The following is a 144,179-nucleotide window of genomic DNA, read 5'->3' on the forward strand; positions in this document are numbered from 1 at the left end:
GGTCCCCTAGAGAATCGATAAGCTACCCACTCTGGTATTCTTGGGCTTCTCTGGTGGCTTAGACGGTAAAGAATCTGCCTGCAGTGTGGGAGACCTGGATTCTATCCCTGGGTTGGGAAGACATCCTGGAGAAGGGAACAGCTACTGCTACCCACTCCAGTATTCTGGCATGGAAAATTCCATGGACAGAGGAGCCTGGCGGGCTACAGTCCGTGGGGTCACAAAGGGTTGGACACAGCTGAGTGATTTCACTCACTTACACTAGAGCAAATGCAGCAACCTGGATAGGTAAGCAAGTCCTGGCAACTCTCACAAATAGGAAGGGACCTGCCAAGTTATTTTTACAAATTAATTGTTTTTGGCTGTGCCGGGTCTTCGTTGCTGTGTGCAGGCTTTCTCTAGTTGCGGCAAGCCGGGGCCACTCTCTAGTTGCAGTACACAGGCTTCCCATTGCGGTGGCTTCTCTCGTCGTGGAGCATGGACTGGAGAGTGCGTGGGCTTCAGTAATCTCAGTACTCAGGCTCAGTAGTTATGGTGCACAGGCTTAGTTGCTCTGCGGCATGTGGAATCTTCCTGGACCCAGGGATCAAATCCATATTCCCTGAATTGGCAGGTGAACTCTTAACCACTGAGCCACCAGGGAAGCCCCCTGAGGGAACTTACTCTGTTGTAAACTGCTCAGCGCAGCTCTGCCACCAAATGGATTTAACGTGTCTGCTCAAGGTGTAATAGCTGGTCTGCTGTATCATCAGTATTAAATGAGGAAGATTCTTAGATTCATGGACAGTTCAGATAAATTAATTAAAATCCCCAACACTGTGTAACTTGAACATCTTTATTTCTAGGAAACCGTTATTGGCATCAAAACAGATTCTGTACACAAAAGCCGTAAGTTTGTTTATTTTTTTATTTTTGGCCGTGCCGTGTGGCATGTAGGGTCTTAGTTCCCTGACCAGGGGGAACCTGTACCCACCGCAGTGAAAGCATGGAGTCCTGACCACTGGCCCACCAGGGAAGTCGCATTAGTCTTAAGTACCCTTTATCTACTGTTCTTCTGTACCTAAAAATTGAATGTATTTTTCTTATTTTTAGGGGGGGTGGGATATAGGGAGGGCTGTCAGATGGCAGGGGCCTTATAATCATGGGCAGTGATACCAGTGATGAGCTGTCAAAACAGTTTTCCTTCGGTCATATTGTCTTGGGTTGTAAGTATTTGCTTGAGAGAAGAAATAACTACCAAAGACAAAGAGTGTATCTTCAGTTTTATTGTTTGGAACCTAGAATTGAAAAGTATTTTTAGGTCATTTCTTAAACCACTGAACAATACAGGCACACAGATTTAGAAAACTTACAAAAATGTTCTTTAAAAATTTGTGTTTCAATAGGGTTTACCCTGTTTTACTGGCCAGGCATAAAAAATGTAGCCCAAATGCAGTCCTGTTGACATTTTCCTCTTAAAATCTTATTGGCATTCATTTATTGTCAATCTCTATAAGCATAGAACCTGGGGCATTACTTTATTGCGTCAATCTTTATAAAGAGGTTATGACATTTAAAAGTACATTTGTATCAAGAGTACCTAATATTTGTAAACATTAAAAGCGAACATCCTCACTCTTCAGTCCTTTAGCTGTTGTCTGCTCACTCTTTTTTAAGGTGAGGCCTGCCATTTCTCGTTGAATCATGTATACAATGATGAGCAGGCTCACATGGTCCCCACTACCCCTTTCAGCAAGTATTTGTACATAAATCATGTGTGGCATTAGTCTGGGTATTTCCTGAGCACCCACTCAGAGGGTGCTCCCACTCTCAGGCAGGAGTCCTTATGTGCGTGTTTGAGAATGACTGAGAGTGACTGTTCAAATATGGAGGCAGAGCTGACTTTAAACTTAGGTAGACCACTTGAAAAATCAACCTTGTCTTTCCTCTGGATTTTCCATAAGTGAGGAAGGGGTGAAGTGTGTCTTGGGTTGTAAGTTGTTGTCTTGGGTGTGTGCCTAGAATAAGTACATCTTGCTAGGGAGACACAGGTGCAGGTTTAGAATTACACCTTCTCTAAGAAGGTTCTCTTCTTGTGACACCTTCCCATTAGGAAGAAGGAGGAAAGAAATGGAGAACTGATGGAATGTCATAAAATGCCATGTGTTAGGCACTCTGCTGCTACTACCTAGCAAATTTCTGTGTAGCTAGAGTAAATGGGCTTTAGCTGTTTCTCTTCTCTAATGGAAGTTGTTCCTGGGCATCCCAGTCTTTGCTTCCCCTTCTCACTAGCCCCACGTGGCCTTTTGCAGCTCCTGGCCTTTCCCATTATCCGCTGCCCTTTGTGTCCCAACTCCTCAAAGGTGCATGGTGGTGAGGAAGAGAGCACCACTGTGTGTTTAGTCCGTTAACTCCTTGTCACACACACTAGAGAGGAAAAACAGAGAGACCAGAAGTAAAGCAGAGACTTGTCCTCCATGAGTTTGGGGCTCCAGTAAATATCATCCTGAACAGTAACTGGATGAAAGAGTGTGGGACTGAGGTTAGAGGGCCTAGATGCAGGTCTGGGATCGTCACTTTTACCAAATGGCCTTAAGTCGGCTCTGAGCTTTAGTTTCCTCATCTTTCATACGGGAAGAAAACAACGCCTGTCTTCCCACGCACAAAAGTTATGGACATCAAATAAGAAAATGTGCTCAGAATTCCCTTGTAAATGATAAAGTTATGTAAACATAAGTTGTTTGGTGGATTAGAATGGATATAAAGGAGAAAAATGATGTGTATGGTTTAAAGGTGTTAATAAAGTTTTATTAAAATTTGCATATGTAAACTAAAGATGGCTGGCCTTCTCGTCAGAGGTCCCACTTTCATTTCTTTTCCTGTGTGTTCACTAAGTTGCTGATCCTGAGTGATGATGCCAGTGTCTTTACTTACAACCCTCTAAGCTCAGCTTCTAGGAGACTGCAAAGACGGTCTGCGCCATCGTAAAACCAGTTCCTAAAAAACCGACTTGAATCTCACGTGAGAAAAAAAAATACAGTTCCGTTTAATGGCAAGGAGAATTTTTGGCTATTGGTATAAAATAATGATCACTGCCAAAACTGAAAGAAATATTAAAGAAAAACTTCCACAGCAATGACTTCCTGCAGAAAACTGGATCCGACCTTCAACTGCTGGATAAAGCACTTTCATTTTTGAGATGTATCCAGAAACCACGTTGATATCTTGGTCACCTAGAAAAATACATGCATTATTTTAACTACAGAAAAAATAGTGATTCATTAATAATAATAAGGGGAAAGCCAGTGTATTTCTTTAAAGTCCTTTGTGATTATAAGAAGGAAGGTACTCCTTTCATAAGCGAGGCTAAAGTATCACAAAGGACAAGGACAGTGGTGATCGTAAGTGCAAAGAATCTGATTGCTTTTCATGTTTCAGATGAGAAATGTGCCCATTGTCTACTATTGGATAATTCAGGGGAATAGAGTCCTCTCAACTCTGAGATGACTTGATAAGAAGGGACTTCCTACCTAGGGACTTCCCTGACACTCAAGTGGTTAAGAATCTGCCTTCCACTGCAGGAGACATAGGTTTGATCCCTGGTCGGGGAACTAATATCCCACATGCTTCAAAGCAACTAGTAGCCCACACACCACCACTACCTGAGCCTTCAGGTTCTGGAGCCTGTGTGCTACAGGTAGAGAGTCGGCCTGCCACAACTGAAACCTGAAGCAGCCAAATAAATATGTAAACATTTGAAAAGGAAAAGGCTGTTGTCATTATTGCCTCTGAACCACTCCAGAGTTGGGGCACTAAGGAAGTGGGTTAAGATAATTAGTTGAGAAATAAATGTGGCTTTTTTGTTTTGGGGGGATTTTTTTGGCTTGCCTGCTCAAGAATCATTTTCACATAATTGATAGTGAAATAATGGAGGCTTCATTTCCAAAAGAGAAGACAACTGACAAATACTAATTGCCTGTAACTACAGCAAACCCACAGTGACCTGACAGACTTTTATTTTAAAAGTACCACTTCAAATCATGTATCTGATAAGAGGTTAATATCCAAAATATATAAAGAATGCGCACAACTCAATAGCCTACCCCAAAAAAAAATCTGATTAAAAGATGGGCAGAGGATCTGACAGACATTTTACCAAAGAAGAAATGCAGATGACCAAAAAGCATATGAAAAGATGCTCAATATCATGAATTATCAGAGAAATGCAAATCAAAACCACAATGAGTTACCACCTCACACCTGTTAGAACAACTATGATCAAAACGACAAAAAATGTCAATGAGGATGTGGAGAAAAGGAACTCTTGTGCATTGTGTGCAAAAATGTAAATTGGTGCAGCTGCTATGAAAAATAGTAGGAGGCTCCTCAAGAAATTGAAAATAGAACTTCCAAATAATCCAGCAGTTCCACTCCTGAGTATTTACCTAAGAAAATGAAAATACTAATTTGAAAAGATATGTGCACTTCTGTGCTCATTACAGCATTATTTACAATAGCCAAGATAAGGAAGTATGTTAGTCACTCAGTTGTGTCCAATTCTTTGTGACCCCATGGACTGTAGCCTGCCAGGCCCTTCTGTCCATGGAATTCCCCAGGCAAGAATAGTGGAGTGGGTTGTCTTTTCCTCCTCCAGGGGATCTTCCCAACCCCGGGACGGGACCCAAATCTCCAGCATTGCAGGCAGATTCTTTACCATCTAAGCCACCAGGGAAGCATAAGGAAACAAATGTCCATTAACGGATGGATGAACAAAGATGTGTGTATATATATACAATGGAATACTCTTCAGCTATTAAAAAAAAATGACCTTTTTCCATTTGCAACTACATGGATGGCCCTTGAGGACATTATGCTAAGTGAAATAATTCAGACAAAGACAAATACCATAAATTCAACAACAAAGCAAGCAAGCTTAGTTACAGAGAACAGACTGATGGTTCCTAGAGGTGGAGGGAGTTGGGACTGGGTGAGGATGCAAATGGGTGAAGGGAGTCAAAAGTTAATACAAACTTCCAGTTATAAAATAAATAAGTCCTGAGGCTGTAATGTATAGCAGAGTGGATATAGTTATTAATGCTATTGCATATTTGAATGTTGATACAAGAATAGATCTTAGAAGTCCTCATTACAAGAAATTTTGTAATTATGTAAGGTGACATTAATTGGACTTAACGTGGTGATCATTTTGCAATACATACAAATATAGAATCATGTTTTATACCTGAAACTAATGTTATATTTCAATTATACCTCAATTAAAAAATGTATTACTATAGTACTTAAAAAGAACCCTTCTCTGCAGTGGTTCTCACCCCTGGGTATACATCAGAATCACTGCAAAGCCTTTTGCCCCAACCAAGTAAATCACACTCTCTTAAGTTGGGACCAAGTTGGTATTTAATTTAAAATACTCCCCAAGTGATTCTAATGTATGATGAGGGCTGAGAACACTTACAGCCAAAGCTTTCCCAGCCTTCCATGCGAGATCTTTGTCTCTAGCACTCACTAGTCTGGGCTTGAGTGATACACAGCCATTAACTTTGTTTCATGCAGGACTCAAGGGCTTGAGTGATACACAGCCATTAACTTTGTTTCATGCAGGACTCAAGAGGACACCTTCTAAGCCTGCCTTTCCATTTCCTATCATGGAATGGTTGGGAGTAGCTGGCACCTTTCCTCCCAGGAAGGGCTGCCTCCTTGGCCCTGGCTCTGCCCTCCACCCTCCTTGGGATATGCAGCTACCGTGGCAGAACCCTCATGATAAGGCCGTAGAGACGGACGCAGAGAAGCTGTGCATGTGTCTTGTAAACACATGAGGTTTAGCCCTGGAGAACAGGAAGGGGTCATGTACTGGCAGTGCACTCCATGCACAGGAAGTGGTTCTCAATTGAATTTTTGAAAATGAGGCTGGGGTATAATGACCCTCACTCACCTGGGGTCATCTTGGGGGTTCCTATGATGTCCTCCACCAACACATTGTGCTGAATGGAGCAGGCAGCATATCCCATTCATGCCTACCTGACCTTTTCACACCAAAAGCTTCTTCAAGAAAGTTGAAGTGATTCGGGGACTTCCCTGGTGGTGCAGTGGATAAGAATGTGCCTGCCAGTGCAGGAGACATGAGTTCAATCCCTGATCTGGGAAGATTCCACATACAGTGGAGCATCTAAGCCCTTGTGCCACAACTACTGAGCCTGTTTCAGAGCCTGTGCTCTGCAACAAGAAAAGCCACCACAGTGAGAAGCATGAGCACCGCAACCAAGAGTAGCCCCCTGCTAGCTGCAACTAAAAACAAACAAACAAAAAAAAGCCCGAGCAAACTAACCAAGACCCAGCATGCCCCAAAATAAATGTTAAAAAAAGTTGAGATGATTTAACATGGTTTCCCACATCCAACCTAAAAATGCAACGTTTATATTTCACAATTTAAATAGCTGCTTAGCTGCACTTTAAAAGTTTTAAAACACTTTTTATGTAAAAATACGTTTTCCCTGGGCATGGATGGATGGGTTGAGTGCTGGGGAGGGGCAAGACTCTACTACCCTAGGCTGTTTCCTAACAAAGTGGGAGGGAGCTGACAGTGTAGGGGCAGATCTGGTTTCTGGCTTTGCCCTCCTGGTGTCATCGTGTGCTGCTCCCCTCCTGGGATCTGTTCTGTTCCTTTGGGTTAGGGAGAGGAAGAGACACTTGAGCTTACCAGAGTCATGTTTTATCTTTTCATCTTTTATCATCCGGAATCCGTCTCCACCACTGACAAGGAAGCTTGGGAGGATCACCTTGTACACCTTATCCATTCTAAGAGGCTCATAACTGGGCACACGACACTGGGTGCAAAGAACCTCTAACTTGACCACCCTGTCCCCAGGGTTTCGGGAAATATCATACACCACGTGAATTCCTAGAAAAGAAAGGAGGCTGTAGGTTTTCACTGGATCCAAAGGAAAATTTTTGTTTTCTAAGAAAGATTTTGGCCCAAATCTGGAGTCATGGGGCTGCGGCTTAGTTTTCATTTAGTTTGAGCGAAACTTCAGCAAGAGAGCTGAAGTGACGTTGCAGCTACTGTATCTGGTTAAGTTTATCCTTGAGTCTTTCTGGGAGGCCTGAGAATGCCTGGGTGGGTAATCGGGGACTCTGCAGGGAGAAAACCACACCTTTTTAAAATTCATATCATGAATTAATCAGTCCAGCAACTTGGTTCAGTAGCTTTGGAAAATGAGGAACAGATGAGAGCTGACCAACAAATAGTTAATAATTTGGCCTGGGTGACTTCTGCGAAACATACAACTACCCAGCACAGTGCCTCTCTCTGTTCCCTCTGCTCTTTCCTGGAAAATGGAGAATATCTGGGCAACCCTACGGGCAGTGGGTGGGACTCCACCACCCTCTGCAGCCCCTTAGTCCCAGCAGTGGGGTGCTCTGGGACTTTCCAGAAGGGGGAAGACTTGAAAAGCAATCAGACCCCTCAAATGGGGTCTACCATCTAAAGTACAAACAGTGAGGTCAGACTATGGTGTCACAGTCAATTAAGATTATTCATATTAATTTTAAGTTTAACTCATTGGACTGTTGACAAAAGCACTTTAGAAGTCCTTAACAATTTGGGAAGCATTTATTTTCCTTCCACTTTCATGGCAGTCCATAAGATAAGCAGGCACATTTTCTCACTGTTCTCTGAGAGGCTGAATGAAGACTTGCCCCAGGTCCCAGTGGAACTAGAACCAGGTTCCAATGTCTTGTCCTGGCTGCCCCTTGCAGAAATCATCTTTATTAATGGTGATTGGACATTGCATTCCCTTGAACCTCTGCATGCTTCCAGGCAATTACCAGGCAGTAGAAAAAGGTTTGGTTTGTTTTTGTTGTTGTTGTTGTTTTACAAAGAATACTGAATGTTTAAATAACTAAGGTTTTAATAGAAACTAGACCTCAAGGCTGGAGAAGGCAATGGCACCCCACTCCAGTACTCCTGCCTGGAAAATCCCATGGACGGAGGAGCCTGGTAGGCTGCAGCCCATGGGGTCGCTGAGGGTCGGACACGACTGAGCAACTTCACTTTCACTTTTCACTTTCATGCATTGGAGAAAGAAATGGCAACCCACTCCAGTGTTCTTGCCTGGAGAATCCCAGGGATGCGGGAGCCTGGTGGGCTGCTGTCTATGGGGTCACACAGAGTCGGACATGACTGAAGTGACTTAGCAGCAGCAGCAGACCTCAAGGCAGCTGACCTGCTTAGACCCAGAGGGCTAGCTCCTGCAGAGAAGGTCGTCTGATGTCCAAATCAGACTTGGAAAATATTGCTCATTTTCAGGGCCTTGGGGCTTTGACCCCGACCTATTCTTAGTGGTCTGGGAGTCTACAGCCACTGAAAGACTGTGCATTGGTGTTGGGTGTGTGAAGCCCAAGCAAGCCTGGCCAGGAGGTCCTGGTGAGGTGGGGAGCTAAGCCAACCAGCAGGAAGCCTCCCCTCACCTTGGAAGGTGACTTACCTCCCACCTGCAGAAACTCGCCTGTGGCCTGGCCATAGCGGTACACGCTGTGCTCGAAGGCCTTCTTCAGGGTGGAGCCTTTTAACTGGACCAGGTCAAAGGTGCCTCCAAAGGGCAACACAGCAGCCAGGTTCTCCCAGGTAATTGTGCCTGAGGGTAGTCACAGATGAGGCCAGAGGGAAAATGGCTTGCGAACAAGCCCAGTGTCCTTCAGGACCCGCAGAGGAGGTAAGGGAGACGGGGCCACGAGGAGACTATGAGGACAGCACAGCTGCGTCTGAGTGTTCCTGATGCTTGGGAAGACAGAGATCAGGAGGCCCCTGGCCGTGCCCTCCTCCACTGAGACTGTTTTGACAGTATATCAAGGAAGATGATTAGGGCATCTCTGGTGGGTCAGTGGTAAAGAATCTGCCTGCCAATGCAGGAGACATGAGAGGCCTGGATTTAATCACTGGGTCGTGAAGATCCCCTGGATGAGGCCATGACAACCCCACTCCAGTATTCTTGCCTGGAGAATCCCATGGACAGAGGAGCCTGGTGGGCTACAAGTCCATAGGGTTGCACAGAGTTGGACTCGACTGAAGCAACTTAGCATGCACGTACGCAGGGAAGATGACAGGAGTGTCTCGAATATCTGTCTGGTTGGCTGGTTTTACCATGTGCTATAATCCAGGATATCTGTAAATGCACTAAAGGAAGTTGTCCAGCTGTTTTGTCCAGGGCTTGAAATTGGCAGTTTTGTCCTCCTCTTTCCAGATATCCAGGTGGAAGCTGTCACCATTTTGCATAAATCAGTCAATGATTCATGTGAGTCAGAAGTTCGATTTTTTTTTTTTTTTAATTTTTGGCTGCACTGCGCAGCATGTGGGATCATAGTTCCCCGATCAGGGATCAAACCCGTGCCCCCTGCATTGGAGTTGCGGAGTCTTAACCACTGGACCACCAGGCAAGTCCTAAGTCAGAAGTTTAGGTAAAGCTTGGTTCCACTAAGGCTAACTGCTCCCTCTGTGTGCACATGTATCCGAGAATACAAGCACATGTGTGTCCTTTGGGTGGGGCACTGACTTGAGTGGCAGCTAACCCAAGCTGAGGGGCCTGGCACTGTGGGTTGTGGCAGGCAGCACAGAGGAGCTAAGGCTGCCCGTGGCCAGGTTTGGGGAGCTGGTCAGACAGAGAGCTGAGGCCAGGGCCCAGGAGCATACCATTGTTCCGCTCGTCAATGGGCGACCGGATGCCACCTCCATTTAAAATGCACATGGACACATGGTTCCAGGACATCTCATCTGGGTGTCTCAGGTTGTTGTTAATCTGCAACAGCAGCAGGAATTTACACTCATTATTCTGGGCCTTCTTTCTGAGGGTTCGTTCCCAGAAATGAAGCTGCTTTTCTTCTGCCCCTGTGTGCCCGGAGCTCTCTCAAGTATAACTTGTCAAAACTAGCTTTATGATCTGAGAAGCAACAATAAGATACTGTGACCAGTCCCAGGTCAGACTCTGAGCAGCCAGCAGCTCTGAAACCCTCTCCTAAGACCCTGCATCCCCAGAGCAGGGGCCCTGAGCAAAGCCCACCCCCCCCAACCCCCAGCAAAGGCCGGGGGCCCCTGTGCAGAGTGGCTCGTGGGGCTGCTCCCCCAGGACAGGCTCACACTTGCTCCTGAGGGCAGAGTCCAGAACCCTTTCAGCTCTAGACCTTGGGCCACCAAGAATCCTGGCAGTCTGGTCTAGGTCCCCAGACAGTTCCTAAGCTGGCAATTTTGGAGACACAGAGAGAGACAGCCCCTAAGATGGAGTTCCAGTCTTTTCTTTTACATAATATGTGTTTAGTGACAAGAAATAAAATGAATACATTCTCATTTGAAAAAATAGGATGGTGGAGGAGGTGAGGGAGACACGGGGTTGCGGCCAGGAGGACAGCACCGAGGCAGTGTTCCTGACATGGGGGGAGGAGGGACTCCTTGTGCGGTGAGCACTGCTAGAGCCTGGGGTGTTTCCTTGCACACCTGCCTCCACACAGTCACACTCTGGCTTCTCTACAGCTACTTGTCTCATGGATTGCATGGTGCTTAGGAGCCAGTGCTGGTCCTGCCTTGGGAAGTGTGAGTGTTGTCATTTACTTGGCAGGCTTTTTTTTTTAATTATTTTTAATTGAAGGATAATTGCTTTACAATATTGTGTTGGTTTCTGCCATACAATAACATGGATCAGTACTTGGCAGACTTCTACTGAGTGTGGCTTCATCCTAGATACCAGGCACAGAGCTGAGCACAAAGGTCCCCTGGGTTCCCCTGGGCGTGGTGAGTTTGACCCTGAGACCTCAGTTCGGCATGGCCCCTGGGGGGCTGCCCACAGATAGGTGAACAGAGGGGTGCTTTGGGTGTGAGATCTCACTCACCATGGGACTTACTATTCTCATGATAACTACATGTCATCGTTCTCTGCTTGTGAAGGCTGTTCCCACAAGGCCAGGTTCTCAGGGCCAAGAGGAGACAGATCAGGGAAATGCAGTCTGGCTTTGTTAGGCCCAAGCAAAAGTGTTTTATTTACTATGTCCACATCTTCAGAGAAGCAGAGTTTGTGGAGTCAGGTCATCTTACAAAAGGAAAGCCATATCCAAAATTCAGACACTTAAGATGAGCACCTCGAAATAAAGGCTTCATTCTTGTCCAGCAATAAAGAGGTTAAATAGTCTTGTTTAGGCTTCAGAGACAAAGCAGAGCAGACCTCTGACCTTGCTTCTAACCTGCCTGGACATAGCCCTGACTGCTGCTGTGAGTGTCAGCCATGCCTGCTGTGAGGGTTGGCTGAGAGCCACCATAGATAGATAGAGGGAGGATCTTTGAATTTGCTGAGCCATCTGGCCAACCAGGACCAACAACATTCCAAGATTTGCAGAACAAAGCAAACAGCATTGTAAAAAAGGTTGTTGTTCCGATGCTCAGTCGTGTCTGACTCTTTGCAACCCCATGGACTGCAGCATGCCTGGCTTCCCCTTCCTTTGCTATCTCTTGGAGTTTGCTCAAACTCATGTCCACTGAGTCGATGATGTCATCCAACCATCTCATCATCTGCAGCTCCCTTCTCCTCCTGCCTTCAATCTTTTCCCAGAATCAGGGTCTTTTCCAAGACCTACATAATCTACATGACAAAGATTAACACAATACCAGAGCTGCAGTTTTGCTTGCAGACTGATGATGATGGTTTGCGGCCTGGGAATTGTGAGCGGGAACCCCAGACTGCAACCTTTGAAGTCTCATCCACAGAGCAGACATGCTGCCTTGAACCTTTTCCCAGTTGGAACTCCAGATGTGCTGTGTCGTGGGACTTCCCAGCACTGTTGTGCTATGTCACGGGACTTCCCAGCACTGTCTGTTAGTCAAAGCCCAATTTGGTGATGTATCCTCTGCTGTTCCTATTTCTCTTTTCTTTTAGTGTTAGTATATTGAAAGTAAGCTAGATAATTCTCTGATAAATATTTGTATTATTTATTTGTATATAACGAGTGGCTTGTTTTGTTAACAAACCTCTTGAACCTGAGATAAAAGTGAAAACTTTCTACAAAACAGGGGTGGTCCACTGGTATGGTTCAGGCACCTTCCCAGGGTACTCAGTGCGAATCCACACCAAGCTTATATCTGGGCATTAATTTTTAAAAAACATTTGTATTGGAGTACAGTTGCTTATAATGTTTTGTTAGTTTCTGCTGTATAGCAGAGTGAATCAGCTGTATGTTACATGTATATCCTCCCCTTTTTGGATTTCCTTCCCATGTAGGTCACCACAGAGCACTGAGTAGAGTTCCCTGTGCTATGCAGCAGGTCCTCATTGGTTACCTATTTGGGCATTAATCTTTAAACGTCTTCATTCTGTATCAGGCGGTCCATCCTCACATCCTCCCTTCCTTCTTCCATCTCTCCTCCACCCTCCCTAGGCGTGGGCCCTGCTCTCCCGGGAACCACTCACCATAGCATCACAAATCAGATTGCCCATGTTGCATTCTCGAAAGCGGCAGGACTGAGCAGTGCCATCCAGATAGACAATTGTTTTCCCCAATTCCTGGGTTGAATAGTTATCTAATTTTACCCGCCATTTGTTAATGTCTGCTTTTATGTTTGGATCTAGAAGAAAACAAACAAATCAGCCTGCAGTTAAAGCAGATCTCACACTGGCTTAAACATGAGAGAAAGACATCATTCAGCTAACCTGGCGTGAGTCTACAGTTCTTCACCATATTTGTGTACATTTTGGTTTTTGACCAGGAAATTTCCTTAGGCACATCTGTTCTATTTCCTGGAAATAAGGCCCTGCTTGGATCTTAAAATGCCAAGTGAACCAAAATCAACTCATCACATCTGACTACCTGCTGGCCCATTGGGGATAGCATCTGTGGTGCAGATGTGGGCAATGATTAGGCTTATACTTGGGCAGGTAAAGGGATGAGAGGGCCTGCTATGGGGTCCTGGCCCCTCCCTCTGGCTGTCAGAAGCTCTGACTCTCCAGGGCCCCTGATCACCAGTCTTTCCCTATCTGAACCCAGGTCTCCCCCAGCTCTCCTCTGGGACGTGAGCTGAGAGCGGTTCTCCTGTGCCAGGGTAGAGCTGTAAAAGCACAACAAGCAGTGACACAGTGTCTGGTGCTGAGAGGGCTTAGAGAAGCCCTGGCTTCTGAAATTTGGGTGTGTTTTAAATCTCCTTATCCAAGAAGACAGTAGGGTAAACTCAAGGAAGAAACTCAGTTCTTCAGAAACATTGTCCTGAAACGTTAACAAAGCAAATAAAACACAATCCAGCCATCTAATTTTGCAATTGGTGGATCACTGCCCTGAATTTCACATACCTTCTGGGATGCTGCTGTTGAGAAGAATGGGATTTCCATGTGAAGTGACAACATTTCCTTTTTCATCAAACTCAACCTTCAAATAGCCTAGGTATTTGCCAAAAGCATAGGCCTGGACCACAGGAACCTTCCGTCCATCATCAGAAGTGACTATGAATGGGTACTGCCCTGCTGGCACCTCTTTGGAAGGTGGATTGCCTGCAATGAAAGATCCAGAGCTGATCAAGTCAGGCCTTGTTCACAGCTGGCTGTGGGCCTGCAGGCCGCCGGCCAGGTGACTGCAAATTCTGAACCAATGATTCTCCAGCTGCTGCTCTACGCAGCTGGTCTTTCAGAGCCCGGCTTGGGCATCTGCCCCGGTTTCCAAATGCCCTTTTGGCACATGAATCCTCCCATTCTCAACCCAGCAGACATTTGCTAAGCTCTTCCTAAGTCCAGGGCACCGTGCCTGGTGCTGGGGGCACACAAAGATACGACACTGCTAAACTCTCCTGTCTCCGTCCTGACCCGGCTCCACTCTCACCAACCAGGTGGCGTAGCCAAGTCACTTCACTTCCCTGAGCTTCAGTTTTCCCACCTGTCGGTTGTTCAGTTGCTCAGTCTTGTCTGACTCTTTGCAACCCTATGGACTGTAGCCCACCAGGCTCCTCTGTCCTTGGAATTCTCTAGGCAAGAATACTGGAGTGAGTAGCCTCACTCCAGATCAAACCTACAACTCCTGTGTCTCCTACATTGCAGGCAGTCTCTATCCACTGACCCATCAGGGAAGCCCTTTCCCACCTGTACAATGGGCAAAATAATTCCTGGGGCTGTTGTGAGGATGAAACATCTAATCTCCCTTGTGTAATGTCTAGGACACAGTAGAAACTCGTTACATGTGTATTTCTTTCCCTTATGAGAGGATGGCAACCTCTTGGAAACTCTAGATGTACATTGGGAACTTAGACTCTTTAATGGAGATGACAAGAAATTAACATGGTAAATCAACTGTACTTTAATTAAACAAAAAGAGAAATGACAAAGGGCCATCCCTAGGTTTTGTTGCTGAGTTCTGTGTCCCCTTGGTGCCCTGTGGAATGGCCACACTCATGCCAGGAGCTGACCAGTGCACACACCACCCGCCCCAGCCAGACCACAGACCAGCTAAGTTCTGCTGAATTGTCTCCAAGGGGAGCCCTGGGAGAACCTGAGTGCCGCTTATCAGCCAGACGCTGAGACCCACCCCAGCATTGCCTTCTAGACACGGGCCTGTGGGAGGGTGGGAGCCGGGGCAGTGGGACCCTGAGCCCTGGTCTCTGATCACCTCACCTGACATGTTCCAATTCTATAGCTGCAACCTCCTGTGGGCACCCTGCACTTCCTATCTCACCTCCACAGGGACCAGGACCTCATTTGGGCTGTCCTGAGTCAGAGACAACGAAACAGACACCCTTGACCTGCCACTGTTTCTATCACCTCCCTCCACACACCCACCACCAGCGCTTCCTATTAGATGTTCACAGAGGGCCTGGGCAACTTCAGCTCGTGTTGGCTGCTCACTGGACCAGTTAGGAGAGTCAGCCAGGAGCCAGTCCTGGACCAGATCTAGTTTAGCCCTCCAGGCACCCCACAAGGCAGCTCCTATTATTGCCCCCACTGTACAGACTGTACACCCTGTGTACCGGGCGTCATAGGCCTTGTGCCCAAGGTTATGCAGCTGGTCTGTGAAGGAGGGGGTTGCAAACAGGATTGTGAGGCACTGGAGCTTCTGTTCTCTCTACCTCCCAACACGGCCGATGATGTGCTGTTTTCAGAAGCCTGTAAGAGTTAGTTTCCAAAGGCCACTGTCCAAAGCAAGTGCAAGCCTGGGGCTGTGCCCTTGTGCTCCAAGCTGTGTCTGGGCTTCCCTCTTCACTGAAGACAAGCTGGGGTGAATGTTTTATGAAAAACCCAGTCCTGCTTTTGCTCTTGTCCTCAGTAATCACAGAGCAGACATGCTGCAAATACCAACATTCCAAAAGCAGGAACAAGCTGTTGCCCGTATTAACTTCCCATTTTCTTGCTTCCCATGGAAAAAGAAAAAAGCCTTGGAACTTTATTTTCACAAAAGCACCTGACTAGAGATCCAGGGCAGGCCATGTCCCATCTCCATTTGCACGGATCAGGACAGATGGTGGCTAGGACTGTTGTAGATGGTTGGAGGCATTGCAGAATAGCAAGGAAGGTTAATGCTCACACCATCCTCAATCGGTTCTGTGGTGGTCCTTTTTTGGACAAGCTTGGAGCCTGCTTTTTACTTCAGAGGAAGGGGGTATAGCAGCCCTCCCCCACCCCCTCAGCTGGAGAAGGTTCCTCCTTTGAGCTCAGAGAACCTTGGCAAGGTGCAGTTTCCATTATGTCCACGAGGTGGCGCAGAACACCCCATCCAGTAGGCAAAGGCCCTAAGTCTGTTTCAGAAAGGAATCTAGCAGATTCCTGGAAACCCAAGAAGGGCAAGCCTGACTGTTTTGGTCTCTATTTTTCTGCCTTCCATATATATATCTGAATTTAAACAGAATGTAAAAATTTGGAATCTAACTATTCGGTCAGATGTCTTATCAGATCAGCTTGCTCTTTAGAAATAGGAGCCACCAACCCCCAGCTCCTGCAGGACAGGGACCTTTTCCAGTTCTTGAAAGGCCTTGATGTGCCTTTTGTTAGAACAAATGGTGTGTCATCTTCATCCCAGATGGACCTAATTAGGAACAAGGAGGACGCTTCCCATGCAGCTGAGGCAACAACCAGTCTAGTTTGGCTCAGGGCAGCCTTCTCCACAACTCTGCTTCCCCTCCACTCATCAACCCCAGAAAACCGCTGGCAGAGAAATGTAATCCAGGGAAACCGTTCACAGTTCCCACAGCCCTCTATTCAGCCAAAGATGCTCAGGCGCCAAATATTCTCTCCACACACGGAACCACACGTCTTTAGATCCAAGCGTGTTTTCTTGGCGGGGGAGAAATGATTTACCAGAACTCTATTTCAGCCATTTGGCAAACAAATAATCTTGGGAGCAAGCCTGAGGAGGAAGGAGGTGTGGGCTGACATTTTCTCCTGGTCACCGGGCATTGCCCAGCACAGCGAGGGAGCAGCCCCTCAGGACGTGGGGGTTCCCAGTGCTGGCCTTGACAAGTGCCTGTCTGGTGGCCCAGTGGATGGATCATGTGGTCACAGAGATGCCAGGGAGCAGACCTTCAACATAGTTTTCACTTGGCTGAATGAATTGCTTATTTTTAAAATATTTATTGAATTTGTTATGATACTGCTTCTGTTTTATGTTTTGGTTTTTTGGCCATTAGGCATGTGGACTCTTAGCTCCCTGACCAGGGATCGAACCTGCACTCCCTATATTAGAAAGTGAAGTCTTATCACTGGACCTCCAGGGAAGTCCTGGCTGAATGAACTGTAGAATGTTTGAGGCGGTCCATGTGATGATTTTAATGTATAATGGGACTGGTCTAAGAATTTCCAAAGTGAAAGTGAAAGTGAAAGTCGCTCAGTCATGTTCGACTCTTTGTGGCCCCATGGACTATACAGTCCATAGAAGTCTCCAGGCCAAAATACTAGAGTGGATAATCTTTCCCTTCTCCAGGGAATCTTCCCAACCCAGGGATTGAACCCAGGTCTCCCACATTGCAGGCAGATCCTTTACCAGCTGAGCCACACAGGAAGCCCAAGAATACCACCTATCCCTTCTCCAGTGGATCTTCTCGATCCAAGAATTGAACTGGGGTCTCCTGCATTGCAGGTGGATTCTTTACCAACTCAACTGAGCTATCAGGGAAGCCCCAAGAACTTCCAATATTCCTACAAAAGGACTGGATTAAAGTACTTGGTAATTTGCATATTTCACATCAATGCCTCTAAGGGACTTGAGTGTCTCTTTTAAATGACTAGGAAGTGCTTGCTTTTTCATCTGTTTACTCCTCAACATCTCAGAAGAGTCACACTTTGGTCACCATTATCTTGTCCCTGGGCCACTGCACAGCCTCCTAACTGATGTCTATATATCTATCTCTTCTTTTCCTCTTTCTGATCCAGTTTCCCCACAACAGCCTGAATGATCTTTCTAAACACAAATATGATCGTGCACTCCGTGGTTTAAAATATTTCCTATCCCCTTAGTTGTTGTTGTTCAGTGGCTAAGTCATGTCCGACTCTTTGCCATCCCATGGACTGCAGCACACCAGGCTTCCCTGTCCTTCACTATCTCCTGGAGTTTGCTCAGATTCATGTCCATTGAGTGGATGATGCCATCTATCACTGGCCTTAGGGAGAACAGCAAAACTGATCAGGACCCTGCAAAGCCTTCCCAGGTAAAAAAAAAAAAAAAGTCCCTCTATGTTCCCTATTGCTTGTTTGTAGAAAAAGGCTTTAGTCTCCTAGACTTTCCCTGGGTTCCAAAGACTCAAGCAGTTACTAATTAGGGAAGTTAGAGACTGAAGAAACAAAGGGAAAATAGTCAAGCAAGAAAACCAACGATAGCTTAAAAATAATAATTTAGTGGCAGGGGAAGAAAAACGGAATCCTAGTTTCTCCACAAGGGATATACGTAACAATCTGACATATAGCTTTGAGTTGTTCCCCTACCCTCATCCAGGTGGAGAGTGGTGACTCTATGCTGACCACAAGCATGCAGATCCCAGACCAATTAGAACCAGAAGACTGATGATTAAGATTCCTGAAATATCACACTGTTACCTCACTACCACCAATCAGAAGAAGGTCCACCAGTTGTAACTCCGACCCGCAAAACTGCCTTTAAAAATTGTCCCCTGAAAGCCATTGGAGAGTTTGGGTCTTTTGAGCACAAGTTACCCATCCTCCTCGCTTGGCACTTGGCAAATAAATGCTGTACTTTCTCTCACTGCAACCTGATGTTAGTAGATAGGCTTTTCTGCATAGTGGGGCGAGCAGACCACAATGCTACCCAAATTGTAGCAACACTGTAATTTTTGTCATGAACGTCATAACCTATCAGACGTACATGATATGGCCCTGCTTTGAGGCAGGAGGTAGATGCCCACCACCCCCATCACCCCCAGGGCAGATACTCCAGGATGAAAATAGCAGGACAATCAAAAGAAGAGGCTAAGCCCTGCCCAAATAGAAGAAAAAAAGATCACATTATTTCTCATTCTTGAAATCAGAAGACCTCCCTGACTACATATGTATAGGAAGACTCCTTGGAGGTCAAAAGGGGAGTGATGCTAAGTGATACTAACTACCCATAGGCTTCTTTGGTAGCATCCATCTTGGCTAAGAGATGCATGTACACATACGGGAGGATCCTGAGATACACCAAATATGCAGGCAAATCAACGGAAACCCAGAAGAAATGCCCCGTATAAGTAATTCAAGCTACCACGAGGGAGTGACTCTCTCTGAGTCTATCCATGTATCTATCCACACGTACAGTACTCTTTTTTCCTTTTCATAAGTGCTTTCTTTGTTTCACTACTTTCCCTCTTTGTGGGAATTTTCTGCAAAGCTGAAGGGCCAGGTTCTTGTCACTGACCACTAGTCTAGTGGCTAGGATTTGGTGCTCTCATAGCTGCAACCTGACTGGATCTCTGGCCAGAAACCAAAACTCCTGCAGGCTGAGGCCGCTATAGATCAGCTTCATGCGGACCTTCTGCTCTGCACTTCAGCAACCTTAGTGTCTTCATTTCTCACACCACACCCACCTGCACAGTCACAAACATAGAGTAAGACTCAGAACCAGAGGCCCACGGGTGAATTATTTCCATTTTTTTGCTTGAGTTTATTCATCCGTAAAATGGAGAACGTAACAATACCTGACTTGGAGGGTTCCTGGGAGGATTTAAGAAGTTAATGAAGCATATGAAGCCTGATTCAGGTAAATGTTCAATAAAGGTTAGTGATAATTTGTTACCAAGTTACTTCCTGGACATTTTTCTGATCTTAGTCTAAATGTCAGTTCCTCAGAACACTCTCTGACAATTCCCCAGACGTGGTCAGGGCCTCCTACACCTGCCCTCCCAGCATTGTGGACTTCTTTCTTCACAGCATGCTTTGTAAGTATATATGATTGATTTTGTTGCATACTTAAAAAAAAAAATCTGATCAGCATCAGTATCCCTTTTAAGATAGTGAGTTCCATAAGGGCCCAGGGGCTGGCCCAGCACATAGCAGGTGGTTGATAAATGTTGAATGATTATGCTTGAGTAGTTTAGCCAGCTCTTTTTCAGATCAGACAAGATGTGTATGCCCTTCCTGTGGAGGAATCCATATGTCAAGGGGAGTCAAGCCCCAGTTCCCAACTTCCCTCTATCTAATTTCTTCAACAAGCTGGGTGGGGCTTGTAAAGCAGAATGAGCTGCCTGTTGAGAGAACGGGTTTGGGTGTAGCTCCCTTTCAATCTGGTGACCTTGGGAGAGACTCTTAGTTCCTGGAACCTAAATGTATTTCCTGTATTTGTAAAATAAGAGATTTGCTCAGTGGTTGAAACCAAGAGGGTTTAATTTTTTTTAAGCTATGAGTATCTTCTGCATGCTGGAGATCTCCTGGCATTGCAAGCCATGAAGTAGGTGGGCCAAGAAGCACTCTGTGAGCGGACACTCAGGCCAGCCGCTGTCAAGAAGCATTCTGCAACCACAGAGGTGAGTCACCAGCTCCTCGGCCACCTCTGTACCCAACCCTGACACACTGGCTGTCACATCTCCTCCAGGGACTCAAGGGGCCGCCAACAGTCTCCATATCTGGACCGTGTCCCTCTGTGTTGTACGTGCTTCGATTTACTGCCCACATTCTTGCTCTTAGATATTCAGTGAGGTCTAAAGAGATGATGCATCTCTGAGTGGTACCCGAGTGTGCACAAACCCCCTGGAATCCAACCCAGGCTGTGTGCCTCTACCCAGTCGCAACTGGCTAGGGCAATTACAGGAACTTGGCAGGGTGGGAACGGGCTCATACACTCACTCACTTACTCAATAAACATCTCCAAGCTCCAACAAGTCCTGGCATGCTGGACTCCACTGCCCTGTGGGGCCAGGCCTGAGGGCTTTGCTTCACCTTGTGAGGCAAAGGCCACCCAGTGTGACAGAGCAGGGGACGGAGTGACACTCCTACGGTCCGCCACCCTCTTCTCTTCACAGCAGATTAAGTCATGGCCGAGTATCCTTCCAGATACCAGCATTCTTTTTTTAAAAAAATTTTATTGGAGTATAGTTGCTTCCCTGATAGCTCAGTTGGTAAAGGATCCGCCTGCAATGCAGGAGACCCCAGTTTGATCCCTGGGTTGGGAAGATCCCCTGGAGAAGGGAAAGGCTATCCACTCCATCCAGTATTCTGGTCTGGAGAACTCCATGGACTGTACAGTTCACGGGGTTGCAAAGAGTCGGAGACCACTGAGTGACTTTCACTTTCATAGTTGCTTTGCAATGTTGTGTTAATTTCTGCTGTACAGCAAAGGGAATCAGCCATATGTATACATACACCCCCTCTTTTTTTGGATTTCCTTTTCATTTAAGTCACCACAGAGCACTGAGTAGCGTTCTCTGTGACAAGTAGGTTCTCATTAGTTATCTATTTTATACATAACAGTGTGTGTATGTCAATCCCAATCTCCCAGTTTATCCCAACCCCCTTTTCCCTCCTTGGGGTCCATGTGTTTGTTCTTAATGTCTATGTTTCTATTTCTGCTTTGCAAATAGGTTTCAGATATCAGAATTCTTCTTTTTTTTTTTTTTACAATATAGAACACTGTTTTATATAAAAATTAAAAACAAAATCCTAACAACACAGCTGTCCTCTGGTTCTATCACTGTGGCCTGTTAAAACAGAGTTCAGACCCAGCAATCCCACCACTGGGCATATGCCCTGAGAAAACCACAATTCTAAACGACACATGTACCCCAATGTTCATTGCAACACTATATACAGTAGCCAGGACATGGAAGCAACCAAGATGTCCATCGACAGATGAATGGATAGAGAAGTTGTGGTACATTCATACAATGGAATATTACTCAGCTATAAAAATGAATGAATTTGAGTCAGTTGTAGTGAGGTGGATGAACCTAGAGTCTCTTATACAGAGTAAAGTAAGTCAAAAAAACAAGCACCATATATTAACACATATATATGGAATCCAGAAGTTTCCACAGAAGTATACAGAAGAACTATACAAAAAAGATCTTATGACCCAGATAACCATGATGGTGTGATCACTCACCTAGAGCCAGACATCCTGGAATGTGAAGTCAAGTGGGCCTTAGGAAGCATCACTATGAACAAAGCTAGTGGAGGTGAGGGAATTCCAGTTGAGCTATTTCAAATCCTAAAAGATGATGCTGTGAAAGTGCTGCACTCACTATGATGGAAAATTTGGAAAACAGCTGTGGCCACAAGACTGGAAAAGGTCAGTTTTCATTCCAATCCCAAAGAAAGGCAATGCCAAAGACTGTTAGTACCACACAATTACACTCATCTCACATGCTAGCAAAATAACGCTCAAAATTCTCCAAGCTCAAAATGCTCAATTCTCCAACGTTCAAAATTCTCCAGTGTTGGCTTAAAACTCAACATTCAGAAAACTAAGATCATGGCATTCAGTCCCATCACTTCATGGCAAATAGATGAAGAAACAGTGGAAACAGTGACAGACTTTATTTTTGGGGGCTCCAAAATCACTGCAGATGGTGACTGCATCCATGAAATTAAAAGACACTTGCTCCTTGGAAGAAAAGCTATGACCAACCAAGACAGAATATTAAAAAACAGAGAAATTACTTTGCCAAAAAAGGTCCATCTAGTCAAAGCTATGGTTTTTCCAGGAGTCATGTATAGATGTGAGAGTTGGACCGTTATGAAAGCTGAACACCGAAGAACTGATGCTTTTGAACTGTGGTGTTGGAGAAGGCTCTTGAGAGTCACTTGGGCTGCAAGGAGATCCAATCAGTCCATCCTAAAGGAAATCAGTCCTGAATATTCATTTGTTGCTGAAGCTGAAACTCCAATACTCTGACCATCTGATGTGAAGAACTGACTCATTGGAAAAGACCCTGATGCTGGGAGGGATTGGGGGCAGGAGGAGAAGGGGACGACAGAGGATGAGATGGTTGGATGGCATCACTGACTTGATGGACATGAGTTTGAGGAGGGTCCAGGAGTTGGTGATGGACAGGGAAGCCTGGCATGCTGCAGTCCATGGGGTCACAAAGAGTCAGACACAACTGAGTGACTGAACTGGCAACTGGGATGGAATCTAGAAAAATGATACTGATGAACCTGCTGCTGCTGCTGCTAAGTCGCTTCAGTCATGTCCAACTCTGTGCGACCCCATAGACGGTAGCCCATCAGGCTCCCCTATCCCTGGGATTTTCTAGGCAAGAATACTGGAGTGGGTTGCCATTTCCTTCTCCAACGCATGAAAGTGAAAAGTGAAAGTGAAGTCACTCAGTCGTGTCTGACTCTTCGTGACCCCATGGACTGCAGCCTACCAGGCTCCTCCGCCCATGGGATTTTCCAGGCAAGAGTACTGGAGTGGGGTGCCATAGCCTTCTCCAACTGATGAACTTAGTAGAGAACAAACTTGTAGACACAATGGAGGAAGGTAAGGGTGGGACGGATCGAGAAAGTAGCATTGACATATATACATATCATGTATAAAATAGTTAGTGGGAAGTTGCTAAATAACACACGGAGCCCAGCCTGGCCATTCTGTGATGATGCAGAGGGGTGGGAAGCTCAAGAGGGAAGGGATATATAAAATTATGACTGATTTGTGTTGTTGTATGGCAGAAACCAATATATGATTGTAAAACAATTTTCCACCACTTAAAAATATGAAAAAAAAAAGACAAAAAATGCAGAGTCCAAAGAAATGGGACAGACAAAGAGAGAATGATTTGTGTTATAACAGGCCTCTCTCTCTCTCTCTCTTTTTTTTTTTTTAGAGAAAACTAGCATTTAGTTGGAGAGGGTGTTCCAGAGTGGTTGTGTACCCTGGGAAATGCTAGGTATTTCTATTCAGTGAGGGTCTGAGCAGTTGATTTCCACAAAGCATGAGCTTCAGCCACACAGGTGAGCAGTGGAGCATGGGATGCACAATTCATATGAACTTACTCCACTACTGATACTATGTGTAAAATAGATAACTAATGAGAACCTACTATACAGCAGAGGAAACTCTAGTTAATGCCCTGTGTTGACCCGGATGGGAAGGAAATCCAAAAGGGAGGGGATAGATGTATTCGTGTGGCTGATTCACTTTGCTGTACAGCAGAAACTAATACAGCACTGTAAAGCAATTATACTCCAATACAAATTAGTTTAAAAAGTGGGCTTATTTTAGAACCCAGAGGACTTCTAGTGAGGAAGCCAAAGTTCTGCTTTCACGGTATGACAGAGCATTTGGAAATGTCCTTACACATGAGCTGGCAAAACCGACAATCCTAAGAGTTTCTAGGCCTGAGAGAAATTTATAGACTGAGGACAAGAAATCTGAGAGAGTCATAGCCCAGATGCTTGGGACAAAGCATCATACTCCCAGTTTCTTATTGTTTCAAGGTAAGAAGATACATTTGGCCATTTGTGTATTTAGGTCAGGTTCTCAAATTGAGTCTATACAGCGCCTTAAAAAAAATTTAACAGCTATATTTATAAGAGCTCAAGTTGTAAAATAACCAGATCAGTTCCAAGATGGAGTCACTCATGCTAAGCTTTCCGTGAGTAAACCAGAACCACCTGTCTTCTGCGAGACTCTCCCAGAACAGGCAGACCCAGACCCCCCAGTCTGTGCCCACAGGCCCCACACACAGGCTCCACAGAAGGGAAGCTAATGTCAGCAAGGCCCAGGGCCAAAATCACTGAGAATGGTGACTGCAGCCATGAAATCAGAGGACATTTGCTTCTTGGCAGGAAAGCTATGACAAATCTAGACAGTGTGTTGAAAAGCAGAGACATTACTTTGCCAACAAAGGTCTGTATAGTCAAGGCTGTGTTCTTCCCAGTGGTCACGTACAGTTGTGAGACCTGGACCTTAAAGAAGGCGGAGTGCCGAAGAATCGATGTCTTGGAGCTGTGGTGTTGGAGAAGACTCTTGATAGTCCCTTGGACAGCAAGGAGATCAAACCAGTCAGTCTTAAGGGAAGTCAACCCTGAATACTCATTGGAAGGACTGATGCTGAAGCTGAAACTTCAGTATTTTGGTCATCTGATGTGAACAGCTGACCCATTGGAAAAGTCCCTGATGCTGGGAAGAATTGAGGGCAGATGGAGAAGAGGGAATCAGAGGATGAGATGCCTGGATGGCATCACTGACACAATGGACATAAACTTGGGCACACTTTGGGGAGATGGTGAGGGACAGGAAGGCATGGTGTGCTGCAGTTCATGGGGTCGAAAGGGTCAGACATGACTAGGTGACCGAAAACAACAACAACAACCTCCTTGTTACTCCTCCTTTGGTCTTTAAGACTCTCTGGCCTCCTACAGTCCTTCCAAGTGACTTTTCTCTCTGCCAGATGGGATGCTGCTCCATCCATGAATTGCTGAATAAAAGCCTACTGATCAGTACATTGTAGAAAATTTTCTTTTAACAAACCTTAGGATTAATGGTTCCATTTACAAAGCTTGAAAGAAAGTGAAAGTGAGGTCACCCAGTTGTGTCCGACTCTTTGTGACCCCATGGACTGTAGTCTACCAGGCTTCTCCGTCCATGGGATTTTCCAGGCAAGAATACTGGAGTACGGTGCTATTTCCTTCTTCAGGAGATCTTCCTGGCCCAGGGATTGAACCCCAGTCTCCCGCATTGTAGGCAGACGCTTTACTGTCTGAGCCACCAGGGAAGTCTGTTGACTTGGGAAATGGGTGGCAGAATCCATTCTAGGGAAAAACCATTTTCCGTCTAGTGAATGCCCGTGAGAGGATGAGGGTCCAACAGGTTCCCCTAAAAGCTTAGAGAGGTTAAAAAAATTTTTTTTAGATCAATGTGAAATTAGCATGACAATATTTGGCAAATGGAGAAAAAAAAAAAAACATTATTTGCAGTCCCACTGCCACCCCTTGGCAATAACCAATATAATTTCTGTGAATTAAAAAAAATGTATGTATGGAGAGAATACACTTGTGGTTGCCAGTGGGGTGGGGGTGGGGAGGGATGGATTGAGAGTGTGGGATTAGCAGATGCAAACTCTCATACAGGATGGATGAACGACAAGGTGGTACTGTAGCCCACAGGGAGCTACAGTCACCGTCCTGTGATCAATCACAACAGAAGAGAATATGAAAAAGAATGTATATGTATGTATAACTGAATCACTTTGCTGTACAGCAGAAATTAATACAACATTGCAAATCCACTATCCTTCAATTAAAAAAATATATGTCTATGGATTGCTAAGAGAGGGAAATGGGTGGCAGAATCCATTCTAGGGAGAAACCATTTTCTGTCTAATGAACGCCTGTGAGAGAATGAGGGTCCAACAGGCTCCCCTAATGATGACTTGGGTCCCTGTCCCTCTCCTTCTTCCCATGGGGAGGTGAGGCAGACCTGCCTGCAAGGAGGGTCCCTGACAAAGATGGGGATGCGGCAGGGCAGGGGTGTATGCAAAGAGCTTATTTTTTTGCATAAAAATAGTGGGAGACATTTGAGTTTCAGGAAGTAGCCTTGGATAAAGGGTGTGGGGACAGGAGGAACAACAGGAGAACGTGGAATGGGAGGTCGATGAGAATGGGGAGGAGGGTGGGCTGGGGAACAAAGTCAGCCAGTGAGGCACGCCCTGAGGTGCTGGAGCCTTGGAAGGTGAGGCTGCACAGTGGTGGGTCCCCTGCAGGGCCTGGCAGACTTGAAAGGAAGCTGCCCTGTGTGGATGGAATTCGCAGGGATCAAGAAGAAAGGTCACTTTTCCATATTTGGGTCTGTGCTTCATACATAAGAAGAATGGTTTGAAAGAGGTAAGAACAGAGGAGACACAAGAAAGAATTAGGACCAAGGGGATCAGGAAAAATACAGGCTCCCCAAGGAATGGTCAGATTTTGGGGGAAGAGGGTAAGAAGAGCTCCAGTGTTCCCTAAGTTTTGTAGGATAAAGAGTCTTTCCATTTACTAAAGGGAGGAGTGACCTTATAAATTTGTTTGGAGTTACAAGTGTCAAGGGGCTTCCCAGGTGGTGCCAGTGGTAAAGAACCTGCCTGCCAATGCAGGAGACATAAGAGATGCCGGTTCAATCCTTGGGCCAGGAAGATCCCCTGGAGGAGGGCATGGCAACCCACTCCAGTATTATTGCCTGGAAGATCCCATGGACAGAGAAGCCTAGAGGAATACAGTCCATGGGGTCGCAAAAGAGTTGGACAGGACTGAAGCAACTTGGCACACGTACACAAATGTCAAATTACTACAGTCTGGGTAAGAAAATTCTGTATAGTTATAAAAAATTTCTTGTATCTTCCTCTTTTTCATTTAAAATGAAATTGCATACATTTTCCTGTGTTACAGAATATTAGAGAATTGACATTTTTTTCTTGGACCCACTATGTTCTGGGGTCCAGTTCTGTTACTATACAATCTTATTTAATCCCTACAACATTCTCTGAGGTAGTCAAATCATTGCAACCATTTTTAAAAATAAAAAACTGAAGCCTAGAGTGGTTAAGACATGTCCAAGGTTGGACAGGACTTTCCAGGAGGAGCCAGTGGTAAAGAACCTGCCTGCCAATGCAGGAGACTTAAGAGATGTGGGTTTGATCCCTGGGTTGGGAAGATCCCCTGGAGGAGGGCATGGCAACCCACTCCAGTATTCTTGCCTGAGAATCCCATGGACAGAAGAGCCTAGCAGGCTATGGTTCATAGGGTCACAAGGAGTCAAACACGCATGCATGCAAAGTTGGCCAGCCAGCAGTGACCAACCCCAGGAGGGAGACTGGATCCATCAGAGCGCAAAAGCCTTCTCCACAATCCCATGACGCTTGCCAGAGAAATCAGAGAATTGAAATCCGTCTCCAAGACCATCAAGGGGAAATAACAGAACAGCAGGAATGTAAAAGATTCTTCTCTCCTCCAGGGAGAGATTTGATGAGATTTGACTCTGTGATAGGAGTAGGCTTTCGATTTCACAATATGTAGTTGGCCATCAGCTTTCCTACAACTCAGCCTGCCAAATGACATGATCCTCTTCTATATTAATTTAATAGCTGTTCTTTTCACTTTTGGGGCTTGGCTCGTCCCTCTTCTCCTTGGAAAGCACTTCCATGAGATGCTTCTAAAACCGATCAGTGTTACGTGGCTGCAGAAATCATTAGCCAGAAGGCTCTGGTTTCGCTTCGTGAAGGATGTTGGTGCTGAAATTGGAAGTTGACTGAGGGGTCCTGAGTAATGACTCTCAGAAAGAGTGAGTCCCTGTGCCTGGTGGCCATCATCTCTGAAGCTACCAGCCACACCTCTGCCCTGTGGCTGGTTCTCCCAGTTCACTCAAACCCACACATCCTCAGTCCTATGGATGCCCAGAGGAAGTGGTTCTTTGTTGGAGAGTGTTTCCCTATCCTGTAGGTGTTCAGTTCAGTTCAGTCACTCAGTTGTGTCCGACACTCTGTGACCCCATGAATCGAAGTACACCAGGCCTCCCTGTCCATCACCAACTCCCGGAGTTCACTCAGACTCAATGTCCATCGAGTCAGTGATGCCATCCAACCATCTCATCCTCTGTCGTCCCCTTCTCCTCCTGCCCCCAATCCCTCCCAGCATCAGAGTCTTTTCCAATGAGTCAAGACTCCTTTTTTGTTCTAAAAGGCAAGATTATCTAAACTACAAGAGTGAAAATCAATGGTAAGATGAACAATGACTGCAAAGCACAACCAAATCTCTTGCCCTCTTTCACTTATTCTAATGAAGCAGGGATGGGTCCACCCCTGCACAGTGCATAGCTGGCTGCTGGCTGCAGTGGGAAGAACAAACACTAGCCTTCATGGTTCTGTTTATACTTAAAACTGTGAACTTCATTTATTTTAAGAATAAAATACTGTGTGCTTTAAAATCACTTATGTTCTCTTAAGTCAATGACAAGGCTCGGATTTCATATTTAAGAAATGTGTGATGAAATCCAGAAGCAACACAATTAGGTACTTAATGAAAAAAAAAAAAAACTCCAAATAAAGAAATCTTGCTTAAAAAATTTGTGTGTGTGTGTGGGGAGGGGGCAGGGTGGGGGCTGTGCCACGTGGCATGTAGAATCTTATTTCCCCAACCAGGGATTGAACCTGGGTCCCCTGCAGAGTCCTAACCACTGGATTGCAAGGGAATTCTGAAGAAATGTTACTTTTAAAGGAGCCGCATCTGTTGGCATTCACTCAACAGTCCTGGCACCTGTGTTCCTTGAATCAACTAGAGACCTGGTGGTGAGGCTGCAATGGGTGTTCCAAGGCTAAGGAAGAGAAGTGGCACCTGCTGGGCTGGGAGGGGTGGAGGGTTCACCAGACTGAGGTTTCAGTGAGGCTGCAGGCAGCTTGCTGAAGAATAAGGTGAGAGCGCCTTACGGGGAGGAGGGAGTGGGGTTGTGGGGATGAGCAATTCAGGATGATGACTAAGTCTCAGGCTGCGACTCCAGAAGTGAAGTTGCTGAAAAAGCGGTGAGAGTCCAAGTTGATAGGATCAAGAAACTCTGAACAGAAGGGATTGTAGACCTAAAACTTTAACTCCGCAGAGGGAGAAACGCATGCCTACACTCACCACAGCCACAGCTAACCAGATAGACTTGCATGATCCAAACTAGTTAAAATAGTGGGAGGCAAACAGAGTGACAGCATCTTAGGAGCCTGTCTGCTTTCAAGGGTCACACACGGAGGAGTCCTCTGTCACACCTGCCACATCTTTCAGTCTGAACGCACTTTACTTCTTTTCTTCTCCCAAGGCAAATGCACAGACCAGCTCATAACTCTAGGGTTTAATTCCTTTAGAGAAGACGTCTGCATTCTAGCCCTCGTCCTTGTAGCCCTGACATTTTGCAAAGCTGGTCAGGAAAGTTCTCTCATCTTCATCCTGACATAAGAATGGTGAGGCAATACCAGGCTGGCCTGGCCTGCACGTGCGTGGCGGCTGTCGTCCAAAGCACCTGCAGTCGTGTTCAGTATTCTGAGGGAAACTGTTCATGCACTGTTTGGGCCATTTTGGCCTGCCTCATTTAAAACTGAGTCTTTAAAAATATGGACAAGACAAACCTCTTTAGTAAGTGGTTACAGCATTTAAACAGAACATAAAATATCAGGTACAATTTAGACGCTTTGTGAAACTGTTTTAGGTGAGTGTGTGTGTTGGGTCTTGTGTTGCTGAAATGGTTCTCAGGAGACAAGATCACAAACGATGCACTGCTGTTGTTGTTGTTTAGTTGCTCAGTCGTGTCCGACTCCTTGTGACCCCATGGACTGTAGCCCGCCAGGCTCCTCTGGCCATGGGATTCTCCAGGCAAGAATCCTGGAGTGGGTTGTCATTTCCTTCTCCAGGAAATCATGCATTATTTTAACCCTAATTTGATTAATCAAGCATATCTAACTTTATGCTAATTCTTTTGTCTTTTTCTTGGCTTGCTGGATCTGAGTTCCTGGACCAGAATTGAACCTGGGCCCTTAGTAGTAAAAGTGCAGAGTTCTAACCACTGGGTCGCTAGGGAATTCCCAACTTTATGTTAATTCTCAAGGCAATGTAGTGAAGGGCTGTGTTTTGTTGTTGTTTTGTTTTCTGTTTGCTTTTTAAGGTTGGGAAAATATATTTAAAGAAGCAAACATATCTCATTTCCTATTGTGTCCTAGAATTCCCTTTAATTGTTAAGTTCATTCCTCACAATGATGAGTGTCCAAACCGAACATTTTCATGAGAATAATTTAATCTTGGTAAGCAATCATGAAATATGAGATAAAATACTAACTCTACAGGTAGTTTTTTCTCGAGACTGTAATTATCTACTTCAAAGTTTGTGGATAAATAGTATAATTTTTATCCGCAAATCTTTCTTTCAACCAGTCATTCATCATTTATCATCTCCGTAGCAGAAGACACATTCTCTTTTGCAGGATCTCATTGGCTGGAACCAAAGTGACAGGAACAGAACAAGAGGCTGCAGAATTTAATGGGAGGCGGGGCACAGCCATTCAGCCTTTTCAGGCCCAGCCGGGCTCACTGACTGATGGCCGTGTACCAAGGCTGCGGATGGTGGCTGGGCCTTCAGAGGGTCTAAGGCAAGTCAGAGGGAGTGTGGCAATGCCTTCAACATCTGAGAGGCGGCATCGGATTCCTTTAATTCTTCTTGCCCATTTTGGCCATAGCTCATTGAAAACTCAGCATTCAAAATATAGCCTAGCTATAATATGAAGAAATTAATTAAGTGGGTGGTAATTGGCACTTAAAAAGTGAAAAAGTAGACTTTTTCCCTGGAGTTCCAGTGGTTAAGAACTTGCCTGCCAATGCAGGGGACAGGCGTTCAACCCCTGGTCCAGGAAGATCCCACATGCCGCAGAGCAACTAAATGCTCATGTCGAAACTAAGAACCCACACACTCTAGAGCCTGCGCTTCCCAAGAGAAGCCACCACAGTGAGAAGCCTGAGCACTGCAAGTAGACAGCAGCCCCTGCTCGCTGCCGCAGCTAGAGAACACCCTCTCGCAGCAGTGAAGACCCAGCACAGCCAATGAATTCAAAAAAGTGAAACAGAACAGAAAATATCAGGGTGCACCCCGAGTGCCTTGGGAAATATTTCATTCAGTGTGTGTGTGTGTGTGTGTGTGTGTGTGTGAGCACGCACTGGGTCCTCGTGAACAACACCCTTCTTACTATGGATCACAGTCAAACGCCTTTGAAGCCACTGCTCTACCAGATGCAGGGGTGGGATGCGCCGAGTTCTTCCTGTGTGTCCTCAGGCGCTGATGCTGCCTCAGAGGGAAGCTAAGGAAAGACCAGGAGGGTGTCTTATTCCAGAGCTGGGACATGGCCGAAGTGAGAGCCTAGAGCTCCAGGCCCTGTTCTGAGGCAATTCACCACCGTCCACTCACACGCACATGAAGCCACAGCAATGCTTATAACTGACCCTCATCCTAGCAATGAGGGAGGCCAGGCCGACAGGCGCCCAGCCCTTGTTAGTAGTCTAGACCGTCCACACCAGAGTCTTAACCTCCACCCAGTGTTGCCCGATGACCTGCTCCAGTGGGGTTTCTTGGTGTTGGCATCCTCAGTCTAGCCAACTCCCCCATCTTGAATTACTTAAGTGGCTCTCAGATGCTTGATGGCAAAGTCACCTGTGCTAAGAAAGCTGGCATCTCTGTCAGCATCCGCACCGTCTTCATCACACTCATACTTTGTCTGCAACCTGCCTGCAGTCATTCCCACCCAATGTGGTAAATCAACTGTATTTCAATACAAAATTTTTTTAAAAGTCTCTTTGAGTAAGATTTACACATTATCACTCGGTGTGTATCACTTATATACATTATTACACATATTAATACATATTATACTTTATATCAACATATATTATCTAACCCTCCCGGGACCATTACCTGTGTAGAGAAACGTGTTGGAATGTCCTCCCACCACCACATCCACACCCTTCACTTTCTGAGCAATGAGTTTATCCACTTCAAAACCAGAGTGTCCCAGTGCAATAATTTTGTTCACATTTAGAGTTTTTAACTTATCTACTTCTGGTTGCAATGCAGTGATTTCATCTTCGAATACTAAATTCGTTCCTAAGGAAGAAAAGAAAATGGACATTTACTCAACAATTGCTTTTTTTAAAATCATATTGCTTATTATATAAGCATATCAAGTAAAAACACCTTACTATCTAAAGTTCTTAAATTTTTAAGACCAAAACTTATGTATAAGTTCAGTGTAATATCTCTACAAAGCCAATAAAAATTCACATCAATATTCTCAGTTACATTCCCTTAAGTTGCAATGGGGCTTCCCTGGTGACTCAGATGATAAAGAATCTGCCTGCAATGCAAGAGATCTGGGTTCAGTCCCTGAGTTGGGAAGATCCCTTGGAGAAGGAAATGGCAACCCACTCCAGTATTCTTGCCTGGAAAATTCCAGGGACAGAGGAGCCTGGCAGGCTACAGTCTATGGGGTCACGAAGAATCAGACAGGACTGAGAGTCTAAGACACACACACACACAAGGTTGCCTGTTGGCTTAAGGCTGCGGATGATACTATGTTGCTCGAGTTCAATCTTAAACTGTAAGCAGGGTTCAGATTTGTGATCTATTTCTTTAATCTATTTGTATTTTTATTCAGACTTCCATTAGGTCAACACAAAGCATGCCTGAGCACATAAACATGTTGGACTGTATACATGCCAAGTCATTATGCTATATACCTTAGTGCTGGATGTCAATCATATCTCAATAAAACTTAAAAAAAAAGATTAGCTACTGTATGGCTTTGTTTGCAGGTTCAGCACAATCAGTCTTCAAACTCAAAACTCTTGTCAGTGACTAGTCCTTGAATTGACGCCATTGACAACGCTGTCTCGTCCACTGGATAAGGTCAGTGTTAGAGCATCGCTGAGCACTGATTAGATTGCGTTCTAATCTGCCGAGGACTGCTGGCCCTGGGAGCCTTGCATCCCTCCCAGGAGGCTCACCCCCTACACAGTGGGAGCTGAAGCTTGCCTGGCGAGTGTGAGTGTGACCGCACAGCTGGGCGCTGTGTGCTGCAGGCTCGCACTACCCGGTGTGGTAAGCCCACCAGGCTCTCCCTTTGTCCCTGTCCTGCAGTCAAATCACTGCATGGCTGGAGGGCTTACAGCTCTGACTGGCACAGACAGGACTACAAATACAGATACGCTGCCCTGAAGTCACAGCCAACCAGCTGTGACTCCGGACCTTCCAGAGGATCTGGAACCAACCCTAAAACAAAAATGCCAAAAGATGAATCAGTTTCCTAACAACTTTTCAAAACCCAGGAGTCTGTTATGTACAGTTTGAAAAGTATTCATCTATGGAGCTATGAGATGGTTAAACATATCACTTCTGATGCTGTGGTGTTTGAGGGTCTCGGTGTGTTCCAGGAGGGAACTCTGGAGTCCCTCGAGTCAGTTAAGATGATTTGTGCCAAAGAGCATGGAAAATAAGCAGCAAGGCTGATGGTAAAGCTGGGGGTACCCCAGACCGACAGCCTGAAAACAAGTGGTTCACAGATGTGGATGGGATCTGCAGTGCTGCCAGTAGCTCACAGGGCAACATTTAAAGATCAAGAGTTATAACAGCTTGGCCATCACTGTCTGCAATGAGGCCATTAAGAATCATCTGATTATTCTTGCCAGCCACCCCAAGAAGCTCAAGGCTCCCAGGTCACCCTCAGTGCTGTGTCAACACTGATCCTCTCACTGATCTCCCCTTAAAACAATGAAGTGCACCCTCCCCATTCCACACTTCTGCTTAATTTCTCTCTGTGGCATTCACCACCTTCTGGTGTACCAAACATTTTCCTCATCTATTTCTTTTCCCACTAAATGGGAAGATCCAGTGGGCAGGGCTTTTTGGGGTCAGTATCTCAGAGGTAGGCCCCCAGAGGGAATGAATGAATGAGTAATTGAATGGATGTTTGCTGAGACTTATGCTTCATCCTCTGCTTCAGTGTGGTGGGCAGGAAAGAACAAAAAGTTGAGAGAAAGGCCTCTGAGGACAAAGGAATGTATTCTCCTAACACATCAGAAACCTCACATGATTGGTCATCCCACATACAGAAGGCATGGGATTTATTTCAGGATAATATGAAGGGAAAAGTGCAAGTGTTAGTTGCTCAGCCATGTCCGACTCTTTGCAACCCCATGGACTGTAGCCCATCAGGCTCTTCTGTCCATGGGATTCTCCAGGCAAGAATACTAGAGTGGGTTGCCAAGCCCTCCTCCAGGGATCTTCCCAACCCAGGGACTCAACCTGCATCTCCTGCATTGTAGGTGGATTCTTTACCATCTGAGCCACCAGGGAGTGAGAGAAATTTCATTATCTAAATAAAATAAATGAAATGTGCTAGAAATACAAATTATGCCTGTGGGCACCCAGGCCACCAGGACTGAAGGATTGAGGCTGGATATTTGGGGCCAGAGATTGACAGAAGGAGCCAGGCTGCTGAGCCTGTGGTCTTGGGAGAAGCAAGCGTCCCCCGAGACACTGCTGCACCCCTGCCCAGCTCCTGCACTGGTCCCTACATGATGCAGCCCCTTTCTCCTGGGAGATGCTGGAAAGAGTGTGGTCCTTTCAGCTCTCACGTCTTTCGTAATCTGGTAAGGTGCCGTCTGAGTCCCAGCAAGGCTGGTCCCCGCCCCGTCTCTCCACCATCCCCCTCTTCTATCTTTTTATTGGTGACTATTTTTAAGAACGATTTTTAAAGTCTTTATTGAATTTGTTACAATATTGCATCTGTTTTGTGCTATGTGCTTAATCGCCCAGTTGTGTCCAACTCTTTGTGACCCCGTGGACTGTAGCCCACCAGGCTCCTATGTCCATGGGATTCTCCAGGCAAGAATACTGGACTGGGTTGCCATTTCCTTCTCAAGGGATCTTCCCAACGCAGGAACTGAACCCAGGTCTCCCACGTTGCAGGTGGTTCTTTACTGTCTGAACCACCAGGGGTGTCTGTTTTACATTTTGTTTTTTTGGCCATGAGGCACATGTGATGTTAGTTCCTCAACCAGGGATGAAACCCATACCTTCTGCATGGGAAAGTGAACCACTGGACCATTAGGGAAGTCTCCTTATTGCTGACTATGAAAGAAGGGACTAACGTTTTTCTCCAAATCATGCTGAACTCCTCAGCCCAACAATCCAGTCCTCACCCCACTTTCCAGCTTTCTCTTAGAATCCATGTTCCAGGAAACTAAACACCTACTACTTTGGGATTGTGGCCCCACACCTGCCTGCTCTTGTGTGTTCATTTCACAGCTTTCACTGGGAAGCCCCTCGTGCTGGCACCAGGCAGGTCCCTGCCCTTGGCAGCATGGGTCTCAGAAGATGACTCTGACCTCGCTTCTGGAATGCCCTTTGCCCCAGGATTCTTCACACACCTTAGAGGGGGCCAAGGAGGGTCTTCATCGTGTCTACCTGACCCCCGAGCTGGCCATCCTGCCCTTCACTCACCAGACCCTCTTCCCTCCCTCCCCAACTTTGTTTATGACATTAATTAGATTCTACCTTTAATGAACTCAAATCCCCCTGGAAGGAACAGACATCATGGAGACACATAACTATTCTGTTATTCAACATGTCCACATCTTTAGTCAGAGATCCTGAGCTGGCCCCTCTATTAGGTTCCAGATGTTCACTGAGAGCAGGCTAGCTCTGTCCTCGGGCTGCTCCCAAGGAAGCCCAGAGTGAGGACAAATGTGATCAGGGGAGGCATTTTCGGGGGGTGCTAGGGACTCACAGCAGGAGCGTCTCACCAGAGGGCGACCTGCGGCAACTGGGCCTCAGGACCCCAGCCCAACCCACGTCAGTGATTGGTTCACTCTGTAATCACCACCCTCGCCTCTGGGCAGGAAAGCCCCCGGGGGCCCAGACAGAAGGTGCCCTGAACCTGGGAAGGGCTGATCACCTTGCTGTAAGCAGCGGGACGGAAGGGCCAGAGCCATGCTGATGGTGGAGAGAAGCCTGAGACTGTACTCTGGGTACCTCCAGTGGGGCCACATCCTTTTTAGTCAGAAGACCACTCACATAGCTCTTCAAAAGCCAGTAATTCATGAGGTCCACGGGTGCCTGCTGTGGCATTTTCACAATGATTTCAGCCACAGCCATGGACCACGTGCAAAGGCTTGGGGGAGAGATGTCACCTGGCGCCTGGGGTGCCTGACGAACCCCAGGTCCCCAGCAGTGGAGAGCAGCCCAGCCCTGCTTCTGAGCTCACACCACTCAGGGTCAAGTGCACTGACTTTTGTGTTGTTTCCGATGGCCTGCAACTACTTTAACAGCAACAGGAAACACATGACATTTCTGTCATTTTCTAAAATTTCCTTTATCAGTTTGTTCTTGCCAAAAACCCTTGTTTCCTTTTTTTCTTCAAATATGGAAAGAAAATTGACTTGGATAATTTAGAAAAATCTTCCCAGGTGACACATTGGTAAAGAATTTGCCTGCCAATGCAGGAGGCGCAAAGAGATGTGGGTTTGATCCCTGGGTGGGGAAGATCCCCTGGAGAAGGAAATGACAACCCACTCCAGTATTCTTGCCTGGAGAATCCCACAGACAGAGGAGGCTGGTGGACTATATATAGTCCATGGGTCTGCAAAGAGTCTGACATGACTGAGTGACTCACTTGCAATTTAGGAAAAATGTTTTTTTGTTTTCACTGCCAAACCATTCCTGTAAAAGTGACTCAAAAATGGTTTTCTGAATGGTCTTAGGGTTATACAGATATATGTGTGTGTATATATGGCTATAGCAGATATACATATTTATCTGTTGTATGATACACACACACACACACACAAAAGACCATTCAAAAAAAAAAAAAAATATATATATATATTTCCCAGAAAGCCAGATACAACAAAGCCATTAAAACAAGAGATAATTAAAAAGGGAGCTAACTATTCATAGAATAATCATACTAGAAAAAAGGAAATTGAGGTAAAACCCTGGCTCTGGGCTCCCTGGTTCCACAGAAAAAAGGGGTGAGTTACGTGACTCTCATTTCCCAATAAATGACTCCTTCTGACATCAGCACAGGATATAAATGGCCCTCTCATCCAAATTCTGAATATGCTGAATTAAGCAATGTTACTGTTGATGTCAACATTTCACTGAGCAGGAGAGCAAGGGTCTTTAAGAAGTTACTTAGGGCAACTGGAAACCACTAAATTGATATTTCAATGACATCCACAAGTGGCCAACACCACACACTGTTCCTACTTTGACCAACCATCCAGAAAAATAATGCCACACTGATTTAGTGCCACCTATTTTCAAGCAATGAGTGCTGTAAAAGAAGAAAATACCTGGATTTGAGAGGAAAGGGGTTTCCTTTGAAGTGTATCCAACAATCCCCACAACTTCATCACCAACAGTAAGAATTTTATATGGTGAATAAAGTCCTGAAATTTTAGACGCTAGAGGCCCCTTGGCTTTAATGTTTGCGCTCAGAATTGGAAAATTGACCTCTTTGAGTAGTGGATCAATCAGGCCTTCCACACCATTATCAAATTCATGATTTCCCAGTGCCTGGTGGAAAGGGAAAAGAGAAAAAGAATTAGGTACTCTGAAATTGCCAGTAAAAACATACTTCAGAGAATATTACCTTGGGGAATTCCCTACTGGTTCACTGGTTAGGACTCCATGCTTTCACTGTGGATGACATGAGTTCAATTCCTGGTCAGGGAACTAAGATCCCACAAAGCATATGGCACAGCCGAAAAAACAACAACAACAAAAAGACCTTAGCACAGAGTTCTGAAAACTGGAGAAGCTCTAGGAAGCTGACTGTATGACTGATGTCCTCCTCAGGCTCAGAGATTTTACTCCGGAGCCCTGGGGTCAGGCCCAGGGGCAGTCAGATCACCAGGCAGATTTCCAAACCCCAGGCCCTGTATCACCTGCTGAGGTGACGTCAATGTGTGTGGAAGGCACTCGCAGACAGGTCAGTGTCCTCCACCTCCAGGTCTGGGGCAGGTTGAGAGTCTGCATTTACCAGGCTCTGTCCAGCCCCTTCTCTCATAAGCCCATATCTCAATTCACCAAACCAATCATTCCATTCCCATATGCTGGGGACAACTGTTAAAATCAACAGGACTTTAGCAAAAGGGGCTGGAGTCGTGTGATGAACAGACACTTGAGGCATCCCCTCCCTGACACAGCTCCCATCCCCTGGGTCATGACACCCTTACGTTCCCATAGCTGTTTCTTCCCTAGTACTCCGTGGTCCTCTGTTCTTCTGGGAAGGGGAGGATTCCCAAAGGCAAGCAGGATATTGCACTTTGATAGCAGAGCATTGGTTTCTGCTTCCTGTCAGTTCTGGGTCACCCTGGGTTTCACTCTCAGCAGCTTCACATCCAAGGATGAGTAGGATGAAACCACCACAGGCCTTTGGGGCTCTGGATGGGCTCCGAGCCAGGGCTCTAGGAGGACCTGGCATGCTTTAACACAAGACACCCTACTCCCAACTTATTCCCTAGCTCCCTTTCCTCACTGCTTGGGGAGTAGGTGCTGAGCCAGAGCTATCACCCTGACGTCTGGTATCTTTCCCCAGGGTGATGCTAACAAAAGAGGACCGGCTGGCCACCTCCCCCAAAGCCTTCCACTCCTTCTCTATCCGTCTCCTGGAAAAAACTTACCCACTGCAGCCACCCACCCACGGGCTCTGGCTGCCAAGGCTGATTTGCTATCTTAGTACTTAACTCAGTGAGTTCAAACTTTCTATACAGCACACTTGATTTTGCTTCACTTTGAGGGTCATCTGGGAACAGGCTTAGAAGTGCTGACTGGTGACCCCTCCATCTACATGAACACCCCCATCCCCCTGTTCTCTGACTGTCCCCATCCTCCTCCTTCCTACCCATTCCACCGTGTAGCAGCTTGTTCTGCACATCCGTGGGGTCCTCCCCACAAGGAGTGCCCCTGAGTCACTGGGACCTTCACCTCCAGCCTTCACCCCGCTCAGTGCTGGAGCTCCTCATCTGCCTGGCAGGTGACCCTCGCCAGGACCCACACTCAAAGGGCCGTGTGCATCACGTCCTCATCTGCACGTGTTTCCACGAAGAAAGCAGCACAGTGTCTTCATGTTTCCATGTACCTGTCTTCCTGATTAAACTCAGAATTTCTGAACTTGCCTTTTATCCCATCTCTGAATATCTGCTCATTTTGACTTCTTCCTCTTACCTAAGTGCTTCCCTCTTAAAGGCTGACCTACTTAAAGGTCCTCCCAGTCTTGGGTAATTGTCTTTTTCTCTTGTATTCTTAGAACATCATGGTTTCTTCCTATGGTGAAATAAGTCTGCCTTATGAGGTTACAATAACTCATAATAATCTGGCTTAACTGTACAGGTTTTTTTTAATGAATGTTTCCATAGCTCTTCATGAAAGATTGTCAATGCGTCAGCTGCCTTGCACTTTACCATTATACTGCTAGTACTCAGCAACAGCTGGACTTACAGTTTTCCTTTATTTGTCTTGCTTGGTGTCTCCTCCTTGGACTTGAGTGTAAAGCCCTGAAAGTGGTGACCTTGGCTGCCTTTCCACCTCTCTGCCTGGCAGGGAGAGAGTGTGCTTGGAGGTGTGCAAGAGTTGCCTGAACGCTGTCGCTGCCACCCACACTTTCAACACCCAACTGAACATCTACAACCCCAACTTGACTCTGCATCTCTATGTCTGGCTGCCATGTGGACATTGCCCTGAGTCTCACAGGCACCCCAAGCTTATTGCGCTCAAGCTCCTGCCTCTGGGATCCCCATCTTGGTCCAAGGTACTGCCCTTTCCCCAGTCAGTTGCAGCCAGAAACCCTGGAGCACCCGAATCCCTCCCACTCGCTCACTCCCTCTCCTTACCTCCCACCAGCATCTCTCGCTTTATTTAAAAGCTCCAGTTCAGCCTACCCCATTGCTCCCACCTGCATGTGGTCCTGGTACCCTCACTTCCAACCCTGTCCCCCAGCCGGGCCTTCAGATGCCACCACTGCCGTCTCTAAACCTGCACCTTGCTGCCAGAATCATCTTTCTAAAATGCAAATCTGAACTTGTTGGTCCTGACCTTAAAGGTCCTGAGAGGCTCCATCTGAACTTCCTCTGTGATAAAGTTCAATGTCCTGAGCCCTTTGAGGTCTGGTCTTGCCTTCTCTTGCAGCTTCCTTCAGACACCCACCTCCAGACAGGCCTGGAGGCTCCATCATTCATGAGCAGTGACCTGAACACATTTCTAAACTGAGGCTTCCTCCGGAAGAGGAATGAATGAATAAAACAAAAGCTGTAATGACAGCGAGTCAGTATTTACTAAGTACATGCCACACACCAGCATCAGGTAAGGTGATTTTGTGTAGCAAACCTGGTTTTGTGCTGTGACGTTGGTATTATTACTATGCTTGTGTTACAGAGGGGAAAAACTGAGATCTAGAGACATTAAATGAATGGTTCAAGGTCACAAAATTAGTAAGGAGTGGAGCTGGGACCAGAGCCACTTCTGTTTGACTTCAACTTTCTTAACCTCTATGCTTGGCTATAATTGGCTTTGCATAAGAGAGTAAGGACTCAAAATAAATTCCTGACTACTCACAGTTTTCTGTGTTTTCACTTATCTTTATCCCTCTGTATATGATACATGGACTTCCCTGGTGGTGTAGTGGTAAGGAATCGACCTGCAATGCAGGAGACACAGGAGACATGGGTTCCAACCCTGGGTTGGGAAGATCCCCTGGATGAGGGCATGGCAACCCACTCCAGTATTCTTGTTTGGAGAAACCCATGGACAGAGAAGCCTGACAGGCTAGAGTGCATGGGGTTGCAAAGAGTCTGACCCAACTGAAGCAACTGAGCATGCATGCATGTGCATATGATACATAATTGCTGATTGATTGATATATACATAGAAGGGGTTCCTTTGGTGGTCCAGTGGTTAAGAATCTGCCTTGCGACACAAGGGACACTGGTTCAATCCCTGGTCCTGGAAGATCCCCATGCCATGCAGCAACAAAGCCTATGAGTCACAACTACTGAGCCAGTGCTCTAGAGCTGGTGCTCAACAGGAGAAGCCCGCAGTGAGAAGCCCTCACACAAAGATGAGTTGCCCCTGCTCACTGCAACCAGGGAAAGCCCACGCACAGCAATGAAGACCCACCACAGCCAAAAATAATAATAAAAAGATATATACATAGATAGGAAGATAGAACATTCCTTTCCCATGCCAGGCCTTTACTGCCTTATTCAACTAATTACTCTAGCTCCTGAAGGCCAATGGACCTTCTGGAAGAAAGACCCCAAACACTCAAGGTCCTCCCTGAGTTAGCAGTCCTTCCTGTGCTTGATGGTCCCCTCATGGCAGCCCTGGCAGACCCTGCACCTGCCCACTGAGTCCCTTACCATGCAGCACAGTTTTGGGAAGAGAGCAAGGATGCAGCATCAAATGAATAAATAAATGAACAGAAAAATCCTCCATCAATTTCTTTCTCCTACACACAGCTAATTCGTCCTACAAATACCAAAGCAGAACAATCCCTTTGTAAATGCGTATCTCTAGAAACTCGGCGCTTCCACCTTCTGACCTTGACTTTGCCTGCTCCCTCCTGTTCTCCTGCACCTATCAGAGCTCCACCATTTGTCCACTCTGCAGGGGAAGGATCGTGCAGTTCACCTGAGGACACCTGCTCCCACACCCTGCCGGCACACAGGAAACTTGTGAAACACACTGCTTCTTCATTCGTTCCTATTGCTTTTATTAATAATGTGAAAATACTTCAGGAAGAGTCTGCCTAGGAGTAGAACTTAGAGCAATAAAGATACAATGTAACAGAGCCTATAGTCTTTCCTTGTTCCTTTATATCTCACAGAAACTTTGTAGGGCAACCATGTTGTTGCTGTTGAATCTCTAAGTCCTGTTTGACTCTTTTGCAACCCCATGGACTGTAGCCCTTCAGGCTCCTCTATCCATGGCATTTCCCAGGCAAGAATACTGGAATGAGCTGCCATTTCCCTCTCCAGGGGATCTTCCAGTCCAGAGATTGAACACATGTCTCCTGTGTTGGCGGGCAGATTCTTTACCACTGAGCCATTAGGGAAGCCCCAGTACAAGAATTTAGAAATTCACATTGCAGTATTATTACGTCTTCTCGGGTCCTCTCTGAAGACCCTGTCCACCTTCTCATATGTATGCTTGTTGATTTTTTGCTGCTTTGCCCAACTAACGTGTACCAACTTATGTTGTACCATACCCTGATATGAGCTAACCTCTTCTGTGCCACTTATCACTCTAATCCTCACATAAGCAAGTGATTTTCCTGGCCCTAAAGGACATTCTCACATTTTTTCTCACTTTTCTGCTTTCCAAACATTTCATTTCCAGTACTAGAAACGAAACTCATTTTCATTCATTTGTTAATTTGAGAGCCCTATTCAGCCACTAGTTCTAGCACTGTCATCACCTTGAATACTTTTAATACAAACACTAAATTTCACCAAATGCACTTTTCTGTAATTTAAGAGAGTCGAACCTCACAAAATGACCTTTTTCAGTATCTCCAACACTGGGATCATAGGAACACAATGAGCGCGTCTGGTCTAACCCCAGCTTATTATCCTCATCACTTCCTTGGTGTAGGAGAACCCCGGGGTTCTCACTGTTAAAAGCAAAACAAAACTTGATGATCATATAAGAAAGAGACTTTTCATGTTCTCTACCTGGCTCAGCCCAGTATTTTCAATCATCCAAATACCTGGAATATTGCCAGCCTTTTATTCTTCTTCTTCTTTTTTATTTATAAAATTAAAAAAATTTTTGGCTGTGCTGTGAGACTTGTGGGATCTTAGTTCCCTAACTAGTGGCTGAACCCAGGCCCTGGTGGTGAAAGTGCAGAGTCCTAATCCTGAACCGCCAGGGATTTCCCTTGCTTGCCTTTAAAAGCTAAAAGCAAACTGAAATGTAAGGACAAAGGAGATATGCTTCTTCTCTGACTCAAAATCCTGTTGTTGTTAAATAAATTCTGCAGAACACAGTCAGATGTTTTTAACCCCAACTGCAGGCATTTGTGAATATTTACATTTGCATGCCAGGTGGTACTAGTGGTAAAGAACCTCCCTGCCAAAGCAGGAGACATAAGAAATGCAGGTTCAATCCCTGGGTCAGGAAGACTCCCTGGAGGAGGGCATGGGAACCCACTCCAGTATTGCTTGTCCACGGAGAATCCCATGGACAGAGGAGCCTGGCAGGATACAGTCCATAGGGTAGCACAGAGTCAGACATGACTGAAGCGACTTAGCATGTATATTTGCTGTGTATAGTTTGTGAAAGGCTTTGCAGAAACTCTGCAAAGACAGGGCCCAAAAGGCTTTTCAGGTCGTATGAATCAGCAATGGAAGAATGAATTCATCTGGAGTTTCTTGTTTTGATTAAAAACATTCTGAAGTGAGGAGTGAGGGAAAGCTTGTGTTACCATCATTGGTTTATAACTCTCATTAATTCTGAATGCAAGACAAAGTCTAACTTCCTTTTGGGGATAAGCAATTCCTGACATATACCCATTTTAAGGGGCTTATACGGTGACCACATGCCTATTTATTCATTTATTATCATTAAACTGAATGCTAATGAGAATTTAACAGTCAATTCAGTTCAGTTCAGTCGCTCAGTCATGTCCTATTCTTTGCGACCCATGGACCGCAGCAAGCCAGGCCTCCGTGTCCATCACCAACTCCCGGAGTTTACCCAAACTCATGTCCATTGAGTCAGTGATGCCATCCAACCATCTCATCCTCTGTCGTCCCCTTCTCCTCCTGCCCTCAATCTTTCCCAGCATCAGGGTCTTTTCAAATGAGTCAGCTCTTCACATCAGGTGGCCAAAGTATTGGAGTTTCAGCTTCAACATCAGTCCTTCCAATGAACACTCAGGACTGATCTCCTTAAGGATGGACTGGTTGGATCTCCTTGCAGTCCAAGGGACTCTCAAGAGTCTTCTCCAACACTACAGTTCAAAAGCATCAATTCTTCGGCGCTCAGCTTTCTTTATAGTCCAACTCTCATATCCATACATGACTACTGGAAAAACCATACCCTTGACTAGATAGACCTTTGTTGGCAAAGTAACGTCTCTGCTTTTCAATATGCTGTTTAGTTTGTACATAACTTTCCTTCCAAGGAGTAAGTGTCTTTTAATTTCATGGCTGCAGTCACCATCTGCAGTGATTTTGGAGCCCAGGAAAATAAAGTCAGCCACTGTTTCCACTGTCTCCTCATCTATTTGCCATGAAGTGATGGGACCGGAGCTTTAAGCCAACTTTTTCACTCTCCTCTTTCTCATCAAGAGGCTCTTTAGTTCTTCACTTTCTGCCCTGAGGGTGGTGTCATCTGCATATCTGAGGTTATTGATATTTCTCCCGGCAGTCTTGATTCCAGCTTGTGCTTCTTCCAGCCCAGCATTTCTTATGATGTACTCTGCATAGAAGTTAAATAAGCAGGGTGACAATATACAGCCTTGACGTACTCCTTTTCCTATTTGGAACCAATCTGTTGTTCCATGTCCAGTTCTAACTGTTGCTTCCTGACCTGCATATAGGTTTCTCAAGAGGCAGGTCAGGTGGTCTGGTATTCCCATCTCTTTCAGAATTTTCCACAGTTTATTGTGATCCACACAGTCAAAGGCTTGGGCAGAGTCAATAAAGCAGAAATAGATGTTTTTCTGGAACTCTCTTGCTTTTTTGATGATCCAGCAGATGTTGGCTGTTTGATCTTTGGTTCCTCTGCATTTTCTAAATCCAGCTTGAACATCTGGAAGTTCACAGTTCACGTATTGCTGAAGCCTGGCTTGGAGCACTTTGAGCATTACTTTACTAGCATGTGAGATGAGTGCAATTGTGTGGTAGTTTGAGCATTCTTTGGCATTGCCTTTCTTTAGGATTGAAATGAAAACTGACGTTTTCCAGTCCTGTGGCCACTGCTGAGTTTTCCAAATTTGCTGGCATATTGAGTGCAGCACTTTCACAGCATCATCCTTTAGGATTTGAAATAACTCAACTGGAATTCCATCCCCTCTACTAGCTTTGTTCATAGTGATGCTTTCTAAGGCCCACTTGACTTCACATTCCAGGATGTCTGGCTCTAGGTGACTGATCACACCATTGTCACTATCTTGGTCGTGAAGATCTTTTTTGTACAGTTCTATGTATTCTTGACACCTCTTCTTAATATCTTCTGCTTCTGTTAGGTCCATACCATTTCTGTCCTTTATTGAGCCCATCTTTGTATGAGATGTTCCCTTGGTATCTCTAATTTTCTTGAAGAGATCTCTAGTCTTTCTATTCTATTGTTTTCCTCTATTTCTTTGCATTGATCACTGAGGAAGGCTTTCTTATCTCTCCTTGTTATTCTTTGGAACTCTGCATTCAGATAGGTATATCTTTCCTTTACTCCTTTGCTTTTGGCATCTCATCTTTTCATAGCTATTTGTAAGGCCTCCTCAGACAGCCATTTTGCCTTTTTGCATTTCTTTTTCTTGTGGATGGTCTTGATCCCTGTCTCCTGTACAATGTCACGAACCTCCGTCCATAGTTCTTCAGGCACTCTGTCTATCAGATCTAGTCCCTTAAATCTATTTCTCACTTCCATCATATAATCATAAGGGATTTGATTTAAGTCATACGTGAATGGTCTAGTGGTTTTCCCTATGTTCTTCAATTTAAGTCTGAATTTGGCAATAAGGAGTTCATGATCTGAGCCACAGTCAGCTCCTGGTCTTGTTTTTGCTGACTGTATAGAGCTTCTCCATATTTGGCTGCAAAGAATATAGACAGTCTGATTTTGATGTTGGCTATTTGGTGACATCCATGTGTAGAGCTTTCTCTTGTGTTGTTGGAAGAGGGTGTTTACTATGACCAGTGTGTTCTCTTGGTAAAACTCTATTAACCTTTGCCCTGCTTCATTCTGTAGTCCAGGACCAAATTTGCCTGTTACTCCAGGTGTTTTTTGACTTCTGGGGCCATGAAGAGATACCCCACGTCCAAGGTAAGAGAAACCCAAGTAAGATGGTAGGCACTGAGAGAGGGCATCAGAGGGCAGACAGACTGAAACCACAATCACAGACAACAGGCCAATCTGATCAAACAGACCATAGCCTTGTCTAACTCAATGAAACTAAGCCATGCCATGTAGGGCTACCCAAGACGGATGGGTCATGGTGGAGAGGTCTGACAGAATGTGGTCCACTGGAGAAGGGAATGGAAAACCACTTCAGTATTCTTTCCTTGAGAACCCTGTGAACAGTATGAAAAGGCAAAAAGATAGGACACTGAAAGATGAACTCCCCAGGTCGGTAGGTGACCAGTATGCTACTGGAGACCAGTGGAGAAATAATTCCAGAAAGAATGAAGAGATGGAGCCAAAGTAAAAACAACACCCAGTTGTGGGTGTGACTGGTGATAGAAGCAAGGTCTCATGCTGTAAAGAGCAATATTGCATAGGAACCTGGAATGTAAGGTCCATGAATCAAGGCAAATTGGAAGTGGTCAAACAGCAGATGGCAAGAGTGAACGTCAACATTCTGGGAATCAGCAAACTAAAACAGACTGGAATGGGTGAATTTAACTCAGATGACCATTATATCTACTACTGTGGGCAAGAATCCCTTAGAAGAAATGGAGTAGCCATCATAAACAACAAAAGAGTCCAAATTGCAGTACTTGGATGCACTCTTAAAAACAACAGAATGATCTCTGTTCATTTCCAAGGCAAACCATTCAATATTACGGTAATCCAAGTCTATGCCCCGACCAGTAATGCTGAAGAAGCTGAAGTTGAATGGTTCTATGAAAACCTACAAGATTTTTTAGAACTAACACCCAAAAAAGATGTCCTTTTCATTATAGGGGATTGGAATGCAAAAGTAGGAAGTCAAGAAACAGTCAATTACCATCTTGTAGATACTGAAGTCAATGGAAAGTACCTAGTATCCACCCAATGAAAACAAATACATGATGTCATATTGCCACAGTCCCCCATCCCTTCCTCTATCTGGGGCGGATGCTGAATAACTGATGGAGTCAGTCTTCCCCACCGAGTTTGAAATGAATCTCAAAACTCTTCTTTTCCTGGCCCTGCAGGGAGTTACTGTCAATTAACTAGAGACTGATACTTGAGATGAAATTGTTCTCCATGCCTGCATGAAGATAATAATGATAAGCGTGAAATCTATTGACTTCCAACAACAGTAAAATAAAACTTCAGAGAAGAACATGTGCTAGAGCAAATGATTTCACACCCTTCCTGATGTTTCTCTCTTTTACCATGTTTGTTCCACAAAGAGTGCAGATGGAACCTGCATCTGAATCCAGCTGTCACCTGACAAGGCGCGCCTGACCACCTTGTCCTGTGAGGCCTCATGCCCACGTCCAGTTTTTTTCTTTCTCAAAGCTTTTCCTAAGAGAAGCTGCTATTTCTTCATTTACTCCCTTCATCCATAAACACATGCTCTCAGTGGTGCTGAGTAAATGAATGAACAAGGGCAAATAAGAACATCCTCAGGGTGAGAGTGAGAGAAACAAAGCCCTTGGCGTTGGAGTGGGTGGCACTGGGGGCTGACACAGGGAAGAGGGCCAAAACCTGAGCCTTCTGCTCCTTCTTCATGGTCCCCAGGAGGGGACACAGAGGTCGGTGGCCACTGGCTGGCCTTCTATAAAGGTCTCCCATTATGCCAGAATTGGAGCAGGAAATGGCAACCCACTCCAGTGTTCTTGCTTGGAGAATCCCATGGACAGAGGAGCCTGGTCCATGGGGTCACAGAGAGATGGACAAAACTGAATGACTAATGCTTATTATGCCAGAATATTTAGTCTTTATGGAGAAATCTCCCATTTTCTGAATTCTCCAGTTACAAGTGATTGATCAGAGCCGTTTCTGTCTGTTATTGAAGTCTGCATTAATTGGTGGATAAAGGAGATGCAGTACATATATACGATGGAACATTACTCAGCCATAAAGAGAATGAAATGATGGCATCTGCATCAAAGTGGATGGACCTAGGGATTATCATACTAAGGGAAGTAAGTCAGACAGAGAAAGGCAAATATTGTACGGTATCACTTAGAGGTGTACTCTAAAATATGACACGGATGAACTTAACTATGAAACAGACTCATGGACAAAGAGAGTTGTGTTTACCAAGGTGGAAGGAGGGTGGGGGAAGGATGGATTGGGAGTTTGGGTTAGCAGATGCAAATTATTATATACAGAATGGATAAACAACAAGTTCCTACTGTATAGCACAGGGACCTATATTCTATATCCTGTGGCAAACCATTATGGAAAAGAATAGGAAAAAGAATGTACACTTTGAATGAATCACTTTGCTGTACAGTAGAAATTAATTCAACATTGTAAATCAATAAAGTAAATTTGAAAAAAAAAAGGAATATGCATTAATCAAGTCCCATAATCTATTTAAAATGGACTTGTCTAGTAGTCCAGTGGTTAAGAATCCATGCTCCCAATGCAGGGGGCCCAGGTTTGATCCTTGGTCAGGGAACTCGATCCCATCTGACAAATACACCTGGCACAGCCAAATAAATAAATAAAAAATAAATGTAGCTACCACAGGGGAAATGCTCGGTAAATATCTACTGGATGAAAAAACAACTTAATAAATGATTGGTGAGGAAGAGGAAAAAAAGAGACTGAGACTGAATGCCCAAGGCTGGGGTTACTGGTTCTCAGTCCCTGGGTGGTGTTCCCAGCAGCTTCTTCTCTGTAACCTGTACTGGTGTTGGCCTGTCTGTGTGGGCTGCAGTGGGAAAAAGGTTCAGATACAGTGCCTCTGGGCTCTGGCACCAGACTGATAAAGAGTTCTGTTCTGAAACCCTCTGATGAGTGGACACAGCAGCCACATAGTGATAATTTTCACAGAACACAGAGCCACAAAAGGCAAGCGAGCAGCAAAACCCAAAGAGAGAGAGTCTCTCAGGCCAAGAACATGCCAGGCCTCCCTGAATAAAGCAAGCTGTGCGGCGGCAGTCACAGTGGCCCAGCTCTGACTAGTGTCTGATGCTACATCCTTGGTTGGTTTGCGTCAACCCGCAGCAGTATTTTTATTTCAAGTGTACCAGAAAACGTAGATTTTTCTCCCAAGTTTGAAATGACATCCCCCACCCCAATTTCAGGCCAGCCCAGCTTGAACCCAGATGAGGGGATTACAGACACTGAAACTGGGTCGGCGGTGGGGCAGAGAGTTGGGCTCCTGTTGCAGGAGGTGTTGCATGGAATTGCCTGGGAGAAACCTGGTGCTCACTGCCCGCTCTGTACCCTACCCATGGATCCCTGCTCTGCATAGTCTGTTGGCCAGGCAGTCCCCACCAATCAGCCAGCAGAACATGTGCCCTCAATAACCCATGAAGGTTACTGTGAGGATGCATGTGGTTCCGGGTGCTAGGAAAGAGCAATCCCCAGTGCAGCACGGGGCAGACCTCCCCTCTCCCTCAGGCCTCCCCTCCCCCACAGGTCTCCGCTCCCACTCAGGCCTCCCCTCCTGGCGACCCAGCCAGGAAACCCCTTTGTTTCTGCTCCTTCACCATCCCCTCCAGGGCTCCCCTCCTCCAGGCACTCCCACTGCCCCACTCTGTCTCATCGTTTCTCACCTAGACATTTCGAGAACCTCTGAGCCAGTCTCTGGCTTCAGACCTCCTGCCCACTGCTGGGAGGCCACCAGAATGCACGTCCCCAAACACTTCCAGCCCTGCTGGGTGTCTCTACAAGGCTCCCTGCTTCCCACTGAAATCCTTCCTGCTCAGATGCTAAACCAGCCCTTCTATGATCTCCCTGAGTTTGCCTCATTTTTTTTTTTTTTCTGCCTGACCAGGCACCTTCGGTTCCAGGAAGACAAAGCCACCTGCGTGTAAGAACTACCTCAGACGCAGCTCAAGTGTGTGTGAGAAAGCTTCAGTGGCGCCGCCACCACAGACGGCCCTCCTGTCACATCCACCACATCCTGCTGCCGCTGTCTGTTCATGTCTTTCTCCCGGAGGCAGGAGCGGTGTCAATTGTCCCACGGTCCTTGGTAATGCCAGATGAGAGCCTGGCACCAGCGGCTCAGCAGGTGTTTACTGAAGGAATAATAAAACCACCCACCCACCTGCTCCTTTCAAATAGGTTCCATTTTCATCTCTGATTTGGTAGGTGAGCCACTGAAGCTGTTCAAGAACAGCATATAAAAACACACATGATAAAGAGTAGTTAAGCAGCAGCAGTAGTGTTAGTCGCTCAGTCATGACTAACTTTTTGTGACCCCACAGACTGTAGCCCACCAGGCTCCTCTGTCTACGGGATTCTCCAGGCAAGAATACTAGAGTGGGTTGCCATTCCCTTCTCCAGAGGATCTTCCCGACCCAGAAATTGAATCTGGGTCTCCTGCATTGCAGGCAGATTCTTTACCATGTGAGCCACCAGGGAAGTTGTAAAACAAGAGAAACCAAATTGCTTGGAAGAAGGTGAACCAGACAATAAGCTTGGAAGCTTAGCTGACACAATTCACAGCTCAGTTTGGCTCTCTTTTTCATTTCCTGTGTCTTCATTTATGTTTCTATTAATATCTCACTGACACTTGCTTGTGAATAGATTTTTTTTTAAGTTTTTTTTAACTGTTCAGTGTCTTGTGTGTGTACATATGAACGTTATATAGATTTCATGAAGGCAGTTAATAAGAAAAAGGAATTTTTAAAAATCTCTTTCTATCGGGAATCTGTCAAGGAGACCAACCACCTATACGGTATCTGAATTACCAAGGGGGCATTTCACAGCCCCTGCTTGGTCCATGAAGGACTGTGAAAATTACCAGTGAATTTGACACAAGGGAATTTCAAGAAAGAGAAAAAAAAATACATGACAATAAGAAATATTAATAGTCAATACTTTCATGCTACATGGCTAAGCCCTGTTCATACATTAACTTATTCAATTCTTACAATGCTGTGAGATAAGTACTAATTACTTGTCCTTTACAGAGATGGGAAACCTGAGGCATGGGGCTTCCACAACTAGCAAGAGGCATAGCTAGGACTGGAACAAAGCAAGGCTTTGGCATTTGGGACTTTCACTATCCTGCCAAACTGCTGCTAATACAAGCACCTGTAAACCATAATGGAAAGGATATTAAAAAAAGTAATGTGTATATATACACATGTATATATATATATATATGTATAACTGAATCATTTTGCTGTACAGCAGTAATTAAAAACATTGTAAATCAGCCGTGTGCTTATTTGCTCAGTGGTGTTTGACTCTTTGCAACCCCATGGACTATAGCCCGCCAGGCTCCTCTGTCCATGGGGATTCTCCAGGCAAGAATACTGGAATGGGTTGTCATGCCCTCCTACAGGGGATCTTTCCAATCCAGGGATTGAATTCAGATCTCCTGCATTGCAGGCAGATTTTTACCATCTGAGTCACCAGGAAAGCCCCAAATCAGCTATATTTCAATAAAACTAATAAAAAACCAAATTATTGTATTTGGGATGGATAAACAGCAAGGTCCTCCTGTATGGCACAGAGAACTATGTTCAAGATCCTATGGCAGGGCCTTCCCTGGAGGCTCAGTGGTAAGGAATCTGCCTGCCAATGCAGGAGACACAGGTTCCATTCCTGCTCTGGGAAGATCCCACATGCCGTGCAGTGACTAAGCCTGTGGGCCACAACTACTGAGCCTGTGTTCTAGAGCCAGGGAGCCACAACTACTGAAGTCCGTGCACCCTAAAGCCCATACTCTGCAACAAGAGAAGCTACCACAATGAGAAACCTGCACCCCACAGCTAGAGAGTAGTCCGCAATTGCTGCAACTAGAGAAAAGTCTGAACAGCAACGAAGACACAGAATAGCCAAAAATAAATAAATAAAATCATAAAAAATACAGTAAGGTCTCTGACTTCTGCAAATAGTTTTTTTTTTTTTAAAAGATCCTATGATAAACCATACTGGAAAAGAGTATGTTAAAAAAAATAAATAACAAGCATCTGGAGAGGGATGAGTATCATTAAACAACCCACTGGTTTCTTCTAGGTTTCCACAGTGCTGAGTAACACAGCCCCGGTCTTTGCCCTCAGGAAGGGTTGGGCAGTCAGGGAGAGAGCATGAAATAAACACATCCATCCATGCATTCATAAAGCAAGTGGGAACCACAGGCAGAGATGTGTTTGAGAGAGCCTGACAGAGATGCAGGCTCACCCTGACAGTTAAAAATGGACGGGGCTCCAAGCGTGAGCTTCACCTTCGAGGCACTAGTCAGGGAAGCTCACAGGCCAATGACATCAGCTGTAGTAACAAATGTGGGGATGGAGACATGAAAGCTGAGGCAGTCAGAAATGTTCCAAATAAGAAAAGAGGCTTAAATCCAGGTAGAAGAAAAACAACGGAAAGATGAATTAAGAGCAGCACAGGATGCATGATGCAGAAGAAAAGAATTTCAGTTTTAATCCGCAGAAATAGATTGTAACAACATCAAAGAGCCATATGTCAGAAATTTGCAACACGTGAATTCAGTTAGTCACTTAGACTCTAGCTCATCCCATGAAGAAGGCTGCAGGACACCCTATAGTTTAAGGATTAGAGGAAACTCTGGTCTGTCACTCAACAGGGCATAGTTGCCAATCACTCAGGGAGACTCAGCAACAACCATAAGCAGAGAAGATTACAAGGTAGGTGTCGTGGCTGCTTCTGGTGTTGGGTTGTGCTTCACATCCCCAGTCTTAGTCCCTGGCAGATGAATGTGGCATCTGACTGAATGGCAGAAAAGATTCCTGAGCTCAACCCAGTTCACTCACAACTCAGTGTCTGTTGAATGAATGAACAAACAAGTACTGAACAGACAGCATTTTATATTAATTCTCTGCCCATGCAAAATACCCACAGCAACACTACCTTTAGAAATACCTGCTCAACTAATTGGGTTCCAGGAAGGATTCACTACTGGGCTGGTCAAAAGGCTTATTCGATTCCCCCACAAGATGGCTCAAGCAGTGCTTAGATGTTTTTAGCTTTATTCAAAACAATTTTGTTTGTATTGTGACAGCTGTCATATCAGTGTGCATTTTTAAAAAAACTTATCTAAATTGGTGAATTTTTGTGTAGCCATTTTAATTTTGAGGATAACATCTTTGGCATATTATGCTTTGTTATTTCACAAAAGGTGAAAGTGCAATTGAAATGCAAAAAAAAGATGTATTTAGTGTATGGAGAAGATACTGTGACTGATTGAACGTGTCAAAAGTGATTTGTGAAGTTCTGAGCTGGAGATGTCTCACTGGAAGATGTTCCACAGTCAGATAGACCAGTTGAAGCTGATAGCAAGTAAATTGAGACACTGAGAACAATCACCATTATACCACGCGGGAGATAGCTGACATATTAAAAATATCCAAATCAATCATTGAAAATCATTTGTACCAGCTTGCTTATGTTAATTGCTTTGATGTTTGCGTTCCACATAAGTGAAAAAATTTCCTTGATCATATTTCCACATGCCATTCTCTACTGAAAAGCAAGATGTTCCATTTTAAGAACAAATTGTGATGTGCAACGAAAAGTGGTTACTGCACAATAACGTGGAATGGAAGAGATTGTGGGGCAATTGAAATGAACTGCCACCAACCACACCAAAGGTCAATCAATCTTCTTTTAAAGGAGGTGATATTGTGTATATGGTGGGATTGGAAGAGTCTTCTATTAGGAGAAAACCTTCCAGAAAATCAGATGATTAATTCCAACTAGTACTGCTCCCAATTAGACCAACTGAAGGTAGCACTCAATGAAAAGCATCCAGAATTAGTCAACAGAAAACGGATAATCTTCCATCAGGATAATGCAAGACTGCATGTTTCTTTGGTGACAGACAAAAACTGTTACAGCTTGGCTGCAAAGTTCTGATTCCTCCACCGCATCCACCAGACATTGCATTTACAGATTTCCATTTATTTTGGAGCAACCCCATGTCCAAGGAGTGGTGGTTGCATGGGCGCAGGAGGGCCAAGAGGAGCTACTCCTCATTCAAGGTCAGGAGGCGGGGCTGTGAGAAGATACCCCTCGTCCAAGATAAGGAGCAGCGGCTGTGCTTTGCTGGAGCAGCCATGAAGAGATACCCCATGTCCAAGGTAAGAGAAACCCAAGTAAGACAGTAGGTGTTGTGAGAGGCATCAGAGGGCAGACACACTGAAACCATAATCACAGAAAACTAGTCCATCTGATCACATGGACCACAGCGTTGTCTAACTCAATGAAACTAAGCCATGCTGTGTGGGGCCACTCAAGATGGGTGGGTCATGATGGAGAGGTCTGACAGAATGTGGTCCACTGGAGAAGGGAATGGCAAACCACTTCAGTACTCTTTCCTCGAGAACCCCATGAACAGTATGAAAAGGCAAAATGATAGGATACTGAAAGAGGAACTCCCTAGGTCAGTAGGTGCCCAATATGCTACCGGAGATCAGTGGAGAAATAACTCCAGGAAGAATGAAGGGATGGAGCCAAAGCAAAAACAATACCCAGTAGTAGATGTGACTGGTGATAGAAGCAAGGTCCAATGCTGTAAGGAGCAGTACTGCAGAGGAACCTGGAATGTCAGGTCCATGAATCAAGGCAAATTGGAAGTGGTCAAACAGGAGATGGCAAGAGTGAATGTTGACATTCTAGGAAACAGAGAACTAAAATGGACTGGAATGGGTGAGTTTAACTCAGATGACCATTATATCTATATATCTGTATCTATCTATCTATATAATGATATAGATATCATTATATCTATATATACTGTGGGCAGGAATCCCTCAGGAGAAATGGAGTAGCTACCATGGTCAACAAAAGAGTCCAAAATGCAGTATTTGGATGCAATCTCAAAAACGACACAATGATCTCTGTTCGTTATCAAGGCAAACCATTCAATATCACAGTAATCCAAGTCTATGCCCCAAATAGTAACGCTGAAGAAGCTGAAGTTGAACGGTTCTATGAAGACCTACAAGACCTTTTAGAACTAACACCCCCAAAATATGTCCTTTTCATTATAGAGGACTGGAAGGTAAAAGTAGGAAGTCAAGAAACACCTGGGGTAACAGGCAAGTTTGGCCTTGGGATATGGAATGAAGCAAAGCAAAGGCTAATAGAGTTTTGCCAAGAGAACGCACTGGTCATAGCAAACACCCTCTTCCAACAACACAAGAGAAGACTCTACACATGGACATCACCAGATGGTCAACACCGAAATCAGACTGATTATATTCTTTGCAGCCAAAGATAGAGAAGCTCTATACAGTTAGCAAAAACAAGACTAGGAGCTGACTGTGGCTCAGATAATAAACTCCTTATTGCCAAATTCAGACTTAAATTGAAGAACATAGGGAAAACCACTAGACCATTCAGGTATGACCTAAATCAAATCCCTTATGATTATACAGTGGAAGTGAGAAATAGATTTAAGGGACTAGATCTGATAGAGTGCCTGATGAACTATGGACAGAGGTTCATGACATTGTACAGGAGACAGGGATCAAGAACATCCCCATGGAAAAGAAATGCAAAAACGCAAAATGGCTGTCTGGGGAGGCCTTACAACTAGCTGTGAAAAGAAGAGAAGCGAAAAGCAAAGGAGAAAAGGAAAGATATAAGCATCTGAATGCAGAGTTCCAAAGAATAGCAAGGAGAGATAAGAAAGCCTTCTTTAGTGATCAATGCAAAGAAATAGAGGAAAACAACAGAATGGGAAAGACTAGATGTCTCAAGAAAATTAGAAATACCAAGGGAACATTTCATGCAAAGATGGGCTCAATAAAGGACAGAAATGGTATGGACCTAACAGAAGCAGAAGATATTAAGAGGTGGCAGGAATACACAGAAGAACCGTACAAAAAAGATCTTCATGACCAAGATAAGTACGATGGTGTGATCACTCACCTAGAGCCAGATATCCTGGAATGTGTAGTCAAGTGGGCCTTAGAAAGCAACACTATGAACAAAGCTAGTGGAGAGGATGGAATTCCAGTTGAGCTATTTCAAATCCTGGAAGATGATACTGTGAAAGTGCTGCACTCAAAATGCCAGCAAATTTGGAAAACTCAGCAGTGGCCACAGGACTGGAAAAGGTCAGTTTTCATTCCAATCCTAAAGAAAGGCAATGCCAAAGAATGCTCAAACTACCACACAATGGCACTCATCTCACACGCTAGTAAAGTAATGCTCAAAATTCTCCAAGCCAGGCTTCAGCAATACGTGAACCGTGAACTTCCAGATGTTCAAGCTGGATTTAGAAAAGGCAGAGGAACCGGAGATCAAATTGCCAACATCTGCTGGATCATGGAAAAAGCAAGAGAGTTCCAGAAAAACATCTATTTCTGCTTTATTGACTCTGCCCAAGCCTTTGACTGTGTGGATCACAATAAACTGTGGAAAATTCTAAAAGAGATGGGAATACCAGATCACCTGACCTGCCTCTTGAGAAACCTATATGCAGGTTGGAAGCAACAGTTAGAACTGGACATGGAACAATAGACTGGTTCCAAATAGGGAAAGGAGTACATCAAAGCTGTATATTGTTACCCTGCTTATTTAACTTATATGCAGAATACATCATGAGAAACTCTGGGCTGGATGAAGCACAAGCTGGAATCAAGATTGCTGGGAGAAATATCGATAACCTCAGATATGCAGATGACACCACCCTTATGTCAGAAAGTGAAGAGGAACTAAAAAGCCTCTTGATGAAAGTGAAAGAGGAGAGTGAAAAAGTTGGCTTAAAGCTCAACATTCAGAAAACGAAGTTCATGGCATCTGGTCCCATCACTTCATGGGAAATAGATGGGGAAACAGTGGAAACAGTGTCAGACTTTATTTTTTTGGGCTCCAAAATCACTGCAGATGGTGATTGCAGCCATGAAATTAAAAGACACTTACTCCTTGGAAGGAAAGTTATGACCAACCTAGATAGCATATTGAAAAGCAGAGACATTATTTTGCCAACAAATGTCCATCTAGTGAAGGCTATGGTTTTTCCAGTGGTCATGTATGGATGTGAGAGTTGGACTGTGAAGAAAGCTGAGCGCTGAAGAATTGATGCTTTTGAACTGTGGTGTTGGAGAAGACTCTTGAGAGTCCCTTGGACTGCAAGGAGATCCAACCAGTCCATTCTAAAAGAGATTGGTCCTGGGTGTTCATTGGAAGGACTGATGCTAAAGTTGGAACTTCAGTACTTTGGCCACCTCATGCGAAGAGTTGACTCATTGGAAAAGACTGATGCTGGGAGGGATTGGGGGCAGGAGGAGAAGGGGATGACAGAGGATGAGATGGCTGGATGGCATCACCAACTCGATGGACATGAGTTTGGGTGAACCCTGGGAGTTGGTGATGGACAGGGAGGCCTGGCGTGCTGTGATTCATGGGATCACAAAGAGTTGGACACGAGTGAGTGACTGAACTAAACTGAACTGATTTATTTTGGTCTTTACAAAATTCTCTTAGTGGAAAATTTTCAGTTTTCTGGAAGACTGTAAAAGTTACCTAGAACAGTTCTTTGCTCAAAAAGATAAAACGTTTTGGGAAGACAGAATTATGAAGTTGCCTGAAAAAGGCAGAAGGTATTAGAACAAAATGATGACTACACTGTTCAATAGAGTTCTTTGTGAAAATGCAAAATGTCTTTTATTTTTATTTAAAAACCAAATAAACTCTTTGGCTAACCCAGTACATCTCTGAGGAGCTAGGAGGCTGCAGCTAATTTTTGGATTCTATAAAGAGCCAACTTGAGAAGGAAATGGCAACCCACTCCAGTATTCTTGCCTGGATAACCTCAATGGACAGAGGAGCCTGGCAGGCTACAGTCCATGGGGTCACAAGTGTCAGACATGAACTAGTGACTAAACCATAAAGCCAACTGTTCAAGTGAAGGAAAAGAAGTGTCAAGAGGATTTGCAAGTTCTGGTTATATAGTTGAAGAACAGACAGGGAGGGTGTTTGCACAGCATCCAGATGGTTTTGTGAGTGAAGCAGGGAAAGCTGCCAATCTGTTGTGTGACTTGTCCAGTTCTTCTCCCATTTTCTTTTTTTTTTCTTCTCCCATTTTCAGTTAAGCAAACACAGATGCCTGGACAAGATGAGCTCAGAAGCTGCTGCTGCTTCCTTTTCTCCATGCCTGAGGCTGGTTTCACCCAGACCAGCCCCGATGTGGAACTCAGACTGGGGACAACAGCCATAGGATGGGGCTGTTCACACATATCACTAAGACCTGAGGATCCACAATCCACACACGTGCACGACTTTCAAGGTCTGAGCTCCAGGAATAACCACCAACTTTCTATGCTTAAACAAAACAAAACAACAAAACACTGCCATCAGATATTTCTTTCAAGCTTTCCGAACTGGCACGACTAGTCTGTCTTCCCAGAACATGCTGCTTTGTAACTGAAGATAAAGTAACTCTGTTTCCTTGATATGAGAGACTTTGTAAGCACTTGAATATCAGGTGACTTTGTTACTGACAATAAAGTAATTCAGTTTCCTTGATATGAGAGACTCTGTAAGCACTTGAATATCAGGTGACTTTGATACTGACGATAAAGTAATTCAGTTTCCTTGATATGAGAGACTCTGTAAGCATTTGAATATAAGGTGACTTCCCTTTCCTTAGGGATTGCTTTTCTGAGAGGAGGGGAAACATACCCACTGTGGATTTGGACATATATGGTACCTGAGCATTGTCTTCTGCAGATAGGATCTGTAGTTGGAGAATCCTTGTGCACAGGTGTTAGAATTTCAGTCATTTTTGCTTTGCTTTGCTTCTCCCTGCTCACCCCCCTTCATAGGTCTTACCCAGCCTCTCTATGTGGTTAGGAAGGGCTCAGATGGTCATGATCCCCTCACTGAACAGTAAGTTTCACTCTGGCAGGTCTTGTTTACTGTCTAAAGTACTCAGCACAGAGTCTGGCACAGGCTTGGTTGGTTGTTTAGTCACCAAATTATGTCCGACTCTTGTGACCCCATGTACTGTACCCTGCCAGGCTCCTCTGTCCATGAGATTCTCCAGGCAAGAATACTGGAGTGGGTTGCCATTTCCTTCTCCAGGGGATCTTCTCAACCCAGGAATCAAACCCGGGTCTTCTGCACTGCAGGCAGATTCTTTACCAACTGAGCTGCAAAGGAAGCCGATTAAGTGAAAGTCAGTCAGTTGTGTCCGACTCCTTGTGACCCTATGGGCTGTAGCCCTCGCCAGGCTCCTCTGTCCATGGAATTCTCCAGGCCAGAATACTGGAGTGGGTACTGTTCCCTTCTCCAGGGGATCTTCCCAACCTAGGGATTGAACCCAGGTCTCCTGCATTGCAGGTGGATTCTTTACCATCTGAGCCACCAGAAAAGTGAATATCTGTGGACTGAAAGAGTAAGTAAACCTCACAGAAAACAGACTTGAAACTGGGTTCATCACCCTCCCACTTTGGCCATCATTTTCTATTACAAAACAGATAACCCTCCATCTAAAATCCTGGAAACCTCTTTGGAAGCAGTAGCTACCTGGAGGTACCTGGGAGAAGACCCAAGCCATCCCTCCACAAGAAAACAGCTTCTATGAAAGGAACTGTGGAAGAGAAACAAGAGTTGTCAGGCCAACTTAGACCCGTGCGTACTATTAAGTCCTGGGACCAATCGAGCCGTGTTGGCAGATTAGAAGCAAGACATAGACCTGGGTAGGGCCTGAGGCACTGAGAAAGGACATGGGCAGAGCACCCCCTCCAAATCCCTTGTTTTATGAGGAATCCGCTGCCCAAACTCACATAGCTGCTGCTGCTGCTATGTCGCTTCAGTCGTGTCCAACTCTGTGTGACCCCATAGACGACAGCCCACCAGGCTCCCCCGTCCCTGGGATTCTCCAGGCAAGAATACTGGAGTGGGTTGCCATTTCCTTCTCCAATAAACTCACATAGCTAGGAGCTTGAAAAGCCAAGAAGTAAAACCTGGGTGTCCTGAGGTCCTGTCCAGATCTCTTTCTACTGCTTCTGTCTGCCACAACCCCATGGGCACAAGCATGTCCACTAAGTCAGGAAAAGCCTGGAAATAGGAGGCTTTAGCTGTCAGGGGGTAATCTTACTACACCTCTGCACTCTTGAGGTGCAGTGTCAAACACCGCTGATTTGCCCTGTGTCCCAGGCTTGAACCCTCTTAGTCGTCTTTTGATTATAAGCTCTTCTGAGCCACCCCTGCCAACAGAAGGTGAGTACAGTCAGCACTTACTGACCCCTGATTGTGGCTGGCACCATGTAAAGAACTTGACACACACTATCATCTCCTTTAAAATTCATTAAAAAATATTTATTTATTTATTTGGCTGTGCTGAGTCTTTGTTGTAGCATGCAGGATCTTTAGTTGTGGCATGTGGGATCTAGTTCCCTGACCAGGGATCAAACCCAGGTCTCCTGCATTGGGAGAGTGGAGTTTTAGCCACTGCACCACCAGGGAAGTCCCTGTCATCTCCTTTAAACCCTACAACAACCTATGGGGAGAAAATCATGATCACACCCACCTTACACCTGTGGAAAGAAAACCTCCAGGAGATTCAAGAACCTGCTCACACTCCATAGATTTTAAGTGGCAGGGAAGGGACCTGATCCCAGATAGTCACCCCAAATTCACCCTCCTAGCCCTGTGCCATGCTGCCTGTCCTACTGAAAATGGCCCTGGTGGATTCAGCCTTTCTTTCCCCATCACCGTAGTTCTGACCTGGAGTGCCCCTAAAACTGAGTTCCCTTCCAAGTTAATGATGAATCTCTCTATTCAAAACTTTATTCCCTTTCTATCCCCTATGACCTCAACCACGGGCTAACAGAACAGTAATCTACCAGAGTTGGAGGAACTGCTGTTGTAGATTTCATCATTAACATACAATTACAAGTTGCTCTTCTAATAGGCCCCCAAGTCATAGACCATCTGGCCTGAGAATCCTAAACCAGAGACTTACTGGCTCCCGAAACTGTGACTAAGAAACGTCACAAAATGATGATTAATTCCAGTTTCTTTGTTTTTTCCCTTTAAAAACACCCTCAATTCAAAACCCAAGTGGGAGTGGATCTGAGGCTCTCTCTTACTCCCTTGCTCGGCGCCCTGCAATAAATACTTACTTTGCGGCAAATGTCTGCTGTTACATCAGCTTTCTGCACTGCAGGTATACAAGCTCTTTGCCCAGTTACAGTCTGTGTTCATCATCTCTTGACTAGACTATATTGTCCAGCCCCTTCTCCCTTCCTCTTTTCTGGTATCTTTGCCCTCCCATCCATTTCTATTCATTCTTCCAAAACTGTGATTTCCCTCTGTGGCTGAGAAGTGTTTTCTCATATCAGCTAATTGTCCAGGTCTCTGAGGTTACTAACTGGGTGTCCAACAATTCAATTCCATGCTGACAGTATCTACCTGGGGCTTCCTAGGTGGTGTTAGTGGTAAAGAAACCACCTGCCAAGCAGGAGAATCAAGAGACACGGGTTCAATCCCTGGGTTGGGAAGATCTCCTCCAGTAAAACCCACTTCAGTATTCTTGCCTGGAGAATCCCATGGACAGAGGAGCCCAGAGGGTTACACTCATGGGATTGCAAAGAGTAGGTCACAACTCAAGCGACTTAGCACGCACACACTGTCTACCAGGAGTGAACATCAAATCACAGATCCTGGCTTCAGAGCCACAAGCCTGCCCCCACTTCAGATGGCAGTTGCAAGTTCTTGGATCATTTGTACTTGTAATACATCATCTGTAAATCAGGGATTCCCACAAGACCCTACACAGTTTTGATAATTTACTAGAAAAACTCACAGAACTCAGGAAAGTACTTTGCTTTTATGGTTACTGGTGTACTATAAAGGCTGCAACTCAGGAACAGCCAAGTGGAAGACATGCATGGGGCAAGGTGTGCAAGCAGAAGGCTGCACAGGGCTTCCCTGCTCTCTCTGGGCACACCACCTTGCCACCACTTCACTGTGTTCACTATTTAGGACTTTTTATGATGGTTTCAGGCCCTCCTGCACCCGCGTAGCCACCGCTCCTTGGACGTAGGGTATCTCCTCCCCGGCCGCCGCCCCTGGCCTGGGGCGGGGGGTAGCTCCTCTTGGCTGCTCCTGCGCTGTTGCAGCCTGGCACTCTCGGCCGCTGCCCCTGACCTCCGATGTGGGGTAACTCCTCCCAGCTGCCGCCTGACTGCGACGGTACACATAGCGCGGCCGAGAGGAGCTACCCCACGTCCAACGTCAGGGGCAGAAGCCGGGAGGACCCCATGCCCAAGGGGCGGTGGCCAAGAGGAGTTACCCCACGTCCGATGTCAGGGGCAGCAGTCGGGAGGAGCTACCCCACGTCCGAGGTCAGGGGCAGCGGCTGAGAGTGCCAGGCTGCGATGGTGCAGGAATGGCCGAGAGGAGCTTCCCCACGTCCGAGGTCAGGGGCAGCAGCCGAGAAGAGCTAATCAGCGTCCTAGGTCAGGGGCGGCGGCGGAGATTGCCAGGCTGCGACAGCGCAGGAGCAGCCGAGAGGAGCTACCCCACGCTGGAGGCCGGGGCAGCAGCCGGGAGGAGCAACCCCACGTCCAAGGAGCGGTGGCTGCGTGTGCACAGGAGGGCCTAGGGGAGCTATTCCACACTCAAGGTCAGGAGGGGCAGCGGTCAGGAGATACCCTCATTCAAGGTAGGGAGCAGTGGCTGTGCTTTGCTGGAGCAGCCGTGAGGAGATACCCTACGTCCAAGGTAAGAGAAACCCAAGTAAGATGGTAGGTGTTGAAAGAGGGCATCAGAGGGCAGACACACTGAAACCATACTCACAGGAAACTAGTCAATCTAATCACACTAGGACCACAGCCTTGTCTAATTCAATGAAACTAAGCCATGCCGTGTGCAGCCACTCAAGACGGGCGGGTCATGGTGGAGAGGTCTGACAGAATGTGATCCACTGGAGAAGGGAATGGCAAACCACTTCAGTATTCTTGCCTTGAGAACCCCATGAACAGTATGAAAAGGCAAAATGATAGGATACTGAAAGAGGAACTCCCCAGGACAGTAGGTGCCCAATATGCTACTGGAGATCAGTGGAGAAATAACTCCAGAAAGAATGAAGGGATGGAGCCAAAGCAAAAAGAATACCCAGTTGTGGATGTGACTGGTGATAGAAGCAAGGTCCAATGCTGTAAAGAGCAGTATTGCAGAGGAACCTGGAATGTCAGGTCCATGAATCAAGGCAAATTGGAAGTGGTCAAACAGGAGATGGCGAGAGTGAATGTCGACATTCTAGGAATCAGCGAACTAAAATGGACTGGAATGGGTGAATTTAATTCAAATGACCATTGTATATACTACTGTGGGCAGGAATCCCTCAGAAGAAATGCAGTAGCCATCATGGTCAACAAAAGAGTCTGAAATGCAGTACTTGGATGCAATCTCAAAAACGACACAATGATCTCTGTTCATTTCCAAGGCAAACCATTCAATATCACAGTAATCCAAGTCTATGCCTCAACCAGTAATGCTGAAGAAGCTGAAGTTGAACAGTTCTATGAAGACCTACAAGACCTTTTAGAACTAACACCCAAAAAAGATGTCCTTTTCATTATAGAGGACTGGAAGGTAAAAGTAGGAAGTCAAGAAACACCTGGAGTAACAGGCAAATTTGACCTTGGAATACGGAATGAAGCAGGGCAAAAGACTAATAGAGTTTTGCCAAGAAAAGGCACTGGTCATAGCAAACACCCTCTTCCAACAACACAAGAGAAGACTCTACACATGGACATCACCAGATGGGCAACACCGAAATCAGACTGATTATATTCTTTGCAGCCAAAGATAGAGAAGCTCTATACAGTCAACAAAAACAAGACCAGGAGCTGACTGTGGCTCAGATCATGAACTCCTTATTGCCAAATTCAGACTTAAATTGAAGAAAGTAGGGAAAACCACTAGACCATTCAGGTATGACCTAAATCAAATCCCATATGATTATACAGTGGAAGTGAGAAATAGATTAAGGGACTAGATCTGATAGAGTGCCCGATGAACTGTGGACGGAGGTTCGTGACATTGTACAGGAGACAGGGATCAAGAACATCCCCATGGAAAAGAAATGCAAAAAAGCAAAATGGCTGTCTGGGGAGGCCTTACAAATAGCTGTGAAAAGAAGAGAAGCGAAAAGCAAAGGAGAAAAGGAAAGATATAAGCATCAAGAGGTGATATAAGATATAATGCAGAATTCCAAAGAATAGCAAGGAGAGATAAGAAAGCCTTCCTCAGCGATCAATGCAAAGAAATAGAGGAAAACAACAGAATGGGAAAGACTAGAGATCTCTTCAAGAAAATGAGAGATGCCAAGGGAACATTTCATGCAAAGATGGGCTCGATAAAGGACAGAAATGGTATGGACCTAACAGAAGCAGAAGATATTAAGAGGTGGCAGGAATACACAGAACTGTACAAAAAAGATCTTCACGACCAAGATAATCATGATGGTGTGATCACTCACCTAGAGCCAGACATCCTAGAATGTGAAGTCAAGTGGGCCTTAGAAAGTATCACTACAAACAAAGCTAGTGGAGGTGATGGCATTCCAATTGAGCTATTTCAAATCCTGGAAGACGATGCTGTGAAAGTGCTGCACTCAATATGCCAGCAAATTTGGAAAACTCAGCAGTGGCCACAGGACTGGAAAAGGTCAGTTTGCATTCCAATGCCAAAGAAAGGCAATGCCAAAGAATACTCACTACCGCACAATGACACTCATCTCACGTGCTAGTAAAGTAATGCTCAAAATTCTCCAAGCCAGGCTTCAGCAATATGTGAACTGTAAACTTCCAGATGTTCAAGCTGGATTTAGAAAAGGCAGAGGAACCGGAGATCAAATTGCCAACATCCGCTGGATCATGGAAGAAGCAAGAGAGTTCCAGAAAAACATCTATTTCTGCTTTATTGACTCTGCCCAAGCCTTTGACTGTGTGGATCACAATAAACTGTGGAAAATTCTGAAAGAGATGGGAATACCAGACCACCTGACCTGCCTCTTGAGAAATCTGTATGCAGGTCAGGAAGCAACAGTTAGAACTGGACATGGAACAATAGACTGGTTCCAAATAGGAAAAGGAGTACGTCAAGGCTGTATATTGTCACCCTGCTTATTTAACTTATATGCAGAGTACATCATGGGAAACGCTGGGCTGGATGAAGCACAAGCTGGAATCAAGATTTCTGGGAGAAATATCAATAACCTCAGATATGCAGATGACACCACACTTATGGCAGAAAGTGAAGAGGAACTCAAAAGCTTCTTGATGAAAGTGAACGAGGAGAGTGAAAAAGTGGGCTTAAAGCTCAACATTCAGAAAACTAAGATCACAGCATCTGGTCCCATCACTTCATGGGAAATAGATGGGGAAACAGTGGAAACAATGTCAGACTTTATTTTTCTGAGCTCCAAAACCACTGCAGATGGTGACTGCAGCCATGAAATTAAAAGACACTTACTCCTTGGAAGGAAAGTTATGACCAACCTAGATAGCATATTAAAAAGCAGAGACATTACTTTGCCAATAAAGGTCTATCCAGTCAAGGCTATGGTTTTTCCAGTGGTCATGTATGGATGTGAGAGTTGGACTGTGAAGAAGGCTGAGCACCGAAGAATTGATGCTTTTGAACTGTGGTGTTGGAGAAGACTCTTGAGAGTCCCTTGGACTGCAAGGAGATCCAACCAGTCCATCCTGAAGGAGATCAGCCCTGGGATTTCTTTGGAAGGAATGATGCTAAAGCTGAAACTCCAGTACTTTGGCCACATCATGTGAAGAGTTTACTCATTAGAAAAGACTCTGATGCTGGGAGGGATTGGGGGCAGGAGGAGAAGGGGACGACAGAGGATGAGATGGCTGGATGGCATCACTGACTCGATGGACGTGAGTCTGAGTGAACTCCAGGAGTTGGTGATGGACAGGGAGGCCAGGCATGCTGCGATTCATGGGGTCACAGAGTCGGACACGACTGCTCGACTGCACTGAACTGATGATGGTTTCATCATGTTGACATAATTGATCAAATCCTTGACTGCTGGTGATTAGCTGAGTCTCTTGGTCCCTGCCTCTCCCCAGAAGTCACTCTGAAGATGCCTAGGAGTCTCCAGCCATCAGTCATCTCATTGACATTAAGAAGACACTGATCAAGTATCCCCAAGAGTTTGGGGAGCTATGTGACAGGAACTCAGACAAAGACAAAATGTTTATTTTTTATTAACAACAAATTCCTCCATTCAGACACCTCCAGTGGCTCCCCATGACAATAGAGCAGAGCCTATTTTCTCAGAGTGGCCTGTAAGTTGCATGTGATCCCATCTCTCCTGATTCCTGCCACCTCGCTCTGGTTCAGGCTGGTCCATCTTACAGATTTCTGCTTCTGCACCTTTGCCTCATCCTCCCGTCCCTCCACTGAATTGAAATGGAATCAAAATATTTCTCAGGTCGCCATTGGTTTAGAGATGTGAGGACCCTCAGACTTTACAGATGAGGAATTGATGGCTCAAAGAGCTGAATGGCATACTCCCAGTTATAGATTCAGCATCTCTCAAAGGCAGAGAGAACAGTACTCATGTCTGAATTCCAGTGATGAGTGCTGGGGATGACAAGCTTCAAATTACTAAAATCTTATGTAAAATTTCAAGAGCACAAACCATAAGACAAAAAAAATAATAAAAATTAATTTGATTATACCAAGTGGAGGATTTCTGTTCAATGAAAAGACACTAAAAAATGGAGTATTTTCTGCCATATCAGTAAACACGGATGTCACAGTCATCAGAGATGGCAGCCCTCAATGTGGGCCCTAAGGGAATTTGAAGAGATGAATACCTGCTATCTAGCAGCCATCAGACTGCAGCCACTCCCTAGGCTGAGCCCTGAGGAACATCAGGATATGAAACCACACATACTGGCCCCAGATATTAGAGGTACACGTCAGAGGAATAACTGCAGTGAGCCAGACTCTTGCAACTTTCCATACATAGAAAAGCACTACAATCCTTAACTTGGGATATTTAGTTTTCTTTAACTGACATAACTCTTTTGATGTTCAGACTATTTACTATTTTGATGTTGCAAAACTATATAAAGCACTACACTCCTTAATATAAAACTACATAGCACAACACTCCTTATATAAAACTTTATATATAACTATATAAAGCAATACAATCCTTAACTTGGGATATTTAGTTTTCTTTAACTGACAAAACTCTTTTGATGTTCAGACTATCTAGTATTTTGATGTTGCAAAACTATATAACCAGGCTCCTCCCCTTGGCTCCTTGAGGCAGTTCTCTCAGGGTCACTTGAGATGCTATCTCCCAGGCCTGGGCCTGATGTCTTAAAAATTCCCACCCAATAAAACAAGTTGACAATGCTATGGACAAAATTAATAGATCTAAAAATGGTAAATAATCCACCTGCAATGCAGGAGAGCTAGGTTCAGTCCCTGGGTTGGGAAAATCCCCTGGAGGAGGAAACAACAATGTCTAAAACTGATTTCAGGGACTTCCTTTGTGGTCCAGTGTGCTTCCATTGCACAGGTTCAATCCCTGGTCGGGGAACTAAGATTCCACATGCTGCATGGCTAGGCCAAAAAAAATTAGAAAAAATAAAATTGATTATAGATTAATACTTAGAACTCTTGAAAAGTAAGAAAACTAGAGCAAACCTAATTTATAAAAAAGAGCAAAGCATGTGACCATGCAGTTAGGGCAGAGGAAACCCATAAAGTTAACAAACATATTCAGTTCAGTTCAGTTCAGTTGCTCAGTCGTGTCCGACTCTTTGCGACCCCATGAATCACAGCACGCCAGGCCTCCCTGTCCATCACCAACTCCTGGAGTTCACTCAGACTCACGTCCATCGAGTCAGTGATGCCATCCAGCCATCTCATCCTCTGTCATCCCCTTCTCCTCCTGCCCCCAATCCCTCCCAGCATCAGAGTCTTTTCCAATGAGTCAACTCTTCACATGAGGTGGCCAAAGTACTGGAGTTTCAGCTTTAGCATCATTCCTTCCAAAGAAATTCCAGTGCTGATCTCCTTCAGAATGGACTGGTTGGATCTCCTTGCAGTCCAAGGGACTCTCAAGAGTCTTCTCCAACATTACAGTTCAAAAGCATCAATTCTTCGGTGCTCAGTTTTCTTCACAGTCCAAATCTCACATCCATACATGACCACAGGAAAAAACCATAGCCTTGACTAGATAGACCTTTGTTGGCAAAGTAATGTCTCTGCTTTTCAATATGCTATCTAGGTTGGTCATAACTTTCCTTCCAAGGAGAAAGCATCTTATTTTACTAATTATTAGAAAAACACAAGCTCAGATAGTGAGATGTCAGTTTACACCTCTTGGAAAGCTGCAGAATGATGCAAAGTAGGGGTAAGGATGTGTGTGGGGGGGTCATATCTGCCTGGGGGTCGGTGGGGTGAATAGAAGGCCCCAGGAAAGCCATCTGGTGGTCAGTTCCTGAGTAAGTGTACACATCCTTGTGCCCAGCAAGCCTGCCCACGGGGATGGATCCTAAAGGAAGTCTCACAGTTGGGACCTGCAGGAGGCTATTTGGGGCAGCACATTTGTGGAACTGCAGCATGATGTGTACCATGTCCAAATCCATCAAAGGGGAGCAAAAGCTAAAATGTGGGGAGGTCTTCGTGGTGAACGAGGCACAGTGCGTGTACATGATAGACACAGAGTGACACCGACAAACCCCACGCAGGACCAGGTCAGGACAAAAGAAACAATGAGCTGAGTAACAGAATGAGTTGTGTAACTTAAAAGTATAAGCAACTAAAACTATAACAAAGGTTCTACAAGCGCACATAGAAATCAAACACAAACATCAACATGCGAGGAAGGCTACCTACGTGGGAAATGGAAGGTGAGGCATGTGGACAAAAGGGGGTCTATTGGGCTTGAGTGAGGTAAAGTCAGGGGCCACGGTCCCCACTCAGGCTGCTGGCTCTGGCATCAGGGAGTGATTTGCTCAGGTTGAGGCTGCTGGCTGTCAGACAGAAAGTGGGTTCAGCAGCCAGGGCCTTACAACGGGGCCCAAAGGAGGCTGCCCTTCCCCACAGCCCACCTTGGTGGTTAGAATCCCTTCCCTGGAGATGAATCCCTTTGCTTCTGTGCTTTTTGGGGTTCACATAAGTCTGCTCAATGAGTAAACATGAAGATAGCCCAAACCAAAAAAAAAATCCAACCTCTAGTGAGTCTTGCAAATATAAACTGCTTCCGTGATGGAAAATGTTACATGATTAGCATTTAAAAGTAATTTTTTCTATAAAAACAAAAAAAATATAAAAAAGAAAAAATAATAGTTCAGAAATGGGACATAGAAAAGTTGGTGGAGTGGGCGGAGGAGGGTGGTAGGCTGTGCTGGGCAGTCAGAATCAGATAAACTGAGAGCTTAAAACCCCAACCTCCCTTACTCATACCTTTCTCTTTTTTTTGGCAGGACACATGGAACTAACTTTTACTGAGTGTTTACTCTGAGCCAGCAGGGAGCTAGGGAGTTTTACATTTGCCATCTCATGGATCACTTGCAAAAGTCTTACACAGAGAGGCGGGGTGGTGGTTGATCCCGCCAGTCTTGCAGTTGGGAACAGGAAGCTCAGAGAAAGCAACCCGCCCAACTCACATGGTGAGTACATCAGAGCTGTCTTCCTGTGCCTCCACCAACACAGCGACACTAACTAGCAGCTTGTGACGGCCTCCCTCTAGAGTTTTCTGCCTGGCAGCTGGGTCCAGAGGTCTCTAAGCTTGCCTTTGGCTCCAGCACTATCAGAACCCCCCAGCACTGCTGGTGGAATGTAAATTAGTACAGCCACTGTGGAAAACAGTATGGAGATTCCTAAACAAATTAAGAATAAAACTACCATATGATACAGCAATCCCACTACTGGTCACATGCCCTGAGAAAACCACAATTCCAAAAGGCACAGGTACCCCAATGTCCACCGCAGCACTGTTTACAATAGCCAGGACATGGAAGCAATCTAGATATCCATCAACAGATGAATGGCTAAAGAAGTTGTGGTACACATATACAAAGGAATATTACTAGCCATAAAAAAGAATGAAATCGAGTCAGTTACAGTGAGTTGGATGAACCTAGAACCTGTTATACAGAGTGCAGTCAGACAGAAAGAAAAAAGCAACCATTGTACACTAATGTATATATATGGAAGCTACAAAAACACTACTGATGAATCTATTTACAGAGAAGAATGGAGACACAGGCATAGAGAATGATCTGGTGAACACAGCAGAGGAAGGAGAGAGTAGGACAAATTGAGTAGTAGCATTGACATATATACACTGCTGCTGCTGCTGCTAAGTCGCTTCAGTCGTGTCTGACTCTGTGCGACCCCATAGAGGGCAGCCCACCAGGCTCTCCCATCCCTGGGATTCTCCAGGCAAGAACACTGGAGTGGGTTGCCATTTCCTTCTCCAAGGCATGCAAGTGAAAAGTGAAAGTGAAGTCGCTCAGTCGTGTCCAACTCTTAGCAATCCCATGGACTGCAGCCTACCAGACTCCTCCATCCATGGGATTTTCCAGGCAAGAGTACTGGAGTGGGGTGCCATTGCCTTCTCTGATATATACACTACCATGTGTAAAATGGATAACTAGTGGAAGCTGCTATGTAACATAGAGAGACCAGCCTAGTGTTCTGTGATGACCTGGGGGGTGGAATGGGTCGGGGGAGGGAGGCTCTAGAGGGAGGGGATATATACACACAAACATACACACACACACACACACACAGTTATGACTGATTCAAGTTGGTGTATGGCAGAGACCACCATAACACTGTAAAGCAACTAGCTACAATAAGAAAAAAAAGAATCCCTCTAGCTGTTCTCACTGGGGCTCGAAGGTCCGGAGGTTGAGGGAACTCCTGGGGTTAAGTTAAATTCTAGTCACTTCCTCTTTGCCCTCCAAACCCATGCATCTTAGATGTGGTTCCTCTAACCAGGTCCAGTTTCTAGAGAACTGGGGATATCCTTTCACGACTGTTTTCCACCCTGATCTACATCTCCAGCTTCCTGAGAGTCAAGAGGTGGCAGCAGGTTGGTGAGCTGGGGGTGGATTTTTAACAGCAGAGGACTTCCCTGATGGTTCAGACGGTAAAGCATCTGTCTACAATGTGAGAGACCTGGGTTCAATCCCTGGGTTGGGAAGATTCCCTGGAGAAGGAAATGGCAACCCACTCCAGTACTTCTTGCCTTGAAAATCCCATGGATGGAGGAGGTTGGTGCAGGCTACTATCCATAGGGTCACAAAGAGTCGGGCGTGACTGAGCGACTTCACTCGCACTTTCTTTTAACAGCAGAACAGCAATAAACTCGCTGAAAGGTGTGTTAGCAAAATGCCAATGAAAAGCCACTGGAAAACCAAAACACAGTGAATGTGGCAGAGCTTTATCCCTTACTAAAGCATCACAAGAACTAAGATTTTATGCAGGTCAAACCATGTTTGTCAAACCTGCATGGAGTGAATCTGATGAGAGGCTATCAAGAACCTGGCCACCAGCCTTACCTTTGGCTTTCCTCCTCTTTCACAACCTGCCAACATTACATAAGTTGCCTAATTTCCTCAGGCCCCGGTCCAATTGTTTTGAGTGAAATTTAAAAGACAGTAAATCCATCCAACAATAAGCATTCTAAACATTTCTGGTGGTGACGGACTGTAACTTGTAGCAGATTGCTTCAGCTTCACCCAGCATCTTATCATAAACACTTGATTAACACTGTGAACTTAATTCATCTGAAAGAGGAAAACAGTATCACTTGGGAAAACTGGGAATTATCCACTTTTTTTTCCACCAAAAGGAGTCTACACAACTGTGGAAAAAAGAGCGTCATGAAAAGAAAAGTTTAGAAAGTTGTGGTTTGTGGATGAAATCAAACTCACGTAAGGTTTATTCTTTCTGGGAGGAAATGGCAACAATTTTATAAATATTTATTCTGTCATTACCTAGGACAAAGCATCAGGCAGGTCTAGCTGCTGAGATAAGAACACTAAAAGGCCACATACAGAATTCTTGAGACCCACGAGTCTTTGGCACAGTTCAGATGCTGGCAAGTCCCCCAGATAAAGGCTGTGGCTCAGATAAACACAAAGGCTACGGGGCTCATAGCCTTTGAATTGCAGCGGCTCTGAGTGTTCCTGATAACCTTAAAACCAACGATCAGATAGAGAGGACCTCTCTGTCCTTCTTTCATCTCTCTACAATGAGCTTTCCTGGAAAAAAAAAAAATAGTCTACCCCCCTATATCTTTCCTGTCCTCCTCTCTCCAAGTTTTCAGGGGGAAAAATACAGCACTGTGCTTTGCCCACCTCTGTGTTCCTCTGTTACAAAGTGTACCGTTAGCCTGCTGTATCCCAGGCAGGACCACACCTCTCCCCATCTCCCATATCCACATACCACATCTCCCTGGACCCCTTGCTCTGTTCCTGTTCTAAAACTTCTAGGATTTCTTCCCCCAGTTTTGCCACACAGAATCCCTTCACTCTAGGATTTCACACAGGGCTAAACTCGGGCGTTGGTTTGACTTACAAAAGTCATAACTATTTATTACTGTGCCGCTCCTCTCTGCTCCTTTTCTAGAATTCAGTCCAACAAAATAAGGCATCACCTTTAACAGAGCACTGGGGAACTGGCACTTCAACTCTCACATATGTTTTAACAGCCTCTCATCTCTTAAATGGGACTCTCTTCCTACATCTCTGCTGCCAAACTGATTTTAATGAAATTCTTTGAAACCCAGTGCTTTCAGCATTTTGGCTTCCCTAGGGAAGCTTCTTTATTTCTGTTTTTAAACCTCTACAACAGTGTCTGGTGATAACAAGAACTAACATTTAAAGAGGTCATACCATATGCCAGCCAACCCTCTGAAGTGGGCTTCCCTAGTGGCTCAGTGGTAAAGAATCCACCTGCCAATGCAGGAGATGCGGGTTTGATCCCTGGGTGGGGAAGATGCCCTGGAGAAGGAAATGGGAACCCACTGCAGTATTCTTGCCTGGAAAATCCCACGGACAGAGGAGCTTGGCAGATGACAATCCATGGGGCCGCAAAAGAGTCTGACACAGTTTAGCAACTAAACAACAATTATGTGTCAGACAACCCTCTGAAAGCAGACAGGATTATTACCCTGTTTTCTAGAGGCAGGAACTAAGGCACAGAGAAAGTCAGCTGCACACAGAAGGTGTCCAGCTGGGATTCTCCCCAAGACTGTGAGCTTAATTATGCTTAAACTCTGGGGTCAAAGGGATCTGGGATCTATTATTATCCTTTCTCGCTCTCTCTTTTGGAGCAGGTGACCTGGATAATGCACTTAACCTCTTTGACCCTGAGTTTGTTTCCCTTCCAATTAACTGGAGATAAAGTATTTCTTTGAAAGACCAAGCAGTAAATGAGAGGTATGTGCGGATCTACCTCGGTCAGGTGGAGAAGGAAATGGCAACACACTCCAGTATTCTTGCCTGGAGAATCCCATGGACAGAGGAGCCCGGCGGGCTACAGTCCACAGGGTCGCAAAGAGTCGGACACGACTGAGCGACTTCACACACACACACACACACACCCCTCGGTCCAGGGCACAGGGTAACTGGAGTCCTACACATCCCAGCTGAACCTCCTCATTGGCAAGTCCGAGTCCCGCTCCTCTAAATACCCAATTTCTTGGTGGAAGTACATCAGTCCATTTAAGTCGAATCAGCCAAGGGGCGTCTATGTAAGCATCCACCTGGAAGACTGACGGGAGTTTCGCTTCCTCTCCATTTCGCTCTGCGCCCGGGTCCTAGGCTCGCCACCCACGGCCTCGCCATCGGCGGCTCCTCCACCCGGGCATCTCTCTCGCACGGGCACTCCACCCCGGGGGCTCCCTAGCCTGCCCGGCTGGCGGTCTTACCATGGCATCATAGCCCAGGGCGTTCATGAAGTGCGCCACCTCGGTGCCCTTGTACACGGTGAACCAGATGGTGCCCTGGTACTGGTCGCCGGCGTCGAGCAGCAGCACGTGGGGCTCGGCGCGGCGGATCTGGTGCACCTTGGTGGCAAGCCGTGCCACGCCGCCCACGCAGCGGCTGGCGTTGACACACTTGCTCGAGTCCTCACTCGTCTGCTCCAGGCGGCTGTGTACGTCGTTGGTGTGCAAGATGGTGAGCTCCCAGGGGCGCGCCGCGGGCCACAGCAACGCGCCCAGCGCGAGGATCCTCAGCGCCGGGGTGCGAGCCGCTCCGGGATTCATGGCTGCGGCTGGTGGCGAGAGCGCGAGCGCCGGTGAGTGCGAGCCAGACTGGCTGTAGGAGGAGGGCGGGGGCTAAGTCGAAGGAGGCTTGCGCGGGCCGGCGGGCGGGGCTGGGCCCGGCCGGGCCGGGGCGGGCTCTCCCGAGGCCGGCCCCACGCGGCCAGGCGCACACCCCCGCGGTCACCCCATCCGACCCTGGCCAGCAGGGTGGCTCGGACGCGGCTGGCGGCTGGCACTCGCTCCGGGCGGGAACAGTGAGGAGGTTGTTCCCCGCGGCGAGAGAGCACCGGTCGCGGTCCCGGCCCGACCAGGGAGCCTGGGCGCTGGTGGTCCCACTATCGGTGATGAGCTGCTCTTTGGAGGGTGCGCGGGAGGATTTGGAGCGTCCACTCCGCTTCCAGGTCTTCGCTGATCTTGCCTCTTTAAATTTTTCCAGAAGGATGCGTTGTTTCTGTGGGTTTGTGGTTGCCAGTTCTCACTTGAAAGAAGGGGAAAAGGGAAGAGAGAGGAAGTGGAAAGGAAAAGAGGTGAGAGGAGGGAGCGAGGGCAGCGCTGTGCTTTGGGGGCTGTGGGAGTGCTGACTTAAAAAAACTGCACAGCCTGAGAGTTGGCTGTTAAATTTTATTTAGGGCAAAATAAGGACTGTAGTCTGGGAGACAGCACCTCAAATAGCTCTGAGAAACTGCTCCAAAGAGGTAGGGGGGAAGGAGAATATATGTGTGATTTTGGTGAAGGGAGAGTACAGGCAATCAAATCCCTATTTTTTTTCCAGAAAATTTCTACTGGTCTCAGGAAGCTTTAGTCACAGGAAATAGTCGTCACCATGAAGGACTTCAGCGCTTTTCTAGATGTGAGGAAATACAAGAATTGGGCTCATAAAATCAGCTCCTGAAAATACCTATCTGAAGACCTGTCCTTTCAGTCCCCATCTCCCTACCACCGCACCCCCCCCCCCCCTCACCAACATCCCCCCCTCCACCAGCACAGAGTGCCTCATTTCTGCTCTCCACCCTGAACTCCTTTCAGGGGATGTTGAAGGTCGGCAGCTGCAGCAGTACATGGTTTAAGCCTTGTAGAGGTAGATGGCAAGTGCCGGTTTGTAGTTGACAGGGCTCTCTCATGGTCATAAATCCAGCTGTACTTTGGAAGACATTTCCTGACCATTTCGTTCCACAGTACCCAGAAGACTCATTCCGAGATCTGGCAAAGATTTTGCTGATGGGCCACTCAATGTGCTGTTACTGGACTAGGTCTATCAACAGTAACCAAAGGGCTCTGGACCACCTACCTCTCTCACTCTGTTATGGTCCAGGAAAAATTCCCTCTTGTTTTATCTTCTCATATCTAGAGTTACACTATTATAATCATTGATCACATAGTGTTAGTTGCTCAGTTGTGTCCGACGGTTTGAGACCCCATGGACTGTAGTCTGCCAGGCTTCTCTGTCCATGGAATTCTCCAGGCAAGAATACTGGAGTGGGTTGCCATTTCTTTCTCCAATTGACTGCATGTTGCTGCTGCTGCAGCTAAGTTGCTTCAGTCGTGTCTGACTCTGTGCGACCCCTGAGATGGCAGCCCACTAGGCTCCCCTGTCCCTGGGATTCTCCAGGCAAGGACACTGGAGTGGGTTGCCATTTCCTTCTCCAATGCAGGAAGGTGAAAAGTGAAAGTGAATTCGCTCAGTTGTGTCCGACTCTGAGCGACCCCATGGACTGCAGCCTAGCAGGCTCTTCCATCCATAGGATTTTCCAGGCAAGAGTACTGGAGTGGGGTGCCATTGCCTTCTCCGAATTGACTGCATACAGAACTATAGATTTTATCAACTTCTTTAAATTGCCTAGTCATCATTATTTTCATTGAAGTTTCTGTCACACATTTGGTAATGTAAGAAACAACAATCTTGTAAAACAGGCAAAGTACAATAACATACTAGCAGTATTATTAAAGTCGTAAGTAAGAATTAAGCCGAGAGGATCTGCGAGGAGCCAAGATGGCGGAGGAGTAGGACGGGGAGAACACTTTCTCCCCCACAAATTCATCAAAAGAGCATTTAAACGTCGAGTAAATTCCACAAAACAACTTCTGAATGCCGGCAGAGGACATCAGGCACCCAGAAAAGCAATCCAACTCTTCGAAAGGAGCACGACTGAACAAAGAGAAGAAATACAGCTCCACCCATCAGAACACTGACACAAGCTTCCCTAACCAGGAAACCTTGACAAGCCACCTGTACAAACCCACACACAGTGAGGAAAAGCCACAATAAAGAGAACTCCACAAACTGCCAGAATACAGAAAGGACACCCCAAACTCAGCAATTTAAACAAGATGAAGAGACAGAGGAATACCCAGCAGATAAAGGAACAGGATAAATGCCCACCAAACCAAACAAAAGAGGAAGAGATAGGGAATCTACCTGATAAAGAATTCTGAATAATGATAGTGAAATTGATCCAAAATCTTGAAATTAAAATGGAATCACAGATAAATAGCTTGGAGACAAGGATTGAGAAGATGCAAGAAAGGTTTAACAAGGACCTAGAAGAAATAAAAAAGAGTCAATATATAATGAATAATGCAATAAATGAAATTAAAAACACTCTGGAGGCAACAAATAGTAGAATAACAGAGGCAGAAGATAGGATTAGTGAATTAGAAGATAGAATGGTAGAAATAAATGAATCAGAGAGAATAAAAGAAAAACGAATTAAAAGAAATGAGGACAATCTCAGAGACCTCCAGGACAATATTAAACGCTACAACATTCGAATCATAGGGGTTCCAGAAGAAGAAGACAAAAAGAAAGACCATGAGAAAATACTTGAGGAGATAATAGTGGAAAACTTCCCTAAACTGGGGAAGGAAATAATCACCCAAGTCCAAGAAACCCAGAGAATCCCAAACAGGATAAACCCAAGGCGAAACACCCCAAGACACATATTAATCAAATTAACAAAGATCAAACACAAAGAACAAATATTAAAAGCAGCAAGGGAAAAACAACAAATAACACACAAGGGAATTCCCATAAGGATAACAGCTGATCTTTCAATAGAAACTCTTCAAGCCAGGAGGGAATGGCAAGACATACTTAAAATGATGAAAGAAAATAACCTACAGCCCAGATTATTGTACCCAGCAAGGATTTCATTCAAGTATGAAGGAGAAATCAAAAGCTTCTCAGACAAGCAAAAGCTGAGAGAATTCTGCACCACCAAACCAGCTCTCCAACAAATACTAAAGGATATTCTCTAGACAGGAAACACAAAAACGGTGTATAAATTCGAACCCCAAACAATAAAGTAAATGGCAACGGGATCATACTTATCAGTAATTACCTTAAACGTAAATGGGTTGAATGCCCCAACCAAAAGACAAAGACTGGCTGAATGGATACAAAAACAAGACCCCTACATATGTTGTCTACAGGAGACCCACCTCAAAACAGGGGACACATACAGACTGAAAGTGAAGGGCTGGAAAAAGATTTTCCATGCAAATAGGGACCAAAAGAAAGAAGAGTAGCAATACTCATATCAGATAAAATAGACTTTAAAACAAAGGCTGTGAAAAGAGACAAAGAAGGTCACTACATAATGATCAAAGGATCAATCCAAGAAGAAGATATAACAATTATAAATATATATGCACCCAACACGGGAGCACCGCAGTATGTAAGACAAATGCTAACAAGTATGAAAGGAGAAATTAACAATAACACAATAATAGTGGGAGACTTTAATACCCCACTCACACCTATGGATAGATCAACTAAACAGAAAATTAACAAGGAAACACAATCTTTAAACGATACAATAGACCAGTTAGACCTAATTGATATCTATAGGACATTTCATCCCAAAACAATGAACTTCACCTTTTTCTCAGGCGCACATGGAACCTTCTCCAGGATAGATCACATCCTGGGCCATAAAGCTAGCCTTGGTAAATTCAAAAAAATAGAAATCATTCCAAGCATCTTTTCTGACCACAATGCAGTAAGATTAGATCTCAATTACAGGAGAAAAACGATTAAAAATTCCAACATATGGAGGCTGAACAACACCCTGCTGAATAACCAACAAATCACAGAAGAAATCAAAAAAGAAATCAAAATTTGCATAGAAATGAATGAAAATGAAAACACAACAACCCAAAACTTGTGGGACACAGTAAAAGCAGTCCTAAGGGGAAAGTTCATAGCAATACAGGCACACCTCAAGAAACAAGAAAAAAGTCAAATAAATAACCTAACTCTACACCTAAAGCAACTAGAAAAGGAAGAAATGAAGAACCCCAGGGTTAGTAGAAGGAAAGAAATCTTAAAAATTAGAGCAGAAATAAATGCAAAAGACACAAAAGAGACCATAGCAAAAATCAACAAAGCCAAAAGCTGGTTCTTTGAAAGGATAAATAAAATTGATAAACCATTAGCCAGACTCATCAAGAAACAAAGGGAGAAAAATCAAATTAATAAAATTAGAAACAAAAATGGAGAGATCACAACAGACAACACAGAAATACAAAGGATCATAAGAGACTATTATCAACAATCATATGCCAATAAAATGGACAACGAGGAAGAAATGGACAAATTCTTAGAAAAGTACAACTTTCCAAAACTCGACCAGGAAGAAATAGAAAACCTTAACAGACCCATCACAAGCACGGAAATTGAAACTGTAATCAAAAATCTTCCAGCAAACAAAAGCCCAGGTCCAGACGGCTTCACAGCTGAATTCTACCAAAAATTTAGAGAAGAGCTAACACCTATCCTGCTCAAACTCTTCCAGAAAATTGCAGAGGAAGGTAAACTTCCAAACTCATTCTATGAGGCCACCATCACCCTAATACCAAAACCTGACAAAGATCCCACAAAAAAAGAAAATTACAGGCCAATATCACTGATGAACATAGATGCAAAAATCCTAAACAAAATTCTAGCAATCAGAATCCAACAACACATTAAAAAGATCATACACCATGACCAAGTGGGCTTTATCCCAGGGATGCAAGGATTCTTCAATATCCGCAAATCAATCAATGTAATACACCACATTAACAAATTGAAAAACAAAAACCATATGATTATCTCAATAGATGCAGAGAAAGCCTTTGACAAAATTCAACACCCATTTATGATAAAAACTCTCCAGAAAGCAGGAATAGAAGGAACATACCTCAACATAATAAAAGCTATATATGACAAACCCACAGCAAACATTATCCTCAATGGTGAAAAATTGAAAGCATTTCCTCTAAAGTCAGGAACAAGACAAGGGTGCCCACTTTCACCATTACTATTCAACATAGTTTTGGAAGTTTTGGCCACAGCAATCAGAGCAGAAAAAGAAATAAAAGGAATCCAAATTGGAAAAGAAGAAGTAAAACTCTCACTATTTGCAGATGACATGATCCTCTACATAGAAAACCCTAAAGACTCTACCAGAAAATTACTAGAACTAATCAATGATTATAGTAAAGTTGCAGGATATAAAATCAACACACAGAAATCCCTTGCATTCCTATACACTAATAATGAGAAAACAGAAAGAGAAATTAAGGAAACAATTCCATTCACCATTGCAACGAAAAGAATAAAATACTTAGGAATATATCTACCTAAAGAAACTAAAGACCTATATATAGAAAACTATAAAACACTGGTGAAAGAAATCAAAGAGGACACTAATAGATGGAGAAATATACCATGTTCATGGATTGGAAGAATCAATATAGTGAAAATGAGTATACTACCCAAAGCAATTTATAGATTCAATGCAATCCCTATCAAGCTACCAACAGTATTCTTCACAGAGCTAGAACAAATAATTTCACGATTTGTATGGAAATACAAAAAACCTCGAATAGCCAAAGCGATCCTGAGAAAGAAGAATGGAACTGGAGGAATCAACCTACCTGACTTCAGGCTGTACTACAAAGCCACAGTTATCAAGACAGTATGGTACTGGCACAAAGACAGAAATATAGATCAATGGAACAAAATAGAAAGCCCAGAGATAAATCCACGCACATATGGACACCTTATCTTTGACAAAGGAGGCAAGAATATACAATGGATTAAAGACAATCTCTTTAACAAGTGGTGCTGGGAAATCTGGTCAACCACTTGTAAAAGAATGAAACTAGAACACTTTCTAACACCATATACAAAAATAAACTCAAAATGGATTAAAGATCTCAATGTAAGACCAGAAACTATAAAACTCCTAGAGGAGAACATAGGCAAAACACTCTCTGACATACATCACAGCAGGATCCTCTATGACCCACCTCCCAGAATATTGGAAATAAAAGCAAAAATAAACAAATGGGACCTAATTAACCTTAAAAGCTTCTGCACATCAAAGGAAACTATTAGCAAGGTGAAAAGACAGCCTTCAGAATGGGAGAAAATAATAGCAAATGAAGCAACCGACAACTAATCTCAAAAATATACAAGCAACTCCTACAGCTCAACTCTAGAAAAATAAATGACCCAATCAAAAAATGGGCCAAAGATCTAAATAGACATTTCTCCAAAGAAGACATACAGATGGCTAACAAACACATGAAAAGATGCTCAACATCACTCATTATCAGAGAAATGCAAATCAAAACCACTATGAGATACCATTTCACACCAGTCAGAATGGCTGCGATCCAAAAGTCTACAAATAATAAATGCTGGAGAGGGTGTGGAGAAAAGGGAACCCTCTTACACTGTTGGTGGGAATGCAAACTAGTACAGCCACTATGGAGAACAGTGTGGAGATTCCTTAAAAAACTGGAAATAGAACTGCCTTATGATCCAGCAATCCCACTGCTGGGCATACACACTGAGGAAACCAGAAGGGAAAGAGACACGTGTACCCCAATGTTCATCGCAGCACTGTTTATAATAGCCAGGACATGGAAGCAACCTAGATGTCCATCAGCAGATGAATGGATAAGAAAGCTGTGGTACATATACACAATGGAGTATTACTCAGCCATTAAAAAGAATACATTTGAATCAGTTCTAATGAGGTGGATGAAACTGGAGCCTATTATACAGAGTGAAGTAAGCCAGAAGGACAAACACCAATACAGTATACTAACGCATATATATGGAATTTAGAAAGATGGTAACGATAACCCTGTATACGAGACAGCAAAAGAGACACTGATGTATAGAACAGGCTTATGGACTCTGTGGGAGAGGGAGAGGGTGGGAAGATTTGGGAGAATGGCATTGAAACATGTGAAATGTCATGTATGAAACGAGATGCCAGTCCAGGTTCAATGCACGATGCTGGATGCTTGGGGCTGGTGCACTGGGACGACTCAGAGGGATGGTATGGAGAGGGAGGAGGGAGGAGGGTTTATTTTTAGAAATTTTTATTAGTAAAAAAATAAAAATAAAAAAAAATAAAAAAAAAGGAAAAAAAAAAAAAAAGAATTAAGCCGAAAACTTCCAATAAGTGTAGCCCATATAGTCTCAGGTTGTCTGACTTAGTTTATTCTGCACCAATCTTTATTTTTCAGGGAAATTATATATCCACACAGTCCATAGGCTCCCAGCCCAATTTCCTAGTGTTACTAGGCTGTTTACCTTAGTATAATTTAATTGTTCTCAAGATAAAGGAAGGCCTTAAAACTTAAATGATGATCAGTTTAGTCGCTCAGTTGAGTCCGACTCTTTGCGACCCCATGAATTGCAGCACACCAGGCCTTCCTGTCCATCATCAACTCCCAGAATTCACTCAGACTCACGTCCATCGAGTCAGTGATGCCATCCAGCCATCTCATCCTCTGTCGTCCCCTTCTCCTCCTGTGCCCAATCCCTCCCAGCATCAGAGTCTTTGCCAATGAGTCGATTCTTTGCATGAGGTGGCCAGAGTATTGGAGTTTCAGCTTTAGCATCATTCCTTCCAAAGAACACCCAGGACTGATCTCCTTCAGAATGGACTGGTTGGATCTCCTTGCAGTCCAAGGGACTCTCAAGAGTCTTCTCCAACACCACAGTTCAAAAGCATCAATTCTTCAGCACTCAGCCTTCTTCACAGTCCAACTCTCACATCCATACATGACCACTGGAAAAACCATAGCCTTGACTAGACGGACCTTTGTTGGCAAAGTAATGTCTCTGCTCTTGAACATGCTATCTAGGTTGGTCATAACTTTCCTTCCAAGGAGTAAGCATCTTTTAATTTCATGGCTGCAGTCACCATCTGCAGTGATTTTGGAGCCCAGAAAAATAAAGTCTGACACTGTTTCCACTGTTTCCCCACCTATTTCCCATGAAGTGATGGGTCGGGATGCCATGATCTTCGTTTTCTGAATGTTGAGCTTTAAGCCCACTTTTTCAGTCTCCTCTTTCACTTTCATCAAGAGGCTTTTTAGTTCCTCTTCACTTTCTGACATAAGGGTGGTGTCATCTGCATATCTGAGGTTATTGATATTTCTCCCAGCAATCTTGATTCCAGCTTGTGTTTCTTCCAGTCCAGCGTTTCTCATGATGTACTCTGCATATAAGTTAAACGAGCAGGGTGACAATATAGAGCCTTGACGTACTCCTTTTCCTATTTGGAACCAGTCTGTTGTTCCATGTCCAGTTCTAACTGTTGCTTCCTGACCTGCATGCAGATTTCTCAAGAGGCAGGTCAGGTGTTCTGGTATTCCCATCTCTTTCAAAATTTTCCACAGTTTATTGTGATCCACGCAGTCAAAGGCTTTGGCATAAATGATGATAGCCTGGTGTTAATCACATAAATCCATCCCATAATTGTGAGAGCTTTTATTCCGTAATACCTTGGCTGAATTTTTGCTTGTTGCTCTGACTGAGCTTGAGTAACTTTAGAGGAAAATTCATATTTATGGCCAGAATCAGAGCAGGTATAACTAATTGGCCAGGTGAGAGAATTATAGTAATATGAAGAGTAGCCTGAACAGGATTGAACTTCCTTTCTTCTAAAATAGAGTTCCTTAGGGCCAATTAGAGCCTTGGAATGGAGAAATCCATCAAAGTAGTCTAGAAGTATTAGACACAGATAATTGGCTGCAAACCCAACAGTTGGATTGATTTTTAAAATTAGCATAGAATCGTGTCCATGATAGAAAAACATTTGAATTATATGCAAAGGTTTAAGAAGTCAAGAAAATATTATAAATAATTGCATGATCAGGTCCACCATCTTGGCTAAGCTGTCACTTCTGATGTCATCTTCTTCTTCTTATGGTGTGGATGTAGTTTCCTCTGTTTGAGCTTTGTTTTAAGGTGGGTTTGAGGTCAGCATTCCTCTCTATAGACCAGTCTGATGTAGGGGCCTTTAGAAGTGGGAATTAATCCAAGAGTCAATTTCCCTTCAGATTCACTGTGCATGAGCTAGTTAAGAGCACCTGATAAAAAGTCCTTCCATCTAGTTTGGAAACAATCCTTTATATTTTATCTTTTCCAATATACATGATCTCCTGTTTGCAGGTTGTGGGGCATCTGATTTTCATTCAAAGATTACTGAGATAAGCTTTAGAAACAAAACTTAGAGTGTCCTTTTATAATTCAATTACCTTTACGATAATTTAGTGTAACAACAAGGAACTATCTGGGAAATGAATCAGTAAGTGCAGACCTCCATGAACAAAACTGGAATTTAACATTTTTTGAAACATAATCTTTTTCTCTCTAAAATTACCCTGCTGCTGCTGCTATGTCACTTCAGTCATGTCTGACTCTGTGTGACCCCATAGATGGCAGCCCACCAGGCTCCCCCATCCCTGGGATTCTCCAGGCAAGAACACTGGAGTGGGTTGCCATTTCCTTCTCCAATGCATGAAGGTGAAAAGTGAAAGTGAATTCGTTCAGTCGTGTCCTACTCTTAGCGACCCCATGGACTACAGCCTACTAGGCTCCTCCGTCCATGGGATTCTCCAGGCAAGAACACTGGAATGAGTCGCCCTTGCCTTCTCCAAAATTATCCTAATTTCTACCAAATATATCCACATTTTGTTGTCGTTGTTTAGTCGCTAAGTCATGTCTGACTCTTTTGTGACCCCATGGACTGTAGTGCGTCAGGCTCCTCTGTCCATGGGATTTCCCAGGCAAGAATGTGGAGTGGGCGAAGGGGCATCTTCCAGGATTGTTGCTGCCAGTGCCCCCATTCCATGGCGAGCCACTACTGATCCACACCTCCATAGGAGATCCTCCAACATCAGCAAGGTCTCATTTCTCCCAAACAATCCCTTTAGCTGCATGCCATTGAACAAGGGATATACTCTTTGATGATGTAAGGATCCACAATGAGGGTGGCTGGCTGCCTCCTTTGAGGAAATCACATTGAACCATCCTATAAGAAGGGAGCTCCTATAAGAAGATGATTTACAGCCTGGACCCAAATAAGGAAAAAATACTTGACTCACAAAGTAAACCTTCTGTACTTAGGTTTTTAAGATACACACAACTAAAACTTTTAAAAAAACCCCCAAAACTGGAGTATGTTGCCATTTCCTTCTCTAGGGGGTCTTCCCAACCCACAGATAGAACCCATGTCTCCTGCATAGGCGGGTGGATTCTTTATCACTGAGCCACCTGGGAAGCCAGTTGTCACCTATGTGTGCTTAGTCACTCAGTTGTATCTGACTCTCTTGCATCCCCATGGACTGTAGCCTGCCAGGCTTCTCTGTCCATGGGATTTTTCAGGCAAGAATACTGGAATGGATTGCCATTTCCTCCCTTCTCCAGAGGATCTTCCCAACCCAGTATTGAACGTGCATCTCCAGTGTCTCCTGCATTGCAGGTGGATTCTTTACCTGATGAGCCATTGGGGAAGACCTAATTTGTTGCAAAATAAGTCTGGTCTCAAAAAACCATGGCCTGATAATTTATGTAACTATAATTTATCATATAGGCTTTTTGCTTTGCAGAAACTTCTGGAAGGAGTTGCAGACTGAACTTAAAAATACAAACAAACAACACCTTTCAGGGCTGGGAGAGTCATGCCAAGTACTTAAGAGATCTAGGTGAGTTCCTCCCTTTACAAGGTACCCAATATACCTTGAAATTTCTGACCTATTAGTGAGGTAGCCCTCCTAATTTACTTGATAAAGCTGCAGGGAATCTAAGGGTTTCTAATCTCTGGAGGAGCAGATAGAGAAAAAGGATAAATGCTTCAATTCTGCTTACAAATGTATAATTTACCAAATTATTGTAAGCCATGATTAGTTGGAGGGGAAGGTTTTCCTTATACCTGGAAAACACAGATTCAACCCAACAATTTTTCAGATGGAAACCATAAAAATTGTAATGATGTTCATCTGTTCACTGTCTTCTGTAACTAACTCTTTTTATCAACAGTTTTATCAAGCCATCAGGTTTTTTCCCATTAGGATTCTTTCATTTCTTACTCAGTTCAGCATTCTGGTCCTGAAGGTTGGAAACTTCAGAAGGTTCTTTCTGTTAATCTTAAAAAGGAAGCACTTTTGCAAAGGCATCAGTGAAACCACAATGACAAAAGACTTAAAAAGGCACATTTAAAATCTGATGACAATTGACAAAGTCACTTGGTCACTGCTGTAACATATAACACTTGTAGACAATAACTAGAATTATGACTGACAACATTTTACTCCATTTCAGAATTTTAGAAACTCCATATAATTTCTAGGATATCTGTATTAGTAATATTTACTGTACATATAACCTAAGTGGTCACATACAATTGTGAGAGCTGGACCTTAAAGAAGGCAGAGCGCTGAAGAATTGATGCCTTTGAACTGTGGTATTGGAGAAGACTCCTGACAGTCCCTTGGCCAGCAAGGAGATCAAACCAGTCAATCTTAAGGGAAATCAACCCTGAATACTAGTTGGAAGGATTGATGCTGAAGTTGAAACTCCAGTATTTTGGACATCTGATGGGAACAGCTGACTCATTGGAAAAGTCCCTGATGCTGGGAAAGATTGAGGGCAGATGGAGAAGAGGGTGTCAGAGGATGAGATGGCTGGATGGCATCACTGATGCAATGAACATGAATGTGGGCAAACTTTGGGGGATGATGAGAGACAGAGAGGCCTGGTGTGCTACAGTCCATGGGGTCACAAAGAGTCAGACACAACTGGGCGACTGAACAACAACATAACCTAAGAAGATTTATTACTTATTGACAATACTTCCCATGTAATTTAATGTACCAAAAAACTTAATTAGTTTAATATCTCTCTTTGGGATGTTTCAGGGGCCCTTTGAAGTATCCCAAAGTTAACTAATGGTCAAAGGACTTCATTAAATTTTTATTTAGAGAATTTTGTCAATAAATATCAAAAGAGTTTAGAACACTCAGTCAGATAGGATCATAGGTCACTGTGAAACAACAGTTATTCACTTAGCTAAAGTACCAAAGTTTCCAAGGGCCAATTACAGAACAGATAACTTCAGAGGTAAATAAACTTAAAATGTGTTATCAAAGGCCGTTCAGCAGCTTAAGAAAACTTGTACCATGCATGAGATTCTTTTCTTGGGGTCTGCTTTCTGCAAACCTTCCTCACTTTCTGGAGCCATCACTTAATTTGCCCATCCAGAAACAGTCATCTGTAAACCAGACCTACTTCCTTTTTTCTTAATAAAATGCAATTCCATTTATGTGCCGTCTTTACTGAGAATCAGCATCCTACTTTTCTTAAGCAACCATCAACTGTCATTTATATTAGTATTCTGTAGATTGATGAACATAAATACCAGTGATAATAATTTAGATAATTTAGAAAAAATTTCTAAAAATATTTGCTTTCTTGTAGAGAACCTCTCAGGATGGCAGCAAACATATTCATTAGTAGTCCAAAATATCTTTAGGTTTTCTATAAGAGGGAGCCAGTATTTAGTATTAAATGTTGCAGTACCTTATTTTGTTTAGGAGTGACTAGCTATTCAATAAACTTTCTCTTATTCCATTATCTCATTACATTTTTATGTATCTCTTGCTTAAAGGTTTCTTCACATTGAGTTATTTTCCTTGCTGACAAATTTGCAACACATATAATAAGATCTTAGTTAGCTTATATTAAACCTAGGCACAATGAAAGTATTATACTGATTATTATATTGACGACTCTTAAGACATACATGTATTCAGACAGACGCAATGAGAGAGCTAACTTCATTTTCTAAACCTAGTCATGAGTCAGATATCACAATATAAAACTCACTAGTTTATAAATAGCAGTTGGAATAAAATAATTTTTTTAAAGGCTTCATACCCTTTTTGTCCCCCTTCAGTTTCAGAAATTAGAGATGGTCTAGATAAGTGATCCTGAGAGCTCTGGTCTCAAGGATCAGGAAGCAAAAATCAGGTTCTTCAAATAGGACTTATTTCCTCAGGACTTATTACTATTTTCTTTCAAGCTAGCTTCTCTACTGGTTGGGAATTAAACGAGTTGGGGGTCGCTTAACCTTCAACAGGCATTGTGTACTTAATTGGTTTTAATGATTTTGAAAAGTTGGTCAGCCAGTATAACAAGAGCGTTTATGTGTAACTCAGACCCACCTAGATTGTCTTTTGACTAAGTAGCCAAATCTTCATCTAATCCTTCCGAAAAGACAGAATTAAGCAAAGGGTCATATTGGTGGTTAGAGAATGACTCAGGTGTCAAGCCAGAATATTGCTTAAATTTTTTCTTTTTTTTCCCCCAAACCTTTCATAATAGTCCAGAATTGATTCATTTGATCTTTGTTTACACTGTTGAATCTCTGTCCAGTCTACAGTTTTTGGGAAAAGCTCTGGATTAAGTTCAAGTAGTTTTTGAGCTAATCCTTTGTATTCAGTGCGAGCCTCTGGAGTACGTGATTCAAAGCTCACTAAGAGGTGTTTCCATTCTTTTTTCTTTATTCATGTCCTTGCTTTACTTTCAGAAACTAACAGCTGTATTAACTGATATATATCTGAAAACCTGGGCTCATAGGAGCAGATAGTTAACTTGAATTTATTAGCAAATTCCAATGGATCCTGACTTGAATTGGGAAATTCCTCAATCAAGGCTCAAAGTTCTGCTTGAGTTCTGATTGTATATGTAAGCACTGAGGATGGTTCACTTCTCCTTGGAATAATTTTCTCTTTAAGGCAACTATAATCACTTCTGAATTTTTAAATCCTCCTTTACTGGGGAAAGGGGAGCGGCAGGAGGAGGAAGAATTGGAAGAGAAACAAGGGCCAGCATCTGGTCAAGTAACTCAGATAGAAGAAGATATGTAGTGGGAGGTTGTTTCCATCTCTGGCTACTGTGAATAATGCCGTTATGAACGTGCTGTACAAATATCTGTTCAAGTCTCTGCTTTCAACTCTTTTGGGTTTATGTACAGAAGTAGAATTGCTGGATTATGTACAGTAGTTCTGAGTGAGTGAATGAGTGAAGTCACTCAGTCGTGTCCCACTCTTTGCAACCCCATGGACTGTAGCCTACCAGGCTCCTCCATCCATGGGACTTCCCAGGCGAGAATACTGGAGTGGATTGCCATTCCCTTCTCCAGGGAATCTTCCCATCCCAGGAATCGAACCCAGTTCTCCCACCTTGCAGGTGGATTCTTTACTGTCTGAGCCACCAGGGAAGCCCATTCACCAAATACTTACTGAATATTTGACACACTGTGACGGGTGTTAATGGGGCTCTGGGGCTAAAATGGGTGACAGGACAGACCTGTCCGTAAAGCTCTTACCGTTCAGTGTGCGCCAAAGTGTTCCAGGTTGAATTGTGTCCCACCAACTCTGACCCCCAAGACCTCAGAATGTGACCTTATTAGGCAATAAGGGCTTCCCTGGTGGCTCAGATGGTAAAGAATCTGTCTGAAATGCAGGAGATCCAGGTTTGATCCGAGGGTAGGGAAGATCCCTTGGAGAAGGGAATGGCAATCCACTCCAGTATTCTTGCCTGGGAAATCCCATGCACAGAGGAGCCTGGTGGGCTACAGTCCATGGGGCTACAAAGAGTCGGACACGACTGAACAACTGCCCGCGTGCACACACACGTGTTCTGGTATGACTGGTGTACTTATAAAGGGAAATTTGGACACAGAGTCAGATGTGCGTAGAAGGGAGATAATGTGAAGATGTTGAAAAGACAACAGGCCCTAAATGGAGTCATTTATGCCAAGCCCCAGATCACCAAACTAAGACTTTAATTACAGTTTCAGCTCTCCCAGAAGTGGAATCTTACACTAGTCAATCAAGAATTGCCTGACCAACATTAGTCAGGTAATCTGCCTGGCAGACCCTTGCCATCCCCTCTAAGGAAAGTCATCTTGCAATAAATAATCTGCTTTTTGGCCTAGTACTTCTTTATTCCCACTCTAGTCTGCCTATAAAATCTCTTGCCTTGTTTAACTGTTCAGGGAAACTTTCCATCTGCTAGATTGTTGATGCTGCTTGAATCTTGAATCATGAATCTTTATACAGAGCCAATAAGATCTTTAATGTTTACTCAGTTAAATTTTGTTTTTCATAAAGGCACACACAGGGAGAACACCACATAAGCTTGAAGGCAAAGAGCAAAGTGATGCTTCCACAAGCCAAAGTATGCCAAAGATTGCCTGAAAACCATTGGAAGCTACAAGAGAGGTATGAAACAAAATCTTCCATCATGGCCCTCAGAGAGAACCAACCCTGCTGACACCCTGATCTCATTGTAGCCTCCAGGAAAGTTTGCCAGTGCATTTCTGTTGCTTAAGCCACTCAGTTGGCTTAAGCAACAGAATATGTTGTTACAGCGGCCCTGGGAAACTAATATGTGAAGGCAAAACAAAGCAATCACAAAACTGTGTGACATGTGAATGGGGCATATATGTGATGCCTTGGAGGGTCGTGTGGGTGAGGTGGAAACCATGTCTTACTGGTCTTGAGGGCCCATGAAAGGGGTTTAGATTTGCCCCTGGGTCACAAGCCAGGAGAACCTTGCCATCTGGCAGAACACACAAAGGAATTTTATTTTTTTAAACTGCAGAAGAGGACATATTCTTCGCATCCTTAACTCTTCATCTGGTGGAATGCAGGCTTTCTCAACTGGAAACAGCTAAGAGATGGAGCAAAGCCCCAGAATCCTTGGCAGGATAGGAGGCTGTGAAAGTTACCCCTCAGAAGGCCTTACACTGGAGTGCGCTCCCTGGTCCTGCTACCTCCCATCTGTGTTGCTCCAGGTGTCGCCCTGGTCACGAGGAACTGCTCTGGGAAGAACACCATGGATGGGGCCATTTTAATTTCATGTACTTGATGAATTTTAGCTAGAAGGTCTGTGAATGAAATTATATCAGTTCGGTGAATTAAACTGGTTTTAATTCAGTTTAAAGCAATGATCCTCCCCACTCCATTCCTGACTCTTGGCAGAGTTTAAAACTCAAGAAGGAAATTTATATTGAGGTCAAGAAGAAGACACCAAAAAGTTGATAAAAAGTTTGGGCTTGAGACCAAGGGCTTACAATCTTCCAAAGGCAAAAAATCTAGATTCTGGAAAAGAACAGGGAGTTGCTGTTCTTTGTCAATGTGGTCATTTTAAAATAATGTTTCTTTTTCTGACAAAAATGTTGTTTCCAAATTTGGGGATTTTTGTATTGAATGCCCTTTACATTTCAAAAGACTTTTTAAAAAAGCATTGCAATGAAACTAGAAAATATGTGGATTTACCCTGATTTTTAAAGAATATAATTTTGTGTTTCATTCTGTAATGATATATGCAGTTATTACAGAGTTCAAAATTGGAAATTTGGAGCATGGCAAATATTTGGATTTTACATTAAACCAAAAATGCTAAATCTTATGCAAATGTGATAAAACATGGGATTTCAGTTGCAATTAAAATGTACTATAATGGGAAAGAATGGTATCTTGTAGGAAATAGTTCTATTTCCTAAAAGGAATTATATGAATCTATAAAATTTTCCTCTTGAACATTCTGAGTAAGATTCATTTTACAATCAAAGTTTATTTTTTGTTTGTGTATTTTCCTTTCATATGCTTTGGTTATATATTATAATATTTTGAGTTGACTTGGGGAAATTTGAACTCATAATTTTACAGTAACAGATATTCAGTGAGTTCTGAGAATTTGCAGTTCTATACCATGTTTATTTGTAATTAAAATAAGGATGGTGGTACTGAATGTTACCCAGAAATCTCTTGAATAAAACCTCAAAAGCCTGTAATTCCACCACTTAGCCTCTTTCTGGCCAATTAGTGGAATTATGAAGTAGTTTTACCATCTTCCTGACCTGCATACAAATTTCTCAAGAGGCAGGTCAAGTGGTCTGGTATGCCCATCTCTTTCAGAATTTTCCACAGTTTATTGTGATCCACACAGTCAAAGGCTTTGGCATAGTCAATAAAGCAGAAATAGATGTTTTTCTGGAACTCTCTTGCTTTTTTGATGATCCAGCGGATGTTGGCAATTTGGTCTCTGGTTCCTCTGCCTTTTCTAAAACCAGCTTGAACATCTGGAAGTTCATGGTTCACATATCGTTGAAGCCTGGCTTGGAGAATTTTGAGCATTACTTTACTAGCGTGTGAGATGAGTGCAATTGTGCGGTAGTTTGAGCATTCTTTGGCGTTGCCTTTCTTTGGGATTGGAATGAAAACTGACCTTTTCCAGTCCTGTGGCAACTGCTGAGTTTTCCAAATTTGCTGGCATATTGAGTGCAGCACTTTCACAGCATCACCATGGGAAGAGTTGACTCATTGGAAAAGACTCTGATCCTGGGAGGGATTGGGGGCAGGAGGAGAAGGGGACGACAGAGGATGAGATGGCTGGATGGGATCACTGACTCGATGGATGTGAGTCTGAGTGAACTCCAGGAGTTGGTGATGGACAGGGAGGCCTGGCGTGCTGTGATTCATGGGGTCGCAAAGAGTTGGACACGACTGAGTGACTGAACTGAACTGAATTTAACTGTACCGTCTTGATCTCTCTGTAGGAAAATTAAAAACTTTGATGGGCGTTGGTTAAAATAATACTTATTGGGAGAATCATTTGGATGTATACACTACACACTTTAGAATAAGTATTATATTTTAAATTTATAAGACAGGACTGACACTACTCAACTTAGAAACTTACTGTAAAGCTACAGCCCTCAAAACAATGAAGTGTTATAAAAGAGTAGATACATAGATGAATGGAACAGAATAGAGAGCCCAGAAGTGATCCATAGAAATGTAAACCGATCAGTAAACTGACCCTTGACAAAAAAACAAAGATGATACAATGGAGAAAAATTAGTCTTTTCAACAATTGCTACTGGAACAACTGGATATCCACTTGCAAAAAAAAAAAAAAAAGAAGAAGAAGAAGAAACAGAGTTTTTACTTCCATCACAAGAATGAACTCAAAATTACTCATAAACCTAACTATAGAACAAAAAAACTACAAAACTCCAAGGAGATAACACACGAAAATCCAGATGACTCTGGGTATGGTGATGTCTTTTTATTAGATACAACACCAAAGATAGGACTCATGCAAGAAATAATTGATAAGCTGAGCTGAACTTCATTCAAATTAAAAACCTCTGCTCTGTGAAAACTCTCAAGAGAATAAGTAGACACAACAGACTGGGAGAAAATATTTATAAATGACATGCCTGTTAAAGAACTTATCCAAAATATACCAAGAACTCTTAAAACTCAACCATAAGTAAAGAAACTATTCCAATTAAAAATGGGCAAAAGACCCTATCAAGGAATATATACAGACAGCAAATAAGCATATGAAAAGATGCTCCACATCCTGTGTCATTGAAAGTGAAAGTGAATTCTCTCAGTTGTGTCCAACTCTTTGCGACCCCGTGGACTGTAGCCCATCAGGCTCCTCCGTCCATGATATTCTCCAGGCAAGAATAAGGAGTGGGTTGCCATTTCCTTCTTCAATGCAAATTAAAACAACAGTGAGGCTCGCAAGTCACCCATGTGCAGCCTTCTTGCAGCAAGTGAGCCTGAGGCAGCCATTGCTTGCTCAGTGTTCTCTAGTACCTGGATTCTTATCCTTGAAGATGCCTGAGGAAGTGCACCATGGAGACGGAGGTGGAGCCATTTGCCTTTGAGGCAAAAATTGCCGAACTCATGTCTCTTATTATTAATACCTTCTATTCCAACAAAGAAATTTTTCTTCCGGAATTGATCAGTAATGCTTCTGATGCCTTGGACAAGATTTGCTATGAGAGCCTGACAGACCCTTTCAAATTGGACAGTGGTAAAGAGCTGAATACATCATGAGAAACGCTGGGCTGGAGGAAGCACAAGCTGGAATCAAGATTGCTGGGAGAAATATCAATAACCTCAGATATGCAGATGACACCACACTTATGGTAGAAATTGAAGAGGAACTAAAAATCCTCTTGATGAAAGTGAAAGAGGAGAGTGAAAAAGTTGGCTTAAAGCTCAACATTCAGAAAACTAAGATCATGGCATCTTGTCCCATCACTTCATGGGAAATAGGTGGGGAAACAGTGGAAACAGTGTCAGACTTTATTTTTTGGGGGCTCCAAAATCAGCGCAGATGGTGACTGCAGCCATGAAATTAAAAGATGCTTACTCCTTGGAAGGAAAGTTATGACCAATTTCTAGATAGCATATTGAAAAATGGAGACATTACTTTGCCAACAAAGGTCCGTCTGGTCAAGGCTATGGGTTTTCCTGTGGTCATGTATGGATGTAAGAGTTGGACTGTGAAGAAGGGTGAGTGCCGAAGAATTGATGCTTTTGAACTGTGGTGTTGGAGAAGACTCTTGAGAGTCCCTTGGACTGTAAGGAGATCCAATCAGTCCATTCTGAAGGAGATCAGTCCTGGGATTTCTTTGGAAGGAATAATGCTAAAGCTGAAACTCCAGTACTTTGGCCACCTCATGCGAAGAGTTGACTCACTGGAAAAGACTCTGATGCTGGGAGGGATTGGGGGCAGGAGGAGAAGGGGACAACAGAGGATGAGATGGCTGGATGGCATCACTGACTCGATGGACGTGAGTCTCAGTGAACTCTGGGAGTTGGTGATGGACAGGGAGGCCTGGCGTGCTGTGATTCATGGGGTTGCAAAGAGTCAGACACAACTGAGCGAATGAACTGAACTGAACTGAACTGAAAGAACTGAAAATTCTCATCATCCCGAACCCCTAGGAACATACTCTAACTCTGGTAGACACGGGCATTGGCATGACCAAAGCTGACCTGTAAATAATTTGGGAACCATTGCCAAGTCTCACACTAAAGCATTTATGGAGGCTCTTCAGGCTGGTGCAGACTTTTCCATGATTGGGCGATCTGGTGTGGGCTTCTACTCTGCCTACCTAGTGGCAGAGAAAGTGGTTGTGATAACAAAGCATAAGGATGAGGAACAGTATGCCTAGGAGTCTTCTGCTGGCGGTTCCTTCACTGTCCAAGCTGACCATGGTGAGCCTATTGGCCGGAGTACCAAAGTGATTCTCCACCTGAAGGAAGACCATAGAGAGTACTTGGAAGAGAGGCGGGTCAAAGAAGTGGTAAAGAAGCACTCACCGTTCATAGGCTATCCCATCAAACTCTATCTGGAGAAAGAACGTGAAAAGGAAATCAGTGACTATGAGGCTGAAGAAGAGAAAGGTGAGAAAGAACAGGAAGATAAATATGATGAAGAGAAGCCTAAGATTGAAGATGTGGGTTCAGATGAGGAGGATGATAGTGGCAAAGATAAGAAAAAGAAGACAAAGAAGATAAAGGAGAAGTACATTGCTCAGGAAGAACTGAACAAGACCAAGCCCATTTGGACCAGAGACCCTGATGACATCACCCTGGAGGAATATGGTGAGTTCTACAAGAGTTTTACCAATTACTGGGAAGATTACTTTGCAGTAAAGCACTTCTCTGTAGAAGGTCAATTGGAATTCAGAGCACTGCTGTTCATCCCTCATTGGGCTCCTTTTGACCTCTTCGAGAACAAAAAGAACAACACCAAACTGTATGTCTGCCATGTGTCCATCATGGACAGCTGTGATGAGTTGATTCCAGAATATCTCAACTTCTTCCGTGGGGTGGTTGACTCTGAAGACCTTCACCTGAACATCTCCTGAGAAATGCTCCAGCAGAGCAAAATTCTGAAGGTTATTCATAAGAACATTCTTAAGAAGTACCTTGAACTCTTTTCTGAGCTGGCAGAAGACAAGGAGAAATATAAGGAATTCTATGAGGCATTCTCTAAAAACCTGAAGCTTGGAATCGGTGAGGACTCCACTAATTGGCGATACCTTTCTGAGCTGCTGTGCTATCACACGTCCCAGTCTGGAGATGAGATGACTCCTCTCTCAGAATACATGTCTCGCATGAAGGAGACACAGAAGTCCGTCTGTTGCATCACTGGTGAGAGCAAATAGCAGGTTGTGAACTCTTCCTTTGTGGAGTGCATGTGGAAGCAGGGCTTTGAGGTAGTGTATGTGATAGAGCCCATTGATGAGCACTGTGTGCAGCAGCTCAAGGAGTTTGATGGGAAGAGTCTGGTCTCCACGACCAAGGAGGGCCTAGAGCTGCCTGAGTACAAGGAGGATAAGAAGAAGGTGGAGGAGAGCAAGGCCAAGTTTGAGAACCTCTACAAACTCATGAAAGAGATCTTGGATAAGAAGGTGGAGAAGGTGACAATCTCCTGAAGACAGGCTCATGTCTTCACCCTGCTGCACTGTGATGAGCACCACAGCTGGACAGCCAACATGCAGTGCATCATGAAAGCTCAGGCACTTTGGGGCAACTCGACCATGGACTAAATGATGGAGATCAGTCCTGATCACCCCATCGTGGAGACCCTGCAGCAGAAGGCAAGAGGCAGGCATAAACGGCAAGACTGTCAGGGACCTGGTGGTGCTGCTGTTTGAAACTGCACTGCTCTCTTCTGTCTTCTCGCTTGAGGATCCCCAGACCCTCTCCAGCCATATCTTCCACAAGATAAAGCTTGGCCTGGGCATTGATGACGACACGGTGATGGCGGAGGAGCCCAGTGCTGCTGTTCCTGATGAGATTCCCCCCTTGAGGGTGACGAGGATGCCTCCTGCATGAAAGAAGTAGATTAGGAGTTTTTACCTGCAGCCTGCTCCCTCTGTGTAGCATCCCCATGGCTCCCCCAGGGGCAGCCCTAGTGGCCCTGGCTCACGTGGTTCCCTCTGCTGATGTCTAGTGGTTTTATTTCTGTCCTTCTGTCTAAGGCAGGATACAAGGGCCTCAAGCAAGCCCTATCCCTATCCACGTTTGACATGGGGTTTGAATATTGTGTGCTGTGTTTTTTGTTGTTGTTGTTCTGAAATTAAAATGTTGGGGAAAAACAAAACAAAACAAAACAGTGAGATACCACTACATGCCTCTTAGAAATGGCCAAAATCTAGAATGCTGCAAGAGCAAATGCTGGCAAGGATGAGTAGCAACAGGAACTCTCATCCATTTCTGGTGGGAATGCAAAATGGCATAGTCACTTTGGAAGAAAGTATGGTAGTTTCTTACAAAAAATAAACATACTCTTACTATATAATCCCTCAATCTCTTTACTTGATAATTTACCCCAGTGAGTTGAAAATTTATGTCCACCCAAAAACCTGTACATGGATGTTTATAATAGCTTTATTCAGAATTGCCAAAACTTGGAAACAACCAAGATGTCCTTCAGTGGGTAAATAGATAAACTGTGATACATTCAGACAATGGAACATTATTCTGTACTAAAAAGAAATGAGCTATGAAACCATGAAAAGATGTGGAACTATGAAACCAGCTTCATTCCATAACCAATGAAATGTTATTTAGTGCTAAAAAGAAATGAGTTATAAAACCTTAAATGTACATCACTAAGTGAAAGAGAAGGCAATGGCACCCCACTCCAGTACTCTTTCCTGGAAAATCCCATGGACAGAGGAGCCTGGAAGGCTGCAGTCCATGGGGTCGCTAAGAGTCAGACACGACTGAGCGACTTCACTTTCACTTTTCACTTTCATGCATTGGAGAAGGAAATGGCAACCCACTCCAGTGTTCTTGCCTGGAGAATCCCAGGAATGGGGGAGCCTGGTGGTCTGCCGTCTATGGGGTCGCACAGAGTCGGACACGACTGAAGCGACTTAGCAGTAGCAGCAGCAAGTAAAAGATACTAATCCAAAAAGCCTGATACTATGTGATTCCAACTGTATGATATTCTGGAAAAGGCAAAATTCTGGAGACAGGAAGAGGGTGAGTGGTTGCCATGGGTTAGAGTAGAGGGAGGGATAAAGAAGTGAAGCACAGAGGATTTTTAGGGCAATGAAACTACTCTGTATGACACTATAATGGTGGATTTGTTATACATTTGTGAAAATGCATAGGATGTACAACACCAAGAGTTCAACAATGCAGAGTATGGACTTTGGGTGATAATTATGTGTCAGTGCAGGCTCATTGATTATAACCAGTGTACCACTCTGGTATAGGGTGTTGACAGGCAGGGAAGACTGTGTGTACGTGGAGCCAGAGAGCATATGTGACATCTCTGTACTTTCTGCTCTGTTTTGCTGTGAACCTAAAATTGCTCTAAAAATGTTTTTTTGAAAAAGTTAGAAGGATGCCAGTCCTGCTCTCTTTGTTTGATCTCAGCAGCTTAGCCGAGAAAGCATATAATTTTTCAATAGTATCCATGATGGTGACTGTAGAGATTTTAGTGGAAAGATTTATTTTATTCATGTAAGTGTAACTAACTGTCAGGTAATGCAACTAAAGGATATTTTCCCCCCAAGGTCAAACAAGAATGGGGTTTCTTTTTCTCTTAGAGAAAAGGAAACTTCTGCTCATAGTTCAAGTGCTTTTAAAGATTTTCCTCTTCTGAGTGACCATGCAGTCATCTCCCCCACGTTTCCATTTCCTGACAAAACCCTTTAAAAGATGTGTCGATTCAGAGATCTGGTTCTAATAATGGTCTTGCCTCTGTAACTAAAGGACTTCCCTGGTGGTTCAGCGACAAAGAATCCACCTGCCAACGTAGGAGATGTGGGTTTGATCCCTAGGTCAAGAAGGTCCCCTGAAGGAAGAAACTGCAACACACTCCAGTATGCTTGCCTGAGAAGTCCCATGGACAGAGAAGCCTGGTGGGCTACAGTCCATTGGTTTACAAAGAGTTGGACATGCCTAAAGTGCCTGAGCAGGCATGCTAAAAGATGTCTTCAGGGTAACCTGAGGAGTCTTTGTTATCAGCACCTGTCTGTGTAGAAGGTGATGACTGATAATGACCTGAGGAGGTCCCTTTTTCAGGAAAATAGCAGAATAAGCTGTACAATGGAGTATGGCAAGAATTTTATCTTGTGCAAAGAGTTTCTTGTCAGCCAACAGTTGTGTTTGGCAATCCTTCTTCTTTTCTTTCTTGTCTTAGAAAAGTCATTTTGAAAACATTCAGTCATCAGAATTCCTAAAACAGACTAAAAAAAAAAAAAGAAAGAATTTTTCTTTGATGGCACCAGCAAGCACATAGTGAATAAAACAAGGAGATGCCTATTATAAAGAGATGTCCTGCAGATACAAGGGAACTGAGAGGTTGCCAGTTCTTCAATGATATGCTTCAAAATACCCCTGAGTATGAACCATACTCTCCTGTTTCTTTGCACGTCTCACAGTTTTGTTTGTTTGTTTGTTTTTCCTTGTTGGTTAAATACTGCTTTTAAAATAACATATTATGAAAACTCTGATAATCAGACCATCCCCTCCCTCCTCTCCCCCTAACCAGGGTTTGTTGCTGCTGTTTGAGATTGTGGGTGTCACTGTAGTTGCTGTTTGTTTTTTTAGTGACTTCCCTGGACTAGTTATAGAGTCGATATTCTTTGCTATGTACAGCCACTGAAGTCTTTGCTCAGTTAGCCTGCTGCTGCTGCTGCTAAGTCGCTTCAGTCGTGTCCGACTCTGTGAGACCCCATAGACGGCAGCCCACCAGGCTCCCCCGTCCCTGGGATTCTCCAAGCAAGAACACTGGAGTGGGTTGCCACTTCCTTCTCCAATGCATGAAAGTGAAAAGTGAAAGTGAAGTCACTCAGTCGTGTCCGACTCTTAGCGACCCCATGGACTGCAGCCTACCAGGCTCCTCCGTCCATGGGATAGCCTGGTGAACAGCTAATGATGGAGATACATGTACTAAAATTTCTTGAGCCAGTAAGTCTCCCAGCCAGTAAATTCCCAGTAAGAACTCCAAGGGGGTGCATTTCGGGACTTGCTTTTAGTGTTCTCACAGGGAGTTCACAACCCTACCTTAGCCTTCATTCTCTTCTCGTGCAGAATCTCGTGGCTAGTCAGAGGTGGAAAAATTAGTACCTTCTCAGGTCTTCCCTGGACATACTCAGAGCCCAGTACATGCAGGTGGCTTTCTAGATTCCAAGGAGTATGTTGAGCTTTTCAAAACCCCCCAAAACTTTTTATTCACCGGATTTTTCTTTTAAAATGTTTTGTTCAGCCCCTTATTTTCCCAACTCCTATTGCTATCATAGGCACCTGGGATGTTAATTGCCATGGATTTTTCTGAGATTTTGTTGTTTGGTTTTATTCTTTTCTGCCAATGAGGATTTTTTCAAGTCTAAGTATAATTGACTTACAATATTGTATTAGTTTCAGGTATATAAGAGTGATTTGATATTTTTATGCATCATAAAATGATCAGAAGTCTAGTTATCATCTATCATTATACAAAACAGTGTAATATGGTTATTGGCTATATTCCCCATGCTGTATATTAGATCCCTGTGACTTATTTATTTTATAAATAGAAGTTTGCACCTCTTAATCTGCACTACCTGTATCACTCCTCTTCCCATCCCTCTCCCTTCTGGCAATCACCTGTTTGTTCTCTGTATCTATGACTACTTCTCTGTGTTATGCTTGTTCATTTGTTTTGTTTTTGAGACTCCACATATAAGTGAAATCATACAGTATTTGTCTTTGTCTGACTTATTTCGCTTAGTATAATACCCTAAATCCATCCATGTTGTCACCAATAGATGAGTGAAAAAAGAATGAAATTGTTTTTTTTTTTTTGGCTGAATAATATTCCATTGTATACATATACCACATCTTTATCCATTTATCTATTGATGGACACTTAGGTTGCTTCCATATCATGGCTATTTTTTTTTTTTTTTTGGTGTGTTGTATGCTTTGCAAGATCTTAGTTCTCTAGCTAGGAACTGAACCTCAGCAGTGACAGCATGGAGTCCTAACCACTGAACCTCCAGGGAATTCCCTTCATGACTATTGTTAATAATACTAAAATGAATAGTGGGCACATATATCTTTTCAAATTAGTGTTTTCAGATTTTTTTTTTTTTCAGGGAAGTAAATACCTGGAAGTGAAATTGCTGAGTAGTATGGCCTGGAAAATCCCATGGATGGAGGAGCCTGGTAGGCTGCAGTCCATGGGATCGTGAAGAGTCGGACACGACTGAGCGACTTCACTTTCACTTTTCACTTTCATGCATTGGAGAAGGAAATGGCCACGCACTCCAGTGTTCTTGCCTGGAGAATCCCAGGGACAGGGGAGCCTGGTAGGCTGCCGTCTGTGGGGTCGCACAGAGTTGGACATGACTGAAGCGACTTAGCAGCAGCAGCATGGTAGTTCTATTTTCATTTCTTTGAGAAATCACTGTACTGTTTTCCATAGTGGCTATACCAATTTACATTCCCATCAACAGTGAGCAAAGCTTCCCTTTCTCCACATCCTCACCAACACTTGATATTTGTGTGTGTGTGTGTGTGTGTGTGTGTGTGTGTGTGTTTTGGATAATAGCCCTGGTAGGCAGGGTCAGGTCCCAACATAGTTCACTGTGGGCTCTTAAATTTTCTGGAGCTGGTGTCAACCTGCTGGTGGATAGGGCTAGGGCTGGATGCCAGGGAGGCTGGCTGAGGGGCCCAAAGTGTCTGGAGCTGCTGTTGGTCTGCTGGTGGATTAGACCAAGGCCCAGGTTAGCCTCGGGCTGGTTCCCACCCACTGGTGGGTTGTGGAGAGTCCTGGGGCTAGTGTTGGCCCACTGGAGAGGAGCTGGATCCTGGGGCCTCTGGTGGGTGGGACTGAGTCCCTGGGGCTCAGGAGGGTCCTATGGTAGCCCTCTTGATGGTGGGTGGGGCTGTGTTCCCATCCAGTTAGCTGCTTGGCTTGGGACATTTCAGGACTGGTGTCCACCGAGTAGTGGGAGGGTTGGGGTTCTGGTTCTAACAAGCTATAGGGAGGAGTCCAAAATGGGGCTTGCCAGCACTGTCCTCATGGTGGAATATGTACCCCAAAATGGCTAGTGCCCGTGTTTATGTCCCTGGGAGGGAGGGTTCTAGTTGTCTCCTGTCGCTCCAAGAGGTGCTCCAAGATTAGCAAGTGGGTCTGACCCAGACTCCTTTACATACAGCTCTGTCCTGGGGCTTGGAGCATGTGAAATTTCATGTGCATCCTTTTAAGAGTGGAGTTGTTGTTCCCCTCTGCTCTCTGGCTCTCCCAGCTTTCAAAGCCAAATGTTCTGGGAGCTCATCTTCCCTATGCGGGACCCCCAGATTGGGAAGCCTAGTTTGGGGCTTGGACCCCTTGTTCCTTGGGGAGAACCTCTGCAATTGTGATTTTCCTCCTCTTCTCAGGTCTCCTGTGTGTGTGGGTCTTGATTACGCTGCATCTCTGTCCTTCCTACCTGTCTCGTTCTTCCTTCTCTATATCTTTAGTTGTGGAAAGCTTTTCTTCTAGTCTAGTCAGCCAGTCATAAATAGTTGACTCTGGAAATAACCGTAATTTTGGTGTGCCTGTGGGAGAGGTGAGCTCAGTGTCTCCCAACTCTGCCATCTTGACCACCCAAAGATGGTTTTGGACTGGTGTTGGGGTGGGGACAAGGCTGTTCCACTGAGAACATTCTGGGTTAGGTCAAATAAGAACCAGGTCTGTGAGTGGGGGTTTCTAGGGAGTTACCAGATAAGTTATAGAATGACAGTTCTTTGGGAACGGAGATTTCAGGGGAGTGTCAGATCTGTTCTGCCTCCCTCAGCCATTTCTAGGTTGCTGCTGATAGCAAGATTGTTACATTTCAAGATTACTGTGGGGATGGGAATAGGGCAAGTTAAAATTGCACATGATTTTCTTTTCCTACAGAGATTCAGTCAGTTTTCTTGAGGAAACAAGAAAAATTGTATTATCACAATCCTTTGCTTAATGTCCAGAATAATTAAAAAATTAATTTTGACTATTTTTGCCAGTACTTACTGTTTTTATAAAGAAGTAAGTTTGGGAGGGCTTTTTTTTTTTTTCCCCTTTTGGAAGTGCTTTTCCTGATTTTTTAAAAATTTATTTTTTAAAAGCAATTATATTGAAACCCATCCAGGAGAGAAACAGAAAATTTCCACTTCACCGTGCCTTTCCTCACCCTCAAGTCTACCGTTCAATTTTAATCATAATAGCTATCTGAAAAAAGTCACAAGATTTTCTGATCCTTCATCCAATCCCTTAACTCTTAAAAAAGAAAGGGGTTTGAAGTGTTAATATCTCCTTAGGTTTGATAGTTAAGGATTTTAATAATCTTTCCCTGACTTCAATTTGGACTTTAGAGAATTATTATGTATTATTTGTCTTTAAAAAATTTTAAATGTAACTTCCTCTCCTTGATTTTACTAATATGTAACCATTGCACAGAGCAAGTTAATAACTTATCACTTCCTTTGATGAATGGGTGTCTTATAGCCAAAGTTGAACAAGGAAGAAATCTTATGAGTAATGAGTTCTTGTTCACTTCTTTTTAACCATCTGAGTTATTTTTTAATGAAAAAAGAAAAATTGAGTTGAAAGCTCATAGAAAAGGAGCAGTCAATGTTAGACCAAACACTGTTGCTGCTGCTGCTGCTAAGTCACTTCAGTCGTGTCCGACTCTGTGCGACCCCGTAGACGGCCACCCGCCAGGCTCAGCCATCCCTAGGATTCTCCAGGCAAGAACACCGGAGTGGGTTGCCATTTCCTTCTCCAATGCATGAAAGTGAAAGGTGAAAGTGAAGTCGCTCAGTCGTGTCTGACTCTTAGCGACCCCATGGACCACAGCCTACCAGGCTCCTCCGTCCATGGGATTTTCCAAACAAGAGTACTGGAGTAGGGTGCCATTGCCTTCTCCGGACCAAACACTGGAGTACTGTAAATTCTTTTATGGCTCTTACTTACTATGTAAGCATTTTTCAGCTCTGAGTCTTCCTCTGAGTTTATTCCTCTTACTCTTTCTTTCCAGCCCCCTAGATTATAGAGATTGCCCTCAATCACATATCCATAGTGAGGAGTTTTATAGGGATGGTTCAGAGGGTGTGATCAGCTCATGGACATTCTTCTGATGGGTTGGAGGTGAGGTAAGTAGGAGTCAGCATCATCAACCTACAGTTTCCAGACAGCTTGGGGTCTATGTGCTTGTCGGCAGCTTACCATTGTTAATCCTTAAATTCTCCCACCTGGAGGGTGTTTCAGTATCAGCAAAACAGCTCAGAGATATTGTTTTGTGTACTGATGGGAAACCAGGACCTTGCCTGAAGGCTGCACTATTATTTCTCTTGACTGTTTATCCTTGGTCTCCCATACTCTTCCTTCCCTTCTTGAATCTCCTGTAATCAAAGAATTGGGGAACTCAGAATAGTTTTATGCCCAGGAGCTCCCCAGTGTCTTGCTTAGTATCAAGTTACATTTTTGACTTAATGTACCCTGATCATTTTTCCATATGAATACATAGAGATTTTATCTTTTAAAAAAACCCAAACAGCTGTTTAGTATTCCATACTATAAAAATATCCTAAAAAAAAAAACCCAAACAAAAAAATCTTAATTAATTTACTTCTCTTAATAGATCCTTGGATTGTTTACAGTTTTTCAGTATTGCAGACAATGTTTCTATCGTTAACAACCTATACATTACTATGCATGCATGTGGGTGAGAAAAGATTTTGGCTTTTAGTTAATTCAAAGTGCCACTCTTCAAAATGCTATATCAATTTTCACTTTTACCAACAATGTGAGAGAGAACCTATACTCCCCTGTCTTAATCAAAAGCTGAGTATTTCAGAAAATATTTTTCAGTTTTTTAATAAGAAAATAGTGTCTCATTATTATTGTGGTTTAGTTTATATTTCTTTTTTTTTTCAGTCTTCCCATTTGTGAATAATGTAGTGTTTCTTCTAATTGTTAGGGAGATTGGGCATCTTCCATAAATTCATTGATATTTTGTGTGTTGTTGGAATGGACTTTGTACTTTATGTAGTATTGTTTATTAAATAATACAGATTGAAAATATTTTTTTCACATGTTGGTTCTTGTCCTTGACTTCTGTTTCTGGTGTTTTTAGGCCTGTAAAAATTTTACATTTTAATATAGTCTAATCTATCTGTTTTTCCATTTGGTTCTGGGTTTCATGTTATAAGTCAAGTTTTCTTGTATTTTCTTCCAGAGTCTTAATAGTTTCATTTTTAATAATTGTTCCAACTAGAATTTATTAGTCTAAGGAGTGAGGTAGGGATTCACTTTTGCTGTTTTCCCAAATAATTTGCCAGGTGACTCAATTCTATCATTGAATAGTTTTACCTTTCCCCAATTTATAGATAATGCAACTTTTTATCAAAAGAAATTTCTATATGTGCTTTAGTCTTGATTATGTTTTATTTATCATTAAATCTTGACAAAGTTATCAATTATTATTGCTACTAAAATGTAGTAGAACTACTAGCTCATTACCAAGGAGATACAGGTTTTGTGTGACCTGAAGTTTTAACAAAAATGATACAAAGTTATGAAAATAAAATCAGTACAAAAAAGAATATTTATATACAAAGAGAAAAAAATCATCACAAATTACAGAGTTTTAAAAGATCATAAATGCTACAAACATCATAATATCTGGAAAAAGCAATATTTCTATTCATTGCCTCTGATCTTTCTATATTTCCCCTACTATTTTTGGCAGTGCCCTCTGATTATCTCTTCATGTCAAATGATTTTATAATTTTCTACAGGAAAAAATCATTTTTTTCTATCATGTTTAGATGAAATTTATTTTTTTATGATTGAAACATTTTTATAATTGAAGTTTATAGTTTTTATTTATTTAAATTTTATTTTATTGGGGTAACACTGTTTCATACTGTTACATTATTTAGGTTTCACATTTCCAATGCTATATTTCTAATTCTATATACACTACAACATGCTCATCACCAAAAATTTAGTTTCATCAACATACATTTTACCTCAATTTTACCTTCACCTCCCCACTGTGGTCACCACTATATGTTCTTTTTGTCTATCTGTTTTGTTTATTGTTTCTTTATTTATTAGTTTATTATATTCCACATTTGAGTGAAATCGTACGGTATTTGTCTTTTACCATCTGACTTATTTCAGTTTGCATAATAACCTCAAGGTCCATATATGTTGCAAAGGGCAAGCTTTCATCTTTTTATGGCTGGTAGTATCCCATTGTATTTATTACCACATCTTCTTTACCCATTTATCCACTGATGGGTACTTATGTTGTTTCCATATCTTGGCTACTGTAAATAATGTTGCGATGAACATAGGGCTGCATATATTTTTTGGATTAGTGTTTCTGTATTCTTTGGATAAATGTCCAGAAGTGGGTTAGCTAGATCAAATGGGGGTAGTTCTGTTCTTATCTTTTTGAGGCATCTCCATAGTTCTGACATTTATAAATTTTTATAATTGAAATAAAATTTTTTTCAGCTTCATAGTTTGTAATTGGTAATGTCATGTAAATTGGAGGAAACTTCAAGTTTGGTTCTCAATGTCCATCAACCTCTAGAAAGTTTCTGGATCTGCCAGAGCTCAGGGCATTTTAAGTTTTTTCATTTCAGTGACTAATCTTGTATCTTCTTCAAAATGGTGGCTCTAATCAATAAATTGATTGTTGATGTTGTCATAGTCACGTTGTACCTTTACATCCTGAATCTGAGGGAACTGGTTTAACAGACAGCAGAAATATTCTTAGCAGCCATTCCTATACAAAGATGGCAACAATGAGTTTAACTATATACAAAATGACTGAATATTACGTAAATGTATCCATTAAACCTAAACTAAGTGAATCTTCAAGTCAGCATTCCCTTACCTGGCTTCCATTATGGCCCCTCTGGTACTATCCATCGTAAGAGAAAGTGTTACATAGAGGAAGTTGGAGTGAAAAGAGATAGAGATCTTAACCAAAGTTGGTTGAAATACATTACATTCCAAGTTTTTATAAACACATTTAACCATATGGGGGCTTCCCAGATATTGCTAGTGGTAAAGAATTTGCCTGCCAGTCCAGGAGATATAAGAGACATGGATTTGATCCCTGGGTTGGGAAGGTCCCCTGGAAGAGGGCACAGCAACCCACTCCAATATTCTTGCCTGGAGAATCACATGGACAGAGGAGCCTAGGAAGCTACTGGGAAGTCTGTTGGGTTGCAAAGAGTCAGAAATGACTGAAGTCACTTAGCATGCATATTTATATGAATACATTGCTAGATTCTTCCCAGGACCTTGAAAGTGGACCATGCATGTGTGGGACCCTGAAGTTTATCAGCTTCATTGCAAATCTATCTCTGCACATTATTCTCCTTTTCCATAAAGCTTCAAGCTATTCTCAGTTGTTTATTTCTTCATAAAAGCTTTAGAATAATTGTATCCAGTTCACAAGAATCTTATTTGGTATTTTGGTTAGTGTATCAGTCAAAGGAAAGAAACCACACAATAAGGTGAACAGGGAATTTTTCATATAAATAGCTGTTAACTACAACAGAGGATTTGGGGCAGGAGGAGAAGGGGACGACAGAGGATGAGATGGCTGGATGGCATCACTGACTCAATGGACATGAGTTTGAATGAACTCTGGGAGTTGGTGATGGACAGGGAGGCCTGGCGTGCTGCAATTCATGGGATCGCAAAGAGTTGGACACGACTGAGCGAATGAACTGAACTGAACTGAACTGAACAACAGAGGATTGGAGAAAGAAGGAATTGGCTAGTAAGAAATGAACAAAACTCTAAGGAACATAGAAATAGCAGATATAAGGAGCAGCCCCTACTCCTGCGGCTGAGAGATCTGCCCAAGGAAGAGGCCCCAGGCTGAAATCCAGAATGTTAGTCTCATGCAGAGTGTTGGGTTTTTGTTTTGATTCCTACTTTTTAAATTAACAAACAGTTGATATTGGATTTTACAAATGTCTTTTCATCATATATTCAGGCAAAGAAATTGTATTTCTCCTTTGACCTTTAAACATGATGATTTGCTGATACTGAACTAATTTTGCATTGCTATACTGACCTGTCCTTGGTCATGGGGTTATGGTCTTTTAAAATATTGTTTGATTTTATTTTCTAATACTTTATTTAGGATTTTTGTATCAATATTTATAAGATAAATTGGGATATAGTTTTCTGTTATATTTTAGAATCAGTGTTACATAGTTTTGTACAAATAATTAGAAAGTTTTTCACTTTTTCCCCTGGAAATGTTAACAAACATTTAAATATTTATTCCTTGAAGACTGGAAAGACTTCATATGTAAAACTCTCTAGTCTCTGTGTCTTGGGGGATGTCTTTAAAAACATTTTCCAGGGTTAAAAGTATCTTTAGATATCCATTTTTCTTGAGTTATTTTTGGTAATTTGTATCTTTCTCAAAAGTTATAAATTTCTTCTGAATTTCCAGACTTATTAATAAGAAGTTTAAATTACTTTACTCCTGGTAGTTATTTTAATTTTCTCATTCTTTTTTCTCTTTTAATTGAAGTTTAGTTGATTTAAAGTGTCTTGTTAATTACTGCTATACAGCAAAGTGTCTCCATTATACATCAGTTCAGTTCAGTTGCTCAGTCATGTCCAACTCTTTATGACCCCATGAACTGCAGCACACCAGTCCATCACGGAGTCTGCCCAAACCCATGTCCATTGAGTCGGTGATGCCATCCAACCATCTCATTCTCTGTCATCCCCTTCTCCTCCTGCCCTCAATCTTTTCCAACATCAGGGTCTTTTCCAATGAGTCAGCTCTTCACATCAGGTGGCCAAAGTATTGGAGTTTTAGCTTCAACATCAGTCCTTCCAATGAACACCCAGGACTGATCTCCTTTAGAATGGACTGGTTGGATCTCCTTGCAGTCCAAGGGACTCTCAAGAGTCTTCTCCAACACCACAGTTCAAAAGCATCAATTCTTTGGTGCTCAGCCTTCTTCACAGTCCAACTCTCACATCCATACATGATTACTGGAAAAACCATAGCCTTGACTAGATGGACCTTTATTGGCAAAGTAATGTCTCTGCTTTTTAATATGCTATCTAGGTTGGTCATAACTCTCCTTCCAAGGAGTAAGCGTCTTTTAATTTCATGGCTGCAATCACCATCTGCAGTGATTTTGGAGCCCCCAAAATAAAGTCAGCCACTGTTTCCCCATCTATTTGCCATGAAGTGATGGGACCAGATGCCATGGTCTGAGATATCATGATCCTTCTGAATGTTGAGTTTTAAGCCAACTTTTTCACTCTTCTCTTTCACTTTCATCAAGAGGCTACATTTTTTTCCATATTCTTTTCCATTATAGTTTATCACAGGATATTGAATATAGTTCCTGGAGGGCTACAGTCCAAAGGGTTGTAGAGAGTTGGACATGACTGAGCAACTTAGCAGCAGCAGCAGCAGAGCAACTAAGCACACACACACACACACACACACACACACACAATCCTTGTGCTATATAGTACTTTCTTGCTGTGGTCCTTTAATGGACCAGAACCTGGTGGTCTGGAGTCGATGATAAGAAAGTGAGAAAAGGAAAGAGCCTAATAATCTCTGGGTTACACAGAAAACCAATAAAACTCTAGGACAGGGCTTGTACTGCTCACGTAGGCACAGGGCGCCCTCTCAAGAGGTCTTGAGAGGTCTTAAAAACCCGGGCAGGAAAATGAGCTCTGCAGGTCTCCATGCTCCAGGAAATCATCCAGAAAGAGAGAGAGAGAGAAGGACATGGAGACCCAAGACTCTAGTGGAACAAGGGTGCTTTACTGAACTCTGTGTTAGTATATATACCGTATTACAAGGTAGCTTCTTCAGATAAAGATCAAAAGACCAGACTTTACAAGTTACCAAGGAAACAAGGAATAATAGAGGCCATAAAGCCAAAAGACAATCCATATCAAAGTTCAGTTCAGTTCAGTTCAGCCTCTCAGTTGTGTCTGACTCTTTGCTACCCCATGAATTGCAGCATGCCATGCCTCCCTGTCCATCACCAACTCCCGGAGTTCACTCAGACTCATGTCCATCGAGTCAGTGATGCCATCCAGCCATCTCATCCTCTGTCGTCCCCTTCTCCTCCTTCCCCCAATCCCTCCCAGCATCAGAGTCTTTTCCAATGAGTCAACTCTTCGCATGAGGTGGCCAAAGTCCTGGAGTTTCAGCTTTAGCATCATTCCTTCCAAAGAAATCCCAGGGCTGATCTCCTTCAGAATGGACTGGTTGGATCTCCTTGCAGTCCAAGGGACTCTTCAAGAGTCTTCTCCAACACCACAGTTCAAAAGCATCAATTCTTCAGTGCTCACCCTTCTTCACAGTCCAACTCTCACATCCATACATGACCACTGGAAAACCCATAGCCTTGACTAGACGGACCTTTGTTGGCAAAGTAATGTCTCTGCTTTTGAATATGCTATCTAGGTTGGTCATAACTTTCCTTCCAAGGAGTAAGCATCTTTTAATTTCATGGCTGCAATCACCATCTGCAGTGATTTTGGAGCCCCCCAAAATAAAGTCTGACACTGTTTCCACTGTTTCAAAAGAGGGTTGTAAATAATCCCTTTCACCATATGGAAAAGCTAATGAAGGAAATCCTATGCAATTATCCCATCTCTTTGCTTTCAGTCCTGGGAGTGGCTTGCTGCTCTGCTCATTCCTGACAGAAACTGATAAGGAACAGAGGGCTCAAGTGAGACAAGAAACAGCACACAGAAATCCTACTGTTAAACATTCCCTGACACTTTCTTATTCTTTTTCTTTTTTCTAAGATTTCTTTTTCTTTCTATCTTTTATTTTTTGGCTGTGGTGGATCATCATTGCTGCTCATGGGCTTTCTCTAGTTGCAGTTAAGCAGGCGTTACTCTTCGTTATTGTGTGAGCTTCTCATTATGGTGGCTTCTTTTGTCCTGAGCACAGGCTCTCAGGCATGCAAAGTTCAGTAGTTGTAGCAGGTGGGCTCAGTAGTTGTGTCTCACAAGCTTAGTTGCTCCGAGGCATGTCTTTCTCATTCTTAATTTTGTGTATTTGTACTTTTATTTTTTTTGAGATTTTATTTTATTATATAGTTATACCCAAAATTATGCTTCATTTTTTCACTATATACTTTAACTTGAGGACATCTGTAAAATCAGTACCTTACAGAAATCCTGAAAGAAATTCCACTAGCTATAAGCTATTTAAATATTACTTATATACAAAGTATTTAAAGGGGGGATAAAAGCTTATTTACAAAACAGAAGTAGTCACAGATATAGAAAACTTATAGTTAGCAGGGGATTTGAGGGAGCGGGATACATTGGGAGTCTGAGACTGACATATATACACTGTGTGTGTGTGCACTGTGTGCTTAGTTGCTCAGTCATGTCCTACTCTTTGTGACCCCATGGACTGTACTCTGCCAGGCTCCTCTGTCCATGGGGATTCTCCAAGCAAGAGTACTGGAGTGGGTTGCCATGCCCTCCTCTAGGGGATTTTCCCATCCCAGGCTGCTACTGCTACTGCTAAGTTGCTTCAGTCATGTCCTACTCTGTGCAACCCCATAGATGGTAACCCACCAGGCTCCGCCATCCCTGGGATTCTCCAGGCAGGAACACTGGAGTGGGTTGCCATTTCCTTCTCCAATGCATGAAGGTGAAAAGTGAAAGTGAAGTTGCTCAGTCGTGTCTGACTCTTCGTGACCCCATGGACTGCAGCCTACCAGGCTTCTCCATCCATGAGATTTTCCAGGCAAGAGAACTGGAGTGGGTTGCCATTGCCTTCTCCTCCCATCCCAGGGATTGAATGTATAACTTATTCATTTTTCTATACACCTGAAACTAACACAACATTGTAAGTTAACTATACGCCAATAAAAATTTAAAAGGGAAAAGTGTTTAAGGAAAGCCAGCGCCATATGAACAGCATACACTTAAATAAAAGAGATGAATCCTTAACATACAGAGTAATGTTTTTTATTCCCCGATAAACTAAAGGTCCATTTCAAGATGTTTCTTTTGTATGCTTCATTTGTTTTATTAGCAAGCGAAGCCCTATAAAGGATGGCTTCATCTAGTCCTCAGACTCAGATTCATCTCCATCTTGACTAATTTGGAAGTAACAAAGCTCATAAGTCTCCTTGTCAGATGCAACCACACGAAGCCAATCACGAAGATTGTTCTTTTTAAGCTGTTTCTTGGTAAGATATTTCAGATACCTTTTAGAGAACTGTTTCTCAGAAAAAACTGTGATTTTGTTCTTGAAATGTTCAATGTGAGTGATTTTCCCAAGATTTCCAGTCTTTCTATGCACTTTAACCTTCTCCAGTAGAAACTGTTCAAAATGTCCAGAATCAAAATTCCATCTTTGTCAGGAAGCATTTAACAGGAGGCTTCCTGTGTGCTGTTTTGGATCTGTCAGGAATTCTCTGTTCCTTATTAATTCCTGAATATTTAGGAATTACGAGGAGAGACAAGCCTCTCCGGGGGGCTGAGGAATCCAGGCATTTCCTTTGTTAGTTTATCTATGTGGTGATAAGTACCCTCTTCCTTTTTATGAACCATATGGTAATATCTCTGCTGAAAATAGCTATCTTGTAAGACAGTATAAATACCTACACAGTGTTGAATAAAACACCTTTGCTCCATCAGAGCTCTGGTGCCCATGTCTTTCTCTTTCTTTCTCTTTCCCTCTCAGGCTATTTCTTTGGAGTGCAGAGGCCCTCTGAGTTCACTTTCCTGCCCGGGCTTCTAAGACCCTCTCGAGAAGGCACTCTGTGCCTTCACCCTATCGAGAGGGCGCCTGAGGCCTCTGTGAACAGAGCAAGCCCCATGCAGGGGCTTTATTGGCTTTCTGCATAAACCAAGGAATATCAGCCTCTTTCTCTCCCCTTTACTTTCTTATCGGTTGACTCCAGACCACCAGGTTCTGGTCCATCAAAGGACCTCAACACATCTTCTACTGGATGAGTAAAATCCAAAGTAAACTTCCAGGTTGACTCCTTAAGCTTCTTTTCTTTGTTTGGCTCTATCTTGAAGGCTTGCTGTATGATCAGAGAGCTGTATTTGTATTTTTAATTTATAATTTTATTGCATTGATATCAGAGAATGTTATCTGTACTGTTTCTACTTTTGGAATTCATATACTCTTTCTCTATGGCCAGTGTAGGATTGATTTTTTGTATTAATAAATATTTCAGGGACAAATGATTTAAACTCTTTGCTATAGGATGTTCCTCTTTTGTCATTAAATCAGATCAAATCTGATTTGAAAATCTAGTGTAAGAATGATGTTTTTGTTTGTATGTTTTACTGGGAAGTTCAGGCTTGAGCTCAAGCCACCAGGCAGTACTGCCAGACCAAGTGCCAAGTGCTGACCAGCAACAGAAACAAACAAGAAGCACTTTTTTAAAAAAATTCTCCCTGTAGCCCAGCAACCCCAGGAAACCTTAGAAAGTCGGGGGCAAGGAAAAACCAGCAACTTGGGAGCCACAGAGGAGCTTAAAGGGTTGGGACTTGGTCCAAGTCAAACCAGAAGTACCAGGCATCTCAGGAATTAGGGCTTGTCAGATATAATTCATCATAATATTATATCTGCATCATGCCAGGCCTCAGCGACTTTCCTTAAGGGAACTGTCTAACATCTAAAAACAGGGCAAATGTTCTAGCTCTCCTAGGCTATTGCATTTCATTTTTGTGAACCAATAACTCTAGGGATATCTCTGGCAGGGGAGAATTTCAAACGAAGCCAGGAGGGCATAGAGCACAGCAACCCAGTTGTACAGGGCCTGCCTAGTTACCCGATCAAGTAGTGTCATTGTGTACAGATCAGCAGCACTTCAGCAAAGGTGTAACTCTCACTTATCTCCACCCCCCCCCCCAAAAAAAATGCTGATTCTTGGTCTGATTAATAGCCTGGGTAAGACTGAATTCTCATATGAATAAAGTTTGGCATGAAAAATCTACTCAACTGATGTGTTTGAGAAATCATCAGTGCCTTGTTTCACAGACATCAGAAATATTCCAAGAGCAGGTTTTGACTAATTTTAACTCTAAGTTCTTATCAACTAGACAGGTGTCTCTTGGGTTGTTTTATGGCCACACCTTTCTGGAATCAAGGGATTGCCTTGGACTGAATTAGGCCTCCTATGCCATTGAGGTCGCTAAGAGGACTCCTGAGACAGTGTACCATAAAAGAGATTAGGCCCTCCACTTACAGATTTCTTCCTTTCTGTCCCTCTCCCTGTCCTCTTTCTCCTTCTTGTCTTACACCCTTCTCTTTACTTTCCATTCTTCTCTGGACTATATCTGGGAGCCCCAGTATCGGTTACCCAATAGGCACCTACCATGCACCAGGCATGGTGCTGGGTAGTAGAGGATACAGAGAAGACCACAGCATGTGTTTGTCCTTGATGAACTTATAACCTTATACCTCTGCTATAGGATGTTCCTTTGGGACATTCAATCAGATCCATGCTTTGGGAGCAGGCCACATTCTTTCAAGTTCACACACTTTCTTAACATAATCTAGAGTTTTGCTTAAAAATAAGATCCCAAGACCATCAACACCTGCTTGGCCTGGGAGCTTGTCAGAAATGCCAAGGAACTGAAGTCCCGTCCCAAACTTAATGAGTCAAGCTCATTTTAACAAAATCCAGTGGTAATCCATGTGCACATTAAAATTCTAGAGCATTTCATACTTCATATAAAACATTTAAAATGGACATACTCCAAATATGATTTATTAATGTTGCCCTTTTCAATTTTATTTTATTTTATTTTAAGCCACCAGGCAGCACTGCCAGACCAAGTGCCAAGTGCTGAGCAGCAACAGAAACAAACAAGAAGCACATTTTTTTTTTTTAATTCTCCCTGTAGCCCAGCAACCCCAGGAAACCTTGGAAAGTCGGGGGCAAGGAACAACCAGCAACTTGAGAGCCAGAGAGGAGCTTAAAGGGTTGGGACTTGATCTAAGTCAAACCAGAAGTACCAGGCATCTCAGGAATTAGGGCTTGTCAGATATAATTCATCATAATATTACATCTGCATCATGCCAGGCCTCAGGGACTTTCCTTAAGGAACTGTCTAATGTTTAAAAACAGGGCAAATATTCTAGCCCTCCTAGGGTATTGCATTTCATTTTTGTGAACCAATAACTCTAGGATATCTCTGGCAGGGGAGAATTTCAAATGAAGCCAGGAGGGCATGGAGCACAGCAACCCAGTTGTACAGGGCCTGTCCAGTTAGCCAATCAGGTAATGTCATTGTACAGATCAGCAGCACTTCAGCAAAGGTGTGTAGCTCTCATTTATCTCCCCCTGAAAAAATGTTGATTCTTGGTCTAATCAATAGCCTGGAGGAGGCTGAATTCTCATAATAAATATGAATAAACCTTGGTGTGAAAAGTCTACTCTACTGATGTGTTTGAGAAATCATCAGTGCCTTGTTCCACAGACATCAGAAATGTTCTGAGAGCAGGTTTTGACTAATTTAACTCCTTTAAGTTCTTATTAACTAGACAGGTGCCTCTCAGGTTGTTTTATAGCCACACCTTTCTGGAATCAGGGGATTGCCTTGGACTGAATTAGGCCTCCTGTGTCATTGAGGTCACTAAGAGGACTCCTGTGACAGCATTCCAGATACTAGATCAGGCCCTCCACATGCCTTTCTTCCTACTCTATCCCATTCCCCTTCCTCATTACCCTTCTTGTCTTATACCCTTCTCTATACTTCCCATTTTTCTCTGGACTCTATCTGGGGCCCCCAGTAGCACTAATCAATCAGTTTCTGATGACAGGCATGGTGCTGGGTAGTGGAGGATACAGAGATGACCACAGCATGTGTTTGTCCTTGATGAACTTATACCTTATACCCCTGTTATAGGATGTTCCTTTTTAGCATTAAATCAGCTAAATGCTTTTGGGAGCAGCCCACATTCTTTCAGTTTCTTAACCAATGTAGTCAAGAGTCTTGCTTAAAAGTATGGTCCCAAGACCATCAGCACCTACTTGGCCAGGGAGCTTGTCAGAAATGCAGCATCTCAAACCCCATCCCAGACTTAATGAATCAGTGAGTGAATGAGTGAGTGTTAGTTGCTCAGTTGTGTCTGACTCTTTGCTGCCCCATGAACTGTAACTCTCCAGGCTCTTCTGTCCATGGAATTCTCCAGGCAAGAATACCAGAGTGGGTTGCTATTTCCTTCTTCAGGGAATCATCCCGATCCAGGGATCAAACCCAGGTCTCCTGCATTGCAGACAGATTCTTTACTGTCTGAGCCACCAGGGAAGTCCTTAATAAATGAAGCATATGCTTAATAAATATGTGTGCATGCATGTTAAATTGCTTCAGTGGTGTCTGGCTGTTTGTGACCCTAGGCTCCTCTGTCCATGGGATTCTCTAGGCAAGAATACTGGAGTGGGTTGCCATGCCCTCCTCTTGGGGATCTGCCGGACCCTGGGGTCAAACTCTTAATAAGCATATTCACACATAAGAGTGTGAAGAGCTTACTCATTGGAGAAGACCCTGGTGTTGGGAAAGATTGAAAGAAAAGGGAGAAAAGGCGGCAGAGGATGAGATGGTTAGGTAGCATCACTGACTCAGTGGCCATGAATTTGAGCAAACTCCAGAGGATAGTAGAGGTCAGAAGAGCCTGGTGTGCTGAAGTCCCTGGGGTCACAAAGAGTCAGACACGAAAATGTGACCTCACATAGTGCCCACTGTGCTATGAATATAAGTATCATAGGATAAATTCAGGACAGGGCAAGATCTTCATTGTCTCAGATGGTCAGAGGGGAAAAGATTTTCCAGGGCCATTGGAACTTGAAGAATAATCAGGAATCAATAGCTGAGATAGTCTTGTTTCTTAAAAAAACATTGTTGAGACCCAAACTAGTTCCTTCTGGACCTATACTTTTTAAAAAATTTGTTTATTTGGCTGTGTTGGGTCTTAGTTGTGTCATGTAGGATTTTTGATGCCTCATGTAGGACCTTCATTGCAATGCACCCATTCTCTACTTGTGGCTCCTAGGCTTAGTTGCTCCACGGATGTGGAATCTTAATTCCCTGACCAGGGATCAAACCCACATTCCCTGCAATGCAAGGTGGATTCTTAACCACTGGACCACCAGGGAAGTCCCTGAACTTATACTTTTTAAAGTTCTTTATTGTCCAAAGTGAAATATTGAGTTTCTGGGACAGATTTTTATTATGTTTAGAATTTTACTCAATATGTATTTTAAAAATACATCTTTCTGAAAGTACTATCTGTAGGTATAATAGTATAATATAATACTATAATTGTACAATATTATGTACTATACTAGTATTTATATAGTATATATTATATTATTAGTATATATTATACTATATACTAAGCTATAATACTCTGAGTAGTATTTTTCATGGCAAATTGAGTATCTAAGCTAGAAATTCCTAGCATGTTTTAATTTACTTGACTTTCTTCATATTGGCCCACCTAGGAAGCATCCTCCTTGAAGCCCAAGTTAGTTGACTGTACTATTTCCTTTTATCTAAACAAACTATGCTTCTCAGGTGGCTCAGCAGTAAAGAATCCACCTGCCAATGCAGGAGATGTGAGTTTGATCCCTGGGTTGGGAAGATCCCCTGGAGAAGGAAATGGCAACCTACTCCCAGTATTCTTGCCTGGAGAATTCCATGGACAGAGGAGCCTGGTGGACTATAGTCCAACAGGTCACAGAAAAGTTGGACACAACCGAGCAACTAAACAGCAAACAAACTGTATTGAAAGTTATGAGTTCTTGGTTATTTAAATTAAAATAGTGAAAATGACTGTATTTGCTGAGGATCTTCCTGGTAGGACGTAGTATCACATCAGAACTTTTATGCTGGTTCACAAGAACTACACGGAAACAAGGGTAAATATTGTGGTGGGGTCCATCCACTGCAGCTACCTCACTACCAGAAGAGGCTGTGAAGAATTTCCCTAAAGTCAAGGATCAGCTTTTGCCTTTCTGTGTAAGTCTCGGCTTCTTTATCTTAGAGGTGAGAGTGAAGTTTGAAAGTCGTGATTCTCCTTGCCCTTTCTTCTATTGACCCTGGCTTCTGTGAGTGGGTTCCTTTTTGTACAAACCCCACTTCACATTCCTGAAAGGAAGAGAAGACTAGAAGGTCAAGAACTCCCACATTTCTTCATAGGTTCATGGCTGTTTTTCTTACATTTGTCTTCTCCAGGTTGTCTAATGGCTGACATGCATAACCAGTGTCATGGTTAAATTTGCTTAGGTTACTCTATTAGTGCGATCACCCTAAATGCACATTTGACAGCTGCCCCTGGCATTATTCCTGTCTCTGAGGTCATCAAGAAAAAGCAAATGACCTGATGGTCATTTCTTTTTTCTTGTTATAATAGCATCATTCTGAAATCAGGAAAATCCTTTCTGATGACAGTTCTGTTGATCCATGTGAATGTTTGGTGTGATGGAGAGTCACAGAGAAAGAAGTGAACTTTCTCACTCATGTGCAGTTTTTTGAGCTCTCCTGGTGAGGGTTTACATTCTGTGTTGACTGGATGGTTGGAAATCCTCGCCTGGAATTTGCACAGGTTTTTACCTCCAGGCCAGATAGATCATTCTTTTTAGTTAACTTAATCTCTCATTGTGCGTAGATTTTATTTTTAGAGAATTTGTATTGGCGTATAGGATTTACAATGTTGTATTAGTTTCAAGCGTACAGCAAAGTGAATCAGTTATACATATACATTGTTGTTCTGTCACTCAGTCGTGTCCGACTCTTTGTGACCCCATGAACTTGCAGCATGCATGTATATTCCCCTTTTTCTTAGATTCTTTTCCCATAGAGGTCATTACCAAGTTTTGAGTAGAGCTCTCTGTGCTATACAGTAGGTCTTCATTAGTCATCTATTTTATATATAGTATATGCGGAGAAGGCAATGGCACCCCACTCCAGCACTCTTGCCTGGAAAATCCCATGGACAGAGGAGCCTGGTGGGCTGCAGTCCATGGGGTCACTACCAGTCTGACACGACTGAGCGACTTCACTTTCACTTTTCACTTTCATGCATTGGAGAAGGAAATGGCAACCCACTCCAGTGTTCTTGCCTGGAGAATCCCAGGGATGGGGGAGCCTGGTGGTCTGCCGTCTATGGGGTCGCACAGAGTCGGACACGACTGAAGCGACTTAGCAGCAGCAGCAGCAGCAGCAGTGTGTATATGTCGATCCCAATCTCCCAGTTTATCCCTTCCTCCATTCCCCCTGGTAACTGTGAGTTTGTTTTTAAATGGTTTATGAGTGAATGATAATATGAAACACTTTATATGCACTTCAGTTGAGAAACATGATTAAATAGTCTCTAAAGTCAACGCTCCTTTTCCTTTTGCTGTCTTGGTGCTTGTTTGTCTACAGCAGCTGTTGACTGAGGGGTAAGACTTCAGTGTCAGTCACTGTGGACTCTGCTGACCAAGGATGATTCTAGGGTTAAAGGACTGGTAGCATTTTCTAGATAACCTGGCTGGGAAAACTGTTCTCTGGGCTACTGTGTCCCTCCTGGCTTATCTTGCTCAGGGTAGCTTTTTCCCCTTTTGTGTTCTCTTGGATAATATTATTATCTTTAGTACTCTCCTCCCTGCTTTGACCAGTTTCCTCCCTGTTTGATAAATAGTGCTTCACATTTTCCAGAGGTTAAGGCCTAGTTGGCTGGCCAGGAACCTCAGCGGTACGAAGAACCACAATAGCCTTTCTCTAGAAGGCCTTAAAACACAGCCTGAGGGAAGTGAAGTTTTAAAGCTGAGGGCAAACTGAGATTGACCACAAATTCTTTCTTGTTGCCATGGATGTGGAACTTCACTTGTTTTTCTAATTGTGTGTGGGTGTGAAGAGAGAGTGGGAGAGAGACTGTAGGTGTCTGTGTCTAGGGCTGTCTTTTATGTTTGCATTCACTCATTCTCACCTTCTCTTTTTCATGGTTTCAAAGTATTTGTGTTCTATTTCTCCTGCCGTTAAAGCACAACCAGAACTGGTGTTCGCACAGTGCACAGTGGTATGGCTGTGTACCTGATGACAAATAACTTTTGTCACAAACTCCATCTGAATTCTCCTCTGCTGCCAAGGGCCTTCACACAGTCCAGCTACTGGCAGGTTCATACTTGGCATAACTTGGGAAGGATCCCCTGGAACCCTAGGGCAGTGTACCCCTGCCTGCATCTACTCTGCTTAGTTCTTACCCTCTGTATACGTTTTGGGTATCACCTCCTGAAAATAGAAAAACTTAACAAAGAGAGTACATGGTTATCAGGTCAATCTTAGTCCTGGAATTCAGCCAGGATTTGTGAAGGAAGCACAAGAAATAACTGAACAGTGAGGATAGCTTCTTCAAAGTCTAAACACTAATGATCACACCTCTTCCTCATAAGGAAGAACTTTATGGTGACTTAGATGGTCACAATCCAGACCCAGCTATCTTGCTGAAGTTTGAGCCTCCTGTCACTGGAAGTGGACTAGAATGACCTCCAAGGCCCCTTCCAAGGTTTCTATTTAAAAAAACATAAACTTTGTAGATTCTTTCAGAAAGTGCATACCTAGCATGTTCCATGAGATTTATAAGCGCTATATAAATGAAGAATCAGGTGTCTTAAGGCCTCTGGTTGCCTGTCCTGGGTTTAGACATCTGCTGGCCTCGATATTCACATGAACACAGTGTAAGTCTGTAATTATGGGACTATATCTGGGAGCCCTGCTCATCTGTGGCCACCTGGAGAATGCGGGATGAAATGACAAGCCTGTGTGTGGGATACTAGGATGTGTGGGAAGGAAGTGGTATGATTTTGGGCATACGCAGTTGAGCTTCATAAGTGTAATGGCAACAATGAAGCAAGGATTTATTTTCTGGGAAAAAAAGCTGAAATGGAAGGAATTCCTAGTCTCCTGAAACTGATGAGGCAGTGGTAGGTCTGGGTAACTCAGAGAGGCATTGACTCCCTAGCTCTTTGGGCTCTGCGAGTTTGGAGTTTGGATGCAGAGGTTCTGGCAGACCCAGGTTAGTCCTCTGAAGAAGGTGGCAGGTGAGAGCCTTTGGGAGTGAAGGCACACAGAACTGGGCAGAGAGACTCCAGGGTATCCAGGCAGAATATCAAGGTGCCTCCTGCAGAGACTTCTCGTAAGGTGGCTGACTTGGGTGTGCTTCAGTTTTCTCCTTGGTAAAGCGGGGTTTGTAATGTTTCCCCCCATACTTTTGCTTGGAGAAGTCAATGGCACCCCACTCCAGTACTCTTGCCTGGAAAATCCCATGGATGGAGGAGCCTGGTAGGCTGCAGTCCATGGGGTTGCTAAGAGTTAGACACGACTGAGCGACTTCACTTTCACTTTTCACTTTCATGCACTGGAGGAGGAAATGGCAACCCACTCCAGTGTTCTTGCCTGGAGAATCCCAGGGACGGGGGAGCCTGGTGGGCTGCCATCTATGGGGTCGCACAGAGTCGGACACCACAGCCTATTAGGCTCCTCCATCCATGGGAGGTTCCAGGCAAGAGTACTGGAGTGCGGTGCCATTGCCTTCTCCGGGTTGGGTTGTATACCTGTCTTCAATTACAAAATTAAAATCTGAGTAAAATTGAAAGAACAAAATTATTAACACTCCTGTACTGGTCTTCTGGGCTTCCCAGGTGGCTCAGTGGTAAAGAATCCATCTGCCAATGTTGGAGAACCAGGTTTGATCCCTGGGTCGGGAAGACCCACCAGAGAAAGAAATGGCAACCCACTCCAGTATTCTTGCCTGGAAAAATCCCATGGATAGAGGAGCCTGGCAGACTACAATCCATGGGGTGCAAAGAGTCAGACACAACTTAATGACTAAACAACAACTGGTCTTCTAGATTCACTGTCTGTTAATGTTTTCACACACACTCACACACACACTTCTTTTGTAAGCCATCCAAAAGTAGTATACAGGTATCATGATATTTCATTCCTATATGATTCTAAATAATACACTTCTTGTAAACAAAGGCATTTTCACTTTCCTGGTCAATAATCATATTATTTCTACATCTAAGAAAAGGTTAATTCAATAATACCAAATATAGTCCATTATCAAATTTCCTAAATCATTTCCAGAATGTTAAGTCCAGGTTAATGCCTTGCATTTGCTGCTGTATTTCTTTAGTAGGCATCAGTCTAGAACAGCTACCATTTCCCTCTGTTCTTTCATGTTGAATCTTAGAATTGTCCAGGCCAGATGTTCTGCAGAGTACTCCATGGGTTCCTGTCACTGCTTCAGGTTGTGTTGCATTTCTGAGTCAGTCGTTCTAGCCCTGGTCTATGAGTCATGAGGTTGTCTTTGATGTTTTAGCCCAAGAACATTACTGGATGTTTAGGGTCAGCACTTAAAGCAACTGAGTTTATTTTTCTACACATTCAAAGACCCAGCTTTGTTAATATGCCCCCTAAAGGACTCCAGACAGAATGTGGTCCACTGGAGAAGGGAAGGGCAAACCACATCAGTATTCTTGCCTTGAGAACCCCATGAACAGTATGAAAAGGCAAAATGATAGGATACTGAAAGAGGAACTCCGCAGGTCAGTAGGTGCCCAATATGCTACTGGAGATCAGGGGAGAAAGAACTTCAGAAAGAATGAAGGGATAGAGCCAAAGCAAAAACAATACCCAGTTGTGGATGTGACTGGTGATAGAAGCAAGGTCCAATGCTGTAGAGACCAATGTTGCACAGGAACCTGGAATGATAGGGCCATGAATCCAGGCAAATTGGAAGTAGTCAAACAGGAGATGGCAAGAGTGAAGATCGACATTCTAGGAATTAGCTAATTAACTGGACTGGAATGGGTGAATTTAACTCAGATGACCATTATATCTACTACTGTGGGCAGGAATCCCTTAGAAGAAATGGAGTAGCCAACATGGTCAACAAAAGAGTCTGAAATGCAGTACTTGGATGCAATCTCAAAAATGACGGAATGATCTCTGTTCATTTCCAAGGCAAACCATTCAATATCACAGTAATCCAAGTCTATGCCCCAAGCAGTAATGCTGAAGAAGCTGAAGTTGAATGGTTCTATGAAGACTTACAAGACCTTTTAGAACTAACACCCCCAAAAGATGTCTTTTTCATTATAGAGGACTGGAATGAAAAAGTAAGAAGTCAAGAAACATCTGGAGTAACAGGCAAATTTAGCCTTGGAATACAGAATGAAGCAGGGCAAAGGCTAATAGAGTTTTGCCAAGAAAAGGCACTGGTCATAGCAAACACCCTCTTCCAACAACACAAGAGAAGACTCTACACATGGACATCACCAGATGGGCAACACCAAAATCAGACTGATTATATTCTTTGCAGCCAAAGACGGAGAAGGTCTATAGAGTCAGCAAGAACAAGACCAGGAGCTGACTGTGGCTCAGATCATGAGCTCCTTATTGCCAAATTCAGACTTAAATTCAAGAAAGTGGGGAAAACCACTAGACCATTCAGGTATGACCTAAATCAAATCCCTTATAATTATACAGTAGAAGTGAGAAACAGATTTAAGAGACTAGATCTGATAGATAGAGTGCCTGATGATCTATGGACGGAGGTTCGTGACATTGTACAGGAGACAGGGATCAAGACCATCCCCATGGAAAAGAAATGCAAAAAGGCAAAATGGCTGTCTGGGGAGGCCTTACAAATAGCTGTGAAAAGAAGAGAAGTGAAAAGCAAAGTAGGAAAGGAAAGATATAAGCATCTGAATGCAGAGTTCCAAAGAATAGCAAGGAGAGATAAGAAAGGCTTCCTCAGCAATCAATGCAAAGAAATAGAGGAAAACAACAGAATGGAAAAGACTAGAGATCTCTTCAAGAAAATTAGAGATACCAAGGGAACATTTCATGCAAAGATGGGCTCAATAAAGGACAGAAATGGTATGGACCTAACAGAAGCAGAAGATATTAAGAAGAGATGGCAAGAATACACAGAAGAACTGTACAAAAAAGATCTTCACGACCAAGATAATCACGATGGTGTGATCACTCACCTAAAACCAGAAATCCTGGAATGTGAAGTCAAGTGGGCCTTAGAAAGCATCACTATGAACAAAGCTAGTGGAGGTGATGGAATTCCAGTTGAGCTATTTCAAATCCTGAAAGATGATGCTGTGAAAGTGCTGCACTCAATATGCCAGCAAATTTGGAAAACTCAGCAGTTGCCACAGGACTGGAAAAGGTCAGTTTTCATTCCAATCCCAAAGAAAGGTAATGCCAAAGAATCCTCAAACTACCGCATAATGGCACTCATCTCACACGCTAGTAAAGTAATGCTCAAAATTCTCCAAGCGAGGCTTCAGCAATACGTGAACTGTGAACTTCCTGATGTTCAAGCTGGTTTTAGAAAAGGCAGAGGAACCAGAGATCAAATTGCCAACATCCGCTGGATCATTGAAAAAGCCAGAGAGTTCCAGAAAAACATCTATTTCTGCTTTATTGCCTATGCCAAAGCCTTTGACTGTGTGGATCACGATCAACTGTGGAAAATTCTAAAAGAGATGGGAATACCAGACCACCTGACCTGCCTCTTGAGAAACCTATATGCAGGTCAGGAAGCAACAGTTAGAACTGGACATGGAACAACAGACTGGTTCCAAATAGGAAAAGGAGTATGTCAAGGCTGTATATTGTCACCCTGCTTATTTAACTTATATGCAGAGTACATCACAAAAAACGCTCGGCTGGAAGAAGCACAAGCTGAAATCAAGATTGCTGGGAGAAATATCAGTAACCTCAGATGTGCAGATGACACCACCCTTATGGCAGAAAGTGAAGAGGAACTCAAAAGCTTCTTGATGAAAGTGAAAGAGGAGAGTGAAAAAGTTGGCTTAAAGCTCAACGTTCAGAAAACTAAGATCATGGCATCCAGTCCTATCACTTCATGGGAAATAAATGGGCAAACAGTGGAAACAGTGTCAGACTTTATTTTGTTGGGGCTCCAAAATCACTGCAGATGGTGATTGCAGCCATGAAATTAAAAGACGCTTACTCCTTGGAAGGAAAGTTATGACCAACCTAGATAGCATATTCAAAAGCAGAGACATTACTTTGCCAACAAAGGTCTGTCTAGTCAAGGCTATGGTTTTTCCAGTCGTCATGTGTGGATGTGAGAGTTGGATTGTGAAGAAAGCTGAGCGCTGAAGAATTGATGCTTTTGAACTGTGGTGTTGGAGAAGACTCTTGAGAGTCCCTTGGACTGCAAGGAGATCCAACCAGTCCATTCTGAAGGAGATCAGCCCTGGGATTTCTTTGGAAGGAATGATTCTAAAGCTGAAACTCCAGTACTTTGGCCACCTCATGAGAAGAGTTGACTCATTGGAAAAGACTCTGATGCTGGGAGAGATTGGGGGCAGGAGGAGAAAGGGACAACAGAGGATGAGATGGTTGGGTGGCATCACCGACTCAATGGACTTGAGTTTGAGTGAACTCCAGGAGTTGGTGATGGACAGGGAGGCCTGGCGTGCTGCTATTCATGGGGTCGCAAAGAGTCAGACATGACTTAGTGACTGAACTGAACTGAACTGAAAGGACTCCAAGTTGACTCAGCACCTAATCATCACCACCGTAACCTGTGTTTCCAGTAAATCAGTCATATTCAACATACTGCCACCACTGGAATCATTTCTAAAACGTGAAACAGAAAATGAAAAAGGGTGTTTGATTCATTTTTCCTCCACAGTGATGATGTGGGCTCTCAAGTCACCAAAAGTAAAGTAGAGGTTGAATACAGCATTGGAAGAAGAGGATTTGTTGTTTTTATCTTGGATATTTGCCTGTAACAGACTGCCATTCTGCAGGTTATAAACTGGGCTAAGACTTTGAGTTGTGAACTGTCAGGTGAATAGAGTGGACAGAAGAATGGGTTGTAACTGCCACATGCCACTCCAGCATTTATGTGGATCCTCTTATTTCCCCAGGAATCTATAATTATGGAGACCAAAGGGATTGTTTTGCAGATGAAGAAATGAAGGCCCAGAGAGGAAAGTGATGTGACTGATGACACCCAACTCTCTGGTGGGCGGACCCTGGATTAAAGCCTTTCTCCCAATTCCAGCCCTGTGCTTTCTCTGCTATCCGTAATGATGGAGTCATTAGATTTTGTATTTAGACACTCGAGGAAACAGTTTTGAAATGACAAGGGCTAAGGAAGAAGAGAAGGCTTCCCCCCATTGCTCAGTGGTTAAGAATCCTCTTGCAGTGTAGGAGACGTGTGTTTGATCCTTGGGTTGGGAATATGCTCTGGAGGATGAAGTGGCAAACCGCTCCAGTATTCTCACCTAGAGAATCCCATGGACTGAGGAGCCTGGTGGGCTATAGTCTATGGGGTTGCAAAGAGTCAGATACGAGTGAAGCTACTTAGCAGGCACTCTTGCACACAGGGAAAAAGAACATGATTAATTAAGCAGACGCAAGAGACTCTCACAGTTGTTAAAACAAAAGCACAAGCGTTCCACTGTCATATCCTTGAATCTCAAAACAGGACAAGTGTGGCAGAGCCCTTTGCTTCTTTAAAACTCTCCTCTCTCTCATCTTCCAAAATCATAGTCCTTTGACCTTCAGAGTTTGAGTCAAGATACTATGTGTTTGGGGATAAGTAACTTTTTCTTGGGTTTTCATAATGGATTGTTTGTCTTTAAAATTGCAAACTGAATCACTTTTGGAATTATATCTTTTTTTATAGGCTTTTTTCTTCTGAAGTCGTTTTGCAAAAATCTCTCTCTGCCTCCTCCACAGGTGTATAAATATTCTTTGCAATTACCAGGTATCTGTCTTCACCTGTCTATTACAGAGAGTTTTCAGAAGTTCCAATTATATACAAATTGCAGATTATGGTTTAGATGTACTTTGATCTTAAAAACAGAATTTAAGGTAACTTTTCGCAACCAAATTGCAAGTATTGATTTTTTTTTTTACATGAAGTATATTTGTTCAATTAGGTCTCCTTTTTTCATTCTTTAAAGAATGTATCTTCAGTTACCTATAGAAAGAAAGGAAATGAAGGAAGGAGGAAAAGGAAGAAAGAAGAACAGAGGGAGGGAGGGAGGAAAAGAAAATCATCATCAGACACTTGCACTTGGTCACAGTTCAGTTTTTTGGTCCATTGTCTTGGTTGTGGATTTTTCAAGCTCTTTTTGATGAATATGAAAACCTCCTGCAGAAGCTGTTAAGAAAGGGAGAGTCAGTAAAATGCACATCTGGATCAGTGAGATGCTTTGGCAGCAAGTGGGCAGTGGTAAAGAATCCACCAGCTGATGCAAGAGATGCAAGAGACCCAGGTTCCATCCCTGGGTCAGGAAGATCCCCTGGAGTAGGAAATGGCAACCCACTCCAGTATTCTTGCCTGGAAAATTCCATGAACGGAGGAGCCTGGAGGGCTACAGACCATAGAGTTACAAAGAGTTGGACATGACTACACAACTGAATGACTGAGCACCCATCCACCAGCAGAAACAAGCAGACTGCCACCCCCACCAAAAAAACCTGTCTTACATGATAAAAATTTATGGCTTATATAATGAGAAATCTAAAAATTGATACATTGATTTTGTGACTCAGTGATGTCATTAGGGCCTCAGCCTTTTTCCATCTCACCATCTGTTAATCATGGTATAAACTTTGGTCTAGGACTGGATGACCTGGGGATCAAAATACACTTGTCAGTAGCAATTAGAGGTTGCCTATTCAGGTTTAGTTTGGAAGAGCAATCATCTTTTCCTATGGTTCTCTCTCAGTACAGTTCAGTTCAGTTCAGTTCAGTCGGTCAGTTATGTCCGACTCTTTGTGACCCCATGAATCGCAGCACACCAGGCCTCCCTGTCCATCATCAACTCCTGGAGTTCACTCAAACTCATGTCCATCGAGTCAGTGATGCCATCCAGCCATCTCTCCTCTGTCATCCCCTTCTCCTCCTGCCCCCAATTCCTCCCAGCATCAGGGTCTTTTCCAATGAGTCAACTCTTCTCATGAGGTGGCCAAAGTATTGGCATTTCAGCTTCAGCATCAGTCCTTCCAATGAACACCCAGGAATGATCTCCTTCAGAATGGACTGGTTGGATCTCCTTGCAGTCCAAGGGACTCTCAAGAGTCTTCTCCAACACCACAGTTCAAAACCATCAATTCTTTGGCGCTCAGCTTTCTTCACAGTCCAACTCTCACATCCATACATGACCACTGGAAAAACTATGGCCTTGACTAGATGGATCTTTGTTGGCAAGGTAATATCTCTGCTTTGTAATATGATATCTTGATCGAGGTCAGGAAGCAACAGTTAGAACTGGACATGGAACAACAGACTAGTTCCAAACAGGAAAAGGAGTACGTCAAGGCTGTATATTGTCACCCTGCTTATTTAACTTATATGCAGAGTACATCATGAGAAATGCTGGACTGGAAGAAACACAAGCTGGAATCAAGATTGCTGGGAGAAATATCAATAACCTCAGATATGCAGATGACACCACCCTTATGGCAGAAAGTGAAGAGGAACTGAAAAGCCTCTTGATGAAAGTGAAAGAGGAGAGTGAAAAAGTTGGCTTAAAGCTCAACGTTCAGAAAACTAAGATCATGGCATCCAGTCCTATCACTTCATGGGAAATAAATGGGCAAACAGTGGAAACAGTGTCAGACTTTATTTTGTTGGGGCTCCAAAATCACTGCAGATGGTGATTGCAGCCATGAAATTAAAAGACGCTTACTCCTTGGAAGGAAAGTTATGACCAACCTAGATAGCATATTCAAAAGCAGAGACATTATTTTGCCAACAAAGGTCCATCTAGTCAAGGCTATGGTTTTTCCTGTGGTCATGTATGGATGTGAGAGTTGGACTGTGAAGAAGGGTGAGTGCCGAAGAATTGATGCTTTTGAACTGTGGTGTTGGAGAAGACTCTTGAGAGTCCCTTGGACTGCAAGGAGATCCAACCAGTCCATTCTGAAGGAGATCAGCCCTGGGATTTCTTTGGAAGGAATGATACTAAAACTGAAACTCCAGTACTTTGGCCACCTCATGTGAAGAGTTGACTCATTGGAAAAAACTCTGATGCTGGGAGGGATTGGGGGCAGAAGGAGAAGGGGATGACAGAGGATGAGATGGCTGCATGGCATCACTGACTCGATGGACGTGAGTCTCGGTGAACTCCAGGAGTTGGTGATGGACAGGGAGACCTGGCATGCTGTGATTCATGGGGTCGCAAAGAGTTGGACATGACTGAATGACTGAACTGAACTGAACTGATCTAGGTTGGTCATAACTTTCCTTCTGAAAAGGAAGGATGGTTCTCTCTAGTGGTAAGAAAATTCCCCAGAATATCACAGAATCAAATCCCTTCAGTTCATATTAACTTGATTTGAGTCATGTGCCCATTTCTGAACCAATTCTTGTCACAGGGGACTATCATGCTTAGACATAGTATTAATACATGTCTTAGGGTGGATTCCTCAGGAAGCAAACTCTGAGACAGTTTGTGCACAGGAGGCTTACTGGAGGGTGTCCTCCAATCAGTGCTTGTTGGGGAGTGAAGGAAGCAGGATTAGGAAAAGGAAAGGGTTAAATAAAAGATTAGTTAATCCCATGGGGAATTCTCATGAGCAGAGAGGGCTCTGCAGAGTTGTCCTTTGCATCATGACTGCTGGGCTTTATACTTTTCACCTTGACCATCCCTGGATGTGAGCTAACTCCAGGGATAGTGTGTGGCCTTGGGGAAAGTGGCTTTTTTTGGCTTGCCTTTCCAGGGCAATGCCCAGAGACTGACTCGCTGAGCAGCATCAGGCCCCAGCAGGGCTAATGGTGGGAGGAATGGGTGTTTTAGTGTTGATGCGGGGATTTGGGCAGCACACCACAGCATTGGTTATACTTGAGCCATTTGGATCACCTTTTTGGTATAGTATACTCTGGGAATAGCTCCTTCAGGATACTGAATAGTCTATGTTCCCAGGGAACTTATAAAAGGAACTTATAAAAGGGGCATTGCTGCCCCTTGGAGGGTTGAAGAGGTTGAAGTAAGTCAGCTTGCCTGTAAGTGGCTGGTTAGTCTCTTCAAAGGATGGCCCTATTGCTCCTTCCTTCCTTCTGCAGTAGTAGGCAGATCGGGAAATAATATCAGAATTTGAAGTACCACTAAACTAGCAGAGAGTTTGCTCTCTCTCTCTCTGTTTTTATCTATCTATCTATGTTTATATATTGTTGTTGTTGTTCAGTTGCCCAGTTGTGTCCAACTCTTTGTGACCCTATGGCCTGCAGCATGCCAGGCCTCCCTGGCCCTCACCAGCTTCTGGAGTTTGCCAAAGTTCATGCTCATTGCATCAGTGGTGCCATCCAGCCATCTCATCCTCTGAAGCCTTCTTCTCCTTCTGCCCTCAGTCTTTCCCAGCTTAGGAATTTTTCCAATGAGTCATCTGTTCGCATCAAATGACCAAAATCCTGGAACTTCAGCTTCAGCATCAATCCTTCCAGTGAATATTCAGGGTTGATCTCTCTTAAGATTGACTGGTTTGGTCTCCTTGCTGTCCAAGGCACTTTCAGGAATCTTCTCCAGCACCACAATTTGAAGGCGTCAATTCTTTGGTGTTCTGCCTTCTTATGGTCCAGTTCTCACAATAATACGTGACTACTGGGAAGACCATAGCCTTGACTGTACGGACCTTTGTCAGCAGAGTAATGTCTCTGCTTTTCAATGCACTGTCTAGGTTTTTCAAAGCTTTCCTGCCAAGAAGCAATCATCTTCTGATTTCATGGCTGCAGTCACCATCTGCAGTGATTTTGGTGCCCAAGAAGAGGAAATCTGTCACTACTTCACCTCTGCCTTAAAAGAAAATTAATATTTTAAGATTAATTAGTTAGTTTACTTTTGGATGCACTGTGTTTTCCGTTGCTGTGCACAGGTTTTCTCTAGTTGCAGCAAGCAGAGGCTACTCTTCTAGTTGCAGTAGGCGGGCTTCTCATAGCCATGGCTTCTTCTGTTGCAAGGTACAGGCTCTAGGTGCATGGGCTTTAGTAGTTGTGGCCCACTGTCTTAGTTGTCCAGTGGCATGTGGGGTCTTCCTGGACCAGGAATTGAACCTGTGTCCCCTGCTTTGGCAGGCAGATTCTTATCCATTGTACCACCAGGGAAGTCTGTTTACTCTATATTTCTCCTCAGGTATCTCCAGCCTGATCTCATAACATCAAAATTCAGAAGTAAGCATTATGGAACAGACAGAGAGAGACCCAGGAAAACTCTTTTAGTTCTGGCTTGAGGAACGGAAAAGAACTCTTAAAACTCAGAGATTGAGGGAATCACCCTTTTTCTTTTCTTTCTCCTTTTTCTGCATTTACTTTCACCCCAGACCCTAGGCAATTTTGTGGTGGGGACAGTGGCAGCAAAGCAGCCTGTGTGGAAAACTGCAGGAGCCAAAAATCTGAGGGACCCTCATTTTTCATTTGATGGAGCTGCAGTTCCAAACCTCCTCTCCCTATCTCTGTCTGGCCTCTTGTCATTTGAATGCCAGATGTGATTCAGTCACAGAAGCAAGAGGCTTTTGGCTGATGGACTGAAAAAAGGAGGTTTAAGAAACCAGACAGTACTAGGGAGACAGCGGAGAAGGAAGAGTTCAGGAAATGGATTCATAAAATTGTTTGTCTTTCTGGGCTGTTCTCCAACCTGTGCATAGTGGATCTGCGCCTAATTAGCCTTCCAAAGACTATGAGAACTGACCTAACAGACTTCTTGCCTTGTTCCAGAATAATCTCTGGGTGACACACTTACAGGACATATCTGAATAGCACATAAAGCCTTTGAAATCTGAATTGATGTTGTGACTGCAACATACAGAAAGTGAGCTGAAACTTATGACTTGAACTTAACCAGGTCAAGTGCCTGCTAAAACAGAACCATCAACATTCTCTGATGGGATTTAAATAAGACCCAGAGTCATATAAAGTAATATTAAAGATATCCAGGATACAATCCAAAATTACCTGAAGTATGAAGAACTATGAAAATCTCAAATTGTTTTGGAAAGGACAATCAACAGATACCAATGATGAGATAATACAGATGTTGGAATTATTTGACAGTCTTTAAAACAGATTTTATAAATATGCTCAAAGGAGCAATCATGAGCACTTTTGGAAACAAATTTAAAAACAGATATAGAAGATAGAAAAGAAAACCAAATGAAAAATTTTAGAACTGAAAAATATAATAATCAAAATTATAAATTCACTGGAAAGAGTAACAGAATGAAGATGATAGGGGAAAGAAATAGTGAATCTGATATCACATTATTGAAAATTATCCAATCTGAACAACAGAGAGAAAGAAGTTTGAAAAAAATAAAGACCTGAACCTCAGGGTCTGATGGAACAATAGCAAAAGGTCTAGTCTTTGTGTCATCAGACTGTCAGTAGGAGACAAGAAAATGTGATGCTGAAAAAAGGTTTGAAGAAATAATGGTTGAAAACTTAACATATTTGGAGAAAGACACATACCTACAAAGTTAGGAAGTGGAATAAACTCCAGGTAGGACAAAAATCAGAGGAATCTATGGCCAAACACATCATATTTAAATTTCTGGAACATCAAAGACAAAGAAAAATTCTTGAAACAGCTAGAGAGAAACAGTGATTTTTTAAAAAAATTTTAATTTTATTGGAGTCTAATTGATTTATAATGTGTTAGTTTCAGGTGAACAGCAAAGTAATTCAGGTATACATATACATATATTCACTCTCTTTTAGATTCTTTTGTTATGTAGCTTATCAAAGAATATTTAGTAGAGTTCCCTGTGCTATACAGTAGTTCCTTGTTGATTATCTGTTATCAGTTCAGTCCCTTAGTCCTGTCTGACTCTTTGCGACCACAGGCATCACAGGACACCAGGCCTCCTTGTCCATCACCAACTCCCGGAGTTCACCCAAACTCATGTCCATCGAGTTGGTGATGCCATCCAGCCATCTCATCCTCTGTTGTCCCCTTCTCCTCCTGCCCCCAATCCCTCCCAGCATCAGAGACTTTTCCAATGAGTCAACCCTTCACATGAGGTGGCCAAAGTATTGGAGTTTCAGCTTTTGCATCAGTCCTTCCAAAGAACCCCCAGGACTGATCTCCTTTAGAATGGACTGATTGGATCTCCTTGCAGTCCAAGGGACTCTCAAGAGTCTTCTCCAACACCACAGTTCAAAAGCATCAATTCTTAGGCGCTTAGCTTTCTTCACAATCCAACTCTCACATCCATACATGACCACTGGAAAAACCATAGCCTTGACTAGACGGACCTTTGTTGGCAAAGTAATGTCTCTGCTTTTAAATATTCTATCTAGGTTGGTCATAACTTTCCTTCCAAGGAGTAAGCGTCTTTTAATTTCATGGTTGCAATCACCATCTGCAGTGATTTTGGAGCCCCAACAAAATAAAATCTGACCCTGTTTCCACTGTTTCCCCATCTATTTCCTATGAAGTGATGGGAGCAGATGCCATGATCTTCGTTTTCTGAATGTTGAGCTTTAGGCCAACTTTTTCACTCTCCTCTTTCACTTTCATCAAGAGGCTTTTCAGTTCCTCTTCACTTTCTGCCATAAGGGTGGTGTCATCTGCATATCTGAGGTTATTGATATTTCTCCTGGCAATCTTGATTCCAGCTTGTGCTTCTTCCAGTCCAGCGTTTCTCATGATATACTCTGCATATAAGTTAAATAAGCAGGGTGACAATATACAGCCTTGACATACTCCTTTTCCTGTTTGGAACTAGTCTGTTGTTCCATGTCCAGTTCTAACTGTTGCTTCCTGACCTGCATATAGGTTTCTCAAGAGGCAGGTCAGGTGGTCTGGTATTCCCATCTCTTTCAGAATTTTCCACAGTTGATTGTGATCCACACAGTCAAAGGCTTTGGCATAGGCAATAAAGCAGAAGTAGATGTTTTTCTGGAACTCTCTGGCTTTTTTGATGATCCATCGGATGTTGGCAATTTGATCTCTGGATCCTCTGCCTTTTCTAAAACCAGCTTGAACATCAGGAAGTTCATGGTTCACATATTGCTGAAGCCTGGCTTGGAGAATTTTGAGCATTACTTTACTAGCGTGTGAGATGAGTGCCATTGTGCGGTAGTTTGAGGATTCTTTGGCATTGCCTTTCTTTGGGATTGGAATGAAAACTGACCTTTTCCAGTCCTGTGGCCACTGCTGAGTTTTCCAAATTTGCTGGCATATTGAGTGCAGCACTTTCACAGCATCATCTTTCAGGATTTGAAATAGCTCAACTGGAATTCCATCACCTCCACTAGCTTTGTTCGTACTGATGTTTTCTAAGGCCCACTGGACTTCCCATTCCAGGATGTCTGGCTCTAGGTAAGTGATCACACCATCATGATTATCTTGGTCGTGAAGATCTTTTTTGTACAGTTCTTCTGTGTATTCTTGCCACCTCTTCTTAATATCTTCTGCTTCTGTTAGGTCCATACCATTTCTGTCCTTTATCAAGCCCATCTTTGCATGAAATCTTCCCTTGGTATCTCTAATTTTCTTGAAGAGATCTCTAGTCTTTCCCATTCTGTTGTTTTCCTCTATTTGCGTTTATCGCTGAGGAAGGCTTTCTTATCTGTCCTTGCTATTCTTTGGAACTCTGCATTCAGATGCTTATATCTTTCCTTTTCTCCTTTGCTTTTTGCTTCTCTCCTTTCACAGCTATTTATAAGACCTCCCCAGACAGCCATTTTGCTATTTTGTATTTTTTTTCCATGGGGATGGTCTTGATCCCTGTCTCCTGTAATGTCATGAACCTCATTCCATAGTTCATCAGGCACTCTATCTATCAGATCTAGGCCCTTAAATCTATTTCTCACTTCCACTGTATAATCATAAGGGATTTGATTTAGGTCATACCTGAATGGTCTAGTGATTTTCCCCACTTTCTTCAATTTAAGTCTGAATTTGGCAATAAGGAGCTCATGATCTGAGCCACAGTCAGCTCCTGGTCTTGTTTTTGCTGACTGTATAGAGCTTCTCCATCTTTGGCTGCAAAGAATATAATCAATCTGATTTCGGTGTTGACCATCTGGTGATGTCCATGTGTAGAGTATTCTCTTGTGTTGTTGGAAGAGGGTGTTTGCTATGACCAGTGCGTTCTCTTGGCAAAACTCTATTAGCCTTTGCCCTGCTTCATTACGTATCTGAAAGCCAAATTTGCCTGTTACCCAAGGTGTTTCTTGACTTCCTACTTTTGCATTCCAGTCCCCTATAATGAAAAGGACATCTTTTTTGGGTGTTAGTTCTAAAAGGTCTTCATAGAACCGTTCAACTTCAGCTTCTTCAGCATTACTGGTTGGGGCATAGACTTGGATTACTGTGATATTGAATGGTTTGCCTTGGAAATGAACAGAGATCATTCTGTCCTTTTTGAGATTGCATCCAAGTACTGCATTTCAGACTCTTTTGTTGACCATGTTGGCTACTCCATTTCTTCTAAGGGATTTCTGCCCACAGTAGTAGATATAATGGTCATCTGAGTTAAATTCACCCATTCCAGTCCAGTTAATTAGCTGATTCCTAGAATGTCGATCTTCACTCTTGCCATCTCCTGTTTGACTACTTGCAATTTGCCTTGATTCATGGCCCTATCATTCCAGGTTCCTGTGCAATATTGCTCTTTACAGCATTGGACCTTGCTTCTACAAGCTGCTACATCCACAGCTGGGTATTGTTTTTGCTTTGGCTCTATCCCTTCATTCTTTCTGGAGTTCTTTCTCCACTGATCTCCAGTAGCATATTAGGCACCTACTGATGTGGGGAGTTCCTCTTTCAGTATCCTATCATTTTGCCTTTTCATAGTGTTCATGGGGTTTTCAAAGCAAGAATACTGAAGTGGTTTGTCATTCATATCTGTTATATATATATATATATATATATATATATATATATATATATATATATATATATATAAATGGTAGTGTGTATATGTTCATCCCAATACCTGATTTATCCCTCCCTGAGAAACAGTGATTTGATGACAATGATTCTTTCATCAGAAATCATAGATATCAAAAAGAAGTAGTACAGTTTTCTGTGCTGAAAGAAAAAAATTGTCAGCCTGAAATTTGTGTATAGCAAAAATATCTTTCAGGGATGAAAGTAAAATAAAGGCATTCCAGATGCTTTAAAGAATTACTAAATTCTACAGACAGAAGGGAAATGATACCATAAGGAAGCAAGGAATATCAAGAGTGAAAAAGAGGAAGAGAATTGTTGAATATTTGGATAGATATAATAAACTATTCTTCTCTTGGGTTTTTAATAATACATTTTATAGTTGAAAGCAAAAGTATAACATGGTCTGATGAAGTTTTTAGTATATGTGATATTTATGATAATACCTATAGCAAAAAGAAGGGCAGGGTAAGGGGAACTTTATGATGTTAAAGTTTCCAATAGAAGTTTCAAAATATTGAGTCTAAGTAGATTGTAAAAAAGTATATATTTTGTAATCCTTACAGCAACCACTCACTAAAGAACTATATAGAGAGATACCATTAAAAATCATAATAGTGTAGAATAGAGTAATAAAATAGATTAAGTAGAGTAATATTTATTGCTATAAATAGCAATATAGCAATAAAATATAATAATAAAAAGTGCTCAAATAATGTCCCCCCCCCCCCAAAAAAAAGGCAAGAAAGGGAAAGAGAGAAATGAGAAGAGAACAAAAAGAAAACAGTAATACAATGGTAAACAAATCCAAACATATCATTAGTTTCACTCAGTGTAAATACTTTCAATATACCAGTTAATAAACAGAGATTGTTAGAATATATTATAAAAGCATGTCTAAACTGTATGCTGTATGTAAACAAAATAGTTCAAATACAATGCTATTTCAGTTCAGTTCAGTCGCTCAGTTGTGTCTGACTCTTTGCGACCCCATGAACCGCAGCACACCAGGCCTCCCTGTCCATCACCAACTCCCAGAGTCCACCCAAACCCATGTCCATTGTGTCCGTGATGCCATCCAACCATCTCATCCTCTGTTGTCCCCTTCTCTTCCTGCCCTCAATCTTTCCCAGCATCGGGGTCTTTTCAAATGAGTCAGCTCTCTGCATCAGGTGGCTGAAGTATTGGAGTTGCAGCTTCAACATCAGTCCCTCCAATGAACACCCAGTACTGATCTCCTTCAGAATGGACTGGTTGGATCTCCTTGCAGTCCAAGGGACTCTCAAGAGTCTTCTCCAACACCACAGTTCAAAAGCATCAGTTCTTCAGCGGTCAGCTTTCTTTATAGTCCAACTCTCACATTCATACTATAGGTGGCCTAAAAGTTAAAGGATGGGAAAAGATATACCATGCAAATCTAAATAAAAAGGAGGCTGGAATGAACATATTAACACCAAACCACACTTTGGAGGAAAGAAAATTCCGGGATGAAAAGGAACCTTGCTGTTATTGTGTTACCGTCTCCTTAGTTTTGCCTTTTCCAGAATGTCATATAGTTAGAACCAAATAGTATGTCAGCTTTTCAGATTGACTTCTTTACTTAGTGACATGCTTTAAGTTTCCTTCACATGTTTTTATGGCTATTTAGTTGTTTCTTTCTTTCTTTCTTGCATTTATTTTTATTTATTTGGCTGTGCCAGGTCTTAGTTGCAGCAAGTGAGACCTTCTGTCTGTGCTGTGACATGCAGGATTTTTAGCTGTAGCATGTGAACTCTTTATTTGTGGCATGTGGGATCTAGTTCCCTGACCAGAGATCGAACTCAGGCCCCCTGTACTGGGAGTTCAGAGTCTTGACTCCTGGACCACCAAGGAAGTCTCCCCAACCTCTGCTTTTTAAATTATTTATTTATGTATATTTACTTTGGGTTTAAGTTTTGCTTCTTTTTCTAGTTTCTTAAGGTGTCAGCTTAGATAACTTATTTTGAATCTTCCTTCTTTTCTAATAAATACATTCAATGCTATAAATTTCCTTCTAAGCACTGCTTTCACAAACTCCCATAAATTCTGATAACTTGTTTTTCATTTTTATTTTGTTCAAAATATTTTAAAATTGTCTTGAGATTTCTTTTTTGGCCTATGATTTATTTAGAAGTATATCATTTAATCTTCAAGTATTTGGTGATTATCCAGCTACCTTTCTATTATTAATTTCTGGTTTAATTTCATTGTGGTTTGAGAATAGGTATTATACAATTTTTATTCTTTTATATTGTTAAGGTATGTTTTATGGCTCAGAATATGGTCTATCTGAGTGAATGTCATTACACTCAGACTTTGTCTTGAGCAGAGTCAATCTGATCAGGTACAAGGTTTATCTATAAGTCAGAAAGTCACTTTATCTATTTACAATAGTGTGAATTTTTTTTACATGAATATTTATATTTGTGACCCAGGCCTCCCACTAGTTCTGGTGCCTTTTGGTATTAACATTAATTAAAAAGTTGCTTAATGAGTTTGGATCTCAGAGCAAAGAAATTTTCAGTTTTATGAGATAAAGAGAAATTCACCTCTTGGCTGACCTGATGAATCTAGGTGCTGTCATGTCCAAATTATGAGCAGCTTAATGTCTGTAAATCATTGTTCGGGAAGCTATGCAGGCTTGGCTAGGTGCTTAGACTTGGAGCCAGGCAGTGCGTTCACCACCTGCTTGTTGAGGGACCTTGGAGAGGTTGTGAAACCAGATACTGAAAAACTTCTCTATGGCTCAACTTCCTCATCAATTAAACAAGAACAATAGTAGTCCCTGCTTTACAGCCTCATTGTAAAGACTAAGTTAATTGAAATATGTAAAACATTTTGTAAAGAGTATGTCATGTAAGTGCTCAATAAATATTAACCATGAAAATGAAACCAACCCTGCTGCTGGAATCTCTTTGACCCTTTGCCCTGGGGCTCCACCTCTCTTCAGTGATTAAGGCTACCTGATTTCTCACAACTGAATTCCTGCCCTTACGACTGGCCCAGTTATTCAAGTTCCCCTAGACCTTGTTCCAAGACCTGGAGCACTTTCCCAAACCGATGAGGCCTGGGGTGAGAGGGAGAATTGATAGGTGTAAGAGCTGAGTAGATTCTCAAAGGATAAGTAGATCTGAGAGAGATGAAAAGAATAGGGACAGATGTGGAGGGGAACATGTGAGCAGAGGCATGGAGGTGAGCACATCATGATGTGGGGGGAGCAGCAAACTCCTAAGTGGTTCTGAGGGTAAAATATGACACCAGGAATGGTGCAAGATGAGAGCAACTTGCAAGCAGAGGCCAGGTCACTGACATTTCCCCCTATCATGTTAAGAAGTTGAATTTTATAGCTTTTATATCACTGACAGTTAGAAGCACAGAAACATTAGAAATTTCAGAGAAGCAAAATGATGGTGCACAAGCATGGCAGCTGCAATGGCGTGGCAGAGAGGAGCTACCCCACGTCCAAGCTCAGGGGTGGCGGCCAAGAGGAGCTACACCACGTCCAAGGTAAGGAGTAGTGGCTGCACTTTGCTGGAGCAGCCGTGAAGAGATACCCCACGTCCAAGGTAAGAGAAACCCAAGTAAGATGGTAGGCACTGAGAGAAGACATCGGAGGGCAGACAGACTGAAACCACAATCACAGACAACTAGCCAATCTGATCACATGGACCACAGCCTTGTCTAACTCAATGAAACTAAGCCATGCCATGTGGGGCCACCCATCATGGAGAGGGTCATGGAGAGGTCTGACAGAACGTGGTCCATTGGAGAAGGGAATGGAAAACCACTTCAGTATTCTTGCCTCGAGAACCCCATGAACACTATGAAAAGGCGAAAGATAGGACACTGAAAGATGAACCCCCCAGGTCAGTAGGTACCCAATATGCTACTGGAGATCAGTGGAGAAAGAACTCTAGAAAAAATGAAGGGATGGAGCCACAGCAAAAACAACACCCAGTTGTGGATGGGACTGATGATAGAAGCAAGGTTCTATGCTGTAAAGAACAATATTGCATAGAAATCTGGAATGTAAGGTCCATGAATCAAGGCAAATTGGAAGTGGTCAAACAGGAGATGGCAAGAGTGGACATCGGCATTCTAGGAATCAGTGAACTAAGATGGACTGGAATGGGTGAATTTAACTCAGATGACCATAATATCTACTACTGTGGGCAGAAATCCCTTAGAAGAAATGGAGTAGCCATCATAGTCAACAAAGGAGTCTGAAATGCAGTATTTGGATGCAATATCAAAAATGACAGAATGATCTCTGTTCATGATAAGACCATTCCCAAGACAAAGAAATACAAAAAGGGAAATGGTTGTCTGAGGAGGCCTTAGAAATAGCTGAGAAAAGAAGAGAAGCTAAAGGCAAAGGAGAAAAGGAAAGATATACCCATTTGAATGCCAAGTTCCAAAGAATAGCAACGAAAGATAAGAAAGTCTTCCTAAGTGGTCAATGCAAAAAAAAGTGAAAAAAAGTGAAGTCGCTCAGTCGTGTCCGACTCTTTGCAACCCCATGGACTGTAGCCTATCAGGCTCCTCCCTCCACGGGGTTCTCCAGGCAAGAGTACTGGAGTGGGTTGCCATTTCCTTCTCCATCCAGGCAAATGCTTTAACCTTATTGTCATAATTAGTTTGAGAGGAAGGTTTTCCCTACTCCCTGAAAACATAAGAATCAAACCCGTAAGTTTTCAGATAGAAACCATAAAAGTTATAAGCATATTTGTTGGTTCATTCAGTCCTTTTGTTAACTTTTGTGAAGTCCTCAGGTTATCCATTAGAATACCAAGACATATCAGAATGTTAAGAACTCCATGTAATTTCTAGGATATCTGTATTAGTAATTTTATCATACATTATAACATCAGTGGATTTATTACTCATTTGATAATAATCTTTTTCATGTAATTTAACCAACCAAATAAACACAGTTTAATCTCTCTTTTGGGGATGTTTCAGGGGCCCTCTGAAGCACCCCAAAGTTAGCTGGAGGTCAAAAGAACTTCAAAAGAATTCTATTTAGGAAGTTTTATTGAAAAGATCAGTTAAAAGGGTTTAGAACATTTGGTCAGATTTAGTCAATGTTGATGGGTGTATCATTTTAGCTTGTTGATATGTCACAATATGCCTAAATACCAAGGCTCAAGGTCTAGTGAAAGTCAGCTCCGCCATCTTGGACCTAGTTGACTCTAACCAGTTTTCTTATGGTTGTGTCATTTCTAACAAAATCCATTTATCTAACTAATTGTAAAAAAAAAAGAAAAGAAAAGAAAAGAAAAGATAATCCTGATCGTGCGTAACTCTTTTTAGTATTTTTTCATACCTTTTTTTTTTTTTTTTTTACTAAAAACAAACTTCCTACTTTCCTTTAGCAACCAAGAACTAACTTTTATATTAGCATTTTATAGATTGGTGAGCATAAATACCAGTGATAATTTCTAAAACCCTTGCTTTCTTAGACCATTTTAGGATGACACCAAACATTATTCATTTATAGTGCCAAATCTCTTTAGTTTCTCTGTAAAAGGAAATTAATGTTTAGTAGTAAATATTTCAAAATCTTATTTTATTTGGAAATGACCTAACTATTCAATAGACTTCCAACACTTAGCACACTTGGCACAACCCTTAGAAATTTAAGTTACACCAATCTGGAGAGACTATTTTAGACAGATATTTCTAAAGAATAATTATTCTTAATAGAGTTTATATAAAAGCTCATATCTCATTTACATTTTTTTAGAAGTTTCTTCACTCGAGGTGATTTCCTTGTTCATAAACTTGTAACAGATATAATATTTAACTTATATTAAACCTAGGTACAATGAAAATATTCTACTTACTCTAAGACATGTCTATATTAAATAGATCAAAAGAGGAAAACAATAGAATTAGAAAGACTAGAGATCTCTTCAAGAAGATTAGAGCTACCAAGGGAACATTTCATGCAAAGATAGGCACAATAAAGGACAGAAACAGTACGGACCTAGCAGAAGTATAAGATATCAAGAAGAGGTGGCAAGAATACACAGAAGAACTATACAAAAGAGATCTTCACGACCCAGATAACCATGATGGTGTGATTACTCACCTAGAGCCAGACATCCTGGAGTGAGAAGTCAAGTGGGCCTTAGGAAGCATCACTATGAACAAAGCTAGTGGAGGTGATGGAATTCCTCCATTAACTCACCTATTCCTCAAATAGTTGAGTTACTTCAAGTACTAAAAGGTAATGTTGTGAAAGTGCTGCACTCAATATGCCAGGAAATTTGGAAAATTCAGCAGTGATCACAAGACTGGAAAAGGTCAATTTTCATTCCAGTCCCAAAGAAAGGCAATGCCAAAGAATATTCAAACTACCACACAACTGTACTCATTTCACATGCTAGCAAAGTAATGCTCAAAATTCTCCAAGCAAGGATTCAACAGTATGTGAATTTCCAGGCATTCAAGCTGGATTTAGAAAGGGCAGAAGAGCCAGAGATTGAATCACAGAAAAAACAAGAGAATTCCAGAAAAACATCTACTTCTGCTGTATTGACCATGCCAAAGCCTTTGACTGTTGATCACAACAAACTACAGAAAATTCTTAAAGAGATGGGGATACCATGCCACCTTACCTGCCGCCTGAGAAATCTGTCTGCAGGTCAAGAAGCAATAGTTAGGACTGGACATGGAACAACAAATTGTTTCCAAATTGGGAAAGGAGTATGTCAAGGCTGTATATTGTCACCTGCTTATTTAACTTATATGCAGAGTACATCATGTGAAATGCCAGGCTGGATGAAACACAAGCTGGAATCAAGATTGCCTGTAGAAATATCAATAACCTCAGATATGCAGATGACACCACCTTTATGGCAGAAAGTGAAGAACTAAAGATCCTCTTGATGAAAGTGAAAGAGGAGAGTGAAAAAGCTGGCTTAAAATTCAACATTCAAAAAATGAAGATCATGGCATCCAGCCCCATTGCTTCATGGCAAATAGATGGGGAAACAATGGAAACAGAGACAGACTTTATTTTTGGGGGGCTCCAGAATCACTGCAGATGGTGACTGCAGCCATGAAATCAAAAAAGATGCTTGCTCCTCGGAAGAAAAGCTATGACCAACTTGGGATAGTAAAAAGCAGAGACATTACTTGGCCAACAAAGGGCCGTCTAGTCAAAGCTATTGTTTTTCCAGTAGTCATGTGTGGATGTGAGAGTTGGACTATAAACAAAGCTGAGCCCCGAAGAATTGATACTTTTGAACTGTGGTATTGGAGAAGACTCTTGAGAGTTCCTTGGACTGCAAGGAGATCCAACCAGTCCATCCTAAAGCAAATAGTCCTGAATATTCATTGGAAGAACTGATGTTGAAGCTGAAACTCCAATACTCTGACCACCTGATGTGAAGAACTGACTTATTGGAAAAGACCTTGATGCTGGGAAAGATTGAAAGCAGGAGGAAAAGGGGACAACAGAGGATGAGATGGTTGGATGGCATTATTGACTCAATGGATATGAATTTGAGCAAGCTCTGGGAGTTGGTGATGGACAGGGAACCCTGGTGTGCTACAGTCTATGGGGTCGCAAAATGTCAGACATGATTGAGCAACTGAACTGAACTGATTAGGCATTAACTTATTAAGACCAACCTACCTGTTCTTCCCTGATGGCTCAGACAGTGAAGAATCCATCTGCAATGTGGGAGACATGTGTTTGATCCCTGGGTTGGGAAGATTCCCTGGAAGGGAATGGCTACCCATTCCAGTATTTGACCTGGAAAATTCCATGGACAGAGGAGCCTGGCAGGCTACAGTGCATGGGGTCACAAAGACATGACTGACCAACTTTCACTTTGAAAGAGAAAGTTTTCCATTTTGTACCACTTGACTTTCAGCCCCACCTTTCCCCTAAAAGTGTTACTAGATCACTCATAACCAACTCTATGTGATCCTATGGGCTTTAGCCTGCCAAACTCCTCTGTCCATGAGATTTTCCAGGCAAGAATACTGGAGTGGGTTGCCATTCCCTTCTCCAGGGGATCTTCCTGATCTAGGGATCCAATCCAGGTCTCCTGCATTGCAGGCATATTCTTTACCTTCTGAACCAAAGATGTATGTAGTTTTTCTCCTGACAATAACAACTGACTTTATTCTTGTGTGCAAAGTTTTGTGGCTTTCAAAATCAGCACTATTTATTTTGAATTCCTAGCCACAGCTTGAACTGGACTGAAAGGATATTTACTGGAATGAAATTTGAGGGATTGTGGTTTGGAGGGATGTATTGTTCTAGCTAAGAAAAGAAATGAAATTTTCTCTTGTGATTTGGTGTGTTTTTTGTGCCGTTAAGTACTGACACTTGTGATTCCCTTCCATCAATTAGGGGGCGCCAGGGAGCACTCACCTGTATTCTGGTACCTGTGACCCCCTTCACTCAGCCAGGTGTCTTTTGGCTGTGACAAACAAAAGACAGGGAAAGTAACTTGGTTTAAGTCATCTCTCTCAGATGAGACTAAGACTCCACTGCATCTCTTTTTTAGGTCTAAGAGTACATTTTAATTTTAGAAGGTAAATGAAAATCTTGCCCATGTCTGGGAGTATTATTTATTTGCATAGGGCGGATGGGCCTCACCCAATTTCCTGAACTGTCCCCAGTTTGACTCACCTTCCCAGTAATGCCCAATTATTCCATCAAGGCTGAAACACAGGGGCAAATTGTGTGACCATAAAATAATTATATATATATATATATATTTATCTTTGGATGCAGAGTTCTAAATCTCTTTAATTTCCCCCCCAACTTTGATAAAGG

The 144,179-nt window shown here is 43.3% G+C and overlaps 1 protein-coding gene, 2 long non-coding RNA genes and 2 pseudogenes across 4 annotated transcripts; 3 read left to right on the plus strand and 2 right to left on the minus strand.

Moving 5' to 3' along the window:
• Positions 1-1,245: 1,245 nt before the first annotated feature.
• Positions 1,246-74,295, minus strand: NT5E (5'-nucleotidase ecto). The gene is made up of 9 exons (XM_086317867.1): positions 73,907-74,295; positions 37,272-37,494; positions 31,834-32,022; positions 13,317-13,514; positions 12,444-12,598; positions 9,686-9,791; positions 8,484-8,633; positions 6,698-6,898; positions 1,246-3,212 (listed from the first exon to the last, which is right to left on the minus strand). Exons 1-9 carry the CDS (start codon positions 74,243-74,245, stop codon positions 3,049-3,051), a joined length of 1,725 nt encoding a protein of 574 aa, XP_086173993.1. The 5' UTR covers positions 74,246-74,295; the 3' UTR covers positions 1,246-3,048.
• On the plus strand, positions 17,655-19,865 carry LOC147366057 (uncharacterized). Its single transcript, XR_015133181.1, has 2 exons — positions 17,655-19,369; positions 19,828-19,865. It is a non-coding gene; the product is annotated as an uncharacterized LOC147366057 (long non-coding RNA).
• A 15,416-nt stretch (positions 74,296-89,711) lies between the features above and the next one.
• LOC147366058 (uncharacterized) lies at positions 89,712-91,606 on the plus strand. The gene is made up of 2 exons (XR_015133183.1): positions 89,712-89,824; positions 90,207-91,606. It is a non-coding gene; the product is annotated as an uncharacterized LOC147366058 (long non-coding RNA).
• A 1,634-nt stretch (positions 91,607-93,240) lies between these two features.
• On the plus strand, positions 93,241-96,756 carry LOC147366059 (heat shock protein HSP 90-beta-like; annotated as a pseudogene). Its single transcript, XR_015133182.1, has 2 exons — positions 93,241-93,473; positions 94,484-96,756. The product of XR_015133182.1 is annotated as a heat shock protein HSP 90-beta-like (transcript).
• Positions 96,757-111,048: 14,292 nt separating this feature from the next.
• LOC147366060 (ribosomal protein eL22-like pseudogene) lies at positions 111,049-113,257 on the minus strand (annotated as a pseudogene).
• Positions 113,258-144,179: the final 30,922 nt, after the last annotated feature.

The sequence above is a fragment of the Bos grunniens genome, chromosome 9 (assembly GCF_055505025.1).
Source record: "Bos grunniens cultivar Pamir isolate PY7600 chromosome 9, Bosgru_T2T1.0, whole genome shotgun sequence".
NCBI lineage: Eukaryota > Metazoa > Chordata > Mammalia > Artiodactyla > Bovidae > Bos > Bos grunniens.

Coding starts and splice junctions, on each gene's coding strand:
- NT5E (XM_086317867.1), bottom strand. CDS start 74,245: ATGAATCCCGGAGCGGCTCGCACCCCGGCGCTGAGGATCCTCGCGCTG. Junction 13,515..31,833: donor CAACACGTTTCTCTACACAG/GTAATGGTCCCG, acceptor CTTTCATTGCAG/GCAATCCACCTTCCAAAGAG. Junction 9,792..12,443: donor ATCTGATTTGTGATGCTATG/GTGAGTGGTTCC, acceptor CTGCTGTTGCAG/ATTAACAACAACCTGAGACA.